The 136,418-nt window shown below is 44.2% G+C and overlaps 24 non-coding genes across 24 annotated transcripts; 13 read left to right on the top strand and 11 right to left on the bottom strand.

Annotated features, from left to right (window-relative positions):
* Window positions 1-13,788: 13,788 nt before the first annotated feature.
* Window positions 13,789-13,860, bottom strand: trnaq-cug (transfer RNA glutamine (anticodon CUG)). The gene has a single exon. It is a non-coding gene; the product is annotated as a tRNA-Gln (tRNA).
* A 135-nt stretch (window positions 13,861-13,995) lies between these two features.
* Window positions 13,996-14,067, top strand: trnae-cuc (transfer RNA glutamic acid (anticodon CUC)). The gene has a single exon. It is a non-coding gene; the product is annotated as a tRNA-Glu (tRNA).
* Window positions 14,068-17,511: 3,444 nt separating this feature from the next.
* trnae-cuc (transfer RNA glutamic acid (anticodon CUC)) lies at window positions 17,512-17,583 on the top strand. Its single transcript has one exon. It is a non-coding gene; the product is annotated as a tRNA-Glu (tRNA).
* A 3,244-nt stretch (window positions 17,584-20,827) lies between these two features.
* trnaq-cug (transfer RNA glutamine (anticodon CUG)) lies at window positions 20,828-20,899 on the bottom strand. Its single transcript has one exon. It is a non-coding gene; the product is annotated as a tRNA-Gln (tRNA).
* Window positions 20,900-21,034: 135 nt separating this feature from the next.
* trnae-cuc (transfer RNA glutamic acid (anticodon CUC)) lies at window positions 21,035-21,106 on the top strand. The gene has a single exon. It is a non-coding gene; the product is annotated as a tRNA-Glu (tRNA).
* An 18,353-nt stretch (window positions 21,107-39,459) lies between these two features.
* Window positions 39,460-39,531, bottom strand: trnaq-cug (transfer RNA glutamine (anticodon CUG)). Its single transcript has one exon. It is a non-coding gene; the product is annotated as a tRNA-Gln (tRNA).
* A 135-nt stretch (window positions 39,532-39,666) lies between these two features.
* trnae-cuc (transfer RNA glutamic acid (anticodon CUC)) lies at window positions 39,667-39,738 on the top strand. Its single transcript has one exon. It is a non-coding gene; the product is annotated as a tRNA-Glu (tRNA).
* A 3,442-nt stretch (window positions 39,739-43,180) lies between these two features.
* On the top strand, window positions 43,181-43,252 carry trnae-cuc (transfer RNA glutamic acid (anticodon CUC)). Its single transcript has one exon. It is a non-coding gene; the product is annotated as a tRNA-Glu (tRNA).
* Window positions 43,253-46,694: 3,442 nt separating this feature from the next.
* trnae-cuc (transfer RNA glutamic acid (anticodon CUC)) lies at window positions 46,695-46,766 on the top strand. The gene has a single exon. It is a non-coding gene; the product is annotated as a tRNA-Glu (tRNA).
* A 3,439-nt stretch (window positions 46,767-50,205) lies between these two features.
* On the top strand, window positions 50,206-50,277 carry trnae-cuc (transfer RNA glutamic acid (anticodon CUC)). The gene has a single exon. It is a non-coding gene; the product is annotated as a tRNA-Glu (tRNA).
* Window positions 50,278-53,516: 3,239 nt separating this feature from the next.
* On the bottom strand, window positions 53,517-53,588 carry trnaq-cug (transfer RNA glutamine (anticodon CUG)). The gene has a single exon. It is a non-coding gene; the product is annotated as a tRNA-Gln (tRNA).
* A 135-nt stretch (window positions 53,589-53,723) lies between these two features.
* trnae-cuc (transfer RNA glutamic acid (anticodon CUC)) lies at window positions 53,724-53,795 on the top strand. The gene has a single exon. It is a non-coding gene; the product is annotated as a tRNA-Glu (tRNA).
* Window positions 53,796-56,838: 3,043 nt separating this feature from the next.
* On the bottom strand, window positions 56,839-56,910 carry trnaq-cug (transfer RNA glutamine (anticodon CUG)). The gene has a single exon. It is a non-coding gene; the product is annotated as a tRNA-Gln (tRNA).
* A 135-nt stretch (window positions 56,911-57,045) lies between these two features.
* Window positions 57,046-57,117, top strand: trnae-cuc (transfer RNA glutamic acid (anticodon CUC)). Its single transcript has one exon. It is a non-coding gene; the product is annotated as a tRNA-Glu (tRNA).
* A 36,599-nt stretch (window positions 57,118-93,716) lies between these two features.
* Window positions 93,717-93,788, bottom strand: trnaq-cug (transfer RNA glutamine (anticodon CUG)). The gene has a single exon. It is a non-coding gene; the product is annotated as a tRNA-Gln (tRNA).
* A 3,452-nt stretch (window positions 93,789-97,240) lies between these two features.
* Window positions 97,241-97,312, bottom strand: trnaq-cug (transfer RNA glutamine (anticodon CUG)). Its single transcript has one exon. It is a non-coding gene; the product is annotated as a tRNA-Gln (tRNA).
* Window positions 97,313-99,419: 2,107 nt separating this feature from the next.
* On the bottom strand, window positions 99,420-99,491 carry trnaq-cug (transfer RNA glutamine (anticodon CUG)). The gene has a single exon. It is a non-coding gene; the product is annotated as a tRNA-Gln (tRNA).
* Window positions 99,492-99,626: 135 nt separating this feature from the next.
* Window positions 99,627-99,698, top strand: trnae-cuc (transfer RNA glutamic acid (anticodon CUC)). The gene has a single exon. It is a non-coding gene; the product is annotated as a tRNA-Glu (tRNA).
* A 19,838-nt stretch (window positions 99,699-119,536) lies between these two features.
* On the bottom strand, window positions 119,537-119,608 carry trnaq-cug (transfer RNA glutamine (anticodon CUG)). Its single transcript has one exon. It is a non-coding gene; the product is annotated as a tRNA-Gln (tRNA).
* Window positions 119,609-119,743: 135 nt separating this feature from the next.
* trnae-cuc (transfer RNA glutamic acid (anticodon CUC)) lies at window positions 119,744-119,815 on the top strand. Its single transcript has one exon. It is a non-coding gene; the product is annotated as a tRNA-Glu (tRNA).
* A 3,246-nt stretch (window positions 119,816-123,061) lies between these two features.
* Window positions 123,062-123,133, bottom strand: trnaq-cug (transfer RNA glutamine (anticodon CUG)). The gene has a single exon. It is a non-coding gene; the product is annotated as a tRNA-Gln (tRNA).
* Window positions 123,134-123,268: 135 nt separating this feature from the next.
* trnae-cuc (transfer RNA glutamic acid (anticodon CUC)) lies at window positions 123,269-123,340 on the top strand. Its single transcript has one exon. It is a non-coding gene; the product is annotated as a tRNA-Glu (tRNA).
* Window positions 123,341-126,585: 3,245 nt separating this feature from the next.
* trnaq-cug (transfer RNA glutamine (anticodon CUG)) lies at window positions 126,586-126,657 on the bottom strand. Its single transcript has one exon. It is a non-coding gene; the product is annotated as a tRNA-Gln (tRNA).
* Window positions 126,658-126,693: 36 nt separating this feature from the next.
* Window positions 126,694-126,765, top strand: trnae-cuc (transfer RNA glutamic acid (anticodon CUC)). Its single transcript has one exon. It is a non-coding gene; the product is annotated as a tRNA-Glu (tRNA).
* Window positions 126,766-136,418: the final 9,653 nt, after the last annotated feature.

The following is a 136,418-nucleotide window of genomic DNA, read 5'->3' as shown; positions in this document are numbered from 1 at the left end:
CCTGTACGGTTTCAACCTGACCCCTGACGAAGAGTGTGGACAACATTTTTCACTGATGAAGACGGGCAATATGCGTTTGGAGATGCGTTTCAAGCAGCCTCTACCACGCACTGTAAATATGGTCGTGTATGCTGTGTTTGACAACATTATTGAGGTGAATCAGAGGAGAAACGTTCTGTATGATTATTATTAAAATGAACACCAGAGAGCTCAACCACATCATGAATGCCCTGGACGGCTCACGGAAAGTGTTTCAAGGAGTCTACGCCTGCGACCAGCTGCCTAAATTTAAGATCAAGAATTTACCTGCAATGTACATAATCAACACACACCCTAAAAATATGCCCGGAGAACATTGGCTGGCTATTTATCTAAGGGAGGACCGCCGTGGGGAATTTTTTGATTCCTATGGAAACCCCCCGGATTTCAGACCTTTCCCTCGGAAGATCAATAACTTTCTGCTCAACAACTGTCAAGAAACCATTTACAGCGGTCATCAAGTACAAAGTCTTCAGACCTTCACTTGTGGTCAACACTGTGTGTTTTTCTTATATCATAGATCTAAAGGAAGGTCATACCCCGATATTATGTCCTTGTACAGTGAGGATTTAGGCCAAAATGATAAAAAAGTGGCAGAGTTTGTCAGGACACTGTGGACCCCCCCTTATAACACAATTACTTACGACCCTAGCCAGCCATGTATACAGATGGGGTGTTCTTGTGAGGATTTTAAAAGATGTCATGCGTGTTAAAGTGAAAAAATAATGAAAACAGCCTTTGAATCATTAGTTTTGTTTTTATTCAACACAAATCTTATACAAAGCAGGGTTATGTTATAAATAAATGTACAACATTTGAAAATAAAAATAAAAAATAAAAAAATTGTTTGTCGGTTCCTTATTTACAGGGGAGACAAATAAAAACATGAGATTAATAAGCTTCCCAACGATGGATAGATCCTGAGGAGGGTTGCTCAACACGGTCAGAGTAATGAGATATCGGCGTCAGATCAGTCACCACCTCTTTACACAGACGGATTTTTTGTCGCGTTTCCTGGTTAGGGACTGTTGATTGGGGCATGTTCAGACAGGCCATCGCCTGTAGGAAAGCATTCCAGCCTACAGGTCGGCGACTATCGGGTACCTTATTAGTGCTAGTGACACTCTTCAACAAATCAAACATGTGTGAACCTTTGATCAGTTGTCCTTTAAAAACAAATTCACCCTGTTCATTCCAAGTCGTTACCCGCGGTTTCTGAACCATTTTGTGCAGAATATATTCTGCATGTCTTTTGCTTCTGGCCGGCATGTTTCTCAAAACATCCGTTACAACATCTCCCTCTGAACTCTCAACAGGTTCGGGCACCGCAACATCTTTATCAACCGTACCCCCCGCATCAGTCCCAGAACCATTTTCTTGAGAGGCCATGGTTAAAGTTAAAATGTTTTGATCTTTTTCACCCTGTCTAACCAGACGGAGGTAGCGCTGTAACGTGTTGCTATACATCTGGGCTTTGGAATACTGATTTAAATCGGCCCTGGCCAGTATAGCTTTCATTTCAGAGTCCAGGTTGTTTTCGGCCGTTTGTCTAATGGGCTCTGGCCCGACAACATTTTTTCTCAGTTTCTCAAGCTGCTCCTGAGGGATCAAAAACATTTTCTGAGCATATTCCATTATTAACCCACTCTGGAAGCTAGAAGACTGGTTAGGAAAGGCACGGCTATGCTCAACAGCGGTCCTATAAAACCTCCGGTTTGATTAATCTTCTTTCTTTTTCTTTTAATAGAATACTTCTTATTAGCGATGATCTTGATAACCGCTTTTTGTTTTTTGAGTTTAGAATGTTGAGAAGGGGTTAGGGGTATATTACCGCGTAAGATGTTAAAAGCTATTTCACACAGGGTCTCGATCAAATCCGAGGGGGCCCCTGCCAGCACAGCTTTCCTATGGCGCGGGCTCCCCTCAAATAACATTTGCAAAAGCGGCAGATTTCTTTTAATCCGAACAGACATTCTTATTTATTTCCTTTTCTTTAGCACATACACTGCCGGCCAATCGGGCGGGCACAAACCTGTTCTGAGGCGAAAGTCTTCTGGGGTTTGTGCTTTTAAGTCCACAATCAAGTACCCGTAGGGTTTTTTGGTGGCATCCTCAAATGCCTCCAAAAAGAATTTGGTCTGGTTAGGGTACATTTGACGAGCCAAGACGGTGACCTGTAGTTTATCTCTGGGGTTTTTAAAAATAATTATATAATTGGCATTTAAATTAATAGTGCGGCTTTTTTTACCTTGAAAAAATAGATTTTGAACTAAATAAATAATACTTAAATTCCTATGATGAGTGTACTTTGTGAAAGCTTTTTCCACTTCACTGATGTCACCGGCCTGCTCCATCAGGTCATCAAGGATCACTAGATTAGTTTGTCCGGGCGGGAACAGGTCATCGTCACACAACGAGGCGGGGAGACCTTGCACAAATTTCAGATTATTTTTTTTTGATGCCAAATCATCGTAGAGAGGTTGCCAGCAAGAGTAACACCACACTATGTTGTCAAGAGCTTGGGACACGGTTGCGTCCACATCTTCTATGATGTTCTTTATAAGATAGCTCTTACCCGAATTGGAGGGACCGGCTATAATACAGGAGAAAGGGTGTTGAAGTCTGTTATCAAAACCACTGCTAATATCCATAAGGCAGAGTGGTATAATCAGTCTTCAACACTCTTTTATTGTACACCACCCTGAACCGTTTGTTTAGTGATCTATTTTCCAATGTGTACCCCTTTTTATTGTGATAGATCTGATTTCCGGCTGTAATAATCTCGCGAGGAGGCGCGTCTTTCTCGGTTACAAAACTTTGTACCAGGGTCGTCAGAGACTTGATGTTAATGAGCTTGTTGTTACAATGGTTCAGAGTGAAACCCTTAACTTTCATACAGGTCTTACCCGCAGCCGTTCTGTATGCGTAAGTCTTAGGACCCCCTGAAACAAACTCCACTATGTGGTCCTGAGGATCTAGCTCGCTCGTTAACTCCCCAAGGTAGTCCCCGAGGGGAGGGACCCAATCCCCTGGCCTGGTGACAAAGATTACAGAGTCAGTATCATGATAGAGCGTGCGTTCCTGCAGCTGATCCATTAAGTTGTACAGTTCAAGCCGGGCGTAAGCCGTGGTAAAAACCGCTATGAAAACATTAACGTTTCCCTGTTTGGTGGGGAAATCTTTAGGGGCCCTCCACTGGACCTGTGCCACGTGGTCATTTAAGAATTGAAAGTGTGATACTGCATGTTGTTTGGAAAAGATAAATTCTATAAACTGTTCAGGGGTTTTAATCAAGGTTGTGTTTAGACGGTTATTTCTTTCCCCAAACTTACCCCACAGACTGTTTAAAATCAGTTTGGACATTTGTCTCTTGGCGGGGTTTACAGTTATGTTCCCCGGCTCTAGACGGATCCCTTCCTTTTCAAAATATTGCTGAACGTACCGCTCTTTGGCAGCGGAGTCAACACACCATGAGGGATAGCCCGATGCCTCCTGTTTCCCTTTCAGATGGGTCATAATGTACTCAGCAAAAAGAGTATCAGATTTTTCAGAAAAATGCCAAACCTCATACACCTTACCGACTCTTTAACCTTTCTCCACCGCCTTGTCAAGCTCAATGCTACACCAGACACCCGTCAGCGCTCTCTCGTCATCACTGTGCAGACAAGAGGTATTTTGATTTTCAGTTTCCACACACGTTCTACACAGAGGGAACATCAATTTTCCCGAACACCTGTAAGGCAACACGGGTAGGAACAGCTCACGAGGAGGGTACATGGTGACTTTGATCAAACCAAAGTACTGTCCGATTTCGAGAAAGTCACGATAAACAATGGTTGGATGCCCCACCGGGTACATTTTGGTCTTGTTGACATAAGGGTACAGACTGGTGAAATCATAGTAATCTACTCTCTCACCCTCCTTTACCTCATAATGTAAACAGAGGGCGTTGGTACGACCCCCAAATAACGCATCCCTGGGCTCTAGACGTTCAGGAAAGTCCAAGGTTTCCATAAACCGTTGTACCTCCACATCCTGTTGCTTCAGGGTCGTCCACGCGTGTTCCCAAATCACCAGTACATTCAAACCATAGGTGTTTTTTAAAGTTTCAATTCGTTCCTGGAAATCATAGTACATATCACCGCAGAGTTTTTGTGTTACGGGGTTAAAGGTGTTTGGGTCGAAGCACTGAGGACAGCCATGGTAAATACAACCAGCAAACTCATAAGCGGTACGCCGCCCGGACACGTCGCTAAAACCGTCTAAGTAGTAAGGACCCATTTTGACTTCCCCTTGATTTAAAGCATGTCTGATGAAGATGTTATCCCGGGCACTCAGATATTCCAGCCACTGTATGGAGACAGTCGAAAAGTTCTTTTGTCTAGCACGATAGTTGTCAGAAGTGGTGTCCGCTATAGTGTTTTTCTGCAAGAAATTGGATCGATACATTTTCATGCAGAGAGACGCTATGGTCACACTTTGCAAAGGGTCGAGACCCGACGTGTTGATAACCTCGGTGCGGAAACGCAAACAGGCTTCTTTAAGGATCTCCACATCATTTTTACAATAAGCGGCCATCTCTTCTCGGAAATCAAAAACACCCCCCTTAACCGTATTGTACCATTTAAAGAATTCCTCCCTCTCATGAGACATCATAGTATCAACCCCATAATAAGAGGCGGGCGGGTAGGACCCTCGATAATTTTGAGTGTCCTTAGTATTAAAAAAATGGCAGAACCAACCTTTCTTCTGAGCCTCAAAACCCAGAGCTTTAGGCAAAGCGCTCAATTTCATGGGGAGGAAATTTAACGAGTCTATGTAACGTTGGTTGAAAGCCTCGTCGGTGAAACACATGATCTTGCTACCCTGAGCTATTATTTTTGGGGTCACCCCATTTTCCACCAGATACTTCATCAATATGTAAGAATCATAACCCTTAGCATTGTGGGCAATAAATGTGTAATTGAGGTATTTTGGACCGCGATACCGCGTAAAGAAATCCCTGACACAACTCTCACCGCTAGCTGACCACTCACAATCCAACATGTCAATACAGTGTATATAATTAGCAACATGGACCCCGTTTTCTTGCCGGCATTCAAAATCAAAAAAGACATACCGGTTGTGCGGCGGCTCCTTTTTAACCGGCTGAATAAAGCACTGGTGTTCAGACCCCGGGGTTAAATCCGCATTACAGATCCTACATCTCGGTTCCAGACATTTGTGTGGTTTTACCTCATGAAAACGGTACTGGAGGCAACACTGCGGGCAATATTTAGTTTGATCACAATAACTCCGTTTTTTAACCCCCTCAGCAGCGGCCCTCTGCACCTTATGTTCGGAAAAACAGAACGCGGAGAGACAAATCCTTAAGCAATCTTTACATCGGATGGTAGGGGCCAAACCCTTACGACATTGCGGATTGAAACAGACGTTACAGTAACCGTCACAGCGGTGCTTAAGCTTATCATTGAAGGCCTTATAACACCAATGACAAACATACGAACAACCCAAAAAAGCCGTCAAACTCTTTATTCCAAAGTAATGACTATCACTTAGGAAGAGAAACAGTGTCTGTGTATGGGTTTCAGGATGTGTCTGAAATTTCACAAATACTTCCTTTACCTCACAACGGTACCACACAACAATTTTTAAAGACAACAACTCCTCAAACATGGCAATGTCTGAAAAGGCAACCATCTGTTGAGAGTTTAAGCCGGCCCTCTGATGAAGCATTAAAGCCTCTTGCATAGCTTGGGGTTCAGGCATGTCGGGGGTGAGTAGTTTTATTAAACTGTAAGCAAAACAGAGCTTATTGTCCCCATTGGAACTCACCACTAATTGCCTGAGCTTGTTCCTAATTATGTCGTTCTTCAAGCATTTCGACAGTCTTCTAAGCGCCCCACCCTCAGGGTTAGGAACCACATTCATTACCAGAGACAGACTTTCATCAGCTAAGATGGATGCGTTACTTTGCAATAACGCTTCGATTTTAGCCAGAAATTCATCAACATCTAAATTATCTCCACTCAGCATTACAGATAGGTTGCTAAACAAATCATCCCCTCTGAGTTCTAACTGTACAACATCTCGAGGTCTGACCCTTTCAGCAACCTGTTCAAGCATGTTTTGCAAGGCCTCGTGTATGTTGACAAATATTTCTGCATAATTGTCACAATTTAAAAGTTCTGCAAAATTAAAACGCTGAATCATTTCAAAATTGTTATAGGCCGGTCTATCTATAATCACGGGATCACTGGTACTTTTGGACACATCATCATTTTGAACAAAGCCTTCAACCCCTACATTCTCACAGAGCATGTCATCCACAGCCTTATCAGTCTCAGAACCCTCCACATTCCGAACACCCCCACCGCTGACATCTACAAAACCCCCTTTTTGAGGAGGCTCATTTAAAGCCTGTAAAAGTCCTTCAAAGATATCCACCCGGTTAATGTCAAGACCCTCCTCTATAGTGACGGCTGCTTCTGCCGCCGTACTGTGTTCTAATTGTCTCAAATCATTTATAATAGGGGCAGAATTTGGTCGGGGTAGCGTCTCCAAAGCCTCCACCATTTCAAACAAATCGGGGTGAACTAGGGGTTGAACCTCTATAAGCGCTACCGTTGGGAGGTGGTTATTTAGATCATTGACCATCTGTAACAGGTCGGGGTTCACGGTAAGTCTGGTAATTCACATTCTATCGGTGGTGATTGGGGGTTATTTAAATCATTTATCATTTGTAATAGTTCCTGGTTCATTGGGACATCAGAGGAGTTCACAACAGGGCCGAGGGTGTTCTCTCGGGAAGGTCTTTTTGGGGCCCTAACTTGTTCATAATCCTTTAGTTTGTGAGTTCTTTTACCAAGTCCGGACATTTTTTTTATTTTTTATTTTTCCAACAACCCACAATAGTAAGGCGTTTTGTATCTATTAAAACATTAAATACGGTACAATTCGTTAGTAAGGGTATTAATAAGGGTGTTTTGGCTCTCTATCACAAGGTTTTGCCCCACTAACACAAGTCTTTGATTTAGTAACAAGGTATGTAGCAACTCATGCCGACCTTCAGGAAGTAGCTCCGGGGGATGGTGTCCTGGCTCAGCTGCAAAGGATGGTCGCTCCGGTAAATCTCGGTCGAAGGAGGCAGGGAGCGAGCGTATACTCACGGACGGAGACCAAGAAGGCCTTTGCGGTGACACCCTGGCCAATCGCGGTGTACTGTTCAGCGTTTCTGTAGCCAAGAAACGGGGCTGGGGGGACGATGTTGAAACCAGTCCGTCGTTGGGTGGTGTGTCAACCCTGACTGACGGCGACCCCTGAGGTTGTTGGTTGCCTGTATTTGTTCCGCCCGACAATGCGGCGGGCTGAATCTGGATTGTTGAATTACCCCCAGAAGGCTGTGGCCTGAGTAGATGTTGGGGGATCTCCAAGACCACCGTGGAGGATCCTCTCGGTGATCTCTCCGGGGAAGATGTTTGATCCCACTTAGACGGGGTAATTGTCCTCAATAGCTCATCCACAGAATGACTATCCCAAGAGTCTTGGGAAGAATAAAAATATACATTACATTTACATCTTTAAACGGCGACAGAAATCAAACTTAAAACAACATGTCCAGGACCTTCAAAACCTTTAGCTTTTTTAGACCTTTGAAAATAGGCTTAGACATTCACTACAACGCCTTATTATTTACAGACAATATATTTATTAGGACTTGATAATAAATGTAAAACAGAGAAGCCTCTGTAAATAAACTGTTTCTTAAATGTAATATTGTTAATAAAACACTTTTTATACACACACACACCACATTTCATTTTTAAACGAACCTTCCAAGTGTAAACGCTTCCTGATCCCGGGACTTCCTGTTTCACAAACGTTTTCACGATCTGTTTAAATATTAAATACAATGAACACCTTCAAGCCTTTTCCTACAGCCACTTTAAAACAGAAGTATAATTGCGGGAGATAAGCCAAACAACTTACTAAAACCTTTCGGACAGCTTTACTTCCTAACCAGACGGTCGGGCAATCGGTCATTTCTAAACACATGCCCCAGAAACAAGCCTAGACCTGTCCGGACTTCTAAAGATCTTTCCCAGAACCCCCAAGACCTACAGGAAATGGGCACCCCTCGCTTAAATATTAGCCCTCAACGGGCAAACAAAACCCTTTTAAAAACATTAAAGTTTGAAAGATCTTACTTACCTCCAAAGAATATTCGTTTCTTATGTTTTTCAGCTGGTTTAGCTTTTTGCACTTCTGTGAAGGTAAGAGACATGTTTAACCTTTAACCACCCCGCTTTATAAAAAGCTTTAACCTCTTACAAGCGGCAGATATATACTCACCGCTATCAGATACAGGGGCTGACGGCCTTTCAGATTCTTGAAAGGTTACGGTTCTCGAAGGTAAAACTAAACAAGCCCTCGCTGTGGAAGGCCTTTCGTTGTCTCGAACCACGTTTCTTAATACTGTTAGAAAGGATATTTTTTTAAATTAACAAGACGGGCCTCAAACATCTTACAGAAACGTTATACAAACAAACAGGGGTTTAGTTCTTACCCGGTCGGCAGACAGCCTGTCTAGGGACAACCACTTCTCTTGGTTGATCCTCGGAGACATTAATCACAGGCCTTTCGATAGTTTCTGTGTAATTAAAGAGACCGCCATTAATATATATTAAAACGTTTTCATAACTCTAATGAGCCGCTTCAAAACACAACCACACACCCATACATAAGAACCCTTGAGCGCAAACACAAAAATCTTACCGTCGTTGTTCCAGATGATCTCCTCAGCGTTGGGAATTAACTCCTGTTGACTGGCTGAAAAATAATTTTACAGAACTTAAAACAGATGTTATAACCTTATTTACAATACATGCCCACAACCCGCTCTGAGTTAATGAAAATAATCTGAAGACTTACCTAAAAACTCGTTTAAATCGAAGTCGTTGATGTTGTTTCCGGACATTGTTGATCTTTAGGCTTAAATCGAAAGGTCAGTATGAGTCTGTCGAGCTGAAGACCAGACCTTCATACTTATACTGATGGCCGGATGCCGGATCTGCTTGTAAGGCATTGTTCTGGGCTGGCCTTTGTGCCGTCCTGTTACCAATTAACATATCAAAACCAACCAATAAAATGACCCTGCATCAATTTCAAATAGAAACCAAGATGGCGACGATCTCTCTCCTCTCTACTCTAAACTTTTATTAGAACCTTTTGGTCTCTCAAAAAAACATTTTTAAGCATCAAGACCTATAGTCAATAAACACTAAGAATATTTCAGGCCTTTATACGCGCTAAAAAACAACCTGAGCCAAGAAAATAACTATAAAGATCTAAAATAAGTAGTGCTTTTACAGTGATTTTTTTTTTTTTTTAATAGCGATGCTTTGTTTGGTATTAAACAAGTCACAAACTACTCAGAACAGCGTTTATCCCCACAAAAGAGATATTTGGGTTTATTTTACAAAGCTTATAAATTATATAGTTTAAAAGTATTCTGAATGTTTTGAGACCACACGCCATGCCTACGTTTGTCTGAGCCCACCCCCGTCCCCCGTGGTGTGAGTGATTTAGCCTTGAGTGTTGTGATCTATTTAGCATTGAGTGATCAGTTGTTTTTATTTTTTAAATGATTCCTTATCATCAGGGATTGAGCCTGCTAAAATACCTTAAAAACATATCCTTATCTTAAGTCTAACTCTTATGAGCTTTAAGACCCTAGAATGTATTTAAGTAAAACGAATGAACACATTATGTGTGAGATAAAATATAACCACAGCTTTTTTTTTTTTTTTTTTTTTTTTACAAAAACAATTAACCTATACCGACAAACACCCACACACACACACACTCTCTTTTTTTAAATTTTATTTTTAATTAAATTTGAGGGGAGAGACAGAGCCATATACATTGGGGTTAACATAAGTACCCTATGCAAAACAGGAATTGTTAGGACCTGTGACCATTACAGACAACAGAACTTGTTGATCTTATAAAATGATTGGGCGAGAGAGAGAGATATAGAGACAGACAGAGACAGAGCCAGTGTGAATATGATAAACGCACTATTCAAAATGGCATTGTTAAGACCTGGGACCATTACAGACAACAGAACTTGTTGATCTTATAAAATGCTTGGGCGAGAGAGACAGAGAGAGAGAGACAGACAGAGACAGAGACAGAGACAGTGTGAATATGATAAACGCACTATTCAAAATGGCATTGTTAAGACCTGGGCCCCTTACATGTATATTTAAAAAAGACCCCCAACCACTACAGGAAGACCCGACCCATTCACACTCTACAGTTGACCAACAAGAACAACAAGAACAACCGATTATGGGTGGCCTTGTTGTTCAGGGTTTTAGGGGTGTACACTTTCTGACGGATATGACGTAGGAATAATTAAGGAAATAACTCTAAAATCACGCCCCCCAATAATGACGTAGGAATATTAATAAGCTTAGGGCATACGTCATAACAAAATAGGCCGCGCCCAAAAAACCCTACTATCTACTCCTGTGTGGTGCATTTTCTCTCTCTCTATCTGTGATTAAATCCTTACTTATATACATATGTCCATGAACGTTTCTGGAGCTCATGTACATCACATCACACGACGGGCCGTGATCTTTTCGGTCACTTTGAAAGTTTTGCTCATGACAATCCTTTTCTATTGCGGCACGATGGCTGCCACCGAGGAAGGAAAGTCGTCCGCAGTTGGCTGCAAGCTTGCCTGAAGCGCAGGAAAGGACTTACTCGCGACGTGCCACTTAAAGACTGAAGAAGTGGGGGTCGGCCTCACCGAGAGCCCTGAGGATTAGCTCACGTGGTAGAGCGCTTGCTTAGCATTGTAGCGTTATGTTGGGTGTATTTGGATAAGAGCATTTGGGCTCTGAGCTGAAGCACTGATCTAAAGAAAACCTCTCCCCCCCAAAGTTATCAGATTCCCTTAGCTCATCAGCTTGGAACTGGTTTGCATCAAAGTGACAGTTTTGGGGAGGATGGCACCAAGAAGAGGCCAAATAGTTTGGAATTCTGCTATGAGATGTCTGGACAAAGGGGCCTGTAGGTGATAAAAACTCTTTGAAGTGGACGAGAGCCGAAATCCCGACATAGAGCTACGAACCCAGGCCAACCGGCATTTCCAAAAGATGGCATGGATTGACATCAGTCATAAATCAAGCCCCCCTCCAATAGGACACTGGGGGCTGAAACCGAAATCCAATCTCAAAAACTCAAGAACCAATCACCTCTTGATCTGACAGACTATAAGGAACAGCGGACAGTCTTTATCGCTCTCTCTCACCTGAACCAGTAACTCGCTGCCACAGCTCAACCTGTAGCTCTGTTGCCAGAACCGGAACCAGAAACCAACTAAGTCTTTGCCGGCAACAGAAGAGTTAAACTGGGAGAAGGAGATTGAGCCGTACGAAGAATTCTTTTAAAGGACTTTATTAAATAAAGAACTTTACAGACTGCGCTGCCCGCCTGTGCCCACCTGATCAGTGGAGTTTTACAGCTGGACAATTGACTAAGTCGACTGTATACGAAAGTGTCAGTCATTTAAATAGCTATTTGAGTCTTAAGAAACTTGACCCTTGGAACAAACACAGCCCTGCTTTCCTCAAAGACTTTGTCTTCAAATAAGTACGGTGAGAGACCCTGCTTGCCAAGAAGATTTTGTGCACAACCTTGGAGCCTTCAAACCAGTGGAAAATCTGTTTGGAAACGACTCTACTTTCGCGAAACCCCAACTTCCAGGTGTATCGACTGAGTGGAAGTTCTTGGACAAAGCCGAACCGGACTGCCTTTGTTCCAAACCACACGGACCTCGTGCCGTGTGCTGTTATCTGAGCCCGAAGCCAGAGAGGCCTCTCTGCGACGAAGTTCAGATAAGTTTAACAGTTTGGAGTTCATGATTCATGACATTTGAGAAATCAATTAGAAATGTTAATCTGTGATTCATAACTCTAGAATGTGTAATATCATTTAGTTTTCTTAAATATAAATGTGTGTTGCATTAAACTGTTTTGTTGATAATTTTAGAAATAAAATCTGTCAACGCCGAGAAATATCTTCTCATTCCTGTTTAACTGTTTAGTCTGAAATTGACACAAGTTAATAGACATTAGATTATTGGTGGCCCTGCCTATCCTTAATCATTGAATAATAATCAGTTAAGGGAAATTGTGGTAACAAGTAATGATAGGATCTTTCTCGGCACCTAAACGTGAATGAGACTGATATATATATAACGAGAAGTTACCTGACATAAATACTAACCTGCGTAGTTATTTAATGTCTGACTAATAATACTAACGAGAGACTCACCTTCGTCTTACTAACCGGTATTGTAGTCAATGTGTTTATAACCTTTTTTATTTAACTATTTGTCTTATCATATGTGATCCCATGGTCTTTGATTTGGTCACGGAAGTGATTTGTCTTCGATTTGTTGATCTAGAGTTGAATTGTAATTAGTTTTTCCCTTTTGTATAATTAGTGTAGTGCTACATTTAGTCTTTGTTTTGAATACATTTGACAATTTATATCTTTGGAATTGGTGTCTGCGTCCAATTATTACAGAAATTGAGTTCTACAAGATTCCAGGATTCGTGATAAGGTGATACTATAAATTCACTTCTTTAATTGAAATGTATAAGTGTACCTTACGCTACAGCATGCGAGAGGCAGCGGGATCGATGCCCGCATTCTCCAAGGCCTCAGGCGCTCGTGCCCCGGTTTCGGGGGAGAGTCGCTCACTTTTCTTGCCGCAGACACAGGCGCAAGGCATTGCCTGTTTGCCGTAAGGTTATCAGACACAACGCGCCGGCGACGGCTGCAGCATTAGCACGCCGGCTGGCCCTTCCGAAGTTCCCCAAAAACGACCGAGATGCCGCTTCGACGTCGTAACCCCAGGAACGACCGCAAAGGCACTCCAACCCTCAATCTTCCGATCCGAAGTCAGACCGAAGAGACTGTATGATGTTTTAGATTAAAGATAGTATGCAGACCGAGCAAGTTAGATTTATCGAGCTAGCAAACAGCCATTGAGGCACCTGTTCGGGACGTACCCTGTAGACATTCCTGTCAACGATAAAAGGATCAAACGGTGGAGAAAAAGCCCGCAGGATGTTTGTCAAAACTCTGTTTGTGGACTGAATGGCTTTCCCAGATTGGCAGGGACTGTTTTTGGTATTGACTGAGGGACAGTTGTAAAAGACAACCTCTCACCGGACCTCTGGCATACACCAAAGAAAGCCACCCCACCTCTCCCCCGGATCTCACAAAACACAATCCCCCCCGCCCCCAGGGAAGACAGACCGCAATCGGACTCGGGCTTGCACCTTTTGATTGGATGAACGGCCGCAAACATTCTATGTCATTTTCTTTTAAAGCTTCACTCGTGCTTGTAAAAAACCGAGGTCTCACTGAAAGAATGCCCTGACGTGGTTGCTTCCAAGCTAGCTGGTTTACAAAGTTCCTTTTCGCTTTAACGATGATTTCCAAGAAGGGAAATAATCTATCTGTAATCTGTCAACACAGGCACCTTCTTCTCCGTTAAGCCACGCGGTCACCACCAGGAAGATGAACGCACCAGGCCGACCTGGAGTTTTCACCAATTCGTCTCCAAGCCTCCCAAGAGGGAACATAAACAGGCCTTATTCGCAGACACAGGCCCTCAGGCAGGGAGACCACCGGGTCACCGCTGCTGCCCCTGCCAAGGGCCCCAGGTCCCACCGAGACTTGAACTCGGATCGCTGGATTCAGAGTCCAGAGTGCTAACCATTACACCATGGAACCAAGCCCACTGCCCACCTCTTGCCCGTGATGAAGGTTTGTGTTCTACGCACACGTCTCGCTCTGTCGCACGGCCAAGTCCAGAGTGAGCCAAGTTGCGCCCAGAGTGCTGCGTGTGGCGGGTCACTTCCGGAGCTGTCTCTGGTGGTCTAGTGGTCAGGATTCGACGCTCTCACCGCCGCGGCCCGGGTTCGATTCCCGGTCAGGGAAGGTGGATCTGTTGCTCTTCCCCTAGGACCTGTATGGTGCATTTTCTCTCTCTCTATCTGTGATTAAATCCTTACCTATATACATATGTCCATGAACGTTTCTGGTAACTCATGTAAATCACATCACACGACGGGCAGTCATCTATTCGGTCACTTTGAAAGTTTTGCTCATGACAATCCTTTTCTATTGCGGCACGATGGCTGCCACCGATGAAGGAAAGTCATCCGCAGTTGGCTGCAAGCTTGCCTGAAGCGCAGGAAAGGACTTACTCGCGACGTGCCACTTAAAGACTGAAGAAGTGGGGGTCGGCCTCACCGAGAGCCCTGAGGATTAGCTCACGTGGTAGAGCGCTCGCTTAGCATTGTAGCGTTATGTTGGGTGTTTTTGGATAAGAGTATCTGGGCTCTGAGCTGAAGCACTGATCTAAAGAAAACCTCTCCCCCCGAAAGTTATCAGATTCCCTTAGCTCATCAGCTTGGAACTGGTTTGCATCAAAGTGACAGTTTTGGGGAGGATGGCACCAAGAAGAGGCCAAATAGTTTGGAATTCTGCTATGAGATGTCTGGAGAAAGGGGCCTGTAGGTGATAAAAACTCATTGAAGTGGACGAGAGCTGAAATCCCGACATAGAGCTACGAACCCAGGCCAACCGGCATTTCCAAAAGATGGCATGGATTGACATCAGTCATAAATCAAGCCCCCCTCCAATAGGACACTGGGGGCTGAAACCGAAATCCAATATCAAAAACTCAAGAACCAATCACCTCTTGATCTGACAGACTATAAGGAACAGCGGGCAGTCTTTCTCGCTCTCTCTCACCTGAACCAGTAACTCGCTGCCACAGCTCAACCTGTAGCTCTGTTGCCAGAACCGGAACCAGAAACCAACTAAGTCTTTTCCGGCAACAGAAGAGTTAAACTTGGAGAAGGAGATTGAGCCGTACGAAGAATTCTTTTAAAGGACTTTATTAAATAAAGAACTTTACAGACTGCGCTGCCCGCCTGTGCCCACCTGATCAGTGGAGTTTTACAGCTGGACAATTGACTAAGTCGACTGTATACGAAAGTGTCAGTCATTTAAATAGCTATTTGAGTCTTAAGAAACTTGACCCTTGGAACAAACATGGCCCTGCTTTCCTCAAAGACTTTGTCTTCAAATAAGTACGGTGAGAGACCCTGCTTGCCAAGAAGATTTTGTGCACAACCTTGGAGCCTTCAAACCAGTGGAAAATCTGTTTGGAAACGACTCTACTTTCGCGAAACCCCAACTTCCAGGTGTATCGACTGAGTGGAAGTTCTTGGACAAAGCCGAACCGGACTGCCTTTGTTCCAAACCACACGGACCTCGTGCCGTGTGCTGTTATCTGAGCCCGAAGCCAGAGAGGCCTCTCTGCGACGAAGTTCAGATAAGTTTAACAGTTTGGAGTTCATGATTCATGACATTTGAGAAATCAATTAGAAATGTTAATCTGTGATTCATAACTCTAGAATGTGTAATATCATTTAGTTTTCTTAAATATAAATGTGTGTTGCATTAAACTGTTTTGTTGATCATTTTAGAAATAAAATCTGTCAACGCCGAGAAATATCTTCTCATTCCTGTTTAACTGTTTAGTCTGAAATTGACACAAGTTAATAGACATTAGATTATTGGTGGCCCTGCCTATCCTTAATCATTGAATAATAATCAGTTAAGGGAAATTGTGGTAACAAGTAATGATAGGATCTTTCTCGGCACCTAAACGTGAATGAGACTGATATATATATAACGATAAGTTACCTGACATAAATACTAACCTGCGTAGTTATTTAATGTCTGACTAATAATACTAACGAGAGACTCACCTTCGTCTTAGTAACCGGTATTGTAGTCAATGTGTTTATAACCTTTTTTGTTTAACGATTTGTGTTATCATATGTGATCCCATGGTCTTTGATTTGGTCACGGAAGTGATTTGTCTTCGATTTGTTGATCTAGAGTTGAATTGTAATTAGTTTTTCCCTTTTGTATAATTAGTGTAGTGCTACATTTAGTCTTTGTTTTGAATACATTTGACAATTTATATCTTTGGAATTGGTGTCTGCGTCCAATTATTACAGAAATTGAGTTCTACAAGATTCCAGGATTCGTGATAAGGTGATACTATAAATTCACTTCTTTAATTGAAATGTATAAGTGTACCTTACGCTACAGCATGCGAGAGGCAGCGGGATCGATGCCCGCATTCTCCAAGGCCTCAGGCGCTCGTGCCCCGGTTTCGGGGGAGAGTCGCTCACTTTTCTTGCCGCAGACACAGGCGCAAGGCATTGCCTGTTTGCCGTAAGGTTATCAGACACAACGCGCCGGCGACGGCTGCAGCATTAGCACGCCGGCTGGCCCTTCCGAAGTTCCCCAAAAACGACCGAGATGCCGCTTCGACGTCGTAACCCCTGGAACGACCGCAATGGCACTCCAACCCTCAATCTTCCGATCCGAAGTCAGACCGAAGAGACTGTATGATGTTTTAGATTAAAGATAGTATGCAGACCGAGCAAGTTAGATTTATCGAGCTAGCAAACAGCCATTGAGGCACCTGTTCGGGACGTACCCTGTAGAAATTCCTGTCAACGATAAAAGGATCAAACGGTGGAGAAAAAGCCCGCAGGATGTTTGTCAAAACTCTGTTTGTGGACTGAATGGCTTTCCCAGATTGGCAGGGACTGTTTTTGGTATTGACTGAGGGACAGTTGTAAAAGACAACCTCTCACCGGACCTCTGGCATACACCAAAGATAGCCACCTCACCTCTCCCCCGGATCTCACAAAACACAATCCCCCCCGCCCCCAGGGAAGACAGACCGCAATCGGACTCGGGCTTGCACCTTTTGATTGGATGAACGGCCGCAAACATTCTATGTCATTTTCTTTTAAAGCTTCACTCGTGCTTGTAAAAAACCGAGGTCTCACTGAAAGAATGCCCTGACGTGGTTGCTTCCAAGCTAGCTGGTTTACAAAGTTCCTTTAACAATGATTTCCAAGAAGGGAAATAATCTATCTGTAATCTGTCAACACAGGCACCTTCTTCTCCGTTAAGCCACGCGGTCACCACCAGGAAGGTGAACGCACCAGGCCGACCCGGAGTTTTCGCCAATTCGTCTCCAAGCCTCCCAAGAGGGAACATAAACAGGCCTTATTCGCAGACACAGGCCCTCACGCAGGGAGACCACCGCTTCACCGCCGCTGCCCCTGCCAAGGGCCCCAGGTCCCACTGAGACTTGAACTCGGATCGCTGGATTCAGAGTCCAGAGTGCTAACCATTACTCCATGGGACCAAGCCCGCTGCCCTCCTCTTGCCCGTGACGAAGGTTTCTGCTCTACGCACACGTCTCATCTGTTGCACGGCCAAGTCCATATTGAGCCAAGTTGCGCCCAGAGTGCTGCGTGTGGCGGGTCACTTCCGGAGCTGTCCCTGGTGGTCTAGTGGTCAGGATTCGGCGCTCTCACCGCCGCGGCCCGGGTTCGATTCCCGGCCAGGGAAGGTGGATCTGTTGCTCTTCCCATAGGACCTGTGTGGTGCATTTTCTCTCTCTCTATCTGTGATTAAATCCTTACTTATATACATATGTCCATGAACGTTTCTGGAGCTCATGTAAATCACATCACACGACGGGCCGTGATCTTTTCGGTCACTTTGAAAGTTTTGCTCATGACAATCCTTTTCTATTGCGGCACGATGGCTGCCACCGAGGAAGGAAAGTCGTCCGCAGTTGGCTGCAAGCTTGCCTGAAGCGCAGGAAAGACTTACTCGCGACGTGCCACTTAAAGACTGAAGAAGTGGGGGTCGGCCTCACCGAGAGCCCTGAGGATCAGCTCACGTGGTAGAGTGCTAGCTTAGCATTGTAGCGTTATGTTGGGTGTATTTGGATAAGAGCATTTGGGCTCTGAGCTGAAGCACTGATCTAAAGAAAACCTCTCCCCCCCAAAGTTATCAGATTCCCTTAGCTCATCCGCTTGGAACTGGTTTGCATCAAAGTGACAGTTTTGGGGAGCATGGCACCAAGAAGAGGCCAAATAGTTTGGAATTCTGCTATGAGATGTCTGGAGAAAGGGGCCTGTAGGTGATAAAAACTCTTTGAAGTGGACGAGAGCCGAAATCCCGACATAGAGCTACGAACCCAGGCCAACCGGCATTTCCAAAAGATGGCATGGATTGACATCAGTCATAAATCAAGCCCCCCCCAATAGGACACTGGGGGCTGAAACCGAAATCCAATCTCAAAAACTCAAGAACCAATCACCTCTTGATCTGACAGACTATAAGGAACAGCGGACAGTCTTTCTCGCTCTCTCTCACCTGAACCAGTAACTCGCTGCCACAGCTCAACCTGTAGCTCTGTTGCCAGAACCGGAACCAGAAACCAACTAAGTCTTTGCCGGCAACAGAAGAGTTAAACTGGGAGAAGGAGATTGAGCCGTACGAAGAATTCTTTTAAAGGACTTTATTAAATAAAGAACTTTACAGACTGCGCTGCCCGCCTGTGCCCACCTGATCAGTGGAGTTTTACAGCTGGACAATTGACTAAGTCGACTGTATACGAAAGTGTCAGTCATTTAAATAGCTATTTGAGTCTTAAGAAACTTGACCCTTGGAACAAACACGGCCCTGCTTTCCCCAAAGACTTTGTCTTCAAATAAGTACGGTGAGAGACCCTGCTTGCCAAGAAGATTTTGTGCACAACCTTGGAGCCTTCAAACCAGTGGAAAATCTGTTTGGAAACGACTCTACTTTCGCGAAACCCCAACTTCCAGGTGTATCGACTGAGTGGAAGTTCTTTGACAAAGCCGAACCAGACTGCCTTTGTTCCAAACCACACGGACCTCGTGCCGTGTGCTGTTATCTGAGCCCGAAGCCAGAGAGGCCTCTCTGCGACGAAGTTCAGATAAGTTTAACAGTTTGGAGTTCATGATTCATGACATTTGAGAAATCAATTAGAAATGTTAATCTGTGATTCATAACTCTAGAATGTGTAATATCATTTAGTTTTCTTAAATATAAATGTGTGTTGTATTAAACTGTTTTGTTGATAATTTTAGAAATAAAATCTGTCAACGCCGAGAAATATCTTCTCATTCCTGTTTAACTGTTTAGTCTGAAATTGACACAAGTTAATAGACATTAGATTATTGGTGGCCTTGCCTATCCTTAATCATTGAATAATAATCAGTTAAGGGAAATTGTGGTAACAAGTAATGATAGGATCTTTCTCGGCACCTAAACGTGAATGAGACTGATATATATATATAACGAGAAGTTACCTGACATAAATACTAACCTGCGTAGTTATTTAATGTCTGACTAATAATACTAACGAGAGACTCACCTTCGTCTTACTAACCGGTATTGTAGTCAATGTGTTTATAACCTTTTTTGTTTAACGATTTGTGTTATCATATGTGATCCCATGGTCTTTGATTTGGTCACGGAAGTGATTTGTCTTCGATTTGTTGATCTAGAGTTGAATTGTAATTAGTTTTTCCCTTTTGTATAATTAGTGTAGTGCTACATTTAGTTTTTGTTTTGAATACATTTGACAATTTATATCTTTGGAATTGGTGTCTGCGTCCAATTATTACAGAAATTGAGTTCTACAAGATTCCAGGATTCGTGATAAGGTGATACTATAAATTCACTTCTTTAATTGAAATGTATAAGTGTACCTTACGCTACAGCATGCGAGAGGCAGCGGGATCGATGCCCGCATTCTCCAAGGCCTCAGGCGCTCGTGCCCCGGTTTCGGGGGAGAGTCGCTCACTTTTCTTGCCGCAGACACAGGCGCAAGGCATTGCCTGTTTGCCGTAAGGTTATCAGACACAACGCGCCGGCGACGGCTGCAGCATTAGCACGCCGGCTGGCCCTTCCGAAGTTCCCCAAAAACGACCGAGATGCCGCTTCGACGTCGTAACCCCAGGAACGACCGCAAAGGCACTCCAACCCTCAATCTTCCGATCCGAAGTCAGACCGAAGAGACTGTATGATGTTTTAGATTAAAGATAGTATGCAGACCGAGCAAGTTAGATTTATCGAGCTAGCAAACAGCCATTGAGGCACCTGTTCGGGACGTACCCTGTAGAAATTCCTGTCAACGATAAAAGGATCAAACGGTGGAGAAAAAGCCCGCAGGATGTTTGTCAAAACTCTGTTTGTGGACTGAATGGCTTTCCCAGATTAGCAGGGACTGTTTTTGGTATTGACTGAGGGACAGTTGTAAAAGACAACCTCTCACCGGACCTCTGGCATACACCAAAGAAAGCCACCTCACCTCTCCCCCGGATCTCACAAAACACAATCCCCCCCGCCCCCAGGGAAGACAGACCGCAATCGGACTCGGGCTTGCACCTTTTGATTGGATGAACGGCCGCAAACATTCTATGTCATTTTCTTTTAAAGCTTCACTCGTGCTTGTAAAAAACCGAGGTCTCACTGAAAGAATGCCCTGACGTGGTTGCTTCCAAGCTAGCTGGTTTACAAAGTTCCTTTTCGCTTTAACGATGATTTCCAAGAAGGGAAATAATCTATCTGTAATCTGTCAACACAGGCACCTTCTTCTCCGTTAAGCCACGCGGTCACCACCAGGAATATGAACGCACCAGGCCGACCCGGAGTTTTCGCCAATTCGTCTCCAAGCCTCCCAAGAGGGAACATAAACAGGCCTTATTCGCAGACACAGGCCCTCACGCAGGGAGACCACCGCTTCACCGCCGCTGCCCCTGCCAAGGGCCCCAGGTCCCACCGAGACTTGAACTCGGATCGCTGGATTCAGAGTCCAGAGTGCTAACCATTACACCATGGAACCAAGCCGGCTGCCCACCTCTTGCCCGTGATGAAGGTTTCTGCTCTACGCACACGTCTCGCTCTGTCGCACGGCCAAGTCCAGAGTGAGCCAAGTTGCGCCCAGAGTGCAGCGTGTGGCGGGTCACTTCCGGAGCCGTCCCTGGTGGTCTAGTGGTCAGGATTCGGCGCTCTCACCGCCGCGGCCCGGGTTCGATTCCCGGTCAGGGAAGGTGGATCTGTTGCTCTTCCTCTAGGACCTGTGAGTAGATAGTAGGGTTTTTTGGGCGCGGCCTATTTTGTTATGACGTATGCCCTAAGCTTATTAATATTCCTACGTCATAATTGGGGGGCGTGATTTTAGAGTTATTTCCTTAATTATTCCTACGTCATATCCGTCAGAAAGTGTACACCCCTAAAACCCTGAACAACAAGGCCACCCATAAAGACCCCCCCCCCCCCCTTGAAGGCAACGCCCCGAAACTCTCCTCTCTATTTAAGACCCCGCGCTGCTTTTAGGCAATACCTCTTTAATTCTCAGCATCTGAAACATCCCGCTTCTTCAACATGTCCAGCGACATCAACATGAAGCCCCGCAAGAAACAATCCCGGGCAAGGGTTCCTGTACTCACCAATTTGAAGATTGAACGCTCCTGGGTGTTGTTCTGGGGGGGTCGACGGGGTTACCGCTTTAAAAGGGATCCCAGCTATGTTGGAGTGGAGCTTTTTGCTTTGGGAGAGAAGGAGGGTACGTTGGAACCTTTTGAGACGGTGATTGAATACTCTTTTGAGGACTGGTTGAAGGTGATGGCATGGAGAGACCTGGGGCTTGTGGATAAGACTCTAGAAGGCTTGCAAGAGGGTCCAAGAGAAGGCGAAACGGAGTCTCCGACTCAGAGTTTTGAAAGGTGTGAATGGGAAAGCTTGCAGAACTACGGTACAGTGGTGAAGAGTCTATCTCTAACTACTGATCGTAAGGTTTTGTTTAGCAGTACCCTGATTACAAACCCTATTGAAGGGGTTGTGGAGGATCCAGAAAAACAGGTTACTGAAATTATGTTTGACGCCGTGGACTGGCCGTTCTTGAAAGAGGTCATAAACTGTATAAATGATGGTTTTGACATCTTGACCAAATGTTCACAACTGGATTCTGTTAGAAGGAGAATATGCTGGATTATGGATTATATATCCCCCTTGAATGACGACGACGATGATAAAACAGACGACCTGTGGGGGGTTGGAGGGGGGTCTGACGGCTCAGGGTCTACTCTCTTCTAAGAGGGCGGTGTGTCGTGACGTAGTGAAGAGATAGGATAAAAGGCGCAACAATTCATTCATGGTTTAAAATTAAAGAGAATGTCTTACCCGAAAGCTGCGGACGTCGACAGGCTCTACAGGCCTCTTCAAACCCGGGATCACCCCTGGTTCTATTCCCCAGATTTTGTATACACTCCGGAACCCTCTGACTGCGGTTACCCTCCAAGACCTCAGACCCCGGTCCCTCAGGACGAAACAACATGCGGAGCGATGGATGTCCAAATGAGTCTCGGGGATCCCCAGCCTCTGGAGCTCATGGAGGGCCTCGATTTTGCCGAACTGTCTACCGTCTGTGCGTCTCAGGAGGGGGTCAGTCCAATGGATGTAGAAACACCCCACAAACCACCAGGCGACCCAATGAGCATCGGACGGTCTCGGGGGCGTGATGAAGACGCAGGATTTATGCCCGGGGTAGGTGTCCAAGTAAGCAGAGTGGTTAAAAGCACCCTGGTGTATATTCTGAGTGCTCTCATCGACCGAGCTCTGAAAGAAGTCTGTCGGGGGTGTGAAGTGAATCACCCCAGTCAGTTGAGATACAGTTGTTTGTTTGAACCAGACCGTTACTATTTCCTGTTCTATTTCAACGTGTTTTACAGAAGACTGAACAAACCGTGGCTGAAACCGGCACTAATCAAGGCTCTGTCTTACTCCCACATACATGTCATTGCTGGACAAGTCCAGAAAATCATAGATGAGATTTTGCTGGAGCTGAAAAAGGAGCCGTTTATAATAGAGAAACTTGGGCAGCTGCTCAATGACCTGGATGAGCCAAGTAGAAAAACCGCTGGCAAGCTAAAAGCTTATTTCTTCCGTAAAGAAGTTAAAGCTGGGGGCAGCGACGAAGAATTCGACATCTACGCCACTGATTCAGACTCTGACCTGAACTAAGGGACTTTGAACATGGGGAATGTTCTGGACTGCTGCTGCAACTGGTTCTGTCATCAACACTCTGCAGCTAACCTGAGAGCGCTATTACACCATGTGCTTGACAGAAAAGTAGCCAACGCGAGCCTTTTCTCTACAGATTTAACCATCGATGAGGATCAACTTTCAAACCTGGAAAAGTTAATGGTTGCTGTAACAAAGACCGGGGGGTACGAACACTGGGATGAAGCGCTCAAGGGGGCCAAGAATGATATTAGGCCATTTCATCAACATCTGTATGACCTTTTACTGAGCATGTTTAATACCCCTCTGTTTACTTTTAAAATAGGTCATATTGTTGTTTTATTTACATATGTAACTGAGGTGTGTGCCTACAAGATAAAGAAACAGGTATTTGTTGATATAGATCAAGTAACCAATCATCTGATTTCTTTTTGTCTGGACCGTAGAAAAAATTGTTGTGTATGTTATACTTTTCTCAAATGTCTAAAAAGGGGTATCTGCTCTCCTGAAGTTGAATAAAAAACCTTGTATAAAAACTTTGCGCATAGTGTGGGTCTGTGTGTTTATTTGGCAGAATGACTCGGCAAGCTCCCCAAATGCATGAACTATACTACAACCCAGCCAAGATTGGGGGTTTGGCGGGTAAGAAGGGTTTTCAAAGAGGACTCGCTGAGGCCGGCGTGAAGGTTAATGATGTGGTTGTTTCAGAATGGTTACGGGAACAAGACGCCTATACCTTACATAAACCTCTCAGGATTAACTTTAAAAGAAACCGTGTATATGCAACTGACATAGACTCACAATGGCAAATGGATCTAGTCGATATGTCAAATTTATCAAAACATAACAATGGTCACAAATTTATGTTGATGTGTATCGATGTGTTATCAAAATATGCCTGGGCTCGCATTCTACATAACAAAACAGGTCGGGCGGTGACAAGGGCCTTTGAGGATATATTGTCCCAGGGACGATGTCCTAAAAAACTGCAGACTGATAAAGGAAAAGAGTTTCTCAACAGAGAATTTCAGAATCTACTGAAGAGACACAAAATACATCATTTCACCACCGGTAATGAGCTTAAGGCATCGGTGGTGGAGAGGTTTAACCGCACCATAAAGACCAAAATGTGGAGATATTTTACAGCGGTCAACACGTTCAAGTATTTTGATAAAGTTCAGGATTTTATCGATGCTTACAACCAAGGGTATCACGCCAGTATTAAAATGAAGCCTATAGATGTTGATCAAAGTAATTCTTTTAAGGTCTATAAAAAATTATACGGCCCATTTATTAAGAAGGGGAAAACTACTTATAAGTTCAACATCGGTGATGTGGTTCGCGTTTCAAAGCTAAGGAGTACTTTTGCCAAAGGTTATGAACAAACATTTTCTGACGAATATTTTACAGTTACCGAACAGGTGGCTAGAGACCCCCCCGTGTACCGGTTAAAAGACTATGACGGGGAGGATATAGAAGGAACGTTTTACGAAGCCGAGTTACAAAAAATTATTGTGGGTAAAGACATTGTATACAGAGTTGAAAAGATATTAGCTGAGAAAACCCAGAACCGGAAAAAATATGTGTTGGTGAAATGGCTTGGATGGCCTGAAAAGTTCAATAGTTGGGTCCCGGAACAACAGGTTTGTGATATTCAAGCCTTATAACAACATGCCCGCTGGTGTGATGGGGTCATTACTTTCGATACTCAAGATGGAATCAGGAGGCTTCTACGTGACTCTACCCAGTAACGCCTCTCTCGATATATACCCTAAAAATGAAATATCCAGTTACACGGTACAATTTGGAAAATCTATAGATCTAAGGGGGTCGTGGGAAGTGGGGTTGGCGGAAATACAGTATCCTTACACTTGGGCTGTTTTACAAGATAAGGATGCCACCTTCGCCATTTTTGACGATGTTAAAAAGAGTCAATGGACATTCACGATGCAAGGAGGTTATTATGACAATGTGGATACAATATTAGATGAGATGCATAAACAGTTCTCAGAAGGCACCCCCAACATCAAGCTATATTACAACCCTATTAAAAACAGAGTGTACAAGGTGTCAAAACCTGGTATTAGCATTCAAACCAAAGGACAACTGGGGCGTATATTAGGGTTCTATTCTGACACAGAGAGCAGGTTCTCAGAAGTGGTGGCACCCTTCCCGGCTGACATCAGTGGCGGCTTTTACACTCTTTATGTGTATACGGATATCATAACACACCAGAGGGTCGGGGATAGCTATGTCCCCCTTTTGAGAAATGTACTTATTAAAGGTAAAAGCAATGACATGGTCACAATTACTTATGACAAGCCACACTACGTACCAGTCTCAAAGACCCACTTTGACCATGTTTTCACAGGTGGATGTGACCCTGGGAGATCGGCTCATTAGTCAAAGCAGCAATACTTACCCCTATAGGGCCATGATGGAGTGTATCCTTAATTATAGTGAGGAGACCCTAAGCAAACAGTTCAGCCCCGGCCTTTTCTTCAAAGACACCCCGGAAGCTATGGACGACCAGGATCCAGAGGGACTCAATAAGGGTTTGCAAAAAAGAACGGCCTTTTCAACAGAAGGGAGGACCTTTGAGCTAATGGGACATATTCATGCAGACATATTTTTCCAAGAAAAACTCATGCTCAACGGGGTAGACATTAAAATTAAAATGATCCGTAGTAAAAGTGCTTTTTGTCTGATGACCCCTGATACTGAAAAATATAAACTGACCATATTATCGGCCTCGCTGTTTGTGAAAAAAGTATCCGTCTCCCCGGCGGTTAAACTAGGACATGCGCAGGCTTTAATGACGGCAAACGCCAAGTACCCGATCGAAAGAGTCTATATGAAAGTCCACAGTATCCCCGCAGGGACACGGGTGATGAACCAGGAAAATCTGTTTCTAGGCCAGCTCCCAAAACAGGTTATTATAGGTCTCGTGGATAATGATGCATTTACCGGGGTTTACAACAAGAACCCCTTTAACTTTAAACATTATAACGCGGAATTTATAGCACTGTACGTCGATGGTGTGCAGGTTCCATCCAGACCTTTTCAACCTGACTTTGAAAACGGCAACGCGGTTCGTGAATATTACAGTCTAGTACTGGCTACGGGTCGCCATCTCAAGGATCAACCTCTGCTGATCGATCGCCGGGAATACTGCAGCGGTTACACCCTGTACGGTTTCAACCTGACCCCTGACGAAGAGTGTGGACAACATTTTTCACTGATGAAGACGGGCAATATGCGTTTGGAGATGCGTTTCAAGCAGCCTCTACCACGCACTGTAAATATGGTCGTGTATGCTGTGTTTGACAACATTATTGAGGTGAATCAGAGGAGAAACGTTCTGTATGATTATTATTAAAATGAACACCAGAGAGCTCAACCACATCATGAATGCCCTGGACGGCTCACGGAAAGTGTTTCAAGGAGTCTACGCCTGCGACCAGCTGCCTAAATTTAAGATCAAGAATTTACCTGCAATGTACATAATCAACACACACCCTAAAAATATGCCCGGAGAACATTGGCTGGCTATTTATCTAAGGGAGGACCGCCGTGGGGAATTTTTTGATTCCTATGGAAACCCCCCGGATTTCAGACCTTTCCCTCGGAAGATCAATAACTTTCTGCTCAACAACTGTCAAGAAACCATTTACAGCGGTCGTCAAGTACAAAGTCTTCAGACCTTCACTTGTGGTCAACACTGTGTGTTTTTCTTATATCATAGATCTAAAGGAAGGTCATACCCCGATATTATGTCCTTGTACAGTGAGGATTTAGGCCAAAATGATAAAAAAGTGGCAGAGTTTGTCAGGACACTGTGGACCCCCCCTTATAACACAATTACTTACGACCCTAGCCAGCCATGTATACAGATGGGGTGTTCTTGTGAGGATTTTAAAAGATGTCATGCGTGTTAAAGTGAAAAAATAATGAAAACAGCCTTTGAATCATTAGTTTTGTTTTTATTCAACACAAATCTTATACAAAGCAGGGTTATGTTATAAATAAATGTACAACATTTGAAAATAAAAATAAAAAATAAAAAAATTGTTTGTCGGTTCCTTATTTACAGGGGAGACAAATAAAAACATGAGATTAATAAGCTTCCCAACGATGGATAGATCCTGAGGAGGGTTGCTCAACACGGTCAGAGTAATGAGATATCGGCGTCAGATCAGTCACCACCTCTTTACACAGACGGATTTTTTGTCGCGTTTCCTGGTTAGGGACTGTTGATTGGGGCATGTTCAGACAGGCCATCGCCTGTAGGAAAGCATTCCAGCCTACAGGTCGGCGACTATCGGGTACCTTATTAGTGCTAGTGACACTCTTCAACAAATCAAACATGTGTGAACCTTTGATCAGTTGTCCTTTAAAAACAAATTCACCCTGTTCATTCCAAGTCGTTACCCGCGGTTTCTGAACCATTTTGTGCAGAATATATTCTGCATGTCTTTTGCTTCTGGCCGGCATGTTTCTCAAAACATCCGTTACAACATCTCCCTCTGAACTCTCAACAGGTTCGGGCACCGCAACATCTTTATCAACCGTACCCCCCGCATCAGTCCCAGAACCATTTTCTTGAGAGGCCATGGTTAAAGTTAAAATGTTTTGATCTTTTTCACCCTGTCTAACCAGACGGAGGTAGCGCTGTAACGTGTTGCTATACATCTGGGCTTTGGAATACTGATTTAAATCGGCCCTGGCCAGTATAGCTTTCATTTCAGAGTCCAGGTTGTTTTCGGCCGTTTGTCTAATGGGCTCTGGCCCGACAACATTTTTTCTCAGTTTCTCAAGCTGCTCCTGAGGGATCAAAAACATTTTCTGAGCATATTCCATTATTAACCCACTCTGGAAGCTAGAAGACTGGTTAGGAAAGGCACGGCTATGCTCAACAGCGGTCCTATAAAACCTCCGGTTTGATTAATCTTCTTTCTTTTTCTTTTAATAGAATACTTCTTATTAGCGATGATCTTGATAACCGCTTTTTGTTTTTTGAGTTTAGAATGTTGAGAAGGGGTTAGGGGTATATTACCGCGTAAGATGTTAAAAGCTATTTCACACAGGGTCTCGATCAAATCCGAGGGGGCCCCTGCCAGCACAGCTTTCCTATGGCGCGGGCTCCCCTCAAATAACATTTGCAAAAGCGGCAGATTTCTTTTAATCCGAACAGACATTCTTATTTATTTCCTTTTCTTTAGCACATACACTGCCGGCCAATCGGGCGGGCACAAACCTGTTCTGAGGCGAAAGTCTTCTGGGGTTTGTGCTTTTAAGTCCACAATCAAGTACCCGTAGGGTTTTTTGGTGGCATCCTCAAATGCCTCCAAAAAGAATTTGGTCTGGTTAGGGTACATTTGACGAGCCAAGACGGTGACCTGTAGTTTATCTCTGGGGTTTTTAAAAAGAATTATATAATTGGCATTTAAATTAATAGTGCGGCTTTTTTTACCTTGAAAAAATAGATTTTGAACTAAATAAATAATACTTAAATTCCTATGATGAGTGTACTTTGTGAAAGCTTTTTCCACTTCACTGTTGTCACCGGCCTGCTCCATCAGGTCATCAAGGATCACTAGATTAGTTTGTCCGGGCGGGAACAGGTCATCGTCACACAACGAGGCGGGGAGACCTTGCACAAATTTCAGATTATTTTTTTTTGATGCCAAATCATCGTAGAGAGGTTGCCAGCAAGAGTAACACCACACTATGTTGTCAAGAGCTTGGGACACGGTTGCGTCCACATCTTCTATGATGTTCTTTATAAGATAGCTCTTACCCGAATTGGAGGGACCGGCTATAATACAGGAGAAAGGGTGTTGAAGTCTGTTATCAAAACCACTGCTAATATCCATAAGGCAGAGTGGTATAATCAGTCTTCAACACTCTTTTATTGTACACCACCCTTAACCGTTTGTTTAGTGATCTATTTTCCAATGTGTACCCCTTTTTATTGTGATAGATCTGATTTCCGGCTGTAATAATCTCGCGAGGAGGCGCGTCTTTCTCGGTTACAAAACTTTGTACCAGGGTCGTCAGAGACTTGATGTTAATGAGCTTGTTGTTACAATGGTTCAGAGTGAAACCCTTAACTTTCATACAGGTCTTACCCGCAGCCGTTCTGTATGCGTAAGTCTTAGGACCCCCTGAAACAAACTCCACTATGTGGTCCTGAGGATCTAGCTCGCTCGTTAACTCCCCAAGGTAGTCCCCGAGGGGAGGGACCCAATCCCCTGGCCTGGTGACAAAGATTACAGAGTCAGTATCATGATAGAGCGTGCGTTCCTGCAGCTGATCCATTAAGTTGTACAGTTCAAGCCGGGCGTAAGCCGTGGTAAAAACCGCTATGAAAACATTAACGTTTCCCTGTTTGGTGGGGAAATCTTTAGGGGCCCTCCACTGGACCTGTGCCACGTGGTCATTTAAGAATTGAAAGTGTGATACTGCATGTTGTTTGGAAAAGATAAATTCTATAAACTGTTCAGGGGTTTTAATCAAGGTTGTGTTTAGACGGTTATTTCTTTCCCCAAACTTACCCCACAGACTGTTTAAAATCAGTTTGGACATTTGTCTCTTGGCGGGGTTTACAGTTATGTTCCCCGGCTCTAGACGGATCCCTTCCTTTTCAAAATATTGCTGAACGTACCGCTCTTTGGCAGCGGAGTCAACACACCATGAGGGATAGCCCGATGCCTCCTGTTTCCCTTTCAGATGGGTCATAATGTACTCAGCAAAAAGAGTATCAGATTTTTCAGAAAAATGCCAAACCTCATACACCTTACCGACTCTGTAACCTTTCTCCACCGCCTTGTCAAGCTCAATGCTACACCAGACACCCGTCAGCGCTCTCTCGTCATCACTGTGCAGACAAGAGGTATTTTGATTTTCAGTTTCCACACACGTTCTACACAGAGGGAACATCAATTTTCCCGAACACCTGTAAGGCAACACGGGTAGGAACAGCTCACGAGGAGGGTACATGGTGACTTTGATCAAACCAAAGTACTGTCCGATTTCGAGAAAGTCACGATAAACAATGGTTGGATGCCCCACCGGGTACATTTTGGTCTTGTTGACATAAGGGTACAGACTGGTGAAATCATAGTAATCTACTCTCTCACCCTCCTTTACCTCATAATGTAAACAGAGGGCGTTGGTACGACCCCCAAATAACGCATCCCTGGGCTCTAGACGTTCAGGAAAGTCCAAGGTTTCCATAAACCGTTGTACCTCCACATCCTGTTGCTTCAGGGTCGTCCACGCGTGTTCCCAAATCACCAGTACATTCAAACCATAGGTGTTTTTTAAAGTTTCAATTCGTTCCTGGAAATCATAGTACATATCACCGCAGAGTTTTTGTGTTACGGGGTTAAAGGTGTTTGGGTCGAAGCACTGAGGACAGCCATGGTAAATACAACCAGCAAACTCATAAGCGGTACGCCGCCCGGACACGTCGCTAAAACCGTCTAAGTAGTAAGGACCCATTTTGACTTCCCCTTGATTTAAAGCATGTCTGATGAAGATGTTATCCCGGGCACTCAGATATTCCAGCCACTGTATGGAGACAGTCGAAAAGTTCTTTTGTCTAGCACGATAGTTGTCAGAAGTGGTGTCCGCTATAGTGTTTTTCTGCAAGAAATTGGATCGATACATTTTCATGCAGAGAGACGCTATGGTCACACTTTGCAAAGGGTCGAGACCCGACGTGTTGATAACCTCGGTGCGGAAACGCAAACAGGCTTCTTTAAGGATCTCCACATCATTTTTACAATAAGCGGCCATCTCTTCTCGGAAATCAAAAACACCCCCCTTAACCGTATTGTACCATTTAAAGAATTCCTCCCTCTCATGAGACATCATAGTATCAACCCCATAATAAGAGGCGGGCGGGTAGGACCCTCGATAATTTTGAGTGTCCTTAGTATTAAAAAAATGGCAGAACCAACCTTTCTTCTGAGCCTCAAAACCCAGAGCTTTAGGCAAAGCGCTCAATTTCATGGGGAGGAAATTTAACGAGTCTATGTAACGTTGGTTGAAAGCCTCGTTGGTGAAACACATGATCTTGCTACCCTGAGCTATTATTTTTGGGGTCACCCCATTTTCCACCAGATACTTCATCAATATGTAAGAATCATAACCCTTAGCATTGTGGGCAATAAATGTGTAATTGAGGTATTTTGGACCGCGATACCGCGTAAAGAAATCCCTGACACAACTCTCACCGCTAGCTGACCACTCACAATCCAACATGTCAATACAGTGTATATAATTAGCAACATGGACCCCGTTTTCTTGCCGGCATTCAAAATCAAAAAAGACATACCGGTTGTGCGGCGGCTCCTTTTTAACCGGCTGAATAAAGCACTGGTGTTCAGACCCCGGGGTTAAATCCGCATTACAGATCCTACATCTCGGTTCCAGACATTTGTGTGGTTTAACCTCATGAAAACGGTACTGGAGGCAACACTGCGGGCAATATTTAGTTTGATCACAATAACTCCGTTTTTTAACCCCCTCAGCAGCGGCCCTCTGCACCTTATGTTCGGAAAAACAGAACGCGGAGAGACAAATCCTTAAGCAATCTTTACATCGGATGGTAGGGGCCAAACCCTTACGACATTGCGGATTGAAACAGACGTTACAGTAACCGTCACAGCGGTGCTTAAGCTTATCATTGAAGGCCTTATAACACCAATGACAAACATACGAACAACCCAAAAAAGCCGTCAAACTCTTTATTCCAAAGTAATGACTATCACTTAGGAAGAGAAACAGTGTCTGTGTATGGGTTTCAGGATGTGTCTGAAATTTCACAAATACTTCCTTTACCTCACAACGGTACCACACAACAATTTTTAAAGACAACAACTCCTCAAACATGGCAATGTCTGAAAAGGCAACCATCTGTTGAGAGTTTAAGCCGGCCCTCTGATGAAGCATTAAAGCCTCTTGCATAGCTTGGGGTTCAGGCATGTCGGGGGTGAGTAGTTTTATTAAACTGTAAGCAAAACAGAGCTTATTGTCCCCATTGGAACTCACCACTAATTGCCTGAGCTTGTTCCTAATTATGTCGTTCTTCAAGCATTTCGACAGTCTTCTAAGCGCCCCACCCTCAGGGTTAGGAACCACATTCATTACCAGAGACAGACTTTCATCAGCTAAGATGGATGCGTTACTTTGCAATAACGCTTCGATTTTAGCCAGAAATTCATCAACATCTAAATTATCTCCACTCAGCATTACAGATAGGTTGCTAAACAAATCATCCCCTCTGAGTTCTAACTGTACAACATCTCGAGGTCTGACCCTTTCAGCAACCTGTTCAAGCATGTTTTGCAAGGCCTCGTGTATGTTGACAAATATTTCTGCATAATTGTCACAATTTAAAAGTTCTGCAAAATTAAAACGCTGAATCATTTCAAAATTGTTATAGGCCGGTCTATCTATAATCACGGGATCACTGGTACTTTTGGACACATCATCATTTTGAACAAAGCCTTCAACCCCTACATTCTCACAGAGCATGTCATCCACAGCCTTATCAGTCTCAGAACCCTCCACATTCCGAACACCCCCACCGCTGACATCTACAAAACCCCCTTTTTGAGGAGGCTCATTTAAAGCCTGTAAAAGTCCTTCAAAGATATCCACCCGGTTAATGTCAAGACCCTCCTCTATAGTGACGGCTGCTTCTGCCGCCGTACTGTGTTCTAATTGTCTCAAATCATTTATAATAGGGGCAGAATTTGGTCGGGGTAGCGTCTCCAAAGCCTCCACCATTTCAAACAAATCGGGGTGAACTAGGGGTTGAACCTCTATAAGCGCTACCGTTGGGAGGTGGTTATTTAGATCATTGACCATCTGTAACAGGTCGGGGTTCACGGTAAGTCTGGTAATTCACATTCTATCGGTGGTGATTGGGGGTTATTTAAATCATTTATCATTTGTAATAGTTCCTGGTTCATTGGGACATCAGAGGAGTTCACAACAGGGCCGAGGGTGTTCTCTCGGGAAGGTCTTTTTGGGGCCCTAACTTGTTCATAATCCTTTAGTTTGTGAGTTCTTTTACCAAGTCCGGACATTTTTTTTATTTTTTATTTTTCCAACAACCCACAATAGTAAGGCGTTTTGTATCTATTAAAACATTAAATACGGTACAATTCGTTAGTAAGGGTATTAATAAGGGTGTTTTGGCTCTCTATCACAAGGTTTTGCCCCACTAACACAAGTCTTTGATTTAGTAACAAGGTATGTAGCAACTCATGCCGACCTTCAGGAAGTAGCTCCGGGGGATGGTGTCCTGGCTCAGCTGCAAAGGATGGTCGCTCCGGTAAATCTCGGTCGAAGGAGGCAGGGAGCGAGCGTATACTCACGGACGGAGACCAAGAAGGCCTTTGCGGTGACACCCTGGCCAATCGCGGTGTACTGTTCAGCGTTTCTGTAGCCAAGAAACGGGGCTGGGGGGACGATGTTGAAACCAGTCCGTCGTTGGGTGGTGTGTCAACCCTGACTGACGGCGACCCCTGAGGTTGTTGGTTGCCTGTATTTGTTCCGCCCGACAATGCGGCGGGCTGAATCTGGATTGTTGAATTACCCCCAGAAGGCTGTGGCCTGAGTAGATGTTGGGGGGTCTCCAAGACCACCGTGGGGGATCCTCTCGGTGATCTCTCCGGGGAAGATGTTTGATCCCACTTAGACGGGGTAATTGTCCTCAATAGCTCATCCACAGAATGACTATCCCAAGAGTCTTGGGAAGAATAAAAATATACATTACATTTACATCTTTAAACGGCGACAGAAATCAAACTTAAAACAACATGTCCAGGACCTTCAAAACCTTTAGCTTTTTTAGACCTTTGAAAATAGGCTTAGACATTCACTACAACGCCTTATTATTTACAGACAATATATTTATTAGGACTTGATAATAAATGTAAAACAGAGAAGCCTCTGTAAATAAACTGTTTCTTAAATGTAATATTGTTAATAAAACACTTTTTATACACACACACACCACATTTCATTTTTAAACGAACCTTCCAAGTGTAAACGCTTCCTGATCCCGGGACTTCCTGTTTCACAAACGTTTTCACGATCTGTTTAAATATTAAATACAATGAACACCTTCAAGCCTTTTCCTACAGCCACTTTAAAACAGAAGTATAATTGCGGGAGATAAGCCAAACAACTTACTAAAACCTTTCGGACAGCTTTACTTCCTAACCAGACGGTCGGGCAATCGGTCATTTCTAAACACATGCCCCAGAAACAAGCCTAGACCTGTCCGGACTTCTAAAGATCTTTCCCAGAACCCCCAAGACCTACAGGAAATGGGCACCCCTCGCTTAAATATTAGCCCTCAACGGGCAAACAAAACCCTTTTAAAAACATTAAAGTTTGAAAGATCTTACTTACCTCCAAAGAATAATCGTTTCTTATGTTTTTCAGCTGGTTTAGCTTTTTGCACTTCTGTGAAGGTAAGAGACATGTTTAACCTTTAACCACCCCGCTTTATAAAAAGCTTTAACCTCTTACAAGCGGCAGATATATACTCACCGCTATCAGATACAGGGGCTGACGGCCTTTCAGATTCTTGAAAGGTTACGGTTCTCGAAGGTAAAACTAAACAAGCCCTCGCTGTGGAAGGCCTTTCGTTGTCTCGAACCACGTTTCTTAATACTGTTAGAAAGGATATTTTTTTAAATTAACAAGACGGGCCTCAAACATCTTACAGAAACGTTATACAAACAAACAGGGGTTTAGTTCTTACCCGGTCGGCAGACAGCCTGTCTAGGGACAACCACTTCTCTTGGTTGATCCTCGGAGACATTAATCACAGGCCTTTCGATAGTTTCTGTGTAATTAAAGAGACCGCCATTAATATATATTAAAACGTTTTCATAACTCTAATGAGCCGCTTCAAAACACAACCACACACCCATACATAAGAACCCTTGAGCGCAAACACAAAAATCTTACCGTCGTTGTTCCAGATGATCTCCTCAGCGTTGGGAATTAACTCCTGTTGACTGGCTGAAAAATAATTTTACAGAACTTAAAACAGATGTTATAACCTTATTTACAATACATGCCCACAACCCGCTCTGAGTCAATGAAAATAATCTGAAGACTTACCTAAAAACTCGTTTAAATCGAAGTCGTTGATGTTGTTTCCGGACATTGTTGATCTTTAGGCTTAAATCGAAAGGTCAGTATGAGTCTGTCGAGCTGAAGACCAGACCTTCATACTTATACTGATGGCCGGATGCCGGATCTGCTTGTAAGGCATTGTTCTGGGCTGGCCTTTGTGCCGTCCTGTTACCAATTAACATATCAAAACCAACCAATAAAATGACCCTGCATCAATTTCAAATAGAAACCAAGATGGCGACGATCTCTCTCCTCTCTACTCTAAACTTTTATTAGAACCTTTTGGTCTCTCAAAAAAACATTTTTAAGCATCAAGACCTATAGTCAATAAACACTAAGAATATTTCAGGCCTTTATACGCGCTAAAAAACAACCTGAGCCAAGAAAATAACTATAAAGATCTAAAATAAGTAGCGCTTTTCCAGTGATTTTTTTTTTTTTTTAATAGCGATGCTTTGTTTGGTATTAAACAAGTCACAAACTACTCAGAACAGCGTTTATCCCCACAAAAGAGATATTTGGGTTTATTTTACAAAGCTTATAAATTATATAGTTTAAAAGTATTCTGAATGTTTTGAGACCACACGCCATGCCTACGTTTGTCTGAGCCCACCCCCGTCCCCCGTGGTGTGAGTGATTTAGCCTTGAGTGTTGTGATCTATTTAGCATTGAGTGATCAGTTGTTTTTATTTTTTAAATGATTCCTTATCATCAGGGATTGAGCCTGCTAAAATACCTTAAAAACATATCCTTATCTTAAGTCTAACTCTTATGAGCTTTAAGACCCTAGAATGTATTTAAGTAAAACGAATGAACACATTATGTGTGAGATAAAATATAACCACAGCTTTTTTTTTTTTTTTTTTTTTTTTACAAAAACAATTAACCTATACCGACAAACACCCACACACACACACACTCTCTTTTTTTAAATTTTATTTTTAATTAAATTTGAGGGGAGAGACAGAGCCATATACATTGGGGTTAACATAAGTACCCTATGCAAAACAGGAATTGTTAGGACCTGTGACCATTACAGACAACAGAACTTGTTGATCTTATAAAATGATTGGGCGAGAGAGAGAGATATAGAGACAGACAGAGACAGAGCCAGTGTGAATATGATAAACGCACTATTCAAAATGGCATTGTTAAGACCTGGGACCATTACAGACAACAGAACTTGTTGATCTTATAAAATGCTTGGGCGAGAGAGACAGAGAGAGAGAGACAGACAGAGACAGAGACAGAGACAGTGTGAATATGATAAACGCACTATTCAAAATGGCATTGTTAAGACCTGGGCCCCTTACATGTATATTTAAAAAAGACCCCCAACCACTACAGGAAGAGCCGACCCATTCACACTCTACAGTTGACCAACAAGAACAACAAGAACAACCGGTTATGGGTGGCCTTGTTGTTCAGGGTTTTAGGGGTGTACACTTTCTGACGGATATGACGTAGGAATAATTAAGGAAATAACTCTAAAATCACGCCCCCCAATTATGACGTAGGAATATTAATAAGCTTAGGGCATACGTCATAACAAAATAGGCCGCGCCCAAAAAACCCTACTATCTACTCCTGTATGGTGCATTTTCTCTCTCTCTATCTGTGATTAAATCCTTACTTATATACATATGTCCATGAACGTTTCTGGTAACTCATGTAAATCACATCACACGACGGGCAGTGATCTTTTCGGTCACTTTGAAAGTTTTGCTCATGACAATCCTTTTCTATTGCGGCACGATGGCTGCCACCGATGAAGGAAAGTCGTCCGCAGTTGGCTGCAAGCTTGCCTGAAGCGCAGGAAAGGACTTACTCGCGACGTGCCACTTAAAGACTGAAGAAGTGGGGGTCGGCCTCACCGAGAGCCCTGAGGATTAGCTCACGTGGTAGAGCGCTCGCTTAGCATTGTAGCGTTATGTTGGGTGTATTTGGATAAGAGTATTTGGGCTCTGAGCTGAAGCACTGATCTAAAGAAAACCTTGACTGTATACGAAAGTGTCAGTCATTTAAATAGCTATTTGAGTCTTAAGAAACTTGACCCTTGGAACAAACACGGCCCTGCTTTCCTCAAAGACTTTGTCTTCAAATAAGTACGGTGAGAGACCCTGCTTGCCAAGAAGATTTTGTGCACAACCTTGGAGCCTTCAAACCAGTGGAAAATCTGTTTGGAAACGACTCTACTTTCGCGAAACCCCAACTTCCAGGTGTATCGACTGAGTGGAAGTTCTTGGACAAAGCCGAACCGGACTGCCTTTGTTCCAAACCACACGGACCTCATGCCGTGTGCTGTTATCTGAGCCCGAAGCCAGAGAGGCCTCTCTGCGACGAAGTTCAGATAAGTTTAACAGTTTGGAGTTCATGATTCATGACATTTGAGAAATCAATTAGAAATGTTAATCTGTGATTCATAACTCTAGAATGTGTAATATCATTTAGTTTTCTGAAATATAAATGTGTGTTGCATTAAACTGTTTTGTTGATAATTTTAGAAATAAAATCTGTCAACGCCGAGAAATATCTTCTCATTCCTGTTTAACTGTTTAGTCTGAAATTGACACAAGTTAATAGACATTAGATTATTGGTGGCCCTGCCTATCCTTAACCATTGAATAATAATCAGTTAAGGGAAATTGTGGTAACAAGTAATGATAGGATCTTTCTCGGCACCTAAACGTGAATGAGACTGATATATATATAACGAGAAGTTACCTGACATAAATACTAACCTGCGTAGTTATTTAATGTCTGACTAATAATACTAACGAGAGACTCACCTTCGTCTTACTAACCGGTATTGTAGTCAATGTGTTTATAACCTTTTTTGTTTAACGATTTGTGTTATCATATGTGATCCCACGGTCTTTGATTTGGTCACGGAAGTGATTTGTCTTCGATTTGGTCACGGAAGTGATTTGTCTTCGATTTGTTGATCTAGAGTTTAATTGTAATTAGTTTTTCCCTTTTGTATAATTAGTGTAGTGCTACATTTAGTCTTTGTTTTGAATACATTTGACAATTTATATCTTTGGAATTGGTGTCTGCGTCCAATTATTACAGAAATTGAGTTCTACAAGATTCCAGGATTCGTGATAAGGTGATACTTTAAATTCACTTCTTTAATTGAAATGTATAAGTGTACCTTACGCTACAGCATGCGAGAGGCAGCGGGATCGATGCCCGCATTCTCCAAGGCCTCAGGCGCTCGTGCCCCGGTTTCGGGGGAGAGTCGCTCACTTTTCTTGCCGCAGACACAGGCGCAAGGCATTGCCTGTTTGCCGTAAGGTTATCAGACACAACGCGCCGGCGACGGCTGCAGCATTAGCACGCCGGCTGGCCCTTCCGAAGTTCCGGAAAAACGACCGAGATGCCGCTTCGACGTCGTAACCCCAGGAACGACCGCAAAGGCACTCCAACCCTCATTCTTCCGATCCGAAATCAGACCGAAGAGACTGTATGATGTTTTAGATTAAAGATAGTATGCAGACCGAGCAAGTTAGATTTATCGAGCTAGCAAACAGCCATTGAGGCACCTGTTCGGGACGTACCCTGTAGAAATTCCTGTCAACGATAAAAGGATCAAACGGTGGAGAAAAAGCCCGCAGGATGTTTGTCAAAACTCTGTTTGTGGACTGAATGGCTTTCCCAGATTGGCAGGGACTGTTTTTGGTATTGACTGAGGGACAGTTGTAAAAGACAACCTCTCACCGGACCTCTGGCATACACCAAAGAAAGCCACCTCACCTCTCCCCCGGATCTCACAAAACACAATCCCCCCCGCCCCCAGGGAAGACAGACCGCAATCGGACTCGGGCTTGATTGGATGAACGGCCGCAAACATTCCATGTCATTTTCTTTTAAAGCTTCACTCGTGCTTGTAAAAAACCCAGGTCTCACTGAAAGAATGCCCTGACGTGGTTGCTTCCAAGCTAGCTGGTTTACAAAGTTCCTTTTCGCTTTAACGATGATTTCCAAGAAGGGAAATAATCTATCTGTAATCTGTCAACACAGGCACCTTCTTCTCCGTTAAGCCACGCGGTCACCACCAGGAAGGTGAACGCACCAGGCCGACCCGGAGTTTTCGCCAATTCGTCTCCAAGCCTCCCAAGAGGGAACATAAATAGGCCTTATTCGCAGACACAGGCCCTCACGCAGGGAGACGACCGCTTCACCGCAGCTGCCCCTGCCAAGGGCCCCAGGTCCCACCGAGACTTGAACTCAGATCGCTGGATTCAGAGTCCAGAGTGCTAACCATTACTCCATGGAACCAAGCCCGCTGCACACCTCTTGCCCATGATGAAGGTTTCTGCTCTACGCACACGTCTCGCTCTGTCGCACGGCCAAGTCCAGAGTGAGCCAAGTTGCGCCCAGAGTGCTGCATGTGGCGGGTCACTTCCGGAGCCGTCCCTGGTGGTCTAGTGTTCAGGATTCGGCGCTCTCACCGCCGCGGCCCGGGTTCGATTCCCGGTCAGGGAAGGTGGATCTGTTGCTCTTCCCCTAGGACCTGTATGGTGCGTTTTCTCTCTCTCTATCTGTGATTAAATCCTTACTTATATACATATTTCCATGAACGTTTCTGCAGCTCATGTAAATCACATCACACGACGGGCCGTGATCTTTTCGGTCACTTTGAAAGTTTTGCTCATGACAATCCTTTTCTATTGCGGCACGATGGCTGCCACCGAGGATGTAAAGTCGTCCGCAGTTGGCTGCAAGCTTGCCTGAAGCGCAGGAAAGGACTTACTCGCGACGTGCCACTTAAAGACTGAAGAAGTGGGGGTCGGCCTCACCGAGAGCCCTGAGGATTAGCTCATGTGGTAGAGCGCTTGCTTAGCATTGTAGCGTTATGTTGGGTGTATTTGGATAAGAGCATTTGGACTCTGAGCTGAAGCACTGATCTAAAGAAAACCTCTCCCCCCCAAAGTTATCAGATTCCCTTAGCTCATCAGCTTGGAACTGGTTTGCATCAAAGTGACAGTTTTGGGGAGGATGGCACCAAGAAGAGGCCAAATAGTTTGGAATTCTGCTATGAGATGTCTGGAGAAAGGGGCCTGTAGGTGATAAAAACTCTTTGAAGTGGACGAGAGCCGAAATCCCGACATAGAGCTACGAACCAAGGCCAACCGGCATTTCCAAAAGATGGCATGGATTGACATCAGTCATAAATCAAGCCCCCATCCAATAGGACACTGGGGGCTGAAACCGAAATCCAATCTCAAAAACTCAAGAACCAATCACCTCTTGATCTGACAGACTATAAGGAAGAGCGGACAGTCTTTCTCGCTCTCTCTCACCTGAACCAGTAACTCGCTGCCACAGCTCAACCTGTAGCTCTGTTGCCAGAACCGGAACCAGAAACCAACTAAGTCTTTGCCGGCAACAGAAGAGTTAAACTGGGAGAAGGAGATTGAGCCGTACGAAGAATTCTTTTAAAGGACTTTATTAAATAAAGAACTTTACAAACTGCGCTGCCCGCCTGTGCCCACCTGATCAGTGGAGTTTTACAGCTGGACAATTGACTAAGTCGACTGTATACGAAAGTGTCAGTCATTTAAATAGCTATTTGAGTCTTAAGAAACTTGACCCTTGGAACAAACACGGCCCTGCTTTCCTCAAAGACTTTGTCTTCAAATAAGTACGGTGAGAGACCCTGCTTGCCAAGAAGATTTTGTGCACAACCTTGGAGCCTTCAAACCAGTGGAAAATCTGTTTGGAAACGACTCTACTTTCGCGAAACCCCAACTTCCAGGTGTATCGACTGAGTGGAAGTTCTTGGACAAAGCCGAACCAGACTGCCTTTGTTCCAAACCACACGGACCTCGTGCCGTGTGCTGTTATCTGAGCCCGAAGCCAGAGAGGCCTCTCTGCGACGAAGTTCAGATAAGTTTAACAGTTTGGAGTTCATGATTCATGACATTTGAGAAATCAATTAGAAATGTTAATCTGTGATTCATAATTTTAGAATGTGTAATATCATTTAGTTTTCTTAAATATAAATGTGTGTTGCATTAAACTGTTTTGTTGATCATTTTAGAAATAAAATCTGTCAACGCCGAGAAATATCGTCTCATTCCTGTTTAACTGTTTAGTCTGAAATTGACACAAGTTAATTGACATTAGATTATTGGTGGCCCTGCCTATCCTTAATCATTGAATAATAATCAGTTAAGGGAAATTGTGGTAACAAGTAATGATAGGATCTTTCTCGGCACCTAAACGTGAATGAGACTGATATATATATAACGAGAAGTTACCTGACATAAATACTAACCTGCGTAGTTATTTAATGTCTGACTAATAATACTAACGAGAGACTCACCTTCGTCTTACTAACCGGTATTGTAGTCAATGTGTTTATAACCTTTTTTGTTTAACGATTTGTGTTATCATATGTGATCCCATGGTCTTTGATTTGGTCACGGAAGTGATTTGTCTTCGATTTGTTGATCTAGAGTTGAATTGTAATTAGTTTTTCCCTTTTGTATAATTAGTGTAGTGCTACATTTAGTCTTTGTTTTGAATACATTTGACAATTTATATCTTTGGAATTGGTGTCTGCGTCCAATTATTACAGAAATTGAGTTCTACAAGATTCCAGGATTCGTGATAAGGTGATACTTTAAATTCACTTCTTTAATTGAAATGTATAAGTGTACCTTACGCTACAGCATGCGAGAGGCAGCGGGATCGATGCCCGCATTCTCCAAGGCCTCAGGCGCTCGTGCCCCGGTTTCGGGGGAGAGTCGCTCACTTTTCTTGCCGCAGACACAGGCGCAAGGCATTGCCTGTTTGCCGTAAGGTTATCAGACACAACGCGCCGGCGACGGCTGCAGCATTAGCACGCCGGCTGGCCCTTCCGAAGTTCCCCAAAAACGACCGAGATGCCGCTTCGACGTCGTAACCCCAGGAACGACCGCAAAGGCACTCCAACCCTCAATCTTCCGATCCGAAGTCAGACCGAAGAGACTGTATGATGTTTTAGATTAAAGATAGTATGCAGACCGAGCAAGTTAGATTTATCGAGCTAGCAAACAGCCATTGAGGCACCTGTTCGGGACGTACCCTGTAGAAATTCCTGTCAACGATAAAAGGATCAAACGGTGGAGAAAAAGCCCGCAGGATGTTTGTCAAAACTCTGTTTGTGGACTGAATGGCTTTCCCAGATTGGCAGGGACTGTTTTTGGTATTGACTGAGGGACAGTTGTAAAAGACAACCTCTCACCGGACCTCTGGCATACACCAAAGAAAGCCACCTCACCTCTCCCCCGGATCTCACAAAACACAATCCCCCCCGCCCCCAGGGAAGACAGACCGCAATCGGACTCGGGCTTGATTGGATGAACGGCCGCAAACATTCCATGTCATTTTCTTTTAAAGCTTCACTCGTGCTTGTAAAAAACCCAGGTCTCACTGAAAGAATGCCCTGACGTGGTTGCTTCCAAGCTAGCTGGTTTACAAAGTTCCTTTTCGCTTTAACGATGATTTCCAAGAAGGGAAATAATCTATCTGTAATCTGTCAACACAGGCACCTTCTTCTCCGTTAAGCCACGCGGTCACCACCAGGAAGGTGAACGCACCAGGCCGACCCGGAGTTTTCGCCAATTCGTCTCCAAGCCTCCCAAGAGGGAACATAAATAGGCCTTATTCGCAGACACAGGCCCTCACGCAGGGAGACGACCGCTTCACCGCAGCTGCCCCTGCCAAGGGCCCCAGGTCCCACCGAGACTTGAACTCAGATCGCTGGATTCAGAGTCCAGAGTGCTAACCTTTACTCCATGGAACCAAGCCCGCTGCACACCTCTTGCCCATGATGAAGGTTTCTGCTCTACGCACACGTCTCGCTCTGTCGCACGGCCAAGTCCAGAGTGAGCCAAGTTGCGCCCAGAGTGCTGCATGTGGCGGGTCACTTTCGGAGCCGTCCCTGGTGGTCTAGTGTTCAGGATTCGGCGCTCTCACCGCCGCGGCCCGGGTTCGATTCCCGGTCAGGGAAGGTGGATCTGTTGCTCTTCCCCTAGGACCTGTATGGTGCGTTTTCTCTCTCTCTATCTGTGATTAAATCCTTACTTATATACATATTTCCATGAACGTTTCTGCAGCTCATGTAAATCACATCACACGACGGGCCGTGATCTTTTCGGTCACTTTGAAAGTTTTGCTCATGACAATCCTTTTCTATTGCGGCACGATGGCTGCCACCGAGGATGTAAAGTCGTCCGCAGTTGGCTGCAAGCTTGCCTGAAGCGCAGGAAAGGACTTACTCGCGACGTGCCACTTAAAGACTGAAGAAGTGGGGGTCGGCCTCACCGAGAGCCCTGAGGATTAGCTCACGTGGTAGAGCGCTTGCTTAGCATTGTAGCGTTATGTTGGGTGTATTTGGATAAGAGCATTTGGACTCTGAGCTGAAGCACTGATCTAAAGAAAACCTCTCCCCCCCAAAGTTATCAGATTCCCTTAGCTCATCAGCTTGGAACTGGTTTGCATCAAAGTGACAGTTTTGGGGAGGATGGCACCAAGAAGAGGCCAAATAGTTTGGAATTCTGCTATGAGATGTCTGGAGAAAGGGGCCTGTAGGTGATAAAAACTCTTTGAAGTGGACGAGAGCCGAAATCCCGACATAGAGCTACGAACCAAGGCCAACCGGCATTTCCAAAAGATGGCATGGATTGACATCAGTCATAAATCAAGCCCCCATCCAATAGGACACTGGGGGCTGAAACCGAAATCCAATCTCAAAAACTCAAGAACCAATCACCTCTTGATCTGACAGACTATAAGGAAGAGCGGACAGTCTTTCTCGCTCTCTCTCACCTGAACCAGTAACTCGCTGCCACAGCTCAACCTGTAGCTCTGTTGCCAGAACCGGAACCAGAAACCAACTAAGTCTTTGCCGGCAACAGAAGAGTTAAACTGGGAGAAGGAGATTGAGCCGTACGAAGAATTCTTTTAAAGGACTTTATTAAATAAAGAACTTTACAAACTGCGCTGCCCGCCTGTGCCCACCTGATCAGTGGAGTTTTACAGCTGGACAATTGACTAAGTCGACTGTATACGAAAGTGTCAGTCATTTAAATAGCTATTTGAGTCTTAAGAAACTTGACCCTTGGAACAAACACGGCCCTGCTTTCCTCAAAGACTTTGTCTTCAAATAAGTACGGTGAGAGACCCTGCTTGCCAAGAAGATTTTGTGCACAACCTTGGAGCCTTCAAACCAGTGGAAAATCTGTTTGGAAACGACTCTACTTTCGCGAAACCCCAACTTCCAGGTGTATCGACTGAGTGGAAGTTCTTGGACAAAGCCGAACCAGACTGCCTTTGTTCCAAACCACACGGACCTCGTGCCGTGTGCTGTTATCTGAGCCCGAAGCCAGAGAGGCCTCTCTGCGACGAAGTTCAGATAAGTTTAACAGTTTGGAGTTCATGATTCATGACATTTGAGAAATCAATTAGAAATGTTAATCTGTGATTCATAATTTTAGAATGTGTAATATCATTTAGTTTTCTTAAATATAAATGTGTGTTGCATTAAACTGTTTTGTTGATCATTTTAGAAATAAAATCTGTCAACGCCGAGAAATATCGTCTCATTCCTGTTTAACTGTTTAGTCTGAAATTGACACAAGTTAATTGACATTAGATTATTGGTGGCCCTGCCTATCCTTAATCATTGAATAATAATCAGTTAAGGGAAATTGTGGTAACAAGTAATGATAGGATCTTTCTCGGCACCTAAACGTGAATGAGACTGATATATATATAACGAGAAGTTACCTGACATAAATACTAACCTGCGTAGTTATTTAATGTCTGACTAATAATACTAACGAGAGACTCACCTTCGTCTTACTAACCGGTATTGTAGTCAATGTGTTTATAACCTTTTTTGTTTAACGATTTGTGTTATCATATGTGATCCCATGGTCTTTGATTTGGTCACGGAAGTGATTTGTCTTCGATTTGTTGATCTAGAGTTGAATTGTAATTAGTTTTTCCCTTTTGTATAATTAGTGTAGTGCTACATTTAGTCTTTGTTTTGAATACATTTGACAATTTATATCTTTGGAATTGGTGTCTGCGTCCAATTATTACAGAAATTGAGTTCTACAAGATTCCAGGATTCGTGATAAGGTGATACTTTAAATTCACTTCTTTAATTGAAATGTATAAGTGTACCTTACGCTACAGCATGCGAGAGGCAGCGGGATCGATGCCCGCATTCTCCAAGGCCTCAGGCGCTCGTGCCCCGGTTTCGGGGGAGAGTCGCTCACTTTTCTTGCCGCAGACACAGGCGCAAGGCATTGCCTGTTTGCCGTAAGGTTATCAGACACAACGCGCCGGCGACGGCTGCAGCATTAGCACGCCGGCTGGCCCTTCCGAAGTTCCCCAAAAACGACCGAGATGCCGCTTCGACGTCGTAACCCCAGGAACGACCGCAAAGGCACTCCAACCCTCAATCTTCCGATCCGAAGTCAGACCGAAGAGACTGTATGATGTTTTAGATTAAAGATAGTATGCAGACCGAGCAAGTTAGATTTATCGAGCTAGCAAACAGCCATTGAGGCACCTGTTCGGGACGTACCCTGTAGAAATTCCTGTCAACGATAAAAGGATCAAACGGTGGAGAAAAAGCCCGCAGGATGTTTGTCAAAACTCTGTTTGTGGACTGAATGGCTTTCCCAGATTGGCAGGGACTGTTTTTGGTATTGACTGAGGGACAGTTGTAAAAGACAACCTCTCACCGGACCTCTGGCATACACCAAAGAAAGCCACCTCACCTCTCCCCCGGATCTCACAAAACACAATCCCCCCCGCCCCCAGGGAAGACAGACCGCAATCGGACTCGGGCTTGATTGGATGAACGGCCGCAAACATTCCATGTCATTTTCTTTTAAAGCTTCACTCGTGCTTGTAAAAAACCCAGGTCTCACTGAAAGAATGCCCTGACGTGGTTGCTTCCAAGCTAGCTGGTTTACAAAGTTCCTTTTCGCTTTAACGATGATTTCCAAGAAGGGAAATAATCTATCTGTAATCTGTCAACACAGGCACCTTCTTCTCCGTTAAGCCACGCGGTCACCACCAGGAAGGTGAACGCACCAGGCCGACCCGGAGTTTTCGCCAATTCGTCTCCAAGCCTCCCAAGAGGGAACATAAATAGGCCTTATTCGCAGACACAGGCCCTCACGCAGGGAGACGACCGCTTCACCGCAGCTGCCCCTGCCAAGGGCCCCAGGTCCCACCGAGACTTGAACTCAGATCGCTGGATTCAGAGTCCAGAGTGCTAACCTTTACTCCATGGAACCAAGCCCGCTGCACACCTCTTGCCCATGATGAAGGTTTCTGCTCTACGCACACGTCTCGCTCTGTCGCACGGCCAAGTCCAGAGTGAGCCAAGTTGCGCCCAGAGTGCTGCATGTGGCGGGTCACTTTCGGAGCCGTCCCTGGTGGTCTAGTGTTCAGGATTCGGCGCTCTCACCGCCGCGGCCCGGGTTCGATTCCCGGTCAGGGAAGGTGGATCTGTTGCTCTTCCCCTAGGACCTGTATGGTGCGTTTTCTCTCTCTCTATCTGTGATTAAATCCTTACTTATATACATATTTCCATGAACGTTTCTGCAGCTCATGTAAATCACATCACACGACGGGCCGTGATCTTTTCGGTCACTTTGAAAGTTTTGCTCATGACAATCCTTTTCTATTGCGGGGCGATGGCTGCCACCGAGGATGTAAAGTCGTCCGCAGTTGGCTGCAAGCTTGCCTGAAGCGCAGGAAAGGACTTACTCGCGACGTGCCACTTAAAGACTGAAGAAGTGGGGGTCGGCCTCACCGAGAGCCCTGAGGATTAGCTCACGTGGTAGAGCGCTTGCTTAGCATTGTAGCGTTATGTTGGGTGTATTTGGATAAGAGCATTTGGACTCTGAGCTGAAGCACTGATCTAAAGAAAACCTCTCCCCCCCAAAGTTATCAGATTCCCTTAGCTCATCAGCTTGGAACTGGTTTGCATCAAAGTGACAGTTTTGGGGAGGATGGCACCAAGAAGAGGCCAAATAGTTTGGAATTCTGCTATGAGATGTCTGGAGAAAGGGGCCTGTAGGTGATAAAAACTCTTTGAAGTGGACGAGAGCCGAAATCCCGACATAGAGCTACGAACCAAGGCCAACCGGCATTTCCAAAAGATGGCATGGATTGACATCAGTCATAAATCAAGCCCCCATCCAATAGGACACTGGGGGCTGAAACCGAAATCCAATCTCAAAAACTCAAGAACCAATCACCTCTTGATCTGACAGACTATAAGGAAGAGCGGACAGTCTTTCTCGCTCTCTCTCACCTGAACCAGTAACTCGCTGCCACAGCTCAACCTGTAGCTCTGTTGCCAGAACCGGAACCAGAAACCAACTAAGTCTTTGCCGGCAACAGAAGAGTTAAACTGGGAGAAGGAGATTGAGCCGTACGAAGAATTCTTTTAAAGGACTTTATTAAATAAAGAACTTTACAAACTGCGCTGCCCGCCTGTGCCCACCTGATCAGTGGAGTTTTACAGCTGGACAATTGACTAAGTCGACTGTATACGAAAGTGTCAGTCATTTAAATAGCTATTTGAGTCTTAAGAAACTTGACCCTTGGAACAAACACGGCCCTGCTTTCCTCAAAGACTTTGTCTTCAAATAAGTACGGTGAGAGACCCTGCTTGCCAAGAAGATTTTGTGCACAACCTTGGAGCCTTCAAACCAGTGGAAAATCTGTTTGGAAACGACTCTACTTTCGCGAAACCCCAACTTCCAGGTGTATCGACTGAGTGGAAGTTCTTGGACAAAGCCGAACCAGACTGCCTTTGTTCCAAACCACACGGACCTCGTGCCGTGTGCTGTTATCTGAGCCCGAAGCCAGAGAGGCCTCTCTGCGACGAAGTTCAGATAAGTTTAACAGTTTGGAGTTCATGATTCATGACATTTGAGAAATCAATTAGAAATGTTAATCTGTGATTCATAATTTTAGAATGTGTAATATCATTTAGTTTTCTTAAATATAAATGTGTGTTGCATTAAACTGTTTTGTTGATCATTTTAGAAATAAAATCTGTCAACGCCGAGAAATATCGTCTCATTCCTGTTTAACTGTTTAGTCTGAAATTGACACAAGTTAATTGACATTAGATTATTGGTGGCCCTGCCTATCCTTAATCATTGAATAATAATCAGTTAAGGGAAATTGTGGTAACAAGTAATGATAGGATCTTTCTCGGCACCTAAACGTGAATGAGACTGATATATATATAACGAGAAGTTACCTGACATAAATACTAACCTGCGTAGTTATTTAATGTCTGACTAATAATACTAACGAGAGACTCACCTTCGTCTTACTAACCGGTATTGTAGTCAATGTGTTTATAACCTTTTTTGTTTAACGATTTGTGTTATCATATGTGATCCCATGGTCTTTGATTTGGTCACGGAAGTGATTTGTCTTCGATTTGTTGATCTAGAGTTGAATTGTAATTAGTTTTTCCCTTTTGTATAATTAGTGTAGTGCTACATTTAGTCTTTGTTTTGAATACATTTGACAATTTATATCTTTGGAATTGGTGTCTGCGTCCAATTATTACAGAAATTGAGTTCTACAAGATTCCAGGATTCGTGATAAGGTGATACTTTAAATTCACTTCTTTAATTGAAATGTATAAGTGTACCTTACGCTACAGCATGCGAGAGGCAGCGGGATCGATGCCCGCATTCTCCAAGGCCTCAGGCGCTTTCGGGGGAGAGTCGCTCACTTTTCTTGCCGCAGACACAGGCGCAAGGCATTGCCTGTTTGCCGTAAGGTTATCAGACACAACGCGCCGGCGACGGCTGCAGCATTAGCACGCCGGCTGGCCCTTCCGAAGTTCCCCAAAAACGACCGAGATGACGCTTCGACGTCGTAACCCCAGGAACGACCGCAAAGGCACTCCAACCCTCAATCTTCCGATCCGAAGTCAGACCGAAGAGACTGTATGATGTTTTAGATTAAAGATAGTATGCAGACCGAGCAAGTTAGATTTATCGAGCTAGCAAACAGCCATTGAGGCACCTGTTCGGGACGTACCCTGTAGAAATTCCTGTCAACGATAAAAGGATCAAACGGTGGAGAAAAAGCCCGCAGGATGTTTGTCAAAACTCTGTTTGTGGACTGAATGGCTTTCCCAGATTGGCAGGGACTGTTTTTGGTATTGACTGAGGGACAGTTGTAAAAGACAACCTCTCACCGGACCTCTGGCATACACCAAAGAAAGCCACCTCACCTCTCCCCCGGATCTCACAAAACACAATCCACCCCGCCCCCAGGGAAGACAGACCGCAATCGGACTCGGGCTTGCACCTTTTGATTGGATGAACGGCCGCAAACATTCTATGTCATTTTCTTTTAAAGCTTCACTCGTGCTTGTAAAAAACCGAGGTCTCACTGAAAGAATGCCCTGACGTGGTTGCTTCCAAGCTAGCTGGTTTACAAAGTTCCTTTTCGCTTTAACGATGATTTCCAAGAAGGGAAATAATCTATGTGTAATCTGTCAACACAGGCACCTTCTTTTCCGTTAAGCCACGCGGTCACCACCAGGAAGATGAACGCACCAGGCCGACCCGGAGTTTTCGCCAATTCGTCTCCAAGCCTCCCAAGAGGGAACATAAACAGGCCTTATTCGCAGACACAGGCCCTCACGCAGGGAGACCACCGCTTCACCGCCGCTGCCCCTGCCAAGGGCCCCAGGTCCCATCGAGACTTGAACTCGGATCGCTGGATTCAGAGTCCAGAGTGCTAACCATTACTCCATGGGACCAAGCCCGCTGCCCTCCTCTTGCCCGTGACGAAGGTTTCTGCTCTACGCACACGTCTCATCTGTCGCACGGCCAAGTCCAGAGTGAGCCAAGTTGCGCCCAGAGTGCTGCGTGTGGCGGGTCACTTCCGGAGCCGTCCCTGGTGGTCTAGTGGTCAGGATTCGGCGCTCTCACCGCCGTGGCCCGGGTTCGATTCCCGGCCAGGGAAGGTGGATCTGTTGCTCTTCCCATAGGACCTGTGTGGTGCATTTTCTCTCTCTCTATCTGTGATTAAATCCTTACTTATATACATATGTCCATGAACGTTTCTGGAGCTCATGTAAATCACATCACACGACGGGCCGTGATCTTTTCGGTCACTTTGAAAGTTTTGCTCATGACAATCCTTTTCTATTGCGGCACGATGGCTGCCACCGAGGAAGGAAAGTCGTCCGCAGTTGGCTGCAAGCTTGCCTGAAGCGCAGGAAAGGACTTACTCGCGACGTGCCACTTAAAGACTGAAGAAGTGGGGGTCGGCCTCACCGAGAGCCCTGAGGATCAGCTCACGTGGTAGAGTGCTCGCTTAGCATTGTAGCGTTATGTTGGGTGTATTTGGATAAGAGCATTTGGGCTCTGAGCTGAAGCACTGATCTAAAGAAAACCTCTCCCCCCCAAAGTTATCAGATTCCCTTAGCTCATCAGCTTGGAAGTGGTTTGCATCAAAGTGACAGTTTTGGGGAGGATGGCACCAAGAAGAGGCCAAATAGTTTGGAATTCTGCTATGAGATGTCTGGAGAAAGGGGCCTGTAGGTGATAAAAACTCTTTGAAGTGGACGAGAGCCGAAATCCCGACATAGAGCTACGAACCCAGGCCAACCGGCATTTCCAAAAGATGGCATGGATTGACATCAGTCATAAATCAAGCCCCCCTCCAATAGGACACTGGGGGCTGAAACCGAAATCCAATCTCAAAAACTCAAGAACCAATCACCTCTTGATCTGACAGACTATAAGGAACAGCGGACAGTCTTTCTCGCTCTCTCTCACCTGAACCAGTAACTCGCTGCCACAGCTCAACCTGTAGCTCTGTTGCCAGAACCGGAACCAGAAACCAACTAAGTCTTTGCCGGCAACAGAAGAGTTAAACTGGGAGAAGGAGATTGAGCCGTACGAAGAATTCTTTTAAAGGACTTTATTAAATAAAGAACTTTACAGACTGCGCTGCCCGCCTGTGCCCACCTGATCAGTGGAGTTTTACAGCTGGACAATTGACTAAGTCGACTGTATACGAAAGTGTCAGTCATTTAAATAGCTATTTGAGTCTTAAGAAACTTGACCCTTGGAACAAACACGGCCCTGCTTTCCCCAAAGACTTTGTCTTCAAATAAGTACGGTGAGAGACCCTGCTTGCCAAGAAGATTTTGTGCACAACCTTGGAGCCTTCAAACCAGTGGAAAATCTGTTTGGAAACGACTCTACTTTCGCGAAACCCCAACTTCCAGGTGTATCGACTGAGTGGAAGTTCTTGGACAAAGCCGAACCGGACTGCCTTTGTTCCAAACCACACGGACCTCGTGCCGTGTGCTGTTATCTGAGCCCGAAGCCAGAGAGGCCTCTCTGCGACGAAGTTCAGATAAGTTTAACAGTTTGGAGTTCATGATTCATGACATTTGAGAAATCAATTAGAAATGTTAATCTGTGATTCATAACTCTAGAATGTGTAATATCATTTAGTTTTCTTAAATATAAATGTGTGTTGCATTAAACTGTTTTGTTGATAATTTTAGAAATAAAATCTGTCAACGCCGAGAAATATCTTCTCATTCCTGTTTAACTGTTTAGTCTGAAATTGACACAAGTTAATAGACATTAGATTATTGGTGGCCCTGCCTATCCTTAATCATTGAATAATAATCAGTTAAGGGAAATTGTGGTAACAAGTAATGATAGGATCTTTCTCGGCACCTAAACGTGAATGAGACTGATATATATATATATATAACGAGAAGTTACCTGACATAAATACTAACCTGCGTAGTTATTTAATGTCTGACTAATAATACTAACGAGAGACTCACCTTCGTCTTACTAACCGGTATTGTAGTCAATGTGTTTATAACCTTTTTAGTTTAACGATTTGTGTTATCATATGTGATCCCATGGTCTTTGATTTGGTCACGGAAGTGATTTGTCTTCGATTTGTTGATCTAGAGTTGAATTGTAATTAGTTTTTCCCTTTTGTATAATTAGTGTAGTGCTACATTTAGTCTTTGTTTTGAATACATTTGACAATTTATATCTTTGGAATTGGTGTCTTCGTCCAATTATTACAGAAATTGAGTTCTACAAGATTCCAGGATTCGTGATAAGGTGATACTATAAATTCACTTCTTTAATTGAAATGTATAAGTGTACCTTACGCTACAGCATGCGAGAGGCAGCGGGATCGATGCCCGCATTCTCCAAGGTCTCAGGCGCTCGTGCCCCGGTTTCGGGGGAGAGTCGCTCACTTTTCTTGCCGCAGACACAGGCGCAAGGCATTGCCTGTTTGCCGTAAGGTTATCAGACACAACGCGCCGGCGACGGCTGCAGCATTAGCACGCCGGCTGGCCCTTCCGAAGTTCCCCAAAAACGACCGAGATGCCGCTTCGACGTCGTAACCCCAGGAACGACCGCAAAGGCACTCCAACCCTCAATCTTCCGATCCGAAGTCAGACCGAAGAGACTGTATGATGTTTTAGATTAAAGATAGTATGCAGACCGAGCAAGTTAGATTTATCGAGCTAGCAAACAGCCATTGAGGCACCTGTTCGGGACGTACCCTGTAGAAATTCCTGTCAACGATAAAAGGATCAAACGGTGGAGAAAAAGCCCGCAGGATGTTTGTCAAAACTCTGTTTGTGGACTGAATGGCTTTCCCAGATTGGCAGGGACTGTTTTTGGTATTGACTGAGGGACAGTTGTAAAAGACAACCTCTCACCGGACCTCTGGCATACACCAAAGAAAGCCACCTCACCTCTCCCCCGGATCTCACAAAACACAATCCCCCCCGCCCCCAGGGAAGACAGACCGCAATCGGACTCGGGCTTGATTGGATGAACGGCCACAAACATTCTGTCATTTTTTTTTAAAGCTTCACTCGTGCTTGTAAAAAACCGAGGTCTCACTGAAAGAATGCCCTGACGTGGTTGCTTCCAAGCTAGCTGGTTTACAAAGTTCCTTTTCGCTTTAACGATGATTTCCAAGAAGGGAAATAATCTATCTGTAATCTGTCAACACAGGCACCTTCTTCTCCGTTAAGCCACGCGGTCACCACCAGGAAGGTGAACGCACCAGGCCGACCCGGAGTTTTCGCCAATTCGTCTCCAAGCCTCCCAAGAGGGAACATAAACAGGCCTTATTCGCAGACACAGGCCCTCACGCAGGGAGACCACCGCTTCACCGCCGCTGCCCCTGCCAAAGACCCCAGGTCCCACCGAGACTTGAACTCAGATCGCTGGATTCAGAGTCCAGAGTGCTAACCATTACACCATGGAACCAAGCCCCCTACTCTCCTCTTGCCCGTGACGAAGGTTTCTGCTCTACGCACACGTCTCGCTCTGTCGCACGGCCAAGTCCAGAGTGAGCCAAGTTGCGCCCAGAGTGCTGCGTGTGGCGGGTCACTTCCGGAGCCGTCCCTGGTGGTCTAGTGGTCAGGATTCGGCGCTCTCACCGTCGCAGCCCGGGTTCGATTCCCGGTCAGGGAAAGTGGATCTGTTGCTCTTCCCATAGGATCTGTGTGGTGCATTTTCTCTCTCTCTATCTGTGATTAAATCCTTACTTAAATACATATGTCCATGAACGTTTCTGAAGCTCATGTAAATCACATCACACGACGGGCCGTGATCTTTTCGGTAACTTTGAAAGTTTTGCTCATGACAATCCTTTTCTATTGCGGCATGATGGCTGCCACCGAGGAAGGAAAGTCGTCCGCAGTTGGCTGCAAGCTTGCCTGAAGCGCAGGAAAGGACTTACTCGCGACGTGCCACTTAAAGACTGAAGAAGTGGGGGTCGGCCTCACCGAGAGCCCTGAGGATTAGCTCACGTGGTAGAGCGCTCGCTTAGCATTGTAGCGTTATGTTGGGTGTATTTGGATAAGAGCATTTGGGCTCTGAGCTGAGGCACTGATCTGAAGAAAACCTCAACCCCCCAAAGTTATCAGATTCCCTTAGCTCATCAGCTTGGAACAGGTTTGCATCAAAGTGACAGTTTTGGGGAGGATGGCACCAAGAAGAGGCCAAATGGTTTGGAATTCTGCTATGAGATGTCTGGAGAAAGGGGCCTGTAGGTGATAAAAACTCTTTGAAGTGGACGAGAGCCGAAATCCCGACATAGAGCTACGAACCCAGGCCAACCGGCATTTCCAAAAGATGGCATGGATTGACATCAGTCATAAATCAAGCCCCCCTCCAATAGGACACTGGGGGCTGAAACCGAAATCCAATCTCAAAAACTCAAGAACCAATCACCTCTTGATCTGACAGACTATAAGGAACAGCGGACAGTCTTTCTCGCTCTCTCTCACCTGAACCAGTAACTCGCTGCCACAGCTCAACCTGTAGCTCTGTTGCCAGAACCGGAACCAGAAACCAACTAAGTCTTTGCCGGCAACAGAAGAGTTAAACTGGGAGAAGGAGATTGAGCCGTACGAAGAATTCTTTTAAAGGACTTTATTAAATAAAGAACTTTACAGACTGCGCTGCCCGCCTGTGCCCACCTGATCAGTGGAGTTTTACAGCTGGACAATTGACTAAGTCGACTGTATACGAAAGTGTCAGTCATTTAAATAGCTATTTGAGTCTTAAGAAACTTGACCCTTGGAATAAACACAGCCCTGCTTTCCTCAAAGACTTTGTCTTCAAATAAGTACGGTGAGAGACCCTGCTTGCCAAGAAGATTTTGTGCACAACCTTGGAGCCTTCAAACCAGTGGAAAATCTGTTTGGAAACGACTCTACTTTCGCGAAACCCCAACTTCCAGGTGTATCGACTGAGTGGAAGTTCTTGGACAAAGCCGAACCGGACTGCCTTTGTTCCAAACCACACTGACCTCGTGCCGTGTGCTGTTATCTGAGCCCGAAGCCAGAGAGGCCTCTCTGCGACGAAGTTCAGATAAGTTTAACAGTTTGGAGTTCATGATTCATGACATTTGAGAAATCAATTAGAAATGTTAATCTGTGATTCATAACTCTAGAATGTGTAATTTCATTTAGTTTTCTTAAATATAAATGTGTGTTGCATTAAACTGTTTTGTTGATCATTTTAGAAATAAAATCTGTCAACGCCGAGAAATATCTTCTCATTCCTGTTTAACTGTTTAGTCTGAAATTGACACAAGTTAATAGACATTAGATTATTGGTGGCTCTGCCTATCCTTAATCATTGAATAATAATCAGTTAAGAGAAATTGTGGTAACAAGTAATGATAGGATCTTTCTCGGCACCTAAACGTGAATGAGACTGATATATATATAACGAGAAGTTACCTGACATAAATACTAACCTGCGTAGTTATTTAATGTCTGACTAATAATACTAACGAGAGACTCACCTTCGTCTTACTAACCGGCATTGTAGTCAATGTGTTTATAACCTTTTTTGTTTAACGATTTGTGTTATCATATGTGATCCCATGGTCTTTGATTTGGTCACAGAAGTGATTTGTCTTCGATTTGTTGATCTAGAGTTGAATTGTAATTAGTTTTTCCCTTTTGTATAATTAGTGTAGTGCTACATTTAGTCTTTGTTTTGAATACATTTGATAATTTATATCTTTGGAATTGGTGTCTGCGTCCAATTATTACAGAAATTGAGTTCTACAAGATTCCAGAATTCGTGATAAGGTGATACTATAAATTCACTTCTTTAATTGAAATGTATAAGTGTACCTTACGCTACAGCATGCGAGAGGCAGCGGGATCGCTGGCCCTCACGCAGGCCATCACCGCAAAGGCACTCCAACCCTCAATCTTCCGATCCGAAGTCAGACCGAAGAGACTGTATGATGTTTTAGATTAAAGATAGTATGCAGACCGAGCAAGTTAGATTTATCGAGCTAGCAAACAGCCATTGAGGCACCTGTTCGGGACGTACCCTGTAGAAATTCCTGTCAACGATAAAAGGATCAAACGGTGGAGAAAAAGCCCGCAGGATGTTTGTCAAAACTCTGTTTGTGGACTGAATGGCTTTCCCAGATTGGCAGGGACTGTTTTTGGTATTGACTGAGGGACAGTTGTAAAAGACAACCTCTCACCGGACCTCTGGCATACACCAAAGAAAGCCACCTCACCTCTCCCCCGAATCTCACAAAACACAATCCCCCCCGCCCCCAGGGAAGACAGACCGCAATCGGACTCGGGCTTGCAACTTTTGATTGGATGAACGGCCGCAAACATTCTATGTCATTTTCTTTTAAAGCTTCACTCGTGCTTGTAAAAAACCGAGGTCTCACTGAAAGAATGCCCTGACGTGGTTGCTTCCAAGCTAGCTGGTTTACAAAGTTCCTTTTCGCTTTAACGATGATTTCCAAGAAGGGAAATAATCTATCTGTAATCTGTCAACACAGGCACCTTCTTCTCCGTTAAGCCACGCGGTCACCACCAGGAAGATGAACGCACCAGGCCGACCCGGAGTTTTTGCCAATTCGTCTCCAAGCCTCCCAAGAGGGAACATAAACAGGCCTTATTCGCAGACACAGGCCCTCACGCAGGGAGACCACCGCTTCACCGCCGCTGCCCCTGCCAAGGGCCCCAGGTCCCACCGAGACTTGAACTCGGATCGCTGGATTCAGAGTCCAGAGTGCTAACCATTACACCATGGAACCAAGCCGGCTGCCCACCTCTTGCCCGTGACGAAGGTTTCTGCTCTACGCACACGTCTCGCTCTGTCGCACGGCCAAGTCCAGAGTGAGCCAAGTTGCGCCCAGAGTGCTGCGTGTGGCGGGTCACTTCCGGAGCCGTCCCTGGTGGTCTAGTGGTCAGGATTCGGCGCTCTCACCGCCGCGGCCCGGGTTCGATTCCCGGTCAGGGAAGGTGGATCTGTTGCTCTTCCCCTAGGACCTGTGAGTAGATAGTAGGGTTTTTTGGGCGCGGCCTATTTTGTTATGACGTATGCCCTAAGCTTATTAATATTCCTACGTCATAATTGGGGGGCGTGATTTTAGAGTTATTTCCTTAATTATTCCTACGTCATATCCGTCAGAAAGTGTACACCGCTAAAACCCTGAACAACAAGGCCACCCATAAAGACCCCCCCCCCCCCCCTGAAGGCAACGCCCCGAAACTCTCCTCTCTATTTAAGACCCCGCGCTGCTTTTAGGCAATACCTCTTTAATTCTCAGCATCTGAAACATCCCGCTTCTTCAACATGTCCAGCGACATCAACATGAAACCCCGCAAGAAACAATCCCGGGCAAGGGTTCCTGTACTCACCAATTTGAAGATTGAACGCTCCTGGGTGTTGTTCTGGGGGGGTCGACGGGGTTACCGCTTTAAAAGGGATCCCAGCTATGTTGGAGTGGAGCTTTTTGCTTTGGGAGAGAAGGAGGGTACGTTGGAACCTTTTGAGACGGTGATTGAATACTCTTTTGAGGACTGGTTGAAGGTGATGGCATGGAGAGACCTGGGGCTTGTGGATAAGACTCTAGAAGGCTTGCAAGAGGGTCCAAGAGAAGGCGAAACGGAGTCTCCGACTCAGAGTTTTGAAAGGTGTGAATGGGAAAGCTTGCAGAACTACGGTACAGTGGTGAAGAGTCTATCTCTAACTACTGATCGTAAGGTTTTGTTTAGCAGTACCCTGATTACAAACCCTATTGAAGGGGTTGTGGAGGATCCAGAAAAACAGGTTACTGAAATTATGTTTGACGCCGTGGACTGGCCGTTCTTGAAAGAGGTCATAAACTGTATAAATGATGGTTTTGACATCTTGACCAAATGTTCACAACTGGATTCTGTTAGAAGGAGAATATGCTGGATTATGGATTATATATCCCCCTTGAATGACGACGACGATGATAAAACAGACGACCTGTGGGGGGTTGGAGGGGGGTCTGACGGCTCAGGGTCTACTCTCTTCTAAGAGGGCGGTGTGTCGTGACGTAGTGAAGAGATAGGATAAAAGGCGCAACAATTCATTCATGGTTTAAAATTAAAGAGAATGTCTTACCCGAAAGCTGCGGACGTCGACAGGCTCTACAGGCCTCTTCAAACCCGGGATCACCCCTGGTTCTATTCCCCAGATTTTGTATACACTCCGGAACCCTCTGACTGCGGTTACCCTCCAAGACCTCAGACCCCGGTCCCTCAGGACGAAACAACATGCGGAGCGATGGATGTCCAAATGAGTCTCGGGGATCCCCAGCCTCTGGAGCTCATGGAGGGCCTCGATTTTGCCGAACTGTCTACCGTCTGTGCGTCTCAGGAGGGGGTCAGTCCAATGGATGTAGAAACACCCCACAAACCACCAGGCGACCCAATGAGCATCGGACGGTCTCGGGGGCGTGATGAAGACGCAGGATTTATGCCCGGGGTAGGTGTCCAAGTAAGCAGAGTGGTTAAAAGCACCCTGGTGTATATTCTGAGTGCTCTCATCGACCGAGCTCTGAAAGAAGTCTGTCGGGGGTGTGAAGTGAATCACCCCAGTCAGTTGAGACACAGTTGTTTGTTTGAACCAGACCGTTACTATTTCCTGTTCTATTTCAACGTGTTTTACAGAAGACTGAACAAACCGTGGCTGAAACCGGCACTAATCAAGGCTCTGTCTTACTCCCACATACATGTCACTGCTGGACAAGTCCAGAAAATCATAGATGAGATTTTGCTGGAGCTGAAAAAGGAGCCGTTTATAATAGAGAAACTTGGGCAGCTGCTCAATGACCTGGATGAGCCAAGTAGAAAAACCGCTGGCAAGCTAAAAGCTTATTTCTTCCGTAAAGAAGTTAAAGCTGGGGGCAGCGACGAAGAATTCGACATCTACGCCACTGATTCAGACTCTGACCTGAACTAAGGGACTTTGAACATGGGGAATGTTCTGGACTGCTGCTGCAACTGGTTCTGTCATCAACACTCTGCAGCTAACCTGAGAGCGCTATTACACCATGTGCTTGACAGAAAAGTAGCCAACGCGAGCCTTTTCTCTACAGATTTAACCATCGATGAGGATCAACTTTCAAACCTGGAAAAGTTAATGGTTGCTGTAACAAAGACCGGGGGGTACGAACACTGGGATGAAGCGCTCAAGGGGGCCAAGAATGATATTAGGCCATTTCATCAACATCTGTATGACCTTTTACTGAGCATGTTTAATACCCCTCTGTTTACTTTTAAAATAGGTCATATTGTTGTTTTATTTACATATGTAACTGAGGTGTGTGCCTACAAGATAAAGAAACAGGTATTTGTTGATATAGATCAAGTAACCAATCATCTGATTTCTTTTTGTCTGGACCGTAGAAAAAATTGTTGTGTATGTTATACTTTTCTCAAATGTCTAAAAAGGGGTATCTGCTCTCCTGAAGTTGAATAAAAAACCTTGTATAAAAACTTTGCGCATAGTGTGGGTCTGTGTGTTTATTTGGCAGAATGACTCGGCAAGCTCCCCAAATGCATGAACTATACTACAACCCAGCCAAGATTGGGGGTTTGGCGGGTAAGAAGGGTTTTCAAAGAGGACTCGCTGAGGCCGGCATGAAGGTTAATGATGTGGTTGTTTCAGAATGGTTACGGGAACAAGACGCCTATACCTTACATAAACCTCTCAGGATTAACTTTAAAAGAAACCGTGTATATGCAACTGACATAGACTCACAATGGCAAATGGATCTAGTCGATATGTCAAATTTATCAAAACATAACAATGGTCACAAATTTATGTTGATGTGTATCGATGTGTTATCAAAATATGCCTGGGCTCGCATTCTACATAATAAAACAGGTCGGGCGGTGACAAGGGCCTTTGAGGATATATTGTCCCAGGGACGATGTCCTAAAAAACTGCAGACTGATAAAGGAAAAGAGTTTCTCAACAGAGAATTTCAGAATCTACTGAAGAGACACAAAATACATCATTTCACCACCGGTAATGAGCTTAAGGCATCGGTGGTGGAGAGGTTTAACCGCACCATAAAGACCAAAATGTGGAGATATTTTACAGCGGTCAACACGTTCAAGTATTTTGATAAAGTTCAGGATTTTATCGATGCTTACAACCAAGGGTATCACGCCAGTATTAAAATGAAGCCTATAGATGTTGATCAAAGTAATTCTTTTAAGGTCTATAAAAAATTATACGGCCCATTTATTAAGAAGGGGAAAACTACTTATAAGTTCAACATCGGTGATGTGGTTCGCGTTTCAAAGCTAAGGAGTACTTTTGCCAAAGGTTATGAACAAACATTTTCTGACGAATATTTTACAGTTACCGAACAGGTGGCTAGAGACCCCCCCGTGTACCGGTTAAAAGACTATGACGGGGAGGATATAGAAGGAACGTTTTACGAAGCCGAGTTACAAAAAATTATTGTGGGTAAAGACATTGTATACAGAGTTGAAAAGATATTAGCTGAGAAAACCCAGAACCGGAAAAAATATGTGTTGGTGAAATGGCTTGGATGGCCTGAAAAGTTCAATAGTTGGGTCCCGGAACAACAGGTTTGTGATATTCAAGCCTTATAACAACATGCCCGCTGGTGTGATGGGGTCATTACTTTCGATACTCAAGATGGAATCAGGAGGCTTCTACGTGACTCTACCCAGTAACGCCTCTCTCGATATATACCCTAAAAATGAAATATCCAGTTACACGGTACAATTTGGAAAATCTATAGATCTAAGGGGGTCGTGGGAAGTGGGGTTGGCGGAAATACAGTATCCTTACACTTGGGCTGTTTTACAAGATAAGGATGCCACCTTCGCCATTTTTGACGATGTTAAAAAGAGTCAATGGACATTCACGATGCAAGGAGGTTATTATGACAATGTGGATACAATATTAGATGAGATGCATAAACAGTTCTCAGAAGGCACCCCCAACATCAAGCTATATTACAACCCTATTAAAAACAGAGTGTACAAGGTGTCAAAACCTGGTATTAGCATTCAAACCAAAGGACAACTGGGGCGTATATTAGGGTTCTATTCTGACACAGAGAGCAGGTTCTCAGAAGTGGTGGCACCCTTCCCGGCTGACATCAGTGGCGGCTTTTACACTCTTTATGTGTATACGGATATCATAACACACCAGAGGGTCGGGGATAGCTATGTCCCCCTTTTGAGAAATGTACTTATTAAAGGTAAAAGCAATGACATGGTCACAATTACTTATGACAAGCCACACTACGTACCAGTCTCAAAGACCCACTTTGACCATGTTTTCACAGGTGGATGTGACCCTGGGAGATCGGCTCATTAGTCAAAGCAGCAATACTTACCCCTATAGGGCCATGATGGAGTGTATCCTTAATTATAGTGAGGAGACCCTAAGCAAACAGTTCAGCCCCGGCCTTTTCTTCAAAGACACCCCGGAAGCTATGGACGACCAGGATCCAGAGGGACTCAATAAGGGTTTGCAAAAAAGAACGGCCTTTTCAACAGAAGGGAGGACCTTTGAGCTAATGGGACATATTCATGCAGACATATTTTTCCAAGAAAAACTCATGCTCAACGGGGTAGACATTAAAATTAAAATGATCCGTAGTAAAAGTGCTTTTTGTCTGATGACCCCTGATACTGAAAAATATAAACTGACCATATTATCGGCCTCGCTGTTTGTGAAAAAAGTATCCGTCTCCCCGGCGGTTAAACTAGGACATGCGCAGGCTTTAATGACGGCAAACGCCAAGTACCCGATCGAAAGAGTCTATATGAAAGTCCACAGTATCCCCGCAGGGACACGGGTGATGAACCAGGAAAATCTGTTTCTAGGCCAGCTCCCAAAACAGGTTATTATAGGTCTCGTGGATAATGATGCATTTACCGGGGTTTACAACAAGAACCCCTTTAACTTTAAACATTATAACGCGGAATTTATAGCACTGTACGTCGATGGTGTGCAGGTTCCATCCAGACCTTTTCAACCTGACTTTGAAAACGGCAACGCGGTTCGTGAATATTACAGTCTAGTACTGGCTACGGGTCGCCATCTCAAGGATCAACCTCTGCTGATCGATCGCCGGGAATACTGCAGCGGTTACACCCTGTACGGTTTCAACCTGACCCCTGACGAAGAGTGTGGACAACATTTTTCACTGATGAAGACGGGCAATATGCGTTTGGAGATGCGTTTCAAGCAGCCTCTACCACGCACTGTAAATATGGTCGTGTATGCTGTGTTTGACAACATTATTGAGGTGAATCAGAGGAGAAACGTTCTGTATGATTATTATTAAAATGAACACCAGAGAGCTCAACCACATCATGAATGCCCTGGACGGCTCACGGAAAGTGTTTCAAGGAGTCTACGCCTGCGACCAGCTGCCTAAATTTAAGATCAAGAATTTACCTGCAATGTACATAATCAACACACACCCTAAAAATATGCCCGGAGAACATTGGCTGGCTATTTATCTAAGGGAGGACCGCCGTGGGGAATTTTTTGATTCCTATGGAAACCCCCCGGATTTCAGACCTTTCCCTCGGAAGATCAATAACTTTCTGCTCAACAACTGTCAAGAAACCATTTACAGCGGTCGTCAAGTACAAAGTCTTCAGACCTTCACTTGTGGTCAACACTGTGTGTTTTTCTTATATCATAGATCTAAAGGAAGGTCATACCCCGATATTATGTCCTTGTACAGTGAGGATTTAGGCCAAAATGATAAAAAAGTGGCAGAGTTTGTCAGGACACTGTGGACCCCCCCTTATAACACAATTACTTACGACCCTAGCCAGCCATGTATACAGATGGGGTGTTCTTGTGAGGATTTTAAAAGATGTCATGCGTGTTAAAGTGAAAAAATAATGAAAACAGCCTTTGAATCATTAGTTTTGTTTTTATTCAACACAAATCTTATACAAAGCAGGGTTATGTTATAAATAAATGTACAACATTTGAAAATAAAAATAAAAAATAAAAAAATTGTTTGTCGGTTCCTTATTTACAGGGGAGACAAATAAAAACATGAGATTAATAAGCTTCCCAACGATGGATAGATCCTGAGGAGGGTTGCTCAACACGGTCAGAGTAATGAGATATTGGCGTCAGATCAGTCACCACCTCTTTACACAGACGGATTTTTTGTCGCGTTTCCTGGTTAGGGACTGTTGATTGGGGCATGTTCAGACAGGCCATCGCCTGTAGGAAAGCATTCCAGCCTACAGGTCGGCGACTATCGGGTACCTTATTAGTGCTAGTGACACTCTTCAACAAATCAAACATGTGTGAACCTTTGATCAGTTGTCCTTTAAAAACAAATTCACCCTGTTCATTCCAAGTCGTTACCCGCGGTTTCTGAACCATTTTGTGCAGAATATATTCTGCATGTCTTTTGCTTCTGGCCGGCATGTTTCTCAAAACATCCGTTACAACATCTCCCTCTGAACTCTCAACAGGTTCGGGCACCGCAACATCTTTATCAACCGTACCCCCCGCATCAGTCCCAGAACCATTTTCTTGAGAGGCCATGGTTAAAGTTAAAATGTTTTGATCTTTTTCACCCTGTCTAACCAGACGGAGGTAGCGCTGTAACGTGTTGCTATACATCTGGGCTTTGGAATACTGATTTAAATCGGCCCTGGCCAGTATAGCTTTCATTTCAGAGTCCAGGTTGTTTTCGGCCATTTGTCTAATGGGCTCTGGCCCGACAACATTTTTTCTCAGTTTCTCAAGCTGCTCCTGAGGGATCAAAAACATTTTCTGAGCATATTCCATTATTAACCCACTCTAGAAGCTAGAAGACTGGTTAGGAAAGGCACGGCTATGCTCAACAGCGGTCCTATAAAACCTCCGGTTTGATTAATCTTCTTTCTTTTTCTTTTAATAGAATACTTCTTATTAGCGATGATCTTGATAACCGCTTTTTGTTTTTTGAGTTTAGAATGTTGAGAAGGGGTTAGGGGTATATTACCGCGTAAGATGTTAAAAGCTATTTCACACAGGGTCTCGATCAAATCCGAGGGGGCCCCTGCCAGCACAGCTTTCCTATGGCGCGGGCTCCCCTCAAATAACATTTGCAAAAGCGGCAGATTTCTTTTAATCCGAACAGACATTCTTATTTATTTCCTTTTCTTTAGCACATACACTGCCGGCCAATCGGGCGGGCACAAACCTGTTCTGAGGCGAAAGTCTTCTGGGGTTTGTGCTTTTAAGTCCACAATCAAGTACCCGTAGGGTTTTTTGGTGGCATCCTCAAATGCCTCCAAAAAGAATTTGGTCTGGTTAGGGTACATTTGACGAGCCAAGACGGTGACCTGTAGTTTATCTCTGGGGTTTTTAAAAAGAATTATATAATTGGCATTTAAATTAATAGTGCGGCTTTTTTTACCTTGAAAAAATAGATTTTGAACTAAATAAATAATACTTAAATTCCTATGATGAGTGTACTTTGTGAAAGCTTTTTCCACTTCACTGTTGTCACCGGCCTGCTCCATCAGGTCATCAAGGATCACTAGATTAGTTTGTCCGGGCGGGAACAGGTCATCGTCACACAACGAGGCGGGGAGACCTTGCACAAATTTCAGATTATTTTTTTTTGATGCCAAATCATCGTAGAGAGGTTGCCAGCAAGAGTAACACCACACTATGTTGTCAAGAGCTTGGGACACGGTTGCGTCCACATCTTCTATGATGTTCTTTATAAGATAGCTCTTACTCGAATTGGAGGGACCGGCTATAATACAGGAGAAAGGGTGTTGAAGTCTGTTATCAAAACCACTGCTAATATCCATAAGGCAGAGTGGTATAATCAGTCTTCAACACTCTTTTATTGTACACCACCCTGAACCGTTTGTTTAGTGATCTATTTTCCAATGTGTACCCCTTTTTATTGTGATAGATCTGATTTCCGGCTGTAATAATCTCGCGAGGAGGCGCGTCTTTCTCGGTTACAAAACTTTGTACCAGGGTCGTCAGAGACTTGATGTTAATGAGCTTGTTGTTACAATGGTTCAGAGTGAAACCCTTAACTTTCATACAGGTCTTACCCGCAGCCGTTCTGTATGCGTAAGTCTTAGGACCCCCTGAAACAAACTCCACTATGTGGTCCTGAGGATCTAGCTCGCTCGTTAACTCCCCAAGGTAGTCCCCGAGGGGAGGGACCCAATCCCCTGGCCTGGTGACAAAGATTACAGAGTCAGTATCATGATAGAGCGTGCGTTCCTGCAGCTGATCCATTAAGTTGTACAGATCAAGCCGGGCGTAAGCCGTGGTAAAAACCGCTATGAAAACATTAACGTTTCCCTGTTTGGTGGGGAAATCTTTAGGGGCCCTCCACTGGACCTGTGCCACGTGGTCATTTAAGAATTGAAAGTGTGATACTGCATGTTGTTTGGAAAAGATAAATTCTATAAACTGTTCAGGGGTTTTAATCAAGGTTGTGTTTAGACGGTTATTTCTTTCCCCAAACTTACGCCACAGACTGTTTAAAATCAGTTTGGACATTTGTCTCTTGGCGGGGTTTACAGTTATGTTCCCTGGCTCTAGACGGATCCCTTCCTTTTCAAAATATTGCTGAACGTACCGCTCTTTGGCAGCGGAGTCAACACACCATGAGGGATAGCCCGATGCCTCCTGTTTCCCTTTCAGATGGGTCATAATGTACTCAGCAAAAAGAGTATCAGATTTTTCAGAAAAATGCCAAACCTCATACACCTTACCGACTCTGTAACCTTTCTCCACCGCCTTGTCAAGCTCAATGCTACACCAGACACCCGTCAGCGCTCTCTCGTCATCACTGTGCAGACAAGAGGTATTTTGATTTTCAGTTTCCACACACGTTCTACACAGAGGGAACATCAATTTTCCCGAACACCTGTAAGGCAACACGGGTAGGAACAGCTCACGAGGAGGGTACATGGTGACTTTGATCAAACCAAAGTACTGTCCGATTTCGAGAAAGTCACGATAAACAATGGTTGGATGCCCCACCGGGTACATTTTGGTCTTGTTGACATAAGGGTACAGACTGGTGAAATCATAGTAATCTACTCTCTCACCCTCCTTTACCTCATAATGTAAACAGAGGGCGTTGGTACGACCCCCAAATAACGCATCCCTGGGCTCTAGACGTTCAGGAAAGTCCAAGGTTTCCATAAGCCGTTGTACCCCCACATCCTGTTGCTTCAGGGTCGTCCACGCGTGTTCCCAAATCACCAGTACATTCAAACCATAGGTGTTTTTTAAAGTTTCAATTCGTTCCTGGAAATCATAGTACATATCACCGCAGAGTTTTTGTGTTACGGGGTTAAAGGTGTTTGGGTCGAAGCACTGAGGACAGCCATGGTAAATACAACCAGCAAACTCATAAGCGGTACGCCGCCCGGACACGTCGCTAAAACCGTCTAAGTAGTAAGGACCCATTTTGACTTCCTCTTGATTTAAAGCATGTCTGATGAAGATGTTATCCCGGGCACTCAGATATTCCAGCCACTGTATGGAGACAGTCGAAAAGTTCTTTTGTCTAGCACGATAGTTGTCAGAAGTGGTGTCCGCTATAGTGTTTTTCTGCAAGAAATTGGATCGATACATTTTCATGCAGAGAGACGCTATGGTCACACTTTGCAAAGGGTCGAGACCCGACGTGTTGATAACCTCGGTGCGGAAACGCAAACAGGCTTCTTTAAGGATCACCACATCATTTTTACAATAAGCGGCCATCTCTTCTCGGAAATCAAAAACACCCCCCTTAACCGTATTGTACCATTTAAAGAATTCCTCCCTCTCATGAGACATCATAGTATCAACCCCATAATAAGAGGCGGGCGGGTAGGACCCTCGATAATTTTGAGTGTCCTTAGTATTAAAAAAATGGCAGAACCAACCTTTCTTCTGAGCCTCAAAACCCAGAGCTTTAGGCAAAGCGCTCAATTTCATGGGGAGGAAATTTAACGAGTCTATGTAACGTTGGTTGAAAGCCTCGTCGGTGAAACACATGATCTTGCTACCCTGAGCTATTATTTTTGGGGTCACCCCATTTTCCACCAGATACTTCATCAATATGTAAGAATCATAACCCTTAGCATTGTGGGCAATAAATGTGTAATTGAGGTATTTTGGACCGCGATACCGCGTAAAGAAATCCCTGACACAACTCTCACCGCTAGCTGACCACTCACAATCCAACATGTCAATACAGTGTATATAATTAGCAACATGGACCCCGTTTTCTTGCCGGCATTCAAAATCAAAAAAGACATACCGGTTGTGCGGCGGCTCCTTTTTAACCGGCTGAATAAAGCACTGGTGTTCAGACCCCGGGGTTAAATCCGCATTACAGATCCTACATCTCGGTTCCAGACATTTGTGTGGTTTAACCTCATGAAAACGGTACTGGAGGCAACTGCGGGCAATATTTAGTTTGATCACAATAACTCCGTTTTTTAACCCCCTCAGCAGCGGCCCTCTGCACCTTATGTTCGGAAAAACAGAACGCGGAGAGACAAATCCTTAAGCAATCTTTACATCGGATGGTAGGGGCCAAACCCTTACGACATTGCGGATTGAAACAGACGTTACAGTAACCGTCACAGCGGTGCTTAAGCTTATCATTGAAGGCCTTATAACACCAATGACAAACATACGAACAACCCAAAAAAGCCGTCAAACTCTTTATTCCAAAGTAATGACTATCACTTAGGAAGAGAAACAGTGTCTGTGTATGGGTTTCAGGATGTGTCTGAAATTTCACAAATACTTCCTTTACCTCACAACGGTACCACACAACAATTTTTAAAGACAACAACTCCTCAAACATGGCAATGTCTGAAAAGGCAACCATCTGTTGAGAGTTTAAGCCGGCCCTCTGATGAAGCATTAAAGCCTCTTGCATAGCTTGGGGTTCAGGCATGTCGGGGGTGAGTAGTTTTATTAAACTGTAAGCAAAACAGAGCTTATTGTCCCCATTGGAACTCACCACTAATTGCCTGAGCTTGTTCCTAATTATGTCGTTCTTCAAGCATTTCGACAGTCTTCTAAGCGCCCCACCCTCAGGGTTAGGAACCACATTCATTACCAGAGACAGACTTTCATCAGCTAAGATGGATGCGTTACTTTGCAATAACGCTTCGATTTTAGCCAGAAATTCATCAACATCTAAATTATCTCCACTCAGCATTACAGATAGGTTGCTAAACAAATCATCCCCTCTGAGTTCTAACTGTACAACATCTCGAGGTCTGACCCTTTCAGCAACCTGTTCAAGCATGTTTTGCAAGGCCTCGTGTATGTTGACAAATATTTCTGCATAATTGTCACAATTTAAAAGATCTGCAAAATTAAAACGCTGAATCATTTCAAAATTGTTATAGGCCGGTCTATCTATAATCACGGGATCACTGGTACTTTTGGACACATCATCATTTTGAACAAAGCCTTCAACCCCTACATTCTCACAGAGCATGTCATCCACAGCCTTATCAGTCTCAGAACCCTCCACATTCCGAACACCCCCACCGCTGACATCTACAAAACCCCCTTTTTGAGGAGGCTCATTTAAAGCCTGTAAAAGTCCTTCAAAGATATCCACCCGGTTAATGTCAAGACCCTCCTCTATAGTGACGGCTGCTTCTGCCGCCGTACTGTGTTCTAATTGTCTCAAATCATTTATAATAGGGGCAGAATTTGGTCGGGGTAGCGTCTCCAAAGCCTCCACCATTTCAAACAAATCGGGGTGAACTAGGGGTTGAACCTCTATAAGCGCTACCGTTGGGAGGTGGTTATTTAGATCATTGACCATTTGTAACAGGTCGGGGTTCACGGTAAGTCTGGTAATTCACATTCTATCGGTGGTGATTGGGGGTTATTTAAATCATTTATCATTTGTAATAGTTCCTGGTTCATTGGGACATCAGAGGAGTTCACAACAGGGCCGAGGGTGTTCTCTCGGGAAGGTCTTTTTGGGGCCCTAACTTGTTCATAATCCTTTAGTTTGTGAGTTCTTTTACCAAGTCCGGACATTTTTTTTATTTTTTATTTTTCCAACAACCCACAATAGTAAGGCGTTTTGTATCTATTAAAACATTAAATACGGTACAATTCGTTAGTAAGGGTATTAATAAGGGTGTTTTGGCTCTCTATCACAAGGTTTTGCCCCACTAACACAAGTCTTTGATTTAGTAACAAGGTATGTAGCAACTCATGCCGACCTTCAGGAAGTAGCTCCGGGGGATGGTGTCCTGGCTCAGCTGCAAAGGATGGTCGCTCCGGTAAATCTCTGTCGAAGGAGGCAGGGAGCGAGCGTATACTCACGGACGGAGACCAAGAAGGCCTTTGCGGTGACACCCTGGCCAATCGCGGTGTACTGTTCAGCGTTTCTGTAGCCAAGAAACGGGGCTGGGGGGACGATGTTGAAACCAGTCCGTCGTTGGGTGGTGTGTCAACCCTGACTGACGGCGACCCCTGAGGTTGTTGGTTGCCTGTATTTGTTCCGCCCGACAATGCGGCGGGCTGAATCTGGATTGTTGAATTACCCCCAGAAGGTTGTGGCCTGAGTAGATGTTGGGGGGTCTCCAAGACCACCGTGGGGGATCCTCTCGGTGATCTCTCCGGGGAAGATGTTTGATCCCACTTAGACGGGGTAATTGTCCTCAATAGCTCATCCACAGAATGACTATCCCAAGAGTCTTGGGAAGAATAAAAATATACATTACATTTACATCTTTAAACGGCGACAGAAATCAAACTTAAAACAACATGCCCAGGACCTTCAAAACCTTTAGCTTTTATAGACCTTTGAAAATAGGCTTAGACATTCACTACAACGCCTTATTATTTACAGACAATATATTTATTAGGACTTGATAATAAATGTAAAACAGAGAAGCCTCTGTAAATAAACTGTTTCTTAAATGTAATATTGTTAATAAAACACTTTTTTATACACACACACACCACATTTCATTTTTAAACGAACCTTCCAAGTGTAAACGCTTCCTGATCCCGGGACTTCCTGTTTCACAAACGTTTTCACGATCTGTTTAAATATTAAATACAATGAACACCTTCAAGCCTTTTCCTACAGCCACTTTAAAACAGAAGTATAATTGCGGGAGATAAGCCAAACAACTTACTAAAACCTTTCGGACAGCTTTACTTCCTAACCAGACGGTCGGGCAATCGGTCATTTCTAAACACATGCCCCAGAAACAAGCCTAGACCTGTCCGGACTTCTAATGATCTTTCCCAGAACCCCCAAGACCTACAGGAAATGGGCACCCCTCGCTTAAATATTAGCCCTCAACGGGCAAACAAAACCCTTTTAAAAACATTAAAGTTTGAAAGATCTTACTTACCTCCAAAGAATAATCGTTTCTTATGTTTTTCAGCTGGTTTAGCTTTTTGCACTTCTGTGAAGGTAAGAGACATGTTTAACCTTTAACCACCCCGCTTTATAAAAAGCTTTAACCTCTTACAAGCGGCAGATATATACTCACCGCTATCAGATACAGGGGCTGACGACCTTTCAGATTCTTGAAAGGTTACGGTTCTCGAAGGTAAAACTAAACAAGCCCTCGATGTGGAAGGCCTTTCGTTGTCTCGAACCACGTTTCTTAATACTGTTAGAAAGGATATTTTTTAAAATTAACAAAACGGGCCTCAAACATCTTACAGAAACGTTATACAAACAAACAGGGGTTTAGTTCTTACCCGGTCGGCAGACAGCCTGTCTAGGGACAACCACTTCTCTTGGTTGATCCTCGGAGACATTAATCACAGGCCTTTCGATAGTTTCTGTGTAATTAAAGAGACCGCCATTAATATATATTAAAACGTTTTCATAACTCTAATGAGCCGCTTCAAAACACAACCACACACCCATACATAAGAACCCTTGAGCGCAAACACAAAAATCTTACCGTCGTTGTTCCAGATGATCTCCTCAGCGTTGGGAATTAACTCCTGTTGACTGGCTGAAAAATAATTTTACAGAACTTAAAACAGATGTTATAACCTTATTTACAATACATGCCCACAACCCGCTCTGAGTCAATGAAAATAATCTGAAGACTTACCTAAAAACTCGTTTAAATCGAAGTCGTTGATGTTGTTTCCGGACATTGTTGACCTTTAGGCTTAAATCGAAAGGTCAGTATGAGTCTGTCGAGCTGAAGACCAGACCTTCATACTTATACTGATGGCCGGATGCCGGATCTGCTTGTAAGGCATTGTTCTGGGCTGGCCTTTGTGCCGTCCTGTTACCAATTAACATATCAAAACCAACCAATAAAATGACCCTGCATCAATTTCAAATAGAAACCAGATGGCGACGATCTCTCTCCTCTCTACTCTAAACTTTTATTAGAACCTTTTGGTCTCTCAAAAAAACATTTTTAAGCATCAAGACCTATAGTCAATAAACACTAAGAATATTTCAGGCCTTTATACGCGCTAAAAAACAACCTGAGCCAAGAAAATAACTGTAAAGATCTAAAATAAGTAGCGCTTTTACAGTGATTTTTTTTTTTTTTTTAATAGCGATGCTTTCTTTGGTATTAAACAAGTCACAAACTACTCAGAACAGCGTTTATCCCCACAAAAGAGATATTTGGGTTTATTTTACAAAGCTTATAAATTATATAGTTTAAAAGTATTCTGAATATTTTGAGACCACACGCCATGCCTACGTTTGTCTGAGCCCACCCCCGTCCCCCGTGGTGTGAGTGATTTAGCCTTGAGTGTTGTGATCTATTTAGCATTGAGTGATCAGTTGTTTTTATTTTTTAAATGATTCCTTATCATCAGGGATTGAGCCTGCTAAAATACCTTAAAAACATATCCTTATCTTAAGTCTAACTCTTATGAGCTTTAAGACCCTAGAATGTATTTAAGTAAAACGAATGAACACATTATGTGTGAGATAAAATATAACCACAGCTTTTTTTTTTTTTTTTTTTTTTTTACAAAAACAATTAACCTATACCGACAAACACCCACACACACACACACCCTCTTTTTTTAAATTTTATTTTTAATTAAATTTGAGGGGAGAGACAGAGCCATATACATTGGGGTTAACATAAGTACCCTATGCAAAACAGGAATTGTTAGGACCTGTGACCATTACAGACAACAGAACTTGTTGATCTTATAAAATGATTGGGCGAGAGAGAGAGATATAGAGACAGACAGAGACAGAGCCAGTGTGAATATGATAAACGCACTATTCAAAATGGCATTGTTAAGACCTGGGACCATTACAGACAACAGAACTTGTTGATCTTATAAAATGCTTGGGCGAGAGAGACAGAGAGAGAGAGACAGACAGAGACAGAGACAGAGACAGTGTGAATATGATAAACGCACTATTCAAAATGGCATTGTTAAGACCTGGGCCCCTTACATGTATATTTAAAAAAGACCCCCAACCACTACAGGAAGAGCCGACCCATTCACACTCTACAGTTGACCAACAAGAACAACAAGAACAACCGATTATGGGTGGCCTTGTTGTTCAGGGTTTTAGGGGTGTACACTTTCTGACGGATATGACGTAGGAATAATTAAGGAAATAACTCTAAAATCACGCCCCCCAATTATGACGTAGGAATATTAATAAGCTTAGGGCATACGTCATAACAAAATAGGCCGCGCCCAAAAAACCCTACTATCTACTCCTGTGTGGTGCATTTTCTCTCTCTCTATCTGTGATTAAATCCTTACTTATATACATATGTCCATGAACGTTTCTGGAGCTCATGTACATCACATCACACGACGGGCCGTGATCTTTTCGGTCACTTTGAAAGTTTTGCTCATGACAATCCTTTTCTATTGCGGCACGATGGCTGCCACCGAGGAAGGAAAGTCGTCCGCAGTTGGCTGCAAGCTTGCCTGAAGCGCAGGAAAGGACTTACTCGCGACGTGCCACTTAAAGACTGAAGAAGTGGGGGTCGGCCTCACCGAGAGCCCTGAGGATTAGCTCACGTGGTAGAGCGCTCGCTTAGCATTGTAGCGTTATGTTGGGTGTATTTGGATAAGAGCATTTGGGCTCTGAGCTGAAGCACTGATCTAAAGAAAACCTCTCCCCCCCAAAGTTATCAGATTCCCTTAGCTCATCAGCTTGGAACTGGTTTGCATCAAAGTGACAGTTTTGGGGAGGATGGCACCAAGAAGAGGCCAAATAGTTTGGAATTCTGCTATGAGATGTCTGGAGAAAGGGGCCTGTAGGTGATAAAAACTCTTTGAAGTGGACGAGAGCCGAAATCCCGACATAGAGCTACGAACCCAGGCCAACCGGCATTTCCAAAAGATGGCATGGATTGACATCAGTCATAAATCAAGCCCCCCTCCAATAGGACACTGGGGGCTGAAACCGAAATCCAATCTCAAAAACTCAAGAACCAATCACCTCTTGATCTGACAGACTATAAGGAACAGCGGACAGTCTTTATCGCTCTCTCTCACCTGAACCAGTAACTCGCTGCCACAGCTCAACCTGTAGCTCTGTTGCCAGAACCGGAACCAGAAACCAACTAAGTCTTTGCCGGCAACAGAAGAGTTAAACTGGGAGAAGGAGATTGAGCCGTACGAAGAATTCTTTTAAAGGACTTTATTAAATAAAGAACTTTACAGACTGCGCTGCCCGCCTGTGCCAACCTGATCAGTGGAGTTTTACAGCTGGACAATTGACTAAGTCGACTGTATACGAAAGTGTCAGTCATTTAAATAGCTATTTGAGTCTTAAGAAACTTGACCCTTGGAACAAACACAGCCCTGCTTTCCTCAAAGACTTTGTCTTCAAATAAGTACGGTGAGAGACCCTGCTTGCCAAGAAGATTTTGTGCACAACCTTGGAGCCTTCAAACCAGTGGAAAATCTGTTTGGAAACGACTCTACTTTCGCGAAACCCCAACTTCCAGGTGTATCGACTGAGTGGAAGTTCTTGGACAAAGCCGAACCGGACTGCCTTTGTTCCAAACCACACGGACCTCGTGCCGTGTGCTGTTATCTGAGCCCGAAGCCAGAGAGGCCTCTCTGCGACGAAGTTCAGATAAGTTTAACAGTTTGGAGTTCATGATTCATGACATTTGAGAAATCAATTAGAAATGTTAATCTGTGATTCATAACTCTAGAATGTGTAATATCATTTAGTTTTCTTAAATATAAATGTGTGTTGCATTAAACTGTTTTGTTGATAATTTTAGAAATAAAATCTGTCAACGCCGAGAAATATCTTCTCATTCCTGTTTAACTGTTTAGTCTGAAATTGACACAAGTTAATAGACATTAGATTATTGGTGGCCCTGCCTATCCTTAATCATTGAATAATAATCAGTTAAGGGAAATTGTGGTAACAAGTAATGATAGGATCTTTCTCGGCACCTAAACGTGAATGAGACTGATATATATATATAACGAGAAGTTACCTGACATAAATACTAACCTGCGTAGTTATTTAATGTCTGACTAATAATACTAACGAGAGACTCACCTTCGTCTTACTAACCGGTATTGTAGTCAATGTGTTTATAACCTTTTTTGTTTAACGATTTGTGTTATCATATGTGATCCCATGGTCTTTGATTTGGTCACGGAAGTGATTTGTCTTCGATTTGTTGATCTAGAGTTGAATTGTAATTCGTTTTTCCCTTTTGTATAATTAGTGGGCGCGGCCTATTTTGTTATGACGTATGCCCTAAGCTTATTAATATTCCTACGTCATAATTGGGGGGCGTGATTTTAGAGTTATTTCCTTAATTATTCCTACGTCATATCCGTCAGAAAGTGTACACCCCTAAAACCCTGAACAACAAGGCCACCCATAAAGACCCCCCCCCCCCCCCTGAAGGCAACGCCCCGAAACTCTCCTCTCTATTTAAGACCCCGCGCTGCTTTTAGGCAATACCTCTTTAATTCTCAGCATCTGAAACATCCCGCTTCTTCAACATGTCCAGCGACATCAACATGAAGCCCCGCAAGAAACAATCCCGGGCAAGGGTTCCTGTACTCACCAATTTGAAGATTGAACGCTCCTGGGTGTTGTTCTGGGGGGGTCAACGGGGTTACCGCTTTAAAAGGGATCCCAGCTATGTTGGAGTGGAGCTTTTTGCTTTGGGAGAGAAGGAGGGTACGTTGGAACCTTTTGAGACGGTGATTGAATACTCTTTTGAGGACTGGTTGAAGGTGATGGCATGGAGAGACCTGGGGCTTGTGGATAAGACTCTAGAAGGCTTGCAAGAGGGTCCAAGAGAAGGCGAAACGGAGTCTCCGACTCAGAGTTTTGAAAGGTGTGAATGGGAAAGCTTGCAGAACTACGGTACAGTGGTGAAGAGTCTATCTCTAACTACTGATCGTAAGGTTTTGTTTAGCAGTACCCTGATTACAAACCCTATTGAAGGGGTTGTGGAGGATCCAGAAAAACAGGTTACTGAAATTATGTTTGACGCCGTGGAGTGGCCGTTCTTGAAAGAGGTCATAAACTGTATAAATGATGGTTTTGACATCTTGACCAAATGTTCACAACTGGATTCTGTTAGAAGGAGAATATGCTGGATTATGGATTATATATCCCCCTTGAATGACGACGACGATGATAAAACAGACGACCTGTGGGGGGTTGGAGGGGGGTCTGACGGCTCAGGGTCTACTCTCTTCTAAGAGGGCGGTGTGTCGTGACGTAGTGAAGAGATAGGATAAAAGGCGCAACAATTCATTCATGGTTTAAAATTAAAGAGAATGTCTTACCCGAAAGCTGCGGACGTCGACAGGCTCTACAGGCCTCTTCAAACCCGGGATCACCCCTGGTTCTATTCCCCAGATTTTGTATACACTCCGGAACCCTCTGACTGCGGTTACCCTCCAAGACCTCAGACCCCGGTCCCTCAGGACGAAACAACATGCGGAGCGATGGATGTCCAAATGAGTCTCGGGGATCCCCAGCCTCTGGAGCTCATGGAGGGCCTCGATTTTGCCGAACTGTCTACCGTCTGTGCGTCTCAGGAGGGGGTCAGTCCAATGGATGTAGAAACACCCCACAAACCACCAGGCGACCCAATGAGCATCGGACGGTCTCGGGGGCGTGATGAAGACGCAGGATTTATGCCCGGGGTAGGTGTCCAAGTAAGCAGAGTGGTTAAAAGCACCCTGGTGTATATTCTGAGTGCTCTCATCGACCGAGCTCTGAAAGAAGTCTGTCGGGGGTGTGAAGTGAATCACCCCAGTCAGTTGAGATACAGTTGTTTGTTTGAACCAGACCGTTACTATTTCCTGTTCTATTTCAACGTGTTTTACAGAAGACTGAACAAACCGTGGCTGAAACCGGCACTAATCAAGGCTCTGTCTTACTCCCACATACATGTCATTGCTGGACAAGTCCAGAAAATCATAGATGAGATTTTGCTGGAGCTGAAAAAGGAGCCGTTTATAATAGAGAAACTTGGGCAGCTGCTCAATGACCTGGATGAGCCAAGTAGAAAAACCGCTGGCAAGCTAAAAGCTTATTTCTTCCGTAAAGAAGTTAAAGCTGGGGGCAGCGACGAAGAATTCGACATCTACGCCACTGATTCAGACTCTGACCTGAACTAAGGGACTTTGAACATGGGGAATGTTCTGGACTGCTGCTGCAACTGGTTCTGTCATCAACACTCTGCAGCTAACCTGAGAGCGCTATTACACCATGTGCTTGACAGAAAAGTAGCCAACGCGAGCCTTTTCTCTACAGATTTAACCATCGATGAGGATCAACTTTCAAACCTGGAAAAGTTAATGGTTGCTGTAACAAAGACCGGGGGGTACGAACACTGGGATGAAGCGCTCAAGGGGGCCAAGAATGATATTAGGCCATTTCATCAACATCTGTATGACCTTTTACTGAGCATGTTTAATACCCCTCTGTTTACTTTTAAAATAGGTCATATTGTTGTTTTATTTACATATGTAACTGAGGTGTGTGCCTACAAGATAAAGAAACAGGTATTTGTTGATATAGATCAAGTAACCAATCATCTGATTTCTTTTTGTCTGGACCGTAGAAAAAATTGTTGTGTATGTTATACTTTTCTCAAATGTCTAAAAAGGGGTATCTGCTCTCCTGAAGTTGAATAAAAAACCTTGTATAAAAACTTTGCGCATAGTGTGGGTCTGTGTGTTTATTTGGCAGAATGACTCGGCAAGCTCCCCAAATGCATGAACTATACTACAACCCAGCCAAGATTGGGGGTTTGGCGGGTAAGAAGGGTTTTCAAAGAGGACTCGCTGAGGCCGGCGTGAAGGTTAATGATGTGGTTGTTTCAGAATGGTTACGGGAACAAGACGCCTATACCTTACATAAACCTCTCAGGATTAACTTTAAAAGAAACCGTGTATATGCAACTGACATAGACTCACAATGGCAAATGGATCTAGTCGATATGTCAAATTTATCAAAACATAACAATGGTCACAAATTTATGTTGATGTGTATCGATGTGTTATCAAAATATGCCTGGGCTCGCATTCTACATAACAAAACAGGTCGGGCGGTGACAAGGGCCTTTGAGGATATATTGTCCCAGGGACGATGTCCTAAAAAACTGCAGACTGATAAAGGAAAAGAGTTTCTCAACAGAGAATTTCAGAATCTACTGAAGAGACACAAAATACATCATTTCACCACCGGTAATGAGCTTAAGGCATCGGTGGTGGAGAGGTTTAACCGCACCATAAAGACCAAAATGTGGAGATATTTTACAGCGGTCAACACGTTCAAGTATTTTGATAAAGTTCAGGATTTTATCGATGCTTACAACCAAGGGTATCACGCCAGTATTAAAATGAAGCCTATAGATGTTGATCAAAGTAATTCTTTTAAGGTCTATAAAAAATTATACGGCCCATTTATTAAGAAGGGGAAAACTACTTATAAGTTCAACATCGGTGATGTGGTTCGCGTTTCAAAGCTAAGGAGTACTTTTGCCAAAGGTTATGAACAAACATTTTCTGACGAATATTTTACAGTTACCGAACAGGTGGCTAGAGACCCCCCCGTGTACCGGTTAAAAGACTATGACGGGGAGGATATAGAAGGAACGTTTTACGAAGCCGAGTTACAAAAAATTATTGTGGGTAAAGACATTGTATACAGAGTTGAAAAGATATTAGCTGAGAAAACCCAGAACCGGAAAAAATATGTGTTGGTGAAATGGCTTGGATGGCCTGAAAAGTTCAATAGTTGGGTCCCGGAACAACAGGTTTGTGATATTCAAGCCTTATAACAACATGCCCGCTGGTGTGATGGGGTCATTACTTTCGATACTCAAGATGGAATCAGGAGGCTTCTACGTGACTCTACCCAGTAACGCCTCTCTCGATATATACCCTAAAAATGAAATATCCAGTTACACGGTACAATTTGGAAAATCTATAGATCTAAGGGGGTCGTGGGAAGTGGGGTTGGCGGAAATACAGTATCCTTACACTTGGGCTGTTTTACAAGATAAGGATGCCACCTTCGCCATTTTTGACGATGTTAAAAAGAGTCAATGGACATTCACGATGCAAGGAGGTTATTATGACAATGTGGATACAATATTAGATGAGATGCATAAACAGTTCTCAGAAGGCACCCCCAACATCAAGCTATATTACAACCCTATTAAAAACAGAGTGTACAAGGTGTCAAAACCTGGTATTAGCATTCAAACCAAAGGACAACTGGGGCGTATATTAGGGTTCTATTCTGACACAGAGAGCAGGTTCTCAGAAGTGGTGGCACCCTTCCCGGCTGACATCAGTGGCGGCTTTTACACTCTTTATGTGTATACGGATATCATAACACACCAGAGGGTCGGGGATAGCTATGTCCCCCTTTTGAGAAATGTACTTATTAAAGGTAAAAGCAATGACATGGTCACAATTACTTATGACAAGCCACACTACGTACCAGTCTCAAAGACCCACTTTGACCATGTTTTCACAGGTGGATGTGACCCTGGGAGATCGGCTCATTAGTCAAAGCAGCAATACTTACCCCTATAGGGCCATGATGGAGTGTATCCTTAATTATAGTGAGGAGACCCTAAGCAAACAGTTCAGCCCCGGCCTTTTCTTCAAAGACACCCCGGAAGCTATGGACGACCAGGATCCAGAGGGACTCAATAAGGGTTTGCAAAAAAGAACGGCCTTTTCAACAGAAGGGAGGACCTTTGAGCTAATGGGACATATTCATGCAGACATATTTTTCCAAGAAAAACTCATGCTCAACGGGGTAGACATTAAAATTAAAATGATCCGTAGTAAAAGTGCTTTTTGTCTGATGACCCCTGATACTGAAAAATATAAACTGACCATATTATCGGCCTCGCTGTTTGTGAAAAAAGTATCCGTCTCCCCGGCGGTTAAACTAGGACATGCGCAGGCTTTAATGACGGCAAACGCCAAGTACCCGATCGAAAGAGTCTATATGAAAGTCCACAGTATCCCCGCAGGGACACGGGTGATGAACCAGGAAAATCTGTTTCTAGGCCAGCTCCCAAAACAGGTTATTATAGGTCTCGTGGATAATGATGCATTTACCGGGGTTTACAACAAGAACCCCTTTAACTTTAAACATTATAACGCGGAATTTATAGCACTGTACGTCGATGGTGTGCAGGTTCCATCCAGACCTTTTCAACCTGACTTTGAAAACGGCAACGCGGTTCGTGAATATTACAGTCTAGTACTGGCTACGGGTCGCCATCTCAAGGATCAACCTCTGCTGATCGATCGCCGGGAATACTGCAGCGGTTACACCCTGTACGGTTTCAACCTGACCCCTGACGAAGAGTGTGGACAACATTTTTCACTGATGAAGACGGGCAATATGCGTTTGGAGATGCGTTTCAAGCAGCCTCTACCACGCACTGTAAATATGGTCGTGTATGCTGTGTTTGACAACATTATTGAGGTGAATCAGAGGAGAAACGTTCTGTATGATTATTATTAAAATGAACACCAGAGAGCTCAACCACATCATGAATGCCCTGGACGGCTCACGGAAAGTGTTTCAAGGAGTCTACGCCTGCGACCAGCTGCCTAAATTTAAGATCAAGAATTTACCTGCAATGTACATAATCAACACACACCCTAAAAATATGCCCGGAGAACATTGGCTGGCTATTTATCTAAGGGAGGACCGCCGTGGGGAATTTTTTGATTCCTATGGAAACCCCCCGGATTTCAGACCTTTCCCTCGGAAGATCAATAACTTTCTGCTCAACAACTGTCAAGAAACCATTTACAGCGGTCGTCAAGTACAAAGTCTTCAGACCTTCACTTGTGGTCAACACTGTGTGTTTTTCTTATATCATAGATCTAAAGGAAGGTCATACCCCGATATTATGTCCTTGTACAGTGAGGATTTAGGCCAAAATGATAAAAAAGTGGCAGAGTTTGTCAGGACACTGTGGACCCCCCCTTATAACACAATTACTTACGACCCTAGCCAGCCATGTATACAGATGGGGTGTTCTTGTGAGGATTTTAAAAGATGTCATGCGTGTTAAAGTGAAAAAATAATGAAAACAGCCTTTGAATCATTAGTTTTGTTTTTATTCAACACAAATCTTATACAAAGCAGGGTTATGTTATAAATAAATGTACAACATTTGAAAATAAAAATAAAAAATAAAAAAATTGTTTGTCGGTTCCTTATTTACAGGGGAGACAAATAAAAACATGAGATTAATAAGCTTCCCAACGATGGATAGATCCTGAGGAGGGTTGCTCAACACGGTCAGAGTAATGAGATATCGGCGTCAGATCAGTCACCACCTCTTTACACAGACGGATTTTTTGTCGCGTTTCCTGGTTAGGGACTGTTGATTGGGGCATGTTCAGACAGGCCATCGCCTGTAGGAAAGCATTCCAGCCTACAGGTCGGCGACTATCGGGTACCTTATTAGTGCTAGTGACACTCTTCAACAAATCAAACATGTGTGAACCTTTGATCAGTTGTCCTTTAAAAACAAATTCACCCTGTTCATTCCAAGTCGTTACCCGCGGTTTCTGAACCATTTTGTGCAGAATATATTCTGCATGTCTTTTGCTTCTGGCCGGCATGTTTCTCAAAACATCCGTTACAACATCTCCCTCTGAACTCTCAACAGGTTCGGGCACCGCAACATCTTTATCAACCGTACCCCCCGCATCAGTCCCAGAACCATTTTCTTGAGAGGCCATGGTTAAAGTTAAAATGTTTTGATCTTTTTCACCCTGTCTAACCAGACGGAGGTAGCGCTGTAACGTGTTGCTATACATCTGGGCTTTGGAATACTGATTTAAATCGGCCCTGGCCAGTATAGCTTTCATTTCAGAGTCCAGGTTGTTTTCGGCCGTTTGTCTAATGGGCTCTGGCCCGACAAAATTTTTTCTCAGTTTCTCAAGCTGCTCCTGAGGGATCAAAAACATTTTCTGAGCATATTCCATTATTAACCCACTCTGGAAGCTAGAAGACTGGTTAGGAAAGGCACGGCTATGCTCAACAGCGGTCCTATAAAACCTCCGGTTTGATTAATCTTCTTTCTTTTTCTTTTAATAGAATACTTCTTATTAGCGATGATCTTGATAACCGCTTTTTGTTTTTTGAGTTTAGAATGTTGAGAAGGGGTTAGGGGTATATTACCGCGTAAGATGTTAAAAGCTATTTCACACAGGGTCTCGATCAAATCCGAGGGGGCCCCTGCCAGCACAGCTTTCCTATGGCGCGGGCTCCCCTCAAATAACATTTGCAAAAGCGGCAGATTTCTTTTAATCCGAACAGACATTCTTATTTATTTCCTTTTCTTTAGCACATACACTGCCGGCCAATCGGGCGGGCACAAACCTGTTCTGAGGCGAAAGTCTTCTGGGGTTTGTGCTTTTAAGTCCACAATCAAGTACCCGTAGGGTTTTTTGGTGGCATCCTCAAATGCCTCCAAAAAGAATTTGGTCTGGTTAGGGTACATTTGACGAGCCAAGACGGTGACCTGTAGTTTATCTCTGGGGTTTTTAAAAAGAATTATATAATTGGCATTTAAATTAATAGTGCGGCTTTTTTTACCTTGAAAAAATAGATTTTGAACTAAATAAATAATACTTAAATTCCTATGATGAGTGTACTTTGTGAAAGCTTTTTCCACTTCACTGTTGTCACCGGCCTGCTCCATCAGGTCATCAAGGATCACTAGATTAGTTTGTCCGGGCGGGAACAGGTCATCGTCACACAACGAGGCGGGGAGACCTTGCACAAATTTCAGATTATTTTTTTTTGATGCCAAATCATCGTAGAGAGGTTGCCAGCAAGAGTAACACCACACATGTTGTCAAGAGCTTGGGACACGGTTGCGTCCACATCTTCTATGATGTTCTTTATAAGATAGCTCTTACCCGAATTGGAGGGACCGGCTATAATACAGGAGAAAGGGTGTTGAAGTCTGTTATCAAAACCACTGCTAATATCCATAAGGCAGAGTGGTATAATCAGTCTTCAACACTCTTTTATTGTACACCACCCTTAACCGTTTGTTTAGTGATCTATTTTCCAATGTGTACCCCTTTTTATTGTGATAGATCTGATTTCCGGCTGTAATAATCTCGCGAGGAGGCGCGTCTTTCTCGGTTACAAAACTTTGTACCAGGGTCGTCAGAGACTTGATGTTAATGAGCTTGTTGTTACAATGGTTCAGAGTGAAACCCTTAACTTTCATACAGGTCTTACCCGCAGCCGTTCTGTATGCGTAAGTCTTAGGACCCCCTGAAACAAACTCCACTATGTGGTCCTGAGGATCTAGCTCGCTCGTTAACTCCCCAAGGTAGTCCCCGAGGGGAGGGACCCAATCCCCTGGCCTGGTGACAAAGATTACAGAGTCAGTATCATGATAGAGCGTGCGTTCCTGCAGCTGATCCATTAAGTTGTACAGTTCAAGCCGGGCGTAAGCCGTGGTAAAAACCGCTATGAAAACATTAACGTTTCCCTGTTTGGTGGGGAAATCTTTAGGGGCCCTCCACTGGACCTGTGCCACGTGGTCATTTAAGAATTGAAAGTGTGATACTGCATGTTGTTTGGAAAAGATAAATTCTATAAACTGTTCAGGGGTTTTAATCAAGGTTGTGTTTAGACGGTTATTTCTTTCCCCAAACTTACCCCACAGACTGTTTAAAATCAGTTTGGACATTTGTCTCTTGGCGGGGTTTACAGTTATGTTCCCCGGCTCTAGACGGATCCCTTCCTTTTCAAAATATTGCTGAACGTACCGCTCTTTGGCAGCGGAGTCAACACACCATGAGGGATAGCCCGATGCCTCCTGTTTCCCTTTCAGATGGGTCATAATGTACTCAGCAAAAAGAGTATCAGATTTTTCAGAAAAATGCCAAACCTCATACACCTTACCGACTCTGTAACCTTTCTCCACCGCCTTGTCAAGCTCAATGCTACACCAGACACCCGTCAGCGCTCTCTCGTCATCACTGTGCAGACAAGAGGTATTTTGATTTTCAGTTTCCACACACGTTCTACACAGAGGGAACATCAATTTTCCCGAACACCTGTAAGGCAACACGGGTAGGAACAGCTCACGAGGAGGGTACATGGTGACTTTGATCAAACCAAAGTACTGTCCGATTTCGAGAAAGTCACGATAAACAATGGTTGGATGCCCCACCGGGTACATTTTGGTCTTGTTGACATAAGGGTACAGACTGGTGAAATCATAGTAATCTACTCTCTCACCCTCCTTTACCTCATAATGTAAACAGAGGGCGTTGGTACGACCCCCAAATAACGCATCCCTGGGCTCTAGACGTTCAGGAAAGTCCAAGGTTTCCATAAACCGTTGTACCTCCACATCCTGTTGCTTCAGGGTCGTCCACGCGTGTTCCCAAATCACCAGTACATTCAAACCATAGGTGTTTTTTAAAGTTTCAATTCGTTCCTGGAAATCATAGTACATATCACCGCAGAGTTTTTGTGTTACGGGGTTAAAGGTGTTTGGGTCGAAGCACTGAGGACAGCCATGGTAAATACAACCAGCAAACTCATAAGCGGTACGCCGCCCGGACACGTCGCTAAAACCGTCTAAGTAGTAAGGACCCATTTTGACTTCCCCTTGATTTAAAGCATGTCTGATGAAGATGTTATCCCGGGCACTCAGATATTCCAGCCACTGTATGGAGACAGTCGAAAAGTTCTTTTGTCTAGCACGATAGTTGTCAGAAGTGGTGTCCGCTATAGTGTTTTTCTGCAAGAAATTGGATCGATACATTTTCATGCAGAGAGACGCTATGGTCACACTTTGCAAAGGGTCGAGACCCGACGTGTTGATAACCTCGGTGCGGAAACGCAAACAGGCTTCTTTAAGGATCTCCACATCATTTTTACAATAAGCGGCCATCTCTTCTCGGAAATCAAAAACACCCCCCTTAACCGTATTGTACCATTTAAAGAATTCCTCCCTCTCATGAGACATCATAGTATCAACCCCATAATAAGAGGCGGGCGGGTAGGACCCTCGATAATTTTGAGTGTCCTTAGTATTAAAAAAATGGCAGAACCAACCTTTCTTCTGAGCCTCAAAACCCAGAGCTTTAGGCAAAGCGCTCAATTTCATGGGGAGGAAATTTAACGAGTCTATGTAACGTTGGTTGAAAGCCTCGTTGGTGAAACACATGATCTTGCTACCCTGAGCTATTATTTTTGGGGTCACCCCATTTTCCACCAGATACTTCATCAATATGTAAGAATCATAACCCTTAGCATTGTGGGCAATAAATGTGTAATTGAGGTATTTTGGACCGCGATACCGCGTAAAGAAATCCCTGACACAACTCTCACCGCTAGCTGACCACTCACAATCCAACATGTCAATACAGTGTATATAATTAGCAACATGGACCCCGTTTTCTTGCCGGCATTCAAAATCAAAAAAGACATACCGGTTGTGCGGCGGCTCCTTTTTAACCGGCTGAATAAAGCACTGGTGTTCAGACCCCGGGGTTAAATCCGCATTACAGATCCTACATCTCGGTTCCAGACATTTGTGTGGTTTAACCTCATGAAAACGGTACTGGAGGCAACACTGCGGGCAATATTTAGTTTGATCACAATAACTCCGTTTTTTAACCCCCTCAGCAGCGGCCCTCTGCACCTTATGTTCGGAAAAACAGAACGCGGAGAGACAAATCCTTAAGCAATCTTTACATCGGATGGTAGGGGCCAAACCCTTACGACATTGCGGATTGAAACAGACGTTACAGTAACCGTCACAGCGGTGCTTAAGCTTATCATTGAAGGCCTTATAACACCAATGACAAACATACGAACAACCCAAAAAAGCCGTCAAACTCTTTATTCCAAAGTAATGACTATCACTTAGGAAGAGAAACAGTGTCTGTGTATGGGTTTCAGGATGTGTCTGAAATTTCACAAATACTTCCTTTACCTCACAACGGTACCACACAACAATTTTTAAAGACAACAACTCCTCAAACATGGCAATGTCTGAAAAGGCAACCATCTGTTGAGAGTTTAAGCCGGCCCTCTGATGAAGCATTAAAGCCTCTTGCATAGCTTGGGGTTCAGGCATGTCGGGGGTGAGTAGTTTTATTAAACTGTAAGCAAAACAGAGCTTATTGTCCCCATTGGAACTCACCACTAATTGCCTGAGCTTGTTCCTAATTATGTCGTTCTTCAAGCATTTCGACAGTCTTCTAAGCGCCCCACCCTCAGGGTTAGGAACCACATTCATTACCAGAGACAGACTTTCATCAGCTAAGATGGATGCGTTACTTTGCAATAACGCTTCGATTTTAGCCAGAAATTCATCAACATCTAAATTATCTCCACTCAGCATTACAGATAGGTTGCTAAACAAATCATCCCCTCTGAGTTCTAACTGTACAACATCTCGAGGTCTGACCCTTTCAGCAACCTGTTCAAGCATGTTTTGCAAGGCCTCGTGTATGTTGACAAATATTTCTGCATAATTGTCACAATTTAAAAGTTCTGCAAAATTAAAACGCTGAATCATTTCAAAATTGTTATAGGCCGGTCTATCTATAATCACGGGATCACTGGTACTTTTGGACACATCATCATTTTGAACAAAGCCTTCAACCCCTACATTCTCACAGAGCATGTCATCCACAGCCTTATCAGTCTCAGAACCCTCCACATTCCGAACACCCCCACCGCTGACATCTACAAAACCCCCTTTTTGAGGAGGCTCATTTAAAGCCTGTAAAAGTCCTTCAAAGATATCCACCCGGTTAATGTCAAGACCCTCCTCTATAGTGACGGCTGCTTCTGCCGCCGTACTGTGTTCTAATTGTCTCAAATCATTTATAATAGGGGCAGAATTTGGTCGGGGTAGCGTCTCCAAAGCCTCCACCATTTCAAACAAATCGGGGTGAACTAGGGGTTGAACCTCTATAAGCGCTACCGTTGGGAGGTGGTTATTTAGATCATTGACCATCTGTAACAGGTCGGGGTTCACGGTAAGTCTGGTAATTCACATTCTATCGGTGGTGATTGGGGGTTATTTAAATCATTTATCATTTGTAATAGTTCCTGGTTCATTGGGACATCAGAGGAGTTCACAACAGGGCCGAGGGTGTTCTCTCGGGAAGGTCTTTTTGGGGCCCTAACTTGTTCATAATCCTTTAGTTTGTGAGTTCTTTTACCAAGTCCGGACATTTTTTTTATTTTTTATTTTTCCAACAACCCACAATAGTAAGGCGTTTTGTATCTATTAAAACATTAAATACGGTACAATTCGTTAGTAAGGGTATTAATAAGGGTGTTTTGGCTCTCTATCACAAGGTTTTGCCCCACTAACACAAGTCTTTGATTTAGTAACAAGGTATGTAGCAACTCATGCCGACCTTCAGGAAGTAGCTCCGGGGGATGGTGTCCTGGCTCAGCTGCAAAGGATGGTCGCTCCGGTAAATCTCGGTCGAAGGAGGCAGGGAGCGAGCGTATACTCACGGACGGAGACCAAGAAGGCCTTTGCGGTGACACCCTGGCCAATCGCGGTGTACTGTTCAGCGTTTCTGTAGCCAAGAAACGGGGCTGGGGGGACGATGTTGAAACCAGTCCGTCGTTGGGTGGTGTGTCAACCCTGAGGTTGTTGGTTGCCTGTATTTGTTCCGCCCGACAATGCGGCGGGCTGAATCTGGATTGTTGAATTACCCCCAGAAGGCTGTGGCCTGAGTAGATGTTGGGGGGTCTCCAAGACCACCGTGGGGGATCCTCTCGGTGATCTCTCCGGGGAAGATGTTTGATCCCACTTAGACGGGGTAATTGTCCTCAATAGCTCATCCACAGAATGACTATCCCAAGAGTCTTGGGAAGAATAAAAATATACATTACATTTACATCTTTAAACGGCGACAGAAATCAAACTTAAAACAACATGTCCAGGACCTTCAAAACCTTTAGCTTTTTTAGACCTTTGAAAATAGGCTTAGACATTCACTACAACGCCTTATTATTTACAGACAATATATTTATTAGGACTTGATAATAAATGTAAAACAGAGAAGCCTCTGTAAATAAACTGTTTCTTAAATGTAATATTGTTAATAAAACACTTTTTATACACACACACACCACATTTCATTTTTAAACGAACCTTCCAAGTGTAAACGCTTCCTGATCCCGGGACTTCCTGTTTCACAAACGTTTTCACGATCTGTTTAAATATTAAATACAATGAACACCTTCAAGCCTTTTCCTACAGCCACTTTAAAACAGAAGTATAATTGCGGGAGATAAGCCAAACAACTTACTAAAACCTTTCGGACAGCTTTACTTCCTAACCAGACGGTCGGGCAATCGGTCATTTCTAAACACATGCCCCAGAAACAAGCCTAGACCTGTCCGGACTTCTAAAGATCTTTCCCAGAACCCCCAAGACCTACAGGAAATGGGCACCCCTCGCTTAAATATTAGCCCTCAACGGGCAAACAAAACCCTTTTAAAAACATTAAAGTTTGAAAGATCTTACTTACCTCCAAAGAATAATCGTTTCTTATGTTTTTCAGCTGGTTTAGCTTTTTGCACTTCTGTGAAGGTAAGAGACATGTTTAACCTTTAACCACCCCGCTTTATAAAAAGCTTTAACCTCTTACAAGCGGCAGATATATACTCACCGCTATCAGATACAGGGGCTGACGGCCTTTCAGATTCTTGAAAGGTTACGGTTCTCGAAGGTAAAACTAAACAAGCCCTCGCTGTGGAAGGCCTTTCGTTGTCTCGAACCACGTTTCTTAATACTGTTAGAAAGGATATTTTTTTAAATTAACAAGACGGGCCTCAAACATCTTACAGAAACGTTATACAAACAAACAGGGGTTTAGTTCTTACCCGGTCGGCAGACAGCCTGTCTAGGGACAACCACTTCTCTTGGTTGATCCTCGGAGACATTAATCACAGGCCTTTCGATAGTTTCTGTGTAATTAAAGAGACCGCCATTAATATATATTAAAACGTTTTCATAACTCTAATGAGCCGCTTCAAAACACAACCACACACCCATACATAAGAACCCTTGAGCGCAAACACAAAAATCTTACCGTCGTTGTTCCAGATGATCTCCTCAGCGTTGGGAATTAACTCCTGTTGACTGGCTGAAAAATAATTTTACAGAACTTAAAACAGATGTTATAACCTTATTTACAATACATGCCCACAACCCGCTCTGAGTCAATGAAAATAATCTGAAGACTTACCTAAAAACTCGTTTAAATCGAAGTCGTTGATGTTGTTTCCGGACATTGTTGATCTTTAGGCTTAAATCGAAAGGTCAGTATGAGTCTGTCGAGCTGAAGACCAGACCTTCATACTTATACTGATGGCCGGATGCCGGATCTGCTTGTAAGGCATTGTTCTGGGCTGGCCTTTGTGCCGTCCTGTTACCAATTAACATATCAAAACCAACCAATAAAATGACCCTGCATCAATTTCAAATAGAAACCAAGATGGCGACGATCTCTCTCCTCTCTACTCTAAACTTTTATTAGAACCTTTTGGTCTCTCAAAAAAACATTTTTAAGCATCAAGACCTATAGTCAATAAACACTAAGAATATTTCAGGCCTTTATACGCGCTAAAAAACAACCTGAGCCAAGAAAATAACTATAAAGATCTAAAATAAGTAGCGCTTTTCCAGTGATTTTTTTTTTTTTTTAATAGCGATGCTTTGTTTGGTATTAAACAAGTCACAAACTACTCAGAACAGCGTTTATCCCCACAAAAGAGATATTTGGGTTTATTTTACAAAGCTTATAAATTATATAGTTTAAAAGTATTCTGAATGTTTTGAGACCACACGCCATGCCTACGTTTGTCTGAGCCCACCCCCGTCCCCCGTGGTGTGAGTGATTTAGCCTTGAGTGTTGTGATCTATTTAGCATTGAGTGATCAGTTGTTTTTATTTTTTAAATGATTCCTTATCATCAGGGATTGAGCCTGCTAAAATACCTTAAAAACATATCCTTATCTTAAGTCTAACTCTTATGAGCTTTAAGACCCTAGAATGTATTTAAGTAAAACGAATGAACACATTATGTGTGAGATAAAATATAACCACAGCTTTTTTTTTTTTTTTTTTTTTTTTTACAAAAACAATTAACCTATACCGACAAACACCCACACACACACACACTCTCTTTTTTTAAATTTTATTTTTAATTAAATTTGAGGGGAGAGACAGAGCCATATACATTGGGGTTAACATAAGTACCCTATGCAAAACAGGAATTGTTAGGACCTGTGACCATTACAGACAACAGAACTTGTTGATCTTATAAAATGATTGGGCGAGAGAGAGAGATATAGAGACAGACAGAGACAGAGCCAGTGTGAATATGATAAACGCACTATTCAAAATGGCATTGTTAAGACCTGGGACCATTACAGACAACAGAACTTGTTGATCTTATAAAATGCTTGAACGAGAGAGACAGAGAGAGAGAGACAGACAGAGACAGAGACAGAGACAGTGTGAATATGATAAACGCACTATTCAAAATGGCATTGTTAAGACCTGGGCCCCTTACATGTATATTTAAAAAAGACCCCCAACCACTACAGGAAGAGCCGACCCATTCACACTCTACAGTTGACCAACAAGAACAACAAGAACAACCGGTTATGGGTGGCCTTGTTGTTCAGGGTTTTAGGGGTGTACACTTTCTGACGGAAATGACGTAGGAATAATTAAGGAAATAACTCTAAAATCACGCCCCCCAATTATGACGTAGGAATATTAATAAGCTTAGGGCATACGTCATAACAAAATAGGCCGCGCCCAAAAAACCCTACTATCTACTCCTGTATGGTGCATTTTCTCTCTCTCTATCTGTGATTAAATCCTTACTTATATACATATGTCCATGAACGTTTCTGGTAACTCATGTAAATCACATCACACGACGGGCAGTGATCTTTTCGGTCACTTTGAAAGTTTTGCTCATGACAATCCTTTTCTATTGCGGCACGATGGCTGCCACCGATGAAGGAAAGTCGTCCGCAGTTGGCTGCAAGCTTGCCTGAAGCGCAGGAAAGGACTTACTCGCGACGTGCCACTTAAAGACTGAAGAAGTGGGGGTCGGCCTCACCGAGAGCCCTGAGGATTAGCTCACGTGGTAGAGCGCTCGCTTAGCATTGTAGCGTTATGTTGGGTGTATTTGGATAAGAGTATTTGGGCTCTGAGCTGAAGCACTGATCTAAAGAAAACCTCTCCCCCCGAAAGTTATCAGATTCCCTTAGCTCATCAGCTTGGAAGTGGTTTGCATCAAAGTGACAGTTTTGGGGAGGATGGCACCAAGAAGAGGCCAAATAGTTTGGAATTCTGCTATGAGATGTCTGGAGAAAGGGGCCTGTAGGTGATAAAAACTCTTTGAAGTGGACGAGAGCCGAAATCCCGACATAGAGCTACGAACCCAGGCCAACCGGCATTTCCAAAAGATGGCATGGATTGACATCAGTCATAAATCAAGCCCCCCTCCAATAGAACACTGGGGGCTGAAACCGAAATCCAATCTCAAAAACTCAAGAACCAATCACCTCTTGATCTGACAGACTATAAGGAACAGCGGACAGTCTTTCTCGCTCTCTCTCACCTGAACCAGTAACTCGCTGCCACAGCTCAACCTGTAGCTCTGTTGCCAGAACCGGAACCAGAAACCAACTAAGTCTTTGCCGGCAACAGAAGAGTTAAACTGGGAGAAGGAGATTGAGCCGTACGAAGAATTCTTTTAAAGGACTTTATTAAATAAAGAACTTTACAGACTGCGCTGCCCACCTGTGCCCACCTGATCAGTGGAGTTTTACAGCTGGACAATTGACTAAGTCGACTGTATACGAAAGTGTCAGTCATTTAAATAGCTATTTGAGTCTTAAGAAACTTGACCCTTGGAACAAACACGGCCCTGCTTTCCTCAAAGACTTTGTCTTCAAATAAGTACGGTGAGAGACCCTGCTTGCCAAGAAGATTTTTTGCACAACCTTGGAGCCTTCAAACCAGTGGAAAATCTGTTTGGAAACGACTCTACTTTCGCGAAACCCCAACTTCCAGGTGTATCGACTGAGTGGAAGTTCTTGGACAAAGCCGAACCGGACTGCCTTTGTTCCAAACCACACGGACCTCATGCCGTGTGCTGTTATCTGAGCCCGAAGCCAGAGAGGCCTCTCTGCGACGAAGTTCAGATAAGTTTAACAGTTTGGAGTTCATGATTCATGACATTTGAGAAATCAATTAGAAATGTTAATCTGTGATTCATAACTCTAGAATGTGTAATATCATTTAGTTTTCTGAAATATAAATGTGTGTTGCATTAAACTGTTTTGTTGATAATTTTAGAAATAAAATCTGTCAACGCCGAGAAATATCTTCTCATTCCTGTTTAACTGTTTAGTCTGAAATTGACACAAGTTAATAGACATTAGATTATTGGTGGCCCTGCCTATCCTTAACCATTGAATAATAATCAGTTAAGGGAAATTGTGGTAACAAGTAATGATAGGATCTTTCTCGGCACCTAAACGTGAATGAGACTGATATATATATAACGAGAAGTTACCTGACATAAATACTAACCTGCGTAGTTATTTAATGTCTGACTAATAATACTAACGAGAGACTCACCTTCGTCTTACTAACCGGTATTGTAGTCAATGTGTTTATAACCTTTTTTGTTTAACGATTTGTGTTATCATATGAGATCCCATGGTCTTTGTTTTGGTCACGGAAGTGATTTGTCTTCGATTTGTTGATCTAGAGTTGAATTGTAATTAGTTTTTCCCTTTTGTATAATTAGTGTAGTGCTACATTTAGTCTTTGTTTTGAATACATTTGACAATTTATATCTTTGGAATTGGTGTCTGCGTCCAATTATTACAGAAATTGAGTTCTACAAGATTCCAGGATTCGTGATAAGGTGATACTATAAATTCACTTCTTTAATTGAAATGTATAAGTGTACCTTACGCTACAGCATGCGAGAGGCAGCGGGATCGATGCCCGCATTCTCCAAGGCCTCAGGCGCTCGTGCCCCGGTTTCGGGGGAGAGTCGCTCACTTTTCTTGCCGCAGACACAGGCGCAAGGCATTGCCTGTTTGCCGTAAGGTTATCAGACACAACGCGCCGGCGACGGCTGCAGCATTAGCACGCCGGCTGGCCCTTCCGAAGTTCCCCAAAAACGACCGAGATGCCGCTTCGACGTCGTAACCCCAGGAACGACCGCAAAGGCACTCCAACCCTCAATCTTCCGATCCGAAGTCAGACCGAAGAGACTGTATGATGTTTTAGATTAAAGATAGTATGCAGACCGAGCAAGTTAGATTTATCGAGCTAGCAAACAGCCATTGAGGCACCTGTTCGGGACGTACCCTGTAGAAATTCCTGTCAACGATAAAAGGATCAAACGGTGGAGAAAAAGCCCGCAGGATGTTTGTCAAAACTCTGTTTGTGGACTGAATGGCTTTCCCAGATTGGCAGGGACTGTTTTTGGTATTGACTGAGGGACAGTTGTAAAAGACAACCTCTCACCGGACCTCTGGCATACACCAAAGAAAGCCACCTCACCTCTCCCCCGGATCTCACAAAACACAATCCCCCCCGCCCCCAGGGAAGACAGACCGCAATCGGACTCGGGCTTGCACCTTTTGATTGGATGAACGGCCGCAAAACATTCTATGTCATTTTCTTTTAAAGCTTCACTCGTGCTTGTAAAAAACCGAGGTCTCACTGAAAGAATGCCCTGACGTGGTTGCTTCCAAGCTAGCTGGTTTACAAAATTCCTTTTCGCTTTAACGATGATTTCCAAGAAGGGAAATAATCTATCTGTAATCTGTCAACACAGGCACCTTCTTCTCCATTAAGCCACGCGGTCACCACCAGGAAGATGAACGCACCAGGCCGACCCGGAGTTTTCGCCAATTCGTCTCCAAGCCTCCCAAGAGGGAACATAAACGGGCCTTATTCGCAGACACAGGCCCTCACACAGGGAGACCACCGCTTCACCGCCGCTGCCCCTGCCAAGGGCCCCAGGTCCCACCGAGACTTGAACTCAGATCGCTGGATTCAGAGTCCAGAGTGCTAACCATTACACCATGGAACCAAGCCCGCTGCCCACCTCTTGCCCGTGATGAAGGTTTCTGCTCTACGCACACGTCTCGCTCTGTCGCACGGCCAAGTCCAGAGTGAGCCAAGTTGCGCCCAGAGTGCTGCGTGTGGCGGGTCACTTCCGGAGCCGTCCCTGGTGGTCTAGTGGTCAGGATTCGGCGCTCTCACCGCAGCGCCCCGGCTTCGATTCCCGGTCAGGGAAGGTGGATCTGTTGCTCTTCCCCTAGGACCTGTATGGTGTGTTTTCTCTCTCTCTATCTGTGATTTAATCCTTACTTATATACATATGTCCATGAACGTTTCTGGAGCTCATGTAAATCACATCACACGACGGGCCGTGATCTTTTCGGTCACTTTGAAAGTTTTGCTCATGACAATCCTTTTCTATTGCGGCACGATGGCTGCCACCGAGGATGGAATGTCGTCCGCAGTTGGCTGCAAGCTTGCCTGAAGCGCAGGAAAGGACTTACTCGCGACGTGCCACTTAAAGACTGAAGAAGTGGGGGTCGGCCTCACCGAGAGCCCTGAGGATTAGCTCACGTGGTAGAGCGCTCGCTTAGCATTGTAGCGTTATGTTGGGTGTATTTGGATAAGAGCATTTGGGCTCTGAGCTGAATCACTGATCTAAAGAAAACCTCTCCCCCCCAAAGTTATCAGATTCCCTTAGCTCATCAGCTTGGAACTGGTTTGCATCAAAGTGACAGTTTTGGGGAGGATGGCACCAAGAAGAGGCCAAAAAGTTTGGAATTCTGCTATGAGATGTCTGGAGAAAGGGGCCTGTAGGTGATAAAAACTCTTTGAAGTGGACGAGAGCCGAAATCCCGACATAGAGCTACGAACCCAGGCCAACCGGCATTTCCAAAAGATGGCATGGATTGACATCAGTCATAAATCAAGCCCCCCTCCAATAGGACACTGGGGGCTGAAACCGAAATCCAATCTCAAAAACTCAAGAACCAATCACCTCTTGATCTGACAGACTATAAGGAACAGCGGACAGTCTTTCTCGCTCTCTCTCACCTGAACCAGTAACTCGCTGCCACAGCTCAACCTGTAGCTCTGTTGCCAGAACCGGAACCAGAAACCAACTAAGTCTTTGCCGGCAACAGAAGAGTTAAACTGGGAGAAGGAGATTGAGCCGTACGAAGAATTCTTTTAAAGGACTTTATTAAATAAAGAACTTTACAGACTGCGCTGCCCGCCTGTGCCCACCTGATCAGTGGAGTTTTACAGCTGGACAATTGACTAAGTCGACTGTATACGAAAGTGTCAGTCATTTAAATAGCTATTTGAGTCTTAAGAAACTTGACCCTTGGAACAAACACGGCCCTGCTTTCCTCAAAGACTTTGTCTTCAAGTAAGTACGGTGAGAGACCCTGCTTGCCGAGAAGATTTTGTGCACAACCTTGGAGCCTTCAAACCAGTGGAAAATCTGTTTGGAAACGACTCTACTTTCGCGAAACCCCAACTTCCAGGTGTATCGACTGAGTGGAAGTTCTTGGACAAAGCCGAACCGGACTGCCTTTGTTCCAAACCACACGGACCTCGTGCCGTGTGCTGTTATCTGAGCCCGAAGCCAGAGAGGCCTCTCTGCGACGAAGTTCAGATAAGTTTAACAGTTTGGAGTTCATGATTCATGACATTTGAGAAATCAATTAGAAATGTTAATCTGTGATTCATAACTCTAGAATGTGTAATATCATTTAGTTTTCTTAAATATAAATGTGTGTTGCATTAAACTGTTTTGCTGATAATTTTAGAAATAAAATCTGTCAACGCCGAGAAATATCTTCTCATTCCTGTTTAACTGTTTAGTCTGAAATTGACACAAGTTAATAGACATTAGATTATTGGTGGCCCTGCCTATCCTTAATCATTGAATAATAATCAGTTAAGGGAAATTGTGGTAACAAGTAATGATAGGATCTTTCTCGGCACCTAAACGTGAATGAGACTGATATATATGTAACGAGAAGTTACCTGACATAAATACTAACCTGCGTAGTTATTTAATGTCTGACTAATAATACTAACGAGAGACTCACCTTCGTCTTACTAACCGGTATTGTAGTCAATGTGTTTATAACCTTTTTTGTTTAACGATTTGTGTTATCATATGAGATCCCATGGTCTTTGTTTTGGTCACGGAAGTGATTTGTCTTCGATTTGTTGATCTAGAGTTGAATTGTAATTAGTTTTTCCCTTTTGTATAATTAGTGTAGTGCTACATTTAGTCTTTGTTTTGAATACATTTGACAATTTATATCTTTGGAATTGGTGTCTGCGTCCAATTATTACAGAAATTGAGTTCTACAAGATTCCAGGATTCGTGATAAGGTGATACTATAAATTCACTTCTTTAATTGAAATGTATAAGTGTACCTTACGCTACAGCATGCGAGAGGCAGCGGGATCGATGCCCGCATTCTCCAAGGCCTCAGGCGCTCGTGCCCCGGTTTCGGGGGAGAGTCGCTCACTTTTCTTGCCGCAGACACAGGCGCAAGGCATTGCCTGTTTGCCGTAAGGTTATCAGACACAACGCGCCGGCGACGGCTGCAGCATTAGCACGCCGGCTGGCCCTTCCGAAGTTCCCCAAAAACGACCGAGATGCCGCTTCGACGTCGTAACCCCAGGAACGACCGCAAAGGCACTCCAACCCTCAATCTTCCGATCCGAAGTCAGACCGAAGAGACTGTATGATGTTTTAGATTAAAGATAGTATGCAGACCGAGCAAGTTAGATTTATCGAGCTAGCAAACAGCCATTGAGGCACCTGTTCGGGACGTACCCTGTAGAAATTCCTGTCAACGATAAAAGGATCAAACGGTGGAGAAAAAGCCCGCAGGATGTTTGTCAAAACTCTGTTTGTGGACTGAATGGCTTTCCCAGATTGGCAGGGACTGTTTTTGGTATTGACTGAGGGACAGTTGTAAAAGACAACCTCTCACCGGACCTCTGGCATACACCAAAGAAAGCCACCTCACCTCTCCCCCGGATCTCACAAAACACAATCCCCCCCGCCCCCAGGGAAGACAGACCGCAATCGGACTCGGGCTTGCACCTTTTGATTGGATGAACGGCCGCAAAACATTCTATGTCATTTTCTTTTAAAGCTTCACTCGTGCTTGTAAAAAACCGAGGTCTCACTGAAAGAATGCCCTGACGTGGTTGCTTCCAAGCTAGCTGGTTTACAAAATTCCTTTTCGCTTTAACGATGATTTCCAAGAAGGGAAATAATCTATCTGTAATCTGTCAACACAGGCACCTTCTTCTCCATTAAGCCACGCGGTCACCACCAGGAAGATGAACGCACCAGGCCGACCCGGAGTTTTCGCCAATTCGTCTCCAAGCCTCCCAAGAGGGAACATAAACGGGCCTTATTCGCAGACACAGGCCCTCACACAGGGAGACCACCGCTTCACCGCCGCTGCCCCTGCCAAGGGCCCCAGGTCCCACCGAGACTTGAACTCGGATCGCTGGATTCAGAGTCCAGAGTGCTAACCATTACACCATGGAACCAAGCCCGCTGCCCACCTCTTGCCCGTGATGAAGGTTTCTGCTCTACGCACACGTCTCGCTCTGTCGCACGGCCAAGTCCAGAGTGAGCCAAGTTGCGCCCAGAGTGCTGCGTGTGGCGGGTCACTTCCGGAGCCGTCCCTGGTGGTCTAGTGGTCAGGATTCGGCGCTCTCACCGCAGCGCCCCGGCTTCGATTCCCGGTCAGGGAAGGTGGATCTGTTGCTCTTCCCCTAGGACCTGTATGGTGTGTTTTCTCTCTCTCTATCTGTGATTTAATCCTTACTTATATACATATGTCCATGAACGTTTCTGGAGCTCATGTAAATCACATCACACGACGGGCCGTGATCTTTTCGGTCACTTTGAAAGTTTTGCTCATGACAATCCTTTTCTATTGCGGCACGATGGCTGCCACCGAGGATGGAATGTCGTCCGCAGTTGGCTGCAAGCTTGCCTGAAGCGCAGGAAAGGACTTACTCGCGACGTGCCACTTAAAGACTGAAGAAGTGGGGGTCGGCCTCACCGAGAGCCCTGAGGATTAGCTCACGTGGTAGAGCGCTCGCTTAGCATTGTAGCGTTATGTTGGGTGTATTTGGATAAGAGCATTTGGGCTCTGAGCTGAATCACTGATCTAAAGAAAACCTCTCCCCCCCAAAGTTATCAGATTCCCTTAGCTCATCAGCTTGGAAGTGGTTTGCATCAAAGTGACAGTTTTGGGGAGGATGGCACCAAGAAGAGGCCAAATAGTTTGGAATTCTGCTATGAGATGTCTGGAGAAAGGGGCCTGTAGGTGATAAAAACTCTTTGAAGTGGACGAGAGCCGAAATCCCGACATAGAGCTACGAACCCAGGCCAACCGGCATTTCCAAAAGATGGCATGGATTGACATCAGTCATAAATCAAGCCCCCCTCCAATAGGACACTGGGGGCTGAAACCGAAATCCAATCTCAAAAACTCAAGAACCAATCACCTCTTGATCTGACAGACTATAAGGAACAGCGGACAGTCTTTCTCGCTCTCTCTCACCTGAACCAGTAACTCGCTGCCACAGCTCAACCTGTAGCTCTGTTGCCAGAACCGGAACCAGAAACCAACTAAGTCTTTGCCGGCAACAGAAGAGTTAAACTGGGAGAAGGAGATTGAGCCGTACGAAGAATTCTTTTAAAGGACTTTATTAAATAAAGAACTTTACAGACTGCGCTGCCCGCCTGTGCCCACCTGATCAGTGGAGTTTTACAGCTGGACAATTGACTAAGTCGACTGTATACGAAAGTGTCAGTCATTTAAATAGCTATTTGAGTCTTAAGAAACTTGACCCTTGGAACAAACACGGCCCTGCTTTCCTCAAAGACTTTGTCTTCAAGTAAGTACGGTGAGAGACCCTGCTTGCCGAGAAGATTTTGTGCACAACCTTGGAGCCTTCAAACCAGTGGAAAATCTGTTTGGAAACGACTCTACTTTCGCGAAACCCCAACTTCCAGGTGTATCGACTGAGTGGAAGTTCTTGGACAAAGCCGAACCGGACTGCCTTTGTTCCAAACCACACGGACCTCGTGCCGTGTGCTGTTATCTGAGCCCGAAGCCAGAGAGGCCTCTCTGCGACGAAGTTCAGATAAGTTTAACAGTTTGGAGTTCATGATTCATGATTCTCCCCCGGATCTCACAAAACACAATCCCCCCCGCCCCCAGGGAAGACAGACCGCAATCGGACTCGGGCATGCACCTTTTGATTGGATGAACGGCCGCAAACATTCTATGTCATTTTCTTTTAAAGCTTCACTCGTGCTTGTAAAAAACCGAGGTCTCACTGAAAGAATGCCCTGACGTGGTTGCTTCCAAGCTAGCTGGTTTACAAAGTTCCTTTTCGCTTTAACGATGATTTCCAAGAAGGGAAATAATCTATCTGTAATCTGTCAACACAGGCACCTTCTTCTCCGTTAAGCCACGCGGTCACCACCAGGAAGATGAACGCACCAGGCCGACCCGGAGTTTTCGCCAATTCGTCTCCAAGCCTCCCAAGAGGGAACATAAACAGGCCTTATTCGCAGACACAGGCCCTCACGCAGGGAGACCACCGCTTCACCGCCGCTGCCCCTGCCAAGGGCCCCAGGTCCCACCGAGACTTGAACTCGGATCGCTGGATTCAGAGTCCAGAGTGCTAACCATTACACCATGGAACCAAGCTGGCTGCCCACCTCTTGCCCGTGACGAAGGTTTCTGCTCTACGCACACGTCTCGCTCTGTCGCACGGCCAAGTCCAGAGTGAGCCAAGTTGCGCCCAGAGTGCTGCGTGTGGCGGGTCACTTCCGGAGCCGTCCCTGGTGGTCTAGTGGTCAGGATTCGGCGCTCTCACCGCCGCGGCCCGGGTTCGATTCCCGTTCAGGGAAGGTGGATCTGTTGCTCTTCCCCTAGGACCTGTGAGTAGATAGTAGGGTTTTTTGGGCGCGGCCTATTTTGTTATGACGTATGTCCTAAGCTTATTAATATTCCTACGTCATAATTGGGGGGCGTGATTTTAGAGTTATTTCCTTAATTATTCCTACGTCATATCCGTCAGAAAGTGTACACCCCTAAAACCCTGAACAACATGGCCACCCATAAAGACCCCCCCCCCCCCCCCTGAAGGCAACGCCCCGAAACTCTCCTCTCTATTTAAGACCCCGCGCTGCTTTTAGGCAATACCTCTTTAATTCTCAGCATCTGAAACATCCCGCTTCTTCAACATGTCTAGCGACATCAACATGAAACCCCGCAAGAAACAATCCCGGGCAAGGGTTCCTGTACTCACCAATTTGAAGATTGAACGCTCCTGGGTGTTGTTCTGGGGGGGTCGACGGGGTTACCGCTTTAAAAGGGATCCCAGCTATGTTGGAGTGGAGCTTTTTGCTTTGGGAGAGAAGGAGGGTACGTTGGAACCTTTTGAGACGGTGATTGAATACTCTTTTGAGGACTGGTTGAAGGTGATGGCATGGAGAGACCTGGGGCTTGTGGATAAGACTCTAGAAGGCTTGCAAGAGGGTCCAAGAGAAGGCGAAACGGAGTCTCCGACTCAGAGTTTTGAAAGCTGTGAATGGGAAAGCTTGCAGAACTACGGTACAGTGGTGAAGAGTCTATCTCTAACTACTGATCGTAAGGTTTGTTTAGCAGTACCCTGATTACAAACCCTATTGAATGGGTTGTGGAGGATCCAGAACAACAGGTTACTGAAATTATGTTTGACGCCGTGGACTGGCCGTTCTTGAAAGAGGTCATAAACTGTATAAATGATGGTTTTGACATCTTGACCAAATGTTCACAACTGGATTCTGTTAGAAGGAGAATATGCTGGATTATGGATTATATATCCCCCTTGAATGACGACGACGATGATAAAACAGACGACCTGTGGGGGGTTGGAGGGGGGTCTGACGGCTCAGGGTCTACTCTCTTCTAAGAGGGCGGTGTGTCGTGACGTAGTGAAGAGATAGGATAAAAGGCGCAACAATTCATTCATGGTTTAAAATTAAAGAGAATGTCTTACCCGAAAGCTGCGGACGTCGACAGGCTCTACAGGCCTCTTCAAACCCGGGATCACCCCTGGTTCTATTCCCCAGATTTTGTATACACTCCGGAACCCTCTGACTGCGGTTACCCTCCAAGACCTCAGACCCCGGTCCCTCAGGACGAAACAACATGCGGAGCGATGGATGTCCAAATGAGTCTCGGGGATCCCCAGCCTCTGGAGCTCATGGAGGGCCTCGATTTTGCCGAACTGTCTACCGTCTGTGCGTCTCAGGAGGGGGTCAGTCCAATGGATGTAGAAACACCCCACAAACCACCAGGCGACCCAATGAGCATCGGACGGTCTCGGGGGCGTGATGAAGACGCAGGATTTATGCCCGGGGTAGGTGTCCAAGTAAGCAGAGTGGTTAAAAGCACCCTGGTGTATATTCTGAGTGCTCTCATCGACCGAGCTCTGAAAGAAGTCTGTCGGGGGTGTGAAGTGAATCACCCCAGTCAGTTGAGACACAGTTGTTTGTTTGAACCAGACCGTTACTATTTCCTGTTCTATTTCAACGTGTTTTACAGAAGACTGAACAAACCGTGGCTGAAACCGGCACTAATCAAGGCTCTGTCTTACTCCCACATACATGTCACTGCTGGACAAGTCCAGAAAATCATAGATGAGATTTTGCTGGAGCTGAAAAAGGAGCCGTTTATAATAGAGAAACTTGGGCAGCTGCTCAATGACCTGGATGAGCCAAGTAGAAAAACCGCTGGCAAGCTAAAAGCTTATTTCTTCCGTAAAGAAGTTAAAGCTGGGGGCAGCGACGAAGAATTCGACATCTACGCCACTTATTCAGACTCTGACCTGAACTAAGGGACTTTGAACATGGGGAATGTTCTGGACTGCTGCTGCAACTGGTTCTGTCATCAACACTCTGCAGCTAACCTGAGAGCGCTATTACACCATGTGCTTGACAGAAAAGTAGCCAACGCGAGCCTTTTCTCTACAGATTTAACCATCGATGAGGATCAACTTTCAAACCTGGAAAAGTTAATGGTTGCTGTAACAAAGACCGGGGGGTACGAACACTGGGATGAAGCGCTCAAGGGGGCCAAGAATGATATTAGGCCATTTCATCAACATCTGTATGACCTTTTACTGAGCATGTTTAATACCCCTCTGTTTACTTTTAAAATAGGTCATATTGTTGTTTTATTTACATATGTAACTGAGGTGTGTGCCTACAAGATAAAGAAACAGGTATTTGTTGATATAGATCAAGTAACCAATCATCTGATTTCTTTTTGTCTGGACCGTAGAAAAAATTGTTGTGTATGTTATACTTTTCTCAAATGTCTAAAAAGGGGTATCTGCTCTCCTGAAGTTGAATAAAAAACCTTGTATAAAAACTTTGCGCATAGTGTGGGTCTGTGTGTTTATTTGGCAGAATGACTCGGCAAGCTCCCCAAATGCATGAACTATACTACAACCCAGCCAAGATTGGGGGTTTGGCGGGTAAGAAGGGTTTTCAAAGAGGACTCGCTGAGGCCGGCGTGAAGGTTAATGATGTGGTTGTTTCAGAATGGTTACGGGAACAAGACGCCTATACCTTACATAAACCTCTCAGGATTAACTTTAAAAGAAACCGTGTATATGCAACTGACATAGACTCACAATGGCAAATGGATCTAGTCGATATGTCAAATTTATCAAAACATAACAATGGTCACAAATTTATGTTGATGTGTATCGATGTGTTATCAAAATATGCCTGGGCTCGCATTCTACATAATAAAACAGGTCGGGCGGTGACAAGGGCCTTTGAGGATATATTGTCCCAGGGACGATGTCCTAAAAAACTGCAGACTGATAAAGGAAAAGAGTTTCTCAACAGAGAATTTCAGAATCTACTGAAGAGACACAAAATACATCATTTCACCACCGGTAATGAGCTTAAGGCATCGGTGGTGGAGAGGTTTAACCGCACCATAAAGACCAAAATGTGGAGATATTTTACAGCGGTCAACACGTTCAAGTATTTTGATAAAGTTCAGGATTTTATCGATGCTTACAACCAAGGGTATCACGCCAGTATTAAAATGAAGCCTATAGATGTTGATCAAAGTAATTCTTTTAAGGTCTATAAAAAATTATACGGCCCATTTATTAAGAAGGGGAAAACTACTTATAAGTTCAACATCGGTGATGTGGTTCGCATTTCAAAGCTAAGGAGTACTTTTGCCAAAGGTTATGAACAAACATTTTCTGACGAATATTTTACAGTTACCGAACAGGTGGCTAGAGACCCCCCCGTGTACCGGTTAAAAGACTATGACGGGGAGGATATAGAAGGAACGTTTTATGAAGCCGAGTTACAAAAAATTATTGTGGGTAAAGACATTGTATACAGAGTTGAAAAGATATTAGCTGAGAAAACCCAGAACCAGAAAAAATATGTGTTGGTGAAATGGCTTGGATGGCCTGAAAAGTTCAATAGTTGGGTCCCGGAACAACAGGTTTGTGATATTCAAGCCTTATAACAACATGCCCGCTGGTGTGATGGGGTCATTACTTTCGATACTCAAGATGGAATCAGGAGGCTTCTACGTGACTCTACCCAGTAACGCCTCTCTCGATATATACCCTAAAAATGAAATATCCAGTTACACGGTACAATTTGGAAAATCTATAGATCTAAGGGGGTCGTGGAAAGTGGGGTTGGCGGAAATACAGTATCCTTACACTTGGGCTGTTTTACAAGATAAGGATGCCACCTTCGCCATTTTTGACGATGTTAAAAAGAGTCAATGGACATTCACGATGCAAGGAGGTTATTATGACAATGTGGATACAATATTAGATGAGATGCATAAACAGTTCTCAGAAGGCACCCCCAACATCAAGCTATATTACAACCCTATTAAAAACAGAGTGTACAAGGTGTCAAAACCTGGTATTAGCATTCAAACCAAAGGACAACTGGGGCGTATATTAGGGTTCTATTCTGACACAGAGAGCAGGTTCTCAGAAGTGGTGGCACCCTTCCCGGCTGACATCAGTGGCGGCTTTTACACTCTTTATGTGTATACGGATATCATAACACACCAGAGGGTCGGGGATAGCTATGTCCCCCTTTTGAGAAATGTACTTATTAAAGGTAAAAGCAATGACATGGTCACAATTACTTATGACAAGCCACACTACGTACCAGTCTCAAAGACCCACTTTGACAACATCACGATCGAAGTAAAATCGGATCAGAATATCAACGTACCCTTCCGCTTCGGTAAAGTTATTGTCAAACTACATTTTCGACCCCTGAAACAGTGTGTACATTATTAAAATGGCTACCTCGAGGGGTTATGTAGATCCTAGCGCCTATGTGGATTATTACAAGATGCAAGCCGTGAACGGCTTGCCCGGTTTTGTAGGAGCCCCCACAATGTATGGAGCCGGTCTAGGAGGACTCTTTCGTGGTCTCTTTAGAATGGCCGTACCCCTGCTTAAGAGAGGCTCTGCTATAGCCAGACCCCACTTGAAATCAGCGGCTAAAAATATTGTTAGTGACGTGTTCACCAATGTTATGAACCGGGCAGCTAGCCATGAGCAGCAGGAGGGTTCGGGTCTCATGGTAATGGCGAGGAGGGGGGGTAAAAGAAGAAACAGTATGTGTCCACCAGGGCGACGAAGATCCGTGGCTAACAAAAAACGAAGAAGCTCTCATTCTCCAACATATCGTGGAAACACTCGGAGAAGGAAGCAGCACAAGAAAAAACCTGCAAAAAGAAAGTCTCAAAGAAAGACAAATAGAGCCTCAGGATACATCTTTTAAAAATGTCTTTTGTCCACAGTCTATCGGAAGAATGCGTCAAATCAGAACTGGATCTGTTTACAGTTCCATACACTCAAACGAGTATAGATAAGAGCATATATGTAGAGATACCCCCTCTTTCCGCAATTTCAGATACGGCCCCTCTGGAGTTTTTTATTGCTGGCAATGGCGAGGATTATATTGATTTGAATAACACATTTATTTTAATGAACTGTAAAGTGACTGATGAGGATGGCGATGCAATCGAGAAGACGGCCAACGCTGGGGTCATCAATTACCCGGTGGCCACCATGTTTTCACAGGTGGATGTGACCCTGGGAGATCGGCTCATTAGTCAAAGCAGCAATACTTACCCCTATAGGGCCATGATGGAGTGTATCCTTAATTATAGTGAGGAGACCCTAAGCAAACAGTTCAGCCCCGGCCTTTTCTTCAAAGACACCCCGGAAGCTATGGACGACCAGGATCCAGAGGGACTCAATAAGGGTTTGCAAAAAAGAACGGCCTTTTCAACAGAAGGGAGGACCTTTGAGCTAATGGGACATATTCATGCAGACATATTTTTCCAAGAAAAACTCATGCTCAACGGGGTAGACATTAAAATTAAAATGATCCGTAGTAAAAGTGCTTTTTGTCTGATGACCCCTGATACTGAAAAATATAAACTGACCATATTATCGGCCTCGCTGTTTGTGAAAAAAGTATCCGTCTCCCCGGCGGTTAAACTAGGACATGCGCAGGCTTTAATGACGGCAAACGCCAAGTACCCGATCGAAAGAGTCTATATGAAAGTCCACAGTATCCCCGCAGGGACACGGGTGATGAACCAGGAAAATCTGTTTCTAGGCCAGCTCCCAAAACAGGTTATTATAGGTCTCGTGGATAATGATGCATTTACCGGGGTTTACAACAAGAACCCCTTTAACTTTAAACATTATAACGCGGAATTTATAGCACTGTACGTCGATGGTGTGCAGGTTCCATCCAGACCTTTTCAACCTGACTTTGAAAACGGCAACGCGGTTCGTGAATATTACAGTCTAGTACTGGCTACGGGTCGCCATCTCAAGGATCAACCTCTGCTGATCGATCGCCGGGAATACTGCAGCGGTTACACCCTGTACGGTTTCAACCTGACCCCTGACGAAGAGTGTGGACAACATTTTTCACTGATGAAGACGGGCAATATGCGTTTGGAGATGCGTTTCAAGCAGCCTCTACCACGCACTGTAAATATGGTCGTGTATGCTGTGTTTGACAACATTATTGAGGTGAATCAGAGGAGAAACGTTCTGTATGATTATTATTAAAATGAACACCAGAGAGCTCAACCACATCATGAATGCCCTGGACGGCTCACGGAAAGTGTTTCAAGGAGTCTACGCCTGCGACCAGCTGCCTAAATTTAAGATCAAGAATTTACCTGCAATGTACATAATCAACACACACCCTAAAAATATGCCCGGAGAACATTGGCTGGCTATTTATCTAAGGGAGGACCGCCGTGGGGAATTTTTTGATTCCTATGGAAACCCCCCGGATTTCAGACCTTTCCCTCGGAAGATCAATAACTTTCTGCTCAACAACTGTCAAGAAACCATTTACAGCGGTCGTCAAGTACAAAGTCTTCAGACCTTCACTTGTGGTCAACACTGTGTGTTTTTCTTATATCATAGATCTAAAGGAAGGTCATACCCCGATATTATGTCCTTGTACAGTGAGGATTTAGGCCAAAATGATAAAAAAGTGGCAGAGTTTGTCAGGACACTGTGGACCCCCCCTTATAACACAATTACTTACGACCCTAGCCAGCCATGTATACAGATGGGGTGTTCTTGTGAGGATTTTAAAAGATGTCATGCGTGTTAAAGTGAAAAAATAATGAAAACAGCCTTTGAATCATTAGTTTTGTTTTTATTCAACACAAATCTTATACAAAGCAGGGTTATGTTATAAATAAATGTACAACATTTGAAAATAAAAATAAAAAATAAAAAAATTGTTTGTCGGATCCTTATTTACAGGGGAGACAAATAAAAACATGAGATTAATAAGCTTCCCAACGATGGATAGATCCTGAGGAGGGTTGCTCAACACGGTCAGAGTAATGAGATATCGGCGTCAGATCAGTCACCACCTCTTTACACAGACGGATTTTTTGTCGCGTTTCCTGGTTAGGGACTGTTGATTGGGGCATGTTCAGACAGGCCATCGCCTGTAGGAAAGCATTCCAGCCTACAGGTCGGCGACTATCGGGTACCTTATTAGTGCTAGTGACACTCTTCAACAAATCAAACATGTGTGAACCTTTGATCAGTTGTCCTTTAAAAACAAATTCACCCTGTTCATTCCAAGTCGTTACCCGCGGTTTCTGAACCATTTTGTGCAGAATATATTCTGCATGTCTTTTGCTTCTGGCCGGCATGTTTCTCAAAACATCCGTTACAACATCTCCCTCTGAACTCTCAACAGGTTCGGGCACCGCAACATCTTTATCAACCGTACCCCCCGCATCAGTCCCAGAACCATTTTCTTGAGAGGCCATGGTTAAAGTTAAAATGTTTTGATCTTTTTCACCCTGTCTAACCAGACGGAGGTAGCGCTGTAACGTGTTGCTATACATCTGGGCTTTGGAATACTGATTTAAATCGGCCCTGGCCAGTATAGCTTTCATTTCAGAGTCCAGGTTGTTTTCGGCCGTTTGTCTAATGGGCTCTGGCCCGACAACATTTTTTCTCAGTTTCTCAAGCTGCTCCTGAGGGATCAAAAACATTTTCTGAGCATATTCCATTATTAACCCACTCTGGAAGCTAGAAGACTGGTTAGGAAAGGCACGGCTATGCTCAACAGCGGTCCTATAAAACCTCCGGTTTGATTAATCTTCTTTCTTTTTCTTTTAATAGAATACTTCTTATTAGCGATGATCTTGATAACCGCTTTTTGTTTTTTGAGTTTAGAATGTTGAGAAGGGGTTAGGGGTATATTACCGCGTAAGATGTTAAAAGCTATTTCACACAGGGTCTCGATCAAATCCGAGGGGGCCCCTGCCAGCACAGCTTTCCTATGGCGCGGGCTCCCCTCAAATAACATTTGCAAAAGCGGCAGATTTCTTTTAATCCGAACAGACATTCTTATTTATTTCCTTTTCTTTAGCACATACACTGCCGGCCAATCGGGCGGGCACAAACCTGTTCTGAGGCGAAAGTCTTCTGGGGTTTGTGCTTTTAAGTCCACAATCAAGTACCCGTAGGTTTTTTTGGTGGCATCCTCAAATGCCTCCAAAAAGAATTTGGTCTGGTTAGGGTACATTTGACGAGCCAAGACGGTGACCTGTAGTTTATCTCTGGGGTTTTTAAAAAGAATTATATAATTGGCATTTAAATTAATAGTGCGGCTTTTTTTACCTTGAAAAAATAGATTTTGAACTAAATAAATAATACTTAAATTCCTATGATGAGTGTACTTTGTGAAAGCTTTTTCCACTTCACTGTTGTCACCGGCCTGCTCCATCAGGTCATCAAGGATCACTAGATTAGTTTGTCCGGGCGGGAACAGGTCATCGTCACACAACGAGGCGGGGAGACCTTGCACAAATTTCAGATTATTATTTTTTGATGCCAAATCATCGTAGAGAGGTTGCCAGCAAGAGTAACACCACACTATGTTGTCAAGAGCTTGGGACACGGTTGCGTCCACATCTTCTATGATGTTCTTTATAAGATAGCTCTTACCCGAATTGGAGGGACCGGCTATAATACAGGAGAAAGGGTGTTGAAGTCTGTTATCAAAACCACTGCTAATATCCATAAGGCAGAGTGGTATAATCAGTCTTCAACACTCTTTTATTGTACACCACCCTGAACCGTTTGTTTAGTGATCTATTTTCCAATGTGTACCCCTTTTTATTGTGATAGATCTGATTTCCGGCTGTAATAATCTCGCGAGGAGGCGCGTCTTTCTCGGTTACAAAACTTTGTACCAGGGTCGTCAGAGACTTGATGTTAATGAGCTTGTTGTTACAATGGTTCAGAGTGAAACCCTTAACTTTCATACAGGTCTTACCCGCAGCCGTTCTGTATGCGTAAGTCTTAGGACCCCCTGAAACAAACTCCACTATGTGGTCCTGAGGATCTAGCTCGCTCGTTAACTCCCCAAGGTAGTCCCCGAGGGGAGGGACCCAATCCCCTGGCCTGGGGACAAAGATTACAGAGTCAGTATCATGATAGAGCGTGCGTTCCTGCAGCTGATCCATTAAGTTGTACAGTTCAAGCTGGGCGTAAGCCGTGGTAAAAACCGCTATGAAAACATTAACGTTTCCCTGTTTGGTGGGGAAATCTTTAGGGGCCCTCCACTGGACCTGTGCCACGTGGTCATTTAAGAATTGAAAGTGTGATACTGCATGTTGTTTGGAAAAGATAAATTCTATAAACTGTTCAGGGGTTTTAATCAAGGTTGTGTTTAGACGGTTATTTCTTTCCCCAAACTTACCCCACAGACTGTTTAAAATCAGTTTGGACATTTGTCTCTTGGCGGGGTTTACAGTTATGTTCCCCGGCTCTAGACGGATCCCTTCCTTTTCAAAATATTGCTGAACGTACCGCTCTTTGGCAGCGGAGTCAACACACCATGAGGGATAGCCCGATGCCTCCTGTTTCCCTTTCAGATGGGTCATAATGTACTCAGCAAAAAGAGTATCAGATTTTTCAGAAAAATGCCAAACCTCATACACCTTACCGACTCTGTAACCTTTCTCCACCGCCTTGTCAAGCTCAATGCTACACCAGACACCCGTCAGCGCTCTCTCGTCATCACTGTGCAGACAAGAGGTATTTTGATTTTCAGTTTCCACACACGTTCTACACAGAGGGAACATCAATTTTCCCGAACACCTGTAAGGCAACACGGGTAGGAACAGCTCACGAGGAGGGTACATGGTGACTTTGATCAAACCAAAGTACTGTCCGATTTCGAGAAAGTCACGATAAACAATGGTTGGATGCCCCACCGGGTACATTTTGGTCTTGTTGACATAAGGGTACAGACTGGTGAAATCATAGTAATCTACTCTCTCACCCTCCTTTACCTCATAATGTAAACAGAGGGCGTTGGTACGACCCCCAAATAACGCATCCCTGGGCTCTAGACGTTCAGGAAAGTCCAAGGTTTCCATAAACCGTTGTACCCCCACATCCTGTTGCTTCAGGGTCGTCCACGCGTGTTCCCAAATCACCAGTACATTCAAACCATAGGTGTTTTTTAAAGTTTCAATTCGTTCCTGGAAATCATAGTACATATCACCGCAGAGTTTTTGTGTTACGGGGTTAAAGGTGTTTGGGTCGAAGCACTGAGGACAGCCATGGTAAATACAACCAGCAAACTCATAAGCGGTACGCCGCCCGGACACGTCGTTAAAACCGTCTAAGTAGTAAGGACCCATTTTGACTTCCCCTTGATTTAAAGCATGTCTGATGAAGATGTTATCCCGGGCACTCAGATATTCCAGCCACTGTATGGAGACAGTCGAAAAGTTCTTTTGTCTAGCACGATAGTTGTCAGAAGTGGTGTCCGCTATAGTGTTTTTCTGCAAGAAATTGGATCGATACATTTTCATGCAGAGAGACGCTATGGTCACACTTTGCAAAGGGTCGAGACCCGACGTGTTGATAACCTCGGTGCGGAAACGCAAACAGGCTTCTTTAAGGATCACCACATCATTTTTACAATAAGCGGCCATCTCTTCTCGGAAATCAAAAACACCCCCCTTAACCGTATTGTACCATTTAAAGAATTCCTCCCTCTCATGAGACATCATAGTATCAACCCCATAATAAGAGGCGGGCGGGTAGGACCCTCGATAATTTTGAGTGTCCTTAGTATTAAAAAAATGGCAGAACCAACCTTTCTTCTGAGCCTCAAAACCCAGAGCTTTAGGCAAAGCGCTCAATTTCATGGGGAGGAAATTTAACGAGTCTATGTAACGTTGGTTGAAAGCCTCGTCGGTGAAACACATGATCTTGCTACCCTGAGCTATTATTTTTGGGGTCACCCCATTTTCCACCAGATACTTCATCAATATGTAAGAATCATAACCCTTAGCATTGTGGGCAATAAATGTGTAATTGAGGTATTTTGGACCGCGATACCGCGTAAAGAAATCCCTGACACAACTCTCACCGCTAGCTGACCACTCACAATCCAACATGTCAATACAGTGTATATAATTAGCAACATGGACCCCGTTTTCTTGCCGGCATTCAAAATCAAAAAAGACATACCGGTTGTGCGGCGGCTCCTTTTTAACCGGCTGAATAAAGCACTGGTGTTCAGACCCCGGGGTTAAATCCGCATTACAGATCCTACATCTCGGTTCCAGACATTTGTGTGGTTTAACCTCATGAAAACGGTACTGGAGGCAACACTGCGGGCAATATTTAGTTTGATCACAATAACTCCGTTTTTTAACCCCCTCAGCAGCGGCCCTCTGCACCTTATGTTCGGAAAAACAGAACGCGGAGAGACAAATCCTTAAGCAATCTTTACATCGGATGGTAGGGGCCAAACCCTTACGACATTGCGGATTGAAACAGACGTTACAGTAACCGTCACAGCGGTGCTTAAGCTTATCATTGAAGGCCTTATAACACCAATGACAAACATACGAACAACCCAAAAAAGCCGTCAAACTCTTTATTCCAAAGTAATGACTATCACTTAGGAAGAGAAACAGTGTCTGTGTATGGGTTTCAGGATGTGTCTGAAATTTCACAAATACTTCCTTTACCTCACAACGGTACCACACAACAATTTTTAAAGACAACAACTCCTCAAACATGGCAATGTCTGAAAAGGCAACCATCTGTTGAGAGTTTAAGCCGGCCCTCTGATGAAGCATTAAAGCCTCTTGCATAGCTTGGGGTTCAGGCATGTCGGGGGTGAGTAGTTTTATTAAACTGTAAGCAAAACAGAGCTTATTGTCCCCATTGGAACTCACCACTAATTGCCTGAGCTTGTTCCTAATTATGTCGTTCTTCAAGCATTTCGACAGTCTTCTAAGCGCCCCACCCTCAGGGTTAGGAACCACATTCATTACCAGAGACAGACTTTCATCAGCTAAGATGGATGCGTTACTTTGCAATAACGCTTCGATTTTAGCCAGAAATTCATCAACATCTAAATTATCTCCACTCAGCATTACAGATAGGTTGCTAAACAAATCATCCCCTCTGAGTTCTAACTGTACAACATCTCGAGGTATGACCCTTTCAGCAACCTGTTCAAGCATGTTTTGCAAGGCCTCGTGTATGTTGACAAATATTTCTGCATAATTGTCACAATTTAAAAGTTCTGCAAAATTAAAACGCTGAATCATTTCAAAATTGTTATAGGCCGGTCTATCTATAATCACGGGATCACTGGTACTTTTGGACACATCATCATTTTGAACAAAGCCTTCAACCCCTACATTCTCACAGAGCATGTCATCCACAGCCTTATCAGTCTCAGAACCCTCCACATTCCGAACACCCCCACCGCTGACATCTACAAAACCCCCTTTTTGAGGAGGCTCATTTAAAGCCTGTAAAAGTCCTTCAAAGATATCCACCCGGTTAATGTCAAGACCCTCCTCTATAGTGACGGCTGCTTCTGCCGCCGTACTGTGTTCTAATTGTCTCAAATCATTTATAATAGGGGCAGAATTTGGTCGGGGTAGCGTCTCCAAAGCCTCCACCATTTCAAACAAATCGGGGTGAACTAGGGGTTGAACCTCTATAAGCGCTACCGTTGGGAGGTGGTTATTTAGATCATTGACCATCTGTAACAGGTCGGGGTTCACGGTAAGTCTGGTAATTCACATTCTATCGGTGGTGATTGGGGGTTATTTAAATCATTTATCATTTGTAATAGTTCCTGGTTCATTGGGACATCAGAGGAGTTCACAACAGGGCCGAGGGTGTTCTCTCGGGAAGGTCTTTTTGGGGCCCTAACTTGTTCATAATCCTTTAGTTTGTGAGTTCTTTTACCAAGTCCGGACATTTTTTTTATTTTTTATTTTTCCAACAACCCACAATAGTAAGGCGTTTTGTATCTATTAAAACATTAAATACGGTACAATTCGTTAGTAAGGGTATTAATAAGGGTGTTTTGGCTCTCTATCACAAGGTTTTGCCCCACTAACACAAGTCTTTGATTTAGTAACAAGGTATGTAGCAACTCATGCCGACCTTCAGGAAGTAGCTCCGGGGGATGGTGTCCTGGCTCAGCTGCAAAGGATGGTCGCTCCGGTAAATCTCGGTCGAAGGAGGCAGGGAGCGAGCGTATACTCACGGACGGAGACCAAGAAGGCCTTTGCGGTGACACCCTGGCCAATCGCGGTGTACTGTTCAGCGTTTCTGTAGCCAAGAAACGGGGCTGGGGGGACGATGTTGAAACCAGTCCGTCGTTGGGTGGTGTGTCAACCCTGACTGACGGCGACCCCTGAGGTTGTTGGTTGCCTGTATTTGTTCCGCCCGACAATGCGGCGGGCTGAATCTGGATTGTTGAATTACCCCCAGAAGGCTGTGGCCTGAGTAGATGTTGGGGGGTCTCCAAGACCACCGTGGGGGATCCTCTCGGTGATCTCTCCGGGGAAGATGTTTGATCCCACTTAGACGGGGTAATTGTCCTCAATAGCTCATCCACAGAATGACTATCCCAAGAGTCTTGGGAAGAATAAAAATATACATTACATTTACATCTTTAAACGGCGACAGAAATCAAACTTAAAACAACATGTCCAGGACCTTCAAAACCTTTAGCTTTTTTAGACCTTTGAAAATAGGCTTAGACATTCACTACAACGCCTTATTATTTACAGACAATATATTTATTAGGACTTGATAATAAATGTAAAACAGAGAAGCCTCTGTAAATAAACTGTTTCTTAAATGTAATATTGTTAATAAAACACTTTTTATACACACACACACCACATTTCATTTTTAAACGAACCTTCCAAGTGTAAACGCTTCCTGATCCCGGGACTTCCTGTTTCACAAACGTTTTCACGATCTGTTTAAATATTAAATACAATGAACACCTTCAAGCCTTTTCCTACAGCCACTTTAAAACAGAAGTATAATTGCGGGAGATAAGCCAAACAACTTACTAAAACCTTTCGGACAGCTTTACTTCCTAACCAGACGGTCGGGCAATCGGTCATTTCTAAACACATGCCCCAGAAACAAGCCTAGACCTGTCCGGACTTCTAAAGATCTTTCCCAGAACCCCCAAGACCTACAGGAAATGGGCACCCCTCGCTTAAATATTAGCCCTCAACGGGCAAACAAAACCCTTTTAAAAACATTAAAGTTTGAAAGATCTTACTTACCTCCAAAGAATAATCGTTTCTTATGTTTTTCAGCTGGTTTAGCTTTTTGCACTTCTGTGAAGGTAAGAGACATGTTTAACCTTTAACCACCCCGCTTTATAAAAAGCTTTAACCTCTTACAAGCGGCAGATATATACTCACCGCTATCAGATACAGGGGCTGACGGCCTTTCAGATTCTTGAAAGGTGACGGTTCTCGAAGGTAAAACTAAACAAGCCCTCGCTGTGGAAGGCCTTTCGTTGTCTCGAACCACGTTTCTTAATACTGTTAGAAAGGATATTTTTTTAAATTAACAAGACGGGCCTCAAACATCTTACAGAAACGTTATACAAACAAACAGGGGTTTAGTTCTTACCCGGTCGGCAGACAGCCTGTCTAGGGACAACCACTTCTCTTGGTTGATCCTCGGAGACATTAATCACAGGCCTTTCGATAGTTTCTGTGTAATTAAAGAGACCGCCATTAATATATATTAAAACGTTTTCATAACTCTAATGAGCCGCTTCAAAACACAACCACACACCCATACATAAGAACCCTTGAGCGCAAACACAAAAATCTTACCGTCGTTGTTCCAGATGATCTCCTCAGCGTTGGGAATTAACTCCTGTTGACTGGCTGAAAAATAATTTTACAGAACTTAAAACAGATGTTATAACCTTATTTACAATACATGCCCACAACCCGCTCTGAGTCAATGAAAATAATCTGAAGACTTACCTAAAAACTCGTTTAAATCGAAGTCGTTGATGTTGTTTCCGGACATTGTTGATCTTTAGGCTTAAATCGAAAGGTCAGTATGAGTCTGTCGAGCTGAAGACCAGACCTTCATACTTATACTGATGGCCGGATGCCGGATCTGCTTGTAAGGCATTGTTCTGGGCTGGCCTTTGTGCCGTCCTGTTACCAATTAACATATCAAAACCAACCAATAAAATGACCCTGCATCAATTTCAAATAGAAACCAAGATGGCGACGATCTCTCTCCTCTCTACTCTAAACTTTTATTAGAACCTTTTGGTCTCTCAAAAAAACATTTTTAAGCATCAAGACCTATAGTCAATAAACACTAAGAATATTTCAGGCCTTTATACGCGCTAAAAAACAACCTGAGCCAAGAAAATAACTATAAAGATCTAAAATAAGTAGCGCTTTTACAGTGATTTTTTTTTTTTTTTTAATAGCGATGCTTTCTTTGGTATTAAACAAGTCACAAACTACTCAGAACAGCGTTTATCCCCACAAAAGAGATATTTGGGTTTATTTTACAAAGCTTATAAATTATATAGTATAAAAGTATACTGAATGTTTTGAGACCACACGCCATGCCTACGTTTGTCTGAGCCCACCCCCGTCCCCCGTGGTGTGAGTGATTTAGCCTTGAGTGTTGTGATCTATTTAGCATTGAGTGATCAGTTGTTTTTATTTTTTAAATGATTCCTTATCATCAGGGATTGAGCCTGCTAAAATACCTTAAAAACATATCCTTATCTTAAGTCTAACTCTTATGAGCTTTAAGACCCTAGAATGTATTTAAGTAAAACGAATGAACACATTATGTGTGAGATAAAATATAACCACAGCTTTTTTTTTTTTTTTTTTTTTTTTACAAAAACAATTAACCTATACCGACAAACACCCACACACACACACACTCTCTTTTTTTAAATTTTATTTTTAATTAAATTTGAGGGGAGAGACAGAGCCATATACATTGGGGTTAACATAAGTACCCTATGCAAAACAGGAATTGTTAGGACCTGTGACCATTACAGACAACAGAACTTGTTGATCTTATAAAATGATTGGGCGAGAGAGAGAGATATAGAGACAGACAGAGACAGAGCCAGTGTGAATATGATAAACACACTATTCAAAATGGCATTGTTAAGACCTGGGACCATTACAGACAACAGAACTTGTTGATCTTATAAAATGCTTGGGCGAGAGAGACAGAGAGAGAGAGACAGACAGAGACAGAGACAGAGACAGTGTGAATATGATAAACGCACTATTCAAAATGGCATTGTTAAGACCTGGGCCCCTTACATGTATATTTAAAAAAGACCCCCAACCACTACAGGAAGAGCCGACCCATTCACACTCTACAGTTGACCAACAAGAACAACAAGAACAACCGGTTATGGGTGGCCTTGTTGTTCAGGGTTTTAGGGGTGTACACTTTCTGACGGATATGACGTAGGAATAATTAAGGAAATAACTCTAAAATCATGCCCCCCAATTATGACGTAGGAATATTAATAAGCTTAGGGCATACGTCATAACAAAATAGGCCGCGCCCAAAAAACCCTACTATCTACTCCTGTGTGGTGCATTTTCTCTCTCTCTATCTGTGATTAAATCCTTACTTATATACATATGTCCATGAACGTTTCTGGAGCTCATGTAAATCACATCACACGACGGGCCGTGATCTTTTCGGTCACTTTGAAAGTTTTGCTCATGACAATCCTTTTCTATTGCGGCACGATGGCTGCCACCGAGGAAGGAAAGTCGTCCGCAGTTGGCTGCAAGCTTGCCTGAAGCGCAGGAAAGGACTTACTCGCGACGTGCCACTTAAAGACTGAAGAAGTGGGGGTCGGCCTCACCGAGAGCCCTGAGGATCAGCTCACGTGGTAGAGTGCTCGCTTAGCATTGTAGCGTTATGTTGGGTGTATTTGGATAAGAGCATTTGGGCTCTGAGCTGAAGCACTGATCTAAAGAAAACCTCTCCCCCCCAAAGTTATCAGATTCCCTTAGCTCATCAGCTTGGAACTGGTTTGCATCAAAGTGACAGTTTTGGGGAGGATGGCACCAAGAAGAGGCCAAATAGTTTGGAATTCTGCTATGAGATGTCTGGAGAAAGGGGCCTGTAGGTGATAAAAACTCTTTGAAGTGGACGAGAGCCGAAATCCCGACATAGAGCTACGAACCCAGGCCAACCGGCATTTCCAAAAGATGGCATGGATTGACATCAGTCAAAAATCAAGCCCCCCTCCAATAGGACACTGGGGGCTGAAACCGAAATCCAATCTCAAAAACTCAAGAACCAATCACCTCTTGATCTGACAGACTATAAGGAACAGCGGACAGTCTTTCTCGCTCTCTCTCACCTGAACCAGTAACTCGCTGCCACAGCTCAACCTGTAGCTCTGTTGCCAGAACCGGAACCAGAAACCAACTAAGTCTTTGCCGGCAACAGAAGAGTTAAACTGGGAGAAGGAGATTGAGCCGTACGAAGAATTCTTTTAAAGGACTTTATTAAATAAAGAACTTTACAGACTGCGCTGCCCGCCTGTGCCCACCTGATCAGTGGAGTTTTACAGCTGGACAATTGACTAAGTCGACTGTATACGAAAGTGTCAGTCATTTAAATAGCTATTTGAGTCTTAAGAAACTTGACCCTTGGAACAAACACGGCCCTGCTTTCCTCAAAGACTTTGTCTTCAAATAAGTACGGTGAGAGACCCTGCTTGCCAAGAAGATTTTGTGCACAACCTTGGAGCCTTCAAACCAGTGGAAAATCTGTTTGGAAACGACTCTACTTTCGTGAAACCCCAACTTCCAGGTGTATCGACTGAGTGGAAGTTCTTGGACAAAGCTGAACCGGACTGCCTTTGTTCCAAACCACACGGACCTCGTGCCGTGTGCTGTTATCTGAGCCCGAAGCCAGAGAGGCCTCTCTGCGACGAAGTTCAGATAAGTTTAACAGTTTGGAGTTCATGATTCATGACATTTGAGAAATCAATTAGAAATGTTAATCTGTGATTCATAACTCTAGAATGTGTAATATCATTTAGTTTTCTTAAATATAAATGTGTGTTGCATTAAACTGTTTTGTTGATCATTTTAGAAATAAAATCTGTCAACGCCGAGAAATATCTTCTCATTCCTGTTTAACTGTTTAGTCTGAAATTGACACAAGTTAATAGACATTAGATTATTGGTGGCCCTGCCTATCCTTAATCATTGAATAATAATCAGTTAAGGGAAATTGTGGTAACAAGTAATGATAGGATCTTTCTTGGCACCTAAACGTGAATGAGACTGATATATATATAACGAGAAGTTACCTGACATAAATACTAACCTGCGTAGTTATTTAATGTCTGACTAATAATACTAACGAGAGACTCACCTTCGTCTTACTAACCGGTATTGTAGTCAATGTGTTTATAACCTTTTTTGTTTAATGATTTGTGTTATCATATGTGATCCCATGGTCTTTGATTTGGTCACGGAAGTCATTTGTCTTCGATTTGTTGATCTAGAGTTGAATTGTAATTAGTTTTTCCCTTTTGTATAATTAGTGTAGTGCTACATTTAGTCTTTGTTTTGAATACATTTGACAATTTATATCTTTGGAATTGGTGTCTTCGTCCAATTATTACAGAAATTGAGTTCTACAAGATTCCAGGATTCGTGATAAGGTGATACTATAAATTCACTTCTTTAATTGAAATGTATAAGTGTACCTTATGCTACAGCATGCGAGAGGCAGCGGGATCGATGCCCGCATTCTCCAAGGCCTCAGGCGCTCGTGCCCTGGTTTCGGGGGAGAGTCGCTCACTTTTCTTGCCGCAGACACAGGCGCAAGGCATTGCCTGTTTGCCGTAAGGTTATCAGACACAACGCGCCGGCGACGGCTGCAGCATTAGCACGCCGGCTGGCCCTTCCGAAGTTCCCCAAAAACGACCGAGATGCCGCTTCGACGTCGTAACCCCAGGAACGACCGCAAAGGCACTCCAACCCTCAATCTTCCGATCCGAAGTCAGACCAAAGAGACTGTATGATGTTTTAGATTAAAGATAGTATGCAGACCGAGCAAGTTAGATTTATCGAGCTAGCAAACATCCATTGAGGCACCTGTTCGGGACGTACCCTGTAGAAATTCCTGTCAACGATAAAAGGATCAAACGGTGGAGAAAAAGCCCGCAGGATGTTTGTCAAAACTCTGTTTGTGGACTGAATGGCTTTCCCAGATTGGCAGGGACTGTTTTTGGTATTGACTGAGGGACAGTTGTAAAAGACAACCTCTCACCGGACCTCTGGCATACACCAAAGAAAGCCACCCCACCTCTCCCCCGGATCTCACAAAACACAATCCCCCCCGCCCCCAGGGAAGACAGACCGCAATCGGACTCGGGCTTGCACCTTTTGATTGGATGAACGGCCGCAAACATTCTATGTCATTTTCTTTTAAAGCTTCACTCGTGCTTGTAAAAAACCGAGGTCTCACTGAAAGAATGCCCTGACGTGGTTGCTTCCAAGCTAGCTGGTTTACAAAGTTCCTTTTCGCTTTAACGATGATTTCCAAGAAGGGAAATAATCTATCTGTAATCTGTCATCACAGGCACCTTCTTCTCCGTTAAGCCATGCGGTCACCACCAGGAAGGTGAACGCACCAGGCCGACCCGGAGTTATCGCCAATTCGTCTCCAAGCCTCCCAAGAGGGAACATAAACAGGCCTTATTCGCAGACACAGGCCCTCACGCAGGGAGACCACCGCTTCACCGGCGCTGCCCCTGCCAAGGGCCCCAGGTCCCACCGAGACTTGAACTCGGATCGCTGGATTCAGAGTCCAGAGTGCTAACCATTACACCATGGAACCAAGCCCGCTGCCCACCTCTTGCCCGTGATGAAGGTTTCTGCTCTACGCACACGTCTCGCTCTGTCGCACGGCCAAGTCCAGAGTGAGCCAAGTTGCGCCCAGAGTGCTGCGTGTGGCGGGTCACTTCCGGAGCCGTCCCTGGTGGTCTAGTGGTCAGGATTCGGCGCTCTCACCGCCGCGGCCCGGGTTCGATTCCCGGTCATGGAAAGTGGATCTGTTGCTTTTCCCCTAGGACCTGTTTGGTGCATTTTCTCTCTCTCTATCTGTGATTAAATCCTTACTTATATACATATGTCCATGAACGTTTCTGGAGCTCATGTAAATCACATCACACGACGGGCCGTGATCTTTTCGGTCACTTTGAAAGTTTTGCTCATGACAATCCTTTTCTATTGCGGCACGATGGCTGCCACCGAGGATGGAATGTCGTCCGCAGTTGGCTGCAAGCTTGCCTGAAGCGCAGGAAAGGACTTACTCGCGACGTGCCACTTAAAGACTGAAGAAGTGGGGGTCGGCCTCACCGAGAGCCCTGAGGATTAGCTCACGTGGTAGAGCGCTCGCTTAGCATTGTAGCGTTATGTTGGGTGTATTTGGATAAGAGCATTTGGGCTCTGAGCTGAAGCACTGATCTAAAGAAAACCTCTCCCCCCCCCAAAGTTATCAGATTCCCTTAGCTCATCAGCTTGGAACTGGTTTGCATCAAAGTGACAGTTTTGGGGAGGATGGCACCAAGAAGAGGCCAAAAAGTTTGGAATTCTGCTATGAGATGTCTGGAGAAAGGGGCCTGTAGGTGATAAAAACTCTTTGAAGTGGACGAGAGCCGAAATCCCGACATAGAGCTACGAACCCAGGCCAACCGTCATTTCCAAAAGATGGCATGGATTGACATCAGTCATAAATCAAGCCCCCCTCCAATAGGACACTGGGGGCTGAAACCGAAATCCAATCTCAAAAACTCAAGAACCAATCACCTCTTGATCTGACAGACTATAAGGAACAGTGGACAGTCTTTCTCGCTCTCTCTCACCTGAACCAGTAACTCGCTGCCACAGCTCAACCTGTAGCTCTGTTGCCAGAACCGGAACCAGAAACCAACTAAGTCTTTGCCGGCAACAGAAGAGTTAAACAAGGAGAAGGAGATTGAGCCGTACGAAGAATTCTTTTAAAGGACTTTATTAAATAAAGAACTTTACAGACTGCGCTGCCCGCCTGTGCCCACCTGATCAGTGGAGTTTTACAGCTGGACAAATGACTAAGTCGACTGTATACAAAAGTGTCAGTCATTTAAATAGCTATTTGAGTATTAAGAAACTTGACCCTTGGAACAAACACGGCCCTGCTTTCCTCAAAGACGTTGTCTTCAAATAAGTACGGTGAGAGACCCTGCTTGCCAAGAAGTTTTTGTGCACAACCTTGGAGCCTTCGAACCAGTGGAAAATCTGTTTGGAAACGACTCTACTTTCGCGAAACCCCAACTTCCAGGTGTATCGACTGAGTGGAAGTTCTTTGACAAAGCCGAACCAGACTGCCTTTGTTCCAAACCACACGGACCTCGTGCCGTGTGCTGTTATCTGAGCCCGAAGCCAGAGAGGCCTCTCTGCGACGAAGTTCAGATAAGTTTAACAGTTTGGAGTTCATGATTCATGACATTTGAGAAATCAATTAGAAATGTTAATCTGTGATTCATAACTCTAGAATGTGTAATATCATTTAGTTTTCTTAAATATAAATGTGTGTTGCATTAAACTGTTTTGTTGATCATTTTAGAAATAAATTCTGTCAACGCCGAGAAATATCTTCTCATTCCTGTTTAACTGTTTAGTCTGAAATTGACACAAGTTAATAGACATTAGATTATTGGTGGCTCTGCCTATCCTTAATCATTGAATAATAATCAGTTAAGGGAAATTGTGGTAACAAGTAATGATAGGATCTTTCTCGGCACCTAAACGTGAATGAGACTGATATATATATAACGAGAAGTTACCTGACATAAATACTAACCTGCGTAGTTATTTAATGTCTGACTAATAATACTAACGAGAGACTCACCTTCGTCTTACTAACCGGTATTGTAGTCAATGTGTTTATAACCTTTTTTGTTTAACGATTTGTGTTATCATATGTGATCCCACGATCTTTGATTTGGTCACGGAAGTGATTTGTCTTCGATTTGTTGATCTAGAGTTTAATTGTAATTAGTTTTTCCCTTTTGTATAATTAGTGTAGTGCTACATTTAGTCTTTGTTTTGAATACATTTGACAATTTATATCTTTGGAATTGGTGTCTGCGTCCAATTATTACAGAAATTGAGTTCTACAAGATTCCAGGATTCGTGATAAGGTGATACTATAAATTCACTTCTTTAATTGAAATGTATAAGTGTACCTTACGCTACAGCATGCGAGAGGCGGCGGGATCGATGCCCGCATTCTCCAAGGCCTCAGGCGCTCGTGCCCCGGTTTCGGGGGAGAGTCGCTCACTTTTCTTGCCGCAGACACAGGCGCAAGGCATTGCCTGTTTGCCGTAAGGTTATCAGACACAACGCGCCGGCGACGGCTGCAGCATTAGCACGCCGGCTGGCCCTTCCGAAGTTCCCCAAAAACGACCGAGATGCCGCTTCGACGTCGTAACCCCAGGAACGACCGCAAAGGCACTCCAACCCTCAATCTTCCGATCCGAAGTCAGACCGAAGAGACTGTATGATGTTTTAGATTAAAGATAGTATGCAGACCGAGCAAGTTAGATTTATCGAGCTAGCAAACAGCCATTGAGGCACCTGTTCGGGACGTACCCTGTAGAAATTCCTGTCAACGATAAAAGGATCAAACGGTGGAGAAAAAGCCCGCAGGATGTTTGTCAAAACTCTGTTTGTGGACTGAATGGCTTTCCCAGATTGGCAGGGACTGTTTTTGGTATTGACTGAGGGACAGTTGTAAAGGACAACCTCTCACCGGACCTCTGGCATACACCAAAGAAAGCCACCTCACCTCTCCCACGGATCTCACAAAACACAATCCCCCCCGCCCCGAGGGAAGACAGACCGCAATCGGACTCGGGCTTGCACCTTTTGATTGGATGAACGGCCGCAAACATTCTATGTCATTTTCTTTTAAAGCTTCACTCGTGCTTGTAAAAAACCGAGGTCTCACTGAAAGAATGCCCTGACGTGGTTGCTTCCAAGCTAGCTGGTTTACAAAGTTCCTTTTCGCTTTAACGATGATTTCCAAGAAGGGAAATAATCTATCTGTAATCTGTCAACACAGGCACCTTCTTCTCCGATAAGCCACGCGGTCACCACCAGGAAGGTGAACGCACCAGGCCGACCCGGAGTTTTCGCCAATTCGTCTCCAAGCCTCCCAAGAGGGAACATAAACAGGCCTTATTCGCAGACACAGGCCCTCACGCAGGGAGACCACCGCTTCACCGCCGCTGCCCCTGCCAAGGGCCCCAGGTCCCACCGAGACTTGAACTCAGATCGCTGGATTCAGAGTCCAGAGTGCTAACCATTACACCATGGAACCAAGCCCGCTGCCCACCTCTTGCCCGTGACGAAGGTTTCTGCTCTACGCACACGTCTCGCTCTGTCGCACGGCCAAGTCTAGAGTGAGCCAAGTTGCGCCCAGAGTGCTGCGTGTGGCGGGTCACTTCCGGAGCCGTCCCTGGTGGTCTAGTGGTCAGGATTCGGCGCTCTCACCGCCGCGGCCCGGGTTCGATTCCCGGTCAGGGAAAGTGGATCTGTTGCTCTTCCCCTAGGACCTGTGTGGTGCATTTTCTCTCTCTCTATCTGTGATTAAATCCTTACTTATATACATATGTCCATGAACGTTTCTGGTAACTCATGTAAATCACGTCACACGACGGGCCGTGATCTTTTCGGTCACTTTGAAAGTTTTGCTCATGACAATCCTTTTCTATTGCGGCACGATGGCTGCCACCGAGGAAGGAAAGTCGTCCGCAGTTGGCTGCAAGCTTGCCTGAAGCGCAGGAAAGGACTTACTCGCGACGTGCCACTTAAAGACTGAAGAAGTGGGGGTCGGCCTCACCGAGAGCCCTGAGGATTAGCTCACGTGGTAGAGCGCTCGCTTAGCATTGTAGCGTTATGTTGGGTGTATTTGGATAAAAGCATTTGGGCTCTGAGCTGAAGCACTGATCTAAAGAAAACCTCTCCCCCCCAAAGTTATCAGATTCCCTTAGCTCATCATCTTGGAAGTGGTTTGCATCAAAGTGACAGTTTTGGGGAGGATGGCACCAAGAAGAGGCCAAATAGTTTGGAATTCTGCTATGAGATGTCTGGAGAAAGGGGCCTGTAGGTGATAAAAACTCTTTGAAGTGGACGAGAGCCGAAATCCCGACATAGAGCTACGAACCCAGGCCAACCGGCATTTCCAAAAGATGGCATGGATTGACATCAGTCAAAAATCAAGCCCCCCTCCAATAGGACACTGGGGGCTGAAACCGAAATCCAATCTCAAAAACTCAAGAACCAATCACCTCTTGATCTGACAGACTATAAGGAACAGCGGACAGTCTTTCTCGCTCTCTCTCACCTGAACCAGTAACTCGCTGCCACAGCTCAACCTGTAGCTCTGTTGCCAGAACCGGAACCAGAAACCAACTAAGTCTTTGCCGGCAACAGAAGAGTTAAACTGGGAGAAGGAGATTGAGCCGTACGAAGAATTCTTTTAAAGGACTTTATTAAATAAAGAACTTTACAGACTGCGCTGCCCGCCTGTGCCCACCTGATCAGTGGAGTTTTACAGCTGGACAATTGACTAAGTCGACTGTATACGAAAGTGTCAGTCATTTAAATAGCTATTTGAGTCTTAAGAAACTTGACCCTTGGAACAAACACGGCCCTGCTTTCCTCAAAGACTTTGTCTTCAAATAAGTACGGTGAGAGACCCTGCTTGCCGAGAAGATTTTGTGCACAACCTTGGAGCCTTCAAACCAGTGGAAAATCTGTTTGGAAACGACTCTACTTTCGCGAAACCCCAACTTCCAGGTGTATCGACTGAGTGGAAGTTCTTGGACAAAGCCGAACCAGACTGCCTTTGTTCCAAACCACACGGACCTCGTGCCGTGTGCTGTTATCTGAGCCCGAAGCCAGAGAGGCCTCTCTGTGACGAAGTTCAGATAAGTTTAACAGTTTGGAGTTCATGATTCATGACATTTGAGAAATCAATTAGAAATGTTAATCTGTGATTCATAACTCTAGAATGTGTAATATCATTTAGTTTTCTTAAATATAAATGTGTGTTGCATTAAACTGTTTTGTTGATCATTTTAGAAATAAAATCTGTCAACGCCGAGAAATATCTTCTCATTCCTGTTTAACTGTTTAGTCTGAAATTGACACAAGTTAATAGACATTAGATTATTGGTGGCCCTGCCTATCCTTAATCATTGAATAATAATCAGTTAAGGTAAATTGTGGTAACAAGTAATGATAGGATCTTTCTCGGCACCTAAACGTGAATGAGACTGATATATATATAATGAGAAGTTACCTGACATAAATACTAACCTGCGTAGTTATTTAATGTCTGACTAATAATACTAACGAGAGACTCACCTTCGTCTTACTAACCGGTATTGTAGTCAATGTGTTTATAACCTTTTTTGTTTAACGATTTGTGTTATCATATGTGATCCCATGGTCTTTGATTTGGTCACGGAAGTGATTTGTCTTCGATTTGTTGATCTAGAGTTGAATTGTAATTAGTTTTTCCCTTTTGTATAATTAGTGTAGTGCTACATTTAGTTTTTGTTTTGAATACATTTGACAATTTATATCTTTGGAATTGGTGTCTGCGTCCAATTATTACAGAAATTGAGTTCTACAAGATTCCAGGATTCGTGATAAGGTGATACTATAAATTCACTTCTTTAATTGAAATGTATAAGTGTACCTTACGCTACAGCATGCGAGAGGCGGCGGGATCGATGCCCGCATTCTCCAAGGCCTCAGGCGCTCGTGCCCCGGTTTCGGGGCAGAGTCGCTCACTGTTCTTGCCGCAGACACAGGCGCAAGGCATTGCCTGTTTGCCGTAAGGTTATCAGACACAACGCGCCGGCGACGGCTGCAGCATTAGCACGCCGGCTGGCCCTTCCGAAGTTCCCCAAAAACGACCGAGATGCCGCTTCGACGTCGTAACCCCAGGAACGACCGCAAAGGCACTCCAACCCTCAATCTTCCGATCCGAAGTCAGACCGAAGAGACTGTATGATGTTTTAGATTAAAGATAGTATGCAGACCGAGCAAGTTAGATTTATCGAGCTAGCAAACAGCCATTGAGGCACCTGTTCGGGACGTACCCTGTAGAAATTCCTGTCAACGATAAAAGGATCAAACGGTGGAGAAAAAGCCCGCAGGATGTTTGTCAAAACTCTGTTTGTGGACTGAATGGCTTTCCCAGATTGGCAGGGACTGTTTTTGGTATTGACTGAGGGACAGTTGTAAAAGACAACCTCTCACCGGACCTCTGGCATACACCAAAGAAAGCCACCTCACCTCTCCCCCGGATCTCACAAAACACAATCCCCCCCGCCCCCAGGGAAGACAGACCGCAATCGGACTCGGGCTTGCACCTTTTGATTGGATGAACGGCCGCAAACATTCTATGTCATTTTCTTTTAAAGCTTCACTCGTGCTTGTAAAAAACCGAGGTCTCACTGAAAGAATGCCCTGACGTGGTTGCTTCCAAGCTAGCTGGTTTACAAAGTTCCTTTTCGCTTTAACGATGATTTCCAAGAAGGGAAATAATCTATCTGTAATCTGTCAACACAGGCACCTTCTTCTCCGATAAGCCACGCGGTCACCACCAGGAAGGTGAACGCACCAGGCCGACCCGGAGTTTTCGCCAATTCGTCTCCAAGCCTCCCAAGAGGGAACATAAACAGGCCTTATTCGCAGACACAGGCCCTCACGCAGGGAGACCACCGCTTCACCGCCGCTGCCCCTGCCAAGGGCCCCAGGTCCCACCGAGACTTGAACTCAGATCGCTGGATTCAGAGTCCAGAGTGCTAACCATTACACCATGGAACCAAGCCCGCTGCCCACCTCTTGTCACTTCCGGAGCCGTCCCTGGTGGTCTAGTGGTCAGGATTCGGCGCTCTCACCGCCGCGGCCCGGGTTCGATTCCCGGTCAGGGAAAGTGGATCTGTTGCTCTTCCCCTAGGACCTGTGAGTAGATAGTAGGGTTTTTTGGGCGCGGCCTATTTTGTTATGACGTATGCCCTAAGCTTATTAATATTCCTACGTCATAATTGGGGGGCGTGATTTTAGAGTTATTTCCTTAATTATTCCTACGTCATATCCGTCAGAAAGTGTACACCCCTAAAACCCTGAACAACAAGGCCACCCATAAAGACCCCCCCTGAAGGCAACGCCCCGAAACTCTCCTCTCTATTTAAGACCCCGCGCTGCTTTTAGGCAATACCTCTTTAATTCTCAGCATCTGAAACATCCCGCTTCTTCAACATGTCTAGCGACATCAACATGAAACCCCGCAAGAAACAATCCCGGGCAAGGGTTCCTGTACTCACCAATTTGAAGATTGAACGCTCCTGGGTGTTGTTCTGGGGGGGTCGACGGGGTTACCGCTTTAAAAGGGATCCCAGCTATGTTGGAGTGGAGCTTTTTGCTTTGGGAGAGAAGGAGGGTACGTTGGAACCTTTTGAGACGGTGATTGAATACTCTTTTGAGGACTGGTTGAAGGTGATGGCATGGAGAGACCTGGGGCTTGTGGATAAGACTCTAGAAGGCTTGCAAGAGGGTCCAAGAGAAGGCGAAACGGAGTCTCCGACTCAGAGTTTTGAAAGGTGTGAATGGGAAAGCTTGCAGAACTACGGTACAGTGGTGAAGAGTCTATCTCTAACTACTGATCGTAAGGTTTTGTTTAGCAGTACCCTGATTACAAACCCTATTGAAGGGGTTGTGGAGGATCCAGAAAAACAGGTTACTGAAATTATGTTTGACGCCGTGGACTGGCCGTTCTTGAAAGAGGTCATAAACTGTATAAATGATGGTTTTGACATCTTGACCAAATGTTCACAACTGGATTCTGTTAGAAGGAGAATATGCTGGATTATGGATTATATATCCCCCTTGAATGACGACGACGATGATAAAACAGACGACCTGTGGGGGGTTGGAGGGGGGTCTGACGGCTCAGGGTCTACTCTCTTCTAAGAGGGCGGTGTGTCGTGACGTAGTGAAGAGATAGGATAAAAGGCGCAACAATTCATTCATGGTTTAAAATTAAAGAGAATGTCTTACCCGAAAGCTGCGGACGTCGACAGGCTCTACAGGCCTCTTCAAACCCGGGATCACCCCTGGTTCTATTCCCCAGATTTTGTATACACTCCGGAACCCTCTGACTGCGGTTACCCTCCAAGACCTCAGACCCCGGTCCCTCAGGACGAAACAACATGCGGAGCGATGGATGTCCAAATGAGTCTCGGGGATCCCCAGCCTCTGGAGCTCATGGAGGGCCTCGATTTTGCCGAACTGTCTACCGTCTGTGCGTCTCAGTCCAATGGATGTAGAAACACCCCACAAACCACCAGGCGACCCAATGAGCATCGGACGGTCTCGGGGGCGTGATGAAGACGCAGGATTTATGCCCGGGGTAGGTGTCCAAGTAAGCAGAGTGGTTAAAAGCACCCTGGTGTATATTCTGAGTGCTCTCATCGACCGAGCTCTGAAAGAAGTCTGTCGGGGGTGTGAAGTGAATCACCCCAGTCAGTTGAGACACAGTTGTTTGTTTGAACCAGACCGTTACTATTTCCTGTTCTATTTCAACGTGTTTTACAGAAGACTGAACAAACCGTGGCTGAAACCGGCACTAATCAAGGCTCTGTCTTACTCCCACATACATGTCACTGCTGGACAAGTCCAGAAAATCATAGATGAGATTTTGCTGGAGCTGAAAAAGGAGCCGTTTATAATAGAGAAACTTGGGCAGCTGCTCAATGACCTGGATGAGCCAAGTAGAAAAACCGCTGGCAAGCTAAAAGCTTATTTCTTCCGTAAAGAAGTTAAAGCTGGGGGCAGCGACGAAGAATTCGACATCTACGCCACTGATTCAGACTCTGACCTGAACTAAGGGACTTTGAACATGGGGAATGTTCTGGACTGCTGCTGCAACTGGTTCTGTCATCAACACTCTGCAGCTAACCTGAGAGCGCTATTACACCATGTGCTTGACAGAAAAGTAGCCAACGCGAGCCTTTTCTCTACAGATTTAACCATCGATGAGGATCAACTTTCAAACCTGGAAAAGTTAATGGTTGCTGTAACAAAGACCGGGGGGTACGAACACTGGGATGAAGCGCTCAAGGGGGCCAAGAATGATATTAGGCCATTTCATCAACATCTGTATGACCTTTTACTGAGCATGTTTAATACCCCTCTGTTTACTTTTAAAATAGGTCATATTGTTGTTTTATTTACATATGTAACTGAGGTGTGTGCCTACAAGATAAAGAAACAGGTATTTGTTGATATAGATCAAGTAACCAATCATCTGATTTCTTTTTGTCTGGACCGTAGAAAAAATTGTTGTGTATGTTATACTTTTCTCAAATGTCTAAAAAGGGGTATCTGCTCTCCTGAAGTTGAATAAAAAACCTTGTATAAAAACTTTGCGCATAGTGTGGGTCTGTGTGTTTATTTGGCAGAATGACTCGGCAAGCTCCCCAAATGCATGAACTATACTACAACCCAGCCAAGATTGGGGGTTTGGCGGGTAAGAAGGGTTTTCAAAGAGGACTCGCTGAGGCCGGCGTGAAGGTTAATGATGTGGTTGTTTCAGAATGGTTACGGGAACAAGACGCCTATACCTTACATAAACCTCTCAGGATTAACTTTAAAAGAAACCGTGTATATGCAACTGACATAGACTCACAATGGCAAATGGATCTAGTCGATATGTCAAATTTATCAAAACATAACAATGGTCACAAATTTATGTTGATGTGTATCGATGTGTTATCAAAATATGCCTGGGCTCGCATTCTACATAATAAAACAGGTCGGGCGGTGACAAGGGCCTTTGAGGATATATTGTCCCAGGGACGATGTCCTAAAAAACTGCAGACTGATAAAGGAAAAGAGTTTCTCAACAGAGAATTTCAGAATCTACTGAAGAGACACAAAATACATCATTTCACCACCGGTAATGAGCTTAAGGCATCGGTGGTGGAGAGGTTTAACCGCACCATAAAGACCAAAATGTGGAGATATTTTACAGCGGTCAACACGTTCAAGTATTTTGATAAAGTTCAGGATTTTATCGATGCTTACAACCAAGGGTATCACGCCAGTATTAAAATGAAGCCTATAGATGTTGATCAAAGTAATTCTTTTAAGGTCTATAAAAAATTATATGGCCCATTTATTAAGAAGGGGAAAACTACTTATAAGTTCAACATCGGTGATGTGGTTCGCGTTTCAAAGCTAAGGAGTACTTTTGCCAAAGGTTATGAACAAACATTTTCTGACGAATATTTTACAGTTACCGAACAGGTGGCTAGAGACCCCCCCGTGTACCGGTTAAAAGACTATGACGGGGAGGATATAGAAGGAACGTTTTACGAAGCCGAGTTACAAAAAATTATTGTGGGTAAAGACATTGTATACAGAGTTGAAAAGATATTAGCTGAGAAAACCCAGAACCGGAAAAAATATGTGTCGGTGAAATGGCTTGGATGGCCTGAAAAGTTCAATAGTTGGGTCCCGGAACAACAGGTTTGTGATATTCAAGCCTTATAACAACATGCCCGCTGGTGTGATGGGGTCATTACTTTCGATACTCAAGATGGAATCAGGAGGCTTCTACGTGACTCTACCCAGTAACGCCTCTCTCGATATATACCCTAAAAATGAAATATCCAGTTACACGGTACAATTTGGAAAATCTATAGATCTAAGGGGGTCGTGGGAAGTGGGGTTGGCGGAAATACAGTATCCTTACACTTGGGCTGTTTTACAAGATAAGGATGCCACCTTCGCCATTTTTGACGATGTTAAAAAGAGTCAATGGACATTCACGATGCAAGGAGGTTATTATGACAATGTGGATACAATATTAGATGAGATGCATAAACAGTTCTCAGAAGGCACCCCCAACATCAAGCTATATTACAACCCTATTAAAAACAGAGTGTACAAGGTGTCAAAACCTGGTATTAGCATTCAAACCAAAGGACAACTGGGGCGTATATTAGGGTTCTATTCTGACACAGAGAGCAGGTTCTCAGAAGTGGTGGCACCCTTCCCGGCTGACATCAGTGGCGGCTTTTACACTCTTTATGTGTATACGGATATCATAACACACCAGAGGGTCGGGGATAGCTATGTCCCCCTTTTGAGAAATGTACTTATTAAAGGTAAAAGCAATGACATGGTCACAATTACTTATGACAAGCCACACTACGTACCAGTCTCAAAGACCCACTTTGACAACATCACGATCGAAGTAAAATCGGATCAGAATATCAACGTACCCTTCCGCTTCGGTAAAGTTATTGTCAAACTACATTTTCGACCCCTGAAACAGTGTGTACATTATTAAAATGGCTACCTCGAGGGGTTATGTAGATCCTAGCGCCTATGTGGATTATTACAAGATGCAAGCCGTGAACGGCTTGCCCGGTTTTGTAGGAGCCCCCACAATGTATGGAGCCGGTCTAGGAGGACTCTTTCGTGGTCTCTTTAGAATGGCCGTACCCCTGCTTAAGAGAGGCTCTGCTATAGCCAGACCCCACTTGAAATCAGCGGCTAAAAATATTGTTAGTGACGTGTTCACCAATGTTATGAACCGGGCAGCTAGCCATGAGCAGCAGGAGGGTTCGGGTCTCATGGTAATGGCGAGGAGGGGGGGTAAAAGAAGAAACAGTATGTGTCCACCAGGGCGACGAAGATCCGTGGCTAACAAAAAACGAAGAAGCTCTCATTCTCCAACATATCGTGGAAACACTCGGAGAAGGAAGCAGCACAAGAAAAAACCTGCAAAAAGAAAGTCTCAAAGAAAGACAAATAGAGCCTCAGGATACATCTTTTAAAAATGTCTTTTGTCCACAGTCTATCGGAAGAATGCGTCAAATCAGAACTGGATCTGTTTACAGTTCCATACACTCAAACGAGTATAGATAAGAGCATATATGTAGAGATACCCCCTCTTTCCGCAATTTCAGATACGGCCCCTCTGGAGTTTTTTATTGCTGGCAATGGCGAGGATTATATTGATTTGAATAACACATTTATTTTAATGAACTGTAAAGTGACTGATGAGGATGGCGATGCAATCGAGAAGACGGCCAACGCTGGGGTCATCAATTACCCGGTGGCCACCATGTTTTCACAGGTGGATGTGACCCTGGGAGATCGGCTCATTAGTCAAAGCAGCAATACTTACCCCTATAGGGCCATGATGGAGTGTATCCTTAATTATAGTGAGGAGACCCTAAGCAAACAGTTCAGCCCCGGCCTTTTCTTCAAAGACACCCCGGAAGCTATGGACGACCAGGATCCAGAGGGACTCAATAAGGGTTTGCAAAAAAGAACGGCCTTTTCAACAGAAGGGAGGACCTTTGAGCTAATGGGACATATTCATGCAGACATATTTTTCCAAGAAAAACTCATGCTCAACGGGGTAGACATTAAAATTAAAATGATCCGTAGTAAAAGTGCTTTTTGTCTGATGACCCCTGATACTGAAAAATATAAACTGACCATATTATCGGCCTCGCTGTTTGTGAAAAAAGTATCCGTCTCCCCGGCGGTTAAACTAGGACATGCGCAGGCTTTAATGACGGCAAACGCCAAGTACCCGATCGAAAGAGTCTATATGAAAGTCCACAGTATCCCCGCAGGGACACGGGTGATGAACCAGGAAAATCTGTTTCTAGGCCAGCTCCCAAAACAGGTTATTATAGGTCTCGTGGATAATGATGCATTTACCGGGGTTTACAACAAGAACCCCTTTAACTTTAAACATTATAACGCGGAATTTATAGCACTGTACGTCGATGGTGTGCAGGTTCCATCCAGACCTTTTCAACCTGACTTTGAAAACGGCAACGCGGTTCGTGAATATTACAGTCTAGTACTGGCTACGGGTCGCCATCTCAAGGATCAACCTCTGCTGATCGATCGCCGGGAATACTGCAGCGGTTACACCCTGTACGGTTTCAACCTGACCCCTGACGAAGAGTGTGGACAACATTTTTCACTGATGAAGACGGGCAATATGCGTTTGGAGATGCGTTTCAAGCAGCCTCTACCACGCACTGTAAATATGGTCGTGTATGCTGTGTTTGACAACATTATTGAGGTGAATCAGAGGAGAAACGTTCTGTATGATTATTATTAAAATGAACACCAGAGAGCTCAACCACATCATGAATGCCCTGGACGGCTCACGGAAAGTGTTTCAAGGAGTCTACGCCTGCGACCAGCTGCCTAAATTTAAGATCAAGAATTTACCTGCAATGTACATAATCAACACACACCCTAAAAATATGCCCGGAGAACATTGGCTGGCTATTTATCTAAGGGAGGACCGCCGTGGGGAATTTTTTGATTCCTATGGAAACCCCCCGGATTTCAGACCTTTCCCTCGGAAGATCAATAACTTTCTGCTCAACAACTGTCAAGAAACCATTTACAGCGGTCGTCAAGTACAAAGTCTTCAGACCTTCACTTGTGGTCAACACTGTGTGTTTTTCTTATATCATAGATCTAAAGGAAGGTCATACCCTGATATTATGTCCTTGTACAGTGAGGATTTAGGCCAAAATGATAAAAAAGTGGCAGAGTTTGTCAGGACACTGTGGACCCCCCCTTATAACACAATTACTTACGACCCTAGCCAGCCATGTATACAGATGGGGTGTTCTTGTGAGGATTTTAAAAGATGTCATGCGTGTTAAAGTGAAAAAATAATGAAAACAGCCTTTGAATCATTAGTTTTGTTTTTATTCAACACAAATCTTATACAAAGCAGGGTTATGTTATAAATAAATGTACAACATTTGAAAATAAAAATAAAAAATAAAAAAATTGTTTGTCGGTTCCTTATTTACAGGGGAGACAAATAAAAACATGAGATTAATAAGCTTCCCAACGATGGATAGATCCTGAGGAGGGTTGCTCAACACGGTCAGAGTAATGAGATATCGGCGTCAGATCAGTCACCACCTCTTTACACAGACGGATTTTTTGTCGCGTTTCCTGGTTAGGGACTGTTGATTGGGGCATGTTCAGACAGGCCATCGCCTGTAGGAAAGCATTCCAGCCTACAGGTCGGCGACTATCGGGTACCTTATTAGTGCTAGTGACACTCTTCAACAAATCAAACATGTGTGAACCTTTGATCAGTTGTCCTTTAAAAACAAATTCACCCTGTTCATTCCAAGTCGTTACCCGCGGTTTCTGAACCATTTTGTGCAGAATATATTCTGCATGTCTTTTGCTTCTGGCCGGCATGTTTCTCAAAACATCCGTTACAACATCTCCCTCTGAACTCTCAACAGGTTCGGGCACCGCAACATCTTTATCAACCGTACCCCCCGCATCAGTCCCAGAACCATTTTCTTGAGAGGCCATGGTTAAAGTTAAAATGTTTTGATCTTTTTCACCCTGTCTAACCAGACGGAGGTAGCACTGTAACGTGTTGCTATACATCTGGGCTTTGGAATACTGATTTAAATCGGCCCTGGCCAGTATAGCTTTCATTTCAGAGTCCAGGTTGTTTTCGGCCGTTTGTCTAATGGGCTCTGGCCCGACAACATTTTTTCTCAGTTTCTCAAGCTGCTCCTGAGGGATCAAAAACATTTTCTGAGCATATTCCATTATTAACCCACTCTGGAAGCTAGAAGACTGGTTAGGAAAGGCACGGCTATGCTCAACAGCGGTCCTATAAAACCTCCGGTTTGATTAATCTTCTTTCTTTTTCTTTTAATAGAATACTTCTTATTAGCGATGATCTTGATAACCGCTTTTTGTTTTTTGAGTTTAGAATGTTGAGAAGGGGTTAGGGGTATATTACCGCGTAAGATGTTAAAAGCTATTTCACACAGGGTCTCGATCAAATCCGAGGGGGCCCCTGCCAGCACAGCTTTCCTATGGCGCGGGCTCCCCTCAAATAACATTTGCAAAAGCGGCAGATTTCTTTTAATCCGAACAGACATTCTTATTTATTTCCTTTTCTTTAGCACATACACTGCCGGCCAATCGGGCGGGCACAAACCTGTTCTGAGGCGAAAGTCTTCTGGGGTTTGTGCTTTTAAGTCCACAATCAAGTACCCGTAGGGTTTTTTGGTGGCATCCTCAAATGCCTCCAAAAAGAATTTGGTCTGGTTAGGGTACATTTGACGAGCCAAGACGGTGACCTGTAGTTTATCTCTGGGGTTTTTAAAAAGAATTATATAATTGGCATTTAAATTAATAGTGCGGCTTTTTTTACCTTGAAAAAATAGATTTTGAACTAAATAAATAATACTTAAATTCCTATGATGAGTGTACTTTGTGAAAGCTTTTTCCACTTCACTGTTGTCACCGGCCTGCTCCATCAGGTCATCAAGGATCACTAGATTAGTTTGTCCGGGCGGGAACAGGTCATCGTCACACAACGAGGCGGGGAGACCTTGCACAAATTTCAGATTATTTTTTTTTGATGCCAAATCATCGTAGAGAGGTTGCCAGCAAGAGTAACACCACACTATGTTGTCAAGAGCTTGGGACACGGTTGCGTCCACATCTTCTATGATGTTCTTTATAAGATAGCTCTTACCCGAATTGGAGGGACCGGCTATAATACAGGAGAAAGGGTGTTGAAGTCTGTTATCAAAACCACTGCTAATATCCATAAGGCAGAGTGGTATAATCAGTCTTCAACACTCTTTTATTGTACACCACCCTGAACCGTTTGTTTAGTGATCTATTTTCCAATGTGTACCCCTTTTTATTGTGATAGATCTGATTTCCGGCTGTAATAATCTCGCGAGGAGGCGCGTCTTTCTCGGTTACAAAACTTTGTACCAGGGTCGTCAGAGACTTGATGTTAATGAGCTTGTTGTTACAATGGTTCAGAGTGAAACCCTTAACTTTCATACAGGTCTTACCCGCAGCCGTTCTGTATGCGTAAGTCTTAGGACCCCCTGAAACAAACTCCACTATGTGGTCCTGAGGATCTAGCTCGCTCGTTAACTCCCCAAGGTAGTCCCCGAGGGGAGGGACCCAATCCCCTGGCCTGGTGACAAAGATTACAGAGTCAGTATCATGATAGAGCGTGCGTTCCTGCAGCTGATCCATTAAGTTGTACAGTTCAAGCCGGGCGTAAGCCGTGGTAAAAACCGCTATGAAAACATTAACGTTTCCCTGTTTGGTGGGGAAATCTTTAGGGGCCCTCCACTGGACCTGTGCCACGTGGTCATTTAAGAATTGAAAGTGTGATACTGCATGTTGTTTGGAAAAGATAAATTCTATAAACTGTTCAGGGGTTTTAATCAAGGTTGTGTTTAGACGGTTATTTCTTTCCCCAAACTTACCCCACAGACTGTTTAAAATCAGTTTGGACATTTGTCTCTTGGCGGGGTTTACAGTTATGTTCCCCGGCTCTAGACGGATCCCTTCCTTTTCAAAATATTGCTGAACGTACCGCTCTTTGGCAGCGGAGTCAACACACCATGAGGGATAGCCCGATGCCTCCTGTTTCCCTATCAGATGGGTCATAATGTACTCAGCAAAAAGAGTATCAGATTTTTCAGAAAAATGCCAAACCTCATACACCTTACCGACTC

Source organism: Amia ocellicauda, unplaced genomic scaffold (genome assembly GCF_036373705.1).
Source record: "Amia ocellicauda isolate fAmiCal2 unplaced genomic scaffold, fAmiCal2.hap1 HAP1_SCAFFOLD_125, whole genome shotgun sequence".
NCBI classification, from domain to species: domain Eukaryota; kingdom Metazoa; phylum Chordata; class Actinopteri; order Amiiformes; family Amiidae; genus Amia; species Amia ocellicauda.
This window is presented reverse-complemented; position numbering and strand designations above follow the sequence as displayed.